General features: G+C 39.6%; 3 protein-coding genes, 1 long non-coding RNA gene and 3 pseudogenes across 4 annotated transcripts; 4 read left to right on the forward strand and 3 right to left on the reverse strand.

Annotated features, from left to right (window-relative positions):
- Positions 1-3451: 3451 nt before the first annotated feature.
- Positions 3452-3551, forward strand: LOC127133916 (uncharacterized; annotated as a pseudogene).
- A 31247-nt stretch (positions 3552-34798) lies between these two features.
- Positions 34799-36407, reverse strand: LOC127130607 (casein kinase 1-like protein 2; annotated as a pseudogene).
- Positions 36408-56608: 20201 nt separating this feature from the next.
- On the reverse strand, positions 56609-58217 carry LOC127130608 (casein kinase 1-like protein 2; annotated as a pseudogene).
- Positions 58218-64481: 6264 nt separating this feature from the next.
- Positions 64482-66555, forward strand: LOC127129108 (uncharacterized). Its single transcript, XR_007806171.1, has 2 exons — positions 64482-64881; positions 65650-66555. It is a non-coding gene; the product is annotated as an uncharacterized LOC127129108 (long non-coding RNA).
- A 591-nt stretch (positions 66556-67146) lies between these two features.
- Positions 67147-72003, forward strand: LOC127126533 (uncharacterized). The gene is made up of 3 exons (XM_051055473.1): positions 67147-67635; positions 67710-67834; positions 71451-72003. Exons 1-3 carry the CDS (start codon positions 67269-67271, stop codon positions 71655-71657), a joined length of 699 nt encoding a protein of 232 aa, XP_050911430.1. The 5' UTR covers positions 67147-67268; the 3' UTR covers positions 71658-72003.
- A 335-nt stretch (positions 72004-72338) lies between these two features.
- On the forward strand, positions 72339-73783 carry LOC127126532 (metacaspase-9). The gene is made up of 2 exons (XM_051055472.1): positions 72339-72932; positions 73034-73783. The coding sequence occupies exons 1-2, from the start codon at positions 72479-72481 to the stop codon at positions 73621-73623; spliced, it is 1044 nt and encodes a 347-aa protein (XP_050911429.1). The 5' UTR covers positions 72339-72478; the 3' UTR covers positions 73624-73783.
- A 2938-nt stretch (positions 73784-76721) lies between these two features.
- LOC127130609 (uncharacterized) lies at positions 76722-112214 on the reverse strand. The gene is made up of 3 exons (XM_051059586.1): positions 112169-112214; positions 108936-109655; positions 76722-77048 (listed from the first exon to the last, which is right to left on the reverse strand). The coding sequence occupies exons 2-3, from the start codon at positions 109623-109625 to the stop codon at positions 76722-76724; spliced, it is 1017 nt and encodes a 338-aa protein (XP_050915543.1). The 5' UTR covers positions 109626-109655; positions 112169-112214.
- Between the last annotated feature and the right edge of the window lie 31965 nt (positions 112215-144179).

Below are 144179 nucleotides of genomic sequence, written 5' to 3' on the forward strand. Positions count from 1 at the left end.
AGCGTACCATGGTATGACAGATATAGCTAAGGTGGTTTCTACTTGCATGTTGGAGTTGTTCTCTTCCAAAGTATCTATGAGTTTATCATACGAGAAATCATCATTAATGGATGTTCTTTCTGGTTCAAGGTTCTCAAGTCTAGAGAGGTGGTCTGCTACTACGTTTTTAGTTCCTTTCTTGTCCTTGATTTCTAAGTCGAATTCTTGTAGTAACAAGATCCATCTTAGGAGTCTAGGTTTAGCATCCTTTTTTGTTAAAAGGTACCTGATAGCAGCGTGATCAGTGTAAACTATTATTTTGGCTCCTACCAGGTAAGAACGAAATTTATCTAGCGCAAATACCACTGCTAGGAGTTCTTTCTTGGTTGTGGCATAATTCATCTGCGCTTCATCCAGGGTTCTGCTAGCGTAATATATAACGTGAAGCTTTTTATCCTTTCTTTGTCCTAAAACAGCACCTACAGCATAATCACTGGCATCGCACATTATTTCGAATGGTTCATTCCAGTCTGGTGTCTGCATAATGGGTGTGGAGATCAATGCTTGTTTAAGAGTTTGAAATGCTTTTAAACAGTTATCGTCGAATATGAATTCAGCATCTTTCATCAACAGTCCGGTTAAGGGTTTAGTTATCTTAGAGAAGTCTTTGATGAATCGTCGGTAAAAACCGGCGTGTCCTAAAAAGCTTCGTACTTCTCTCACGGTTCTTGGGGGTTGAAGATTTTCGATTACCTCTATTTTGGCTTTGTCTACTTCAATTCCTCTGTTCGAGATGATGTGTCCTAAAACAATTCCTTCTTGTACCATAAAGTGGCACTTTTCCCAATTAAGTACTAAGTTTACTTTTACACATCGCTCCAGAACTCTTTCCAGGTTTTCAAGGCATTCTTCGAAACTTTGTCCGTATACAGAAAAGTCATCCATGAATACTTCCATGATGTTTTCGAGAAAGTCGGCGAATATTGCCATCATGCATCTTTGAAAAGTTGCAGGGGCATTACACAGACCAAACGGCATTCGTCTATATGCGAAGGTACCAAAAGGGCATGTGAATGTTGTCTTTTCTTGGTCATCAGGGTGAATTGGTATTTGAAAGAAGCCTGAATAACCGTCTAAATAACAGAAATGTGAATGTTTAGCTAATCGTTCTAACATTTGGTCAATGAATGGTAAAGGGAAATGATCTTTTCGGGTTGCTTTGTTTAGTTTCCTATAATCAATGCACATTCTCCATCCCGATTCGATTCGTTTAGTTATAGTTTCTCCTTTTTCGTTTTCAATAACGGTTATGCCTCCTTTCTTGGGTACAACGTGTACAGGACTAACCCATTTGCTGTCAGATATAGGATATATAATACCTGCTTCTAATAACTTGGTTATTTCTTTCTTTACTACCTCACTTAGGATCGGATTTAGTCTTCTCTGGTGTTCCCTAGAGGTTTTACAGTCTTCTTCTAACATGATGCGGTGCATACAAATAGAAGGGCTTATTCCTTTAAGATCGGTGATGTGGTATCCTAGTGCAGTTGGATATTTTCTTAAGATATGTAGGAGTTTTTCTGTTTCGAGTCTTCCTAGATCTGCATTAACTATCACAGGTCGTTCAAGTTCTAAGTCTAGGAATTCATATCTCAGATTTTTGGGAAGTGTTTTCAAATCAGGGGTTGGTTTGTTAAGACACTGCGTAGGATCTGGTGTTATTGCTAGGCATTGTTTAGATTTGTCTTCTAAAAGATAGTCTGATGGTTTGTCTTCTCCTGACTCTGCTTCTTTTATGCATTCATCGATGATATCCATGAAGTAACATGTATCTTCTATTGCAGGTGCTTTCAAGAATTGGGAAAGAATGAATTCAATTTTTTCTTCACCTACTTTGAAGGTGAGTCGTCCTCGTTTTACGTCTATGATTGCACCGGCAGTTGCTAAGAATGGTCTTCCTAGTATAATAGGTGTCGTATCATCTTCTCTAATGTCCATAATTGTGAAGTCAGTGGGAATGTAAAACTGACCTATGCGTACGGGAACGTTTTCAAGGATTCCTACAGGATATTTGATGGAACGATCTGCTAATTGCACAGACATTTTGGTCGGTCTTAATTCTCCCATCTCCAGTTTCTTACATATGGATAAGGGCATAACGCTAATTCCGGCTCCTAAATCGCATAAGGCTTTGTCGATGACAAATTTTCCTATGTGACAGGGTATAGAGAAGCTACCCGGATCCTTGAGTTTAGGGGGCATGTTTTGGATTATAGCGCTACATTCGGCAGGGAGTGTAACGGTTTCGCTATCCTCAAGTTTCCTCTTATTAGAAAGAATTTCTTTTAAGAATTTAGCATATGAGGGCATCTGCGTGATAGCTTCGGTAAACGGAATTGTAACGTTTAATTGTTTAAGGAGATCAACAAATTTTCTAAATTGGCCTACATCTTTGGTTTTAACAAGCCTTTGAGGGTAAGGTATAGGTGGTTTGTAAGGTGGTGGAGGTACATAAGGTTCCTTCTTTTCTAGGGTTTCCTTATTACTCTCTTCCTTTTCCTTAGGTTCACTTTCCTCAGTGGATTTCTCAGGGTTTTGGTTTTCTATCCTTGGGTCAGACGGTCCTTCCACTTTCGTTCCACTTCTCAATATAATTGCATGAGCTTGGCTTCTCGGATTGGGTTGGGGCTGTCCAGGGAATGTACCAGTTGGTGCAGCGGTAGGTGCTTGTTGTTGAGCTACTTGAGATATTTGCGTTTCCAGCATTTTGTTATGGGTAGCCAAGACATCTACTTTGCTTGCTAGTTGTTTAAGTTGTTCGCCAGTGTGTATGTTCTGGTTTAAGAAATCTTTATTGGTTTGTTGTTGGGAAGCTATAAAGTTTTCCATCATGATTTCCAAGTTGGATTTTCTAGGGGTATTATTGTTAGGATTCGGTTTCTGATATCCTGGAGGTATAGATGGGGCTTGATTTGGAGACTGTCCAGGTGCGTATAAAGCATTATTACTCTTATATGAGAAGTTTGGATGGTTTTTCCAATTTGGGTTATAGGTATTCGAATAGGGGCTTCCTTGAGCATAGTTTACTTGCTCTGTTTGGATTCCAGTCAAGAGTTGACATTCCGCAGGAGTGTGGCCTTGGATTCCACAGACCTTGCAATTCTGAGTTATAGCAACCACGGCTGCTGGAGGTGATACGTTTAAACTTTCAATCTTCTGGACCAAAGCATCCACTTTTGCATTGACGTGATCAAGGTTACTTATCTCGTACATGCCAGTTTTCGGTTGAGGTTTTTCCACTGTTGTTCGTTCGGTTCCCCACTGATAGTGGTTTTGGGCCATGCTCTCGATAAGCTGGTAAGCATCAGCATAAGGTTTGTTCATTAGTGCACCACCTGCAGCGGCGTCTATTGTTAACCTTGTGTTGTATAAGAGACCATTATAAAATGTGTGAATTACTAACCAGTCTTCCAAACCATGGTGTGGGCAAAGTCTCATCATGTCTTTGTATCTTTCCCATGCTTCGAAAAGAGACTCGTTGTCTTTCTGTTTAAATTCGTTTATCTGGGCTCTTAACATAGCTGTTTTGCTTGGTGGAAAATATCGGGCAAGAAAAACTTTCTTCAACTCGTTCCATGTGGTGACTGAGTTGGAAGGAAGAGATTGAAGCCATCTTCTAGCGCTATCTCTTAATGAGAAAGGAAAAAGACGAAGTCGAATTGCCTCTGAAGTGACACCATTAGCTTTAACAGTATCAGCGTATTGGACAAATACGGATAAATGAAGGTTTGGATCTTCGGTAAGATTTCCAGAGAATTGGTTCTGTTGCACAGCCTGCAACAACGAAGGTTTAAGTTCAAAGTTGTTTGCTTCGATTGCGGGCGGAGCAATACTTGAATGCGGTTCATCTTGCGATGGAGCGGCGTAATCTCTAAGAGCACGAGCTGGTTCTGCCATCTCGGTTAAAGAAGGAAAATCTTTGAGATCAGGAAGGTCTATAGGAGGGAGATTGTTTTCAGCACGATATTCCCGAATTCGTCGTAAGACTCGGAGATATAGTTCGATATCGTTGATTCGTAAATAGAGCGGTTCGCCTTGAGAGCGAGTGCGTGGCATACAAATCAACGAAAGAAAGAAAATAGAAGAAAAAGAAACTTTAGGCTCTACAGCGTAACGGAAGAGTTACGATATCGATTGAATAAAAGTCCCCGGCAACGGCGCCAAAAACTTGATCGCTCGACTGGGTGAGTCGAGAATGGGATACAAACTGCAAGTGCACAGTTCTATCGCGTAGTTTTAAAAGATATCGATCCCACAGGGACTTATGAATCGATATACCGTTATCTAAAGTTACTACGTAAATCTAAGGTGAAGATGTTTGATTGTTTGGGGAAAAACTAAGAGCTAAACTAATGTCTAGATTGAATATTAATAAAACGGATATCGGTATGTAATTCGTCAAAACTAGGGAATCAAGTCTTTGTCGGTTTCTTGGTTTTAAAATGAATCGTTTCGGTTAACTTTATTGGTTAAAGGTTCTATCTCAAACTCTCGCTCTGTTGAATAAACCATGATTTTATATTAATGTTGCTGTCACTTATAATTAAGTCAAAAACCATATTTTGAAAACAATAAAGTTGCAGAAACTCTTTTAAGAAAATACTGACCGTTTTAAACACCCTTATCTCAAACTCTCGCTCTGTTGACTTAGGTTATATAATTAAATCCAAATGCTTAACTCTCGTCCTCACATTCAATCTTTAAAAATACTTTTTGGAAAAGGTCAGAATTTAATTAACTCTAAAACTTGCTCTCGCCCTGATCTAGAATTAATGCCTAACTTACACTGTCCAGTTAAAATCTCAAACTCTCGCTCTATTGATTTTAACTTCTTTATGTCTTTTACTTTTGTAAAAAATCTTGTTATTAAACCTGTAAGTTGAGACCATAAAAAGATTGATTTTGATTTTAAGTTTAGATAGACCGACTCAGTCTCGATCCCTTATTCTGCTTACTTTACATACCGATACCTAGGCAAATTAGCCAGACATGCTAAATAAACAAGAATTTATATCATGCATAAACAGACTCATTCCAGGCAGGCAATATGAATAAACAATAGAATAAAACATTAAAAATTAAATAACAATTAAAGAACCTGAATGCGTAATACAATGGTCTTGAACACTCCACCACAAGCCGGTAGGATTTGTTCTTCGATTCTTCAATTAAGCAGTAAAATAAATCAAGGAAATAAAACTCGAATATAACGTAAGGTTAAATCCGGTATAAAGTTGCACAGTAGTTTCCGGTGTAGAAACTATTACGCGAAAAATATCTAAAAGCTAAAAAACGGGAAAGATAAATTGCAAGGGAAAAGAGAAAGTAAAGCTTGCAAAAGAAATAAATAAAATGAACAATGCTGGAAAGGAAGAAAAATAAGCAAAGGCGTGAAAGGAAAATTTGGCAGAGCTTCCGCAAAACTGAGCGTGCAAAAACTCTCCTTACGGCAAAGAGAGGAGATGGCTATTTATAATAGCCTTGGTAACTGCATTCCGTTCCCTACGAGTCTTCAGCATGGCTAAATACACGGCTTGGGAATAGGACACGAAGTCCTCAACGTTACTTCCATTCTTCTGAGAGCGTAACTTGCGCCAAAAAGCTAGTGGACTGGTGTGACGCTCGTCACACCATGTGTGACGTCCGTCACAAGGCTACTTCGCGTGACGCTCGTCACAACCCTTGTGACGCCCGTCACAGGGGCAACGTGCGCTTTCTTTTGGGCTGGGCTTGGTCTTGGTTATTTGTTTCCTTTTTATTGCTTTTTAAACCTCCTTTTCTTCCCTTTTTCACTTTTGCTTCAAAATGGGTACCTGATGTAAATAGAAAAGAAATACTGCATAATATCTGATAAAATGGGATAAATTAAAGTAAATGATAATATAATCTAATTAAATTAAGTCTTAAAATGTGATATAATTTCATGTTATCACTAAAGATAAAAAAATGTGTTGATATGAATCAAAGTTTGTACATGAGTATGATTGGTAGTCTTTTGTATCTTATAACTAGCAGACCATACATAACTTTTGTTGTAGGAGTATGTGCTAGATATCAGGTTGAGCCTAAAATTAGTCACATTACTCAAGTGAAGAGGATCTTGAAATACATCAATGGTACTAGTGAGTATGGCATGTTTTATTCACATAGTACTAATTCCATGCTTGTAGGGTATTACGATGCAAACTAGGCATGTAGTTTGATGATAGAAAAAGCACTTATATAAGATGTTTCTTCTTGGGAAACAATCTTATCTCTTGGTTCAGCAAAAAGCAAAACTGTATGTCCTTGTCTACATCTGAGGCTGAGTATATTGCAACAGGAAGTAGTTGCTCTTAATTGATTTGGATGAAACACATGCTAAAGGAATATAATGTCAAACAAAATATCATGACATTATATTGTGACAATCTGAGTGCAATCAATATATCCAAGAATCTCATTAAACATAGAAAGATAAAGAATATTGACATTCGTCACCATTTTATTAGAGATCTTGTCGAGGACAAAATTGTTACTCTTGAGCATGTGGTCACTGATAAGCAACTAACAGATATATTTACTAAGGCTTTAGATGCAAATCTATTTGAGAAGTTAAGGGGTGAATTGAGAATTTGTACTTTTGAGGAGTTATAACAATTACAGGTTTGGAGGCATACACCAGATACTTTCTCTTCCCTCCATTTAGTGGTGCACGATATTCAGGGAAATCATTACAAACTTTCCATAACTTACTTCCAACACACCATCAACTCCTTTTTACCTACATCCTTAATCTCATTCTCTCTAAACTCAGAAAACTGTTCAACATTTCTCTTACTTACTCTCATCTCCCAGCATCCTCTCATACCATCAATCTCAACATAAATTTTGTCGATGACCAAGACTCTAAGATGTCTAAACCCTAAGACTCAACACCCAGCAAAAGTTCCAAAGATATATTGGCCTCAACTCCATCAAAGGCTAGGGTTACACATGCAAATGCCAAAAAAGGTCCTTCAGATGTTATCATCGATGTGATTCCTATCACCATTGTTCCAAGACACGTTCTAACAAAAACATGGACTAAAACACATGCTATGAAAAAGGTTAAGGCTTCAAATGTAAATGAATCCTCTACCCTCTATCTGTTAGTTAAAATACCTCTAGTAATGTTAAGAATGTTGAATCTTCTGTTGCTATCAAGAAACCTCATATTATGACAAGTTTGTATCTTAAACCTATTAAAAACTCTAATGTAGAAGCAGATGTTGTTACCTATGCTAAAGGTCAAGTCATTTCGAATGTTGTGGGTAGTGTTGGAACATTTGAAAAATTTGTTGGTGTAAGCCCTAGAGGACAATACTTTTGGTACTTGTATCGAATTATTTATTAATAATAAAAGGCATTTTCTTTATTATGGTTGATTAATAAAGTCCCTAGAATAGATAGTCCATTTAATGTATTAAGTGTGACTTAATCATGAGAACACATTAAACATAAGGGCACTATTCTTAAAGTATCCGTAGTCGAGCTTTAATGTGAAGTGGGATAACATTAAAGCATTAAGACTATTATGTTTGTAGACTGATGATCACATCTCATGGATCATGGATAAAGAGTTATCAAGTCTTAAACATAGGTATGAATATTAGGAGTAATATTTATACCGGATTAACCCGCTATGAGAATACTATATAGAAAGTTATGCAAAAGTGTCATAAGTTATTCTCATGGTGATAATAGTGTATACCACTCTTCGACCTGAAACCACTATGGATCCTAGATGTAGAGTCGAGTGCTCTGTTGCTGATCTAACGTTGTCCGTAACTGGATAACCATATAGACAGTTGATGGGTACTCCACGAAGCATGCTGAGGGACATGAGTGTCCTAGATGGAATTTGCCAATCCTGCGTAACAGGATAAATGTCTATGGGCCCAATATTGAACTGGACAAGGGTGACACGGTTTATACCTTGTGTTCAATATAGACATAAGGGCAAAGGGGTAATTATACACATAATTATTATCACAGGAGGTTTTGTCAGATCACATGACATTTTCGTGACTTGGGTAGCAGTGATGTGTTGCTAGATACCGCTCACTGTTTATTATGTTAAATGTGTGATTTAATATAATTGCCAACGTCGCGAAAACCTATAGGGTCACACACAAAGGACGGATTGATTAGAGATAGAATAATTAAGGAACATTGTAAGGTACGGTGCACTTAAGTGGAAACGAAATATGGTAAGGTACCAAATACTTAAGTGATTTTGGCATATTATGAGATATGGGCAAAATACACTTAAGTGGGCTTTTTGGCTTGAAGCCCACACAAGTGGTTCTATAAATAAAACCCCTTGGGTAGAAGCATTGTCACTCCACTCCACTCAGACAGAAATTCAAGTAGAGACTTGGAATTTTGTTTCCCTCTTTCTCTCACTCAAAGCCTTCATTCATAACAACTAGCACTGCGATTGAAGGAATCCGTTCGTGTGGACTGAGTAGAGACGTTGTCATCGTTCAACGTTCGTGATCGCCCCGTGGATCTGTATCAAAGGTTTTGATCATTATCAGAGATCTGCACCAAAGGTTTGAATCGCCACAAGAGGTAACGATTCTATCACTGATCATGCCCATTCGTAAGGATCACTAAATGGAGAAATTTTTAAATTCCGCTGCGCCTTGGATGGCAATTCTCCAACAGTGGTATCAGAGCCACTTACGAAACCATGAATCTGATATCTGTTTTTGTTATGTAATAATATGATTAAAACAGAATGAATCAAAGGTTAAATTGAGATCGATCAAGTTACATATATGTGATATATGTGATCCTGATGCAAAATACATTATATATGATATAGTGTTCTCGTTTCGTTCATTCAAACCCTCGATGATTGTTTTCCTTTGAGCGATCAATGGTCGTTTGCTTCTTGATCCGACATTAGTATGGTGAAGCAATGACGTGTTGATCAATCATACTGAATTAACAATCGAGACGTGTTTGACGGTCTGAAATTGGTGCATCAGGGTTAGTGACGGCACAAGGGTTGTGTTGTCAGAGAGTTATGCGATTGGGGTTTGAACGCACAAGAGTTGTGCTTCCTAAACACTTTTTGGAACAGTGTTAACCGGTTAACACATTTGGTTAACCGGTTAACGCAAGGCGGAAAACAGTTTTCCAAGACATTTTCAAACAGTGTTAACCGGTTAACACATTTGGTTAACCGGTTAACGCAAGGCAGAAAACAATTTTTTTCAGATTTCAAAACAGTGTTAACCGGTTAACGCATATGGTTAACCGGTTAACGCAAGGAAATTTTCACCCATTCGGCTAACTCAGTGCTTTAAAAGTGTCAAGTGTTGATACGAAAAGCGACATCGATTTTAAATGAATTGTTCATTAAAATGTGATGATCGGTCGTCGAAATTTAAATTGATTTTAATTAATTAAAGGAATTAATTATAATAATAATAAAGTGTTTATTATTGTCTTGTGGTGATCGGTTATGGCCTTAGTTTACCTTTGTTTTGTTTTGGGTTTTTTAAATACGACCTGCGTGTCGTGCCTCTCTCTTAATCTCCCAAATGTAACTTCTTTTCTCATCTCACTCCCTCGTATGTAAAACGAGTTTCTTTTATATAATATAATGATATGAAGAAAGCAAAGAAGTCAATGCCAAAGGAGGACAACCTTGAAGATCTTGCTTGGAGAAGCTTAGATCGTTGTAGGTTAGCTTAGGTTCTCTCATTGGCTTGGGAGAACAATTGCGCTAGGGGCCATAACTGTTTCATTTTGTTTGTATGTATGTTGATGCATATGAATGTATGTTGATGCATGTGAGAGACGGTTTATATGATAAACAAGCCGGTGAGATCAGAAAAATTGCAATTCCCTCAAAACTAAATATTAAGTTTTAAGCTTTCCAAGTTTTAACACTCATCAAGACTAGTATCGAATAATGTAGGTTTCGTCTACGCGAGGTGCATGTTCTATATTAGTAAGGTGCGATGGGATAATTGTAATATCTAACTGTTAAAACAATGGGTCAAATTAACTAAACAAATTATAATAAGATTATATATATGTTTAGAAGCAAGAGTTGGGAATAATCCATATGATGGATTGGAATAAGGAGTTATTCACCCAATTGAAATTTTCGAGAGTTGTATGAGATACAATTGGAAGGAGTTCCTACCTAAATAACCTAGTTTTGTGTAATCCGCCTACGCGGACTTAGAACGAAGTGAAATATGGATCTCCACCCACTAGAAAATCTTCCAACGGGATTTTCCGAATCAGATGATGAGGGTCATTTGTTTTGAGTAAAATAGTGGGAGCATGTTTAATTAAAGGCCTAATTAAATATGTCAATGATACTTATATTTTCATTAATCCTTATGTAGATTACCATGACAACAAACACCTCTAATAACATCCTGCGATCAATCCTTGATAAGGAAAAATTGTCTGGGACAAATTTTCTGGATTGGCACCGAAACCTGAGGATTGTCCTCAAACATGATAAAAAGCTGCACGTCTTGGAGACACATGTTCCTGAAGAGGAACCTCCTAGCTCTGCACCTAAGGCAGAAAGAGATGCTTATAAGAAGCATGTCGATGATGCCAATGAAACTGCTTGTCTCATGCTGGCTACCATGAACTCAGAATTGCAAAAGCAACATGAGAACATGTCAGCGTTCGATATGATCGAACACCTAAAGTTGTTCTATCAAGAGCAAGCAAGGCATGAGAGGTTTGAAGTTTCAAAAACCCTTTTTCAAAGCAAGTTAGCTGAGGGAGCCCCTGTAGGTCCCCATGTACTCAAGATGATTGGGTATGTGGAAAACCTTGAGAGATTGGGTTTTCCCCTCGAAAAGGAACTTGCAACTGACTTGATCTTGCAATCGTTGCCAGATAGTTTCAGTCAATTTGTCCTAAATTTCAATATGATTGATATGGACAAATCTCTTCCTGAACTGCTCGCCATGTTAAGAACTGCCGAGCAGAATCTGAAGTCAAAAGGGAAGTCCATTCTGATGATCGGAAATGGAAAGAGACAGAACAAAAGGCCCACTAAGCATAGTGATAAGGGGAAGGGCAAGGAAGTTGCCAATCCCAGACCCACTGCTGCTTTGAAGCCTAGTGGAGGCATAGCAAAAGAAGGCACCTGCTTCCATTGCGGTAAGACCGGACATTGGAAGAGGAACTGCCCAAAGTACCTGGAAGATAAGAAGAATGGAGTAGAGACTTCAACTTCAGGTATTTTTGTTATTAATTTATCTACTTCTACATCATGAGTATTAGATACTGGATGCGGTTCTCACATTTGTACAAATGTGCAGGAACTAAAAAGGAGTAGAGATTTGGCAAAAGGTGAAGTCGACCTACGAGTTGGCTATGGGGCAAAGGTTGCTGCTTTAGCCGTAGGAACTTTTGTATTGACTTTACCTAGTGGTTTAATAATTCAGTTAGAGAACTGTTATTATGTACCTGCAATTAGCAGGAATATTATTTCCATTTCTTGTTTGGACAAGTTTGGTTTTTCATTTATAATAAAGAACAATTGTTGCTCAATTTATTTGAATGATATATTCTATGCTACTGCACAAATGAACAATGGACTATATGTCCTTGATCTTGAAATGCCTATTAATAACATTAATACAAAAGGGTGAAACCTAACGAGTTAAAACCAACTAGGTAAGAATATTAAAACTCTTCGATCAGATTGAAATGATGAGTATTTAATCTTAGAGTTTGATGACCATCTGAAAGAGTGTGGGATCCTATCCCAACTTACTCCTCCTGGAACATCCCAATGGAAGGGTGTATCTGAGAGAAGAAATCGAACCCTGTTGGACATGGTCCGATCCATGATGAGTCACACCAATCTTCCAAACTCCTTTTGAGGACATACACCATTAACATCAACTTACACACTTAACCGTGTTCCATCCAAAAGGTTGAAAAGACACCATATGAGATATGGAGTGGTAAGAGACCACATATGTCTTACATGAAGGTTTGGGGTTGCGAAGTTTATGTGAAACGACAAATTTCAACTAAGCTTGAGCCCAAATCTGACCAATGCTTATTTGTGGGGTATCCTAAAGAAACACGAGGATATTACTTCTACAATCCTTCAGAGGGCAAAGTGTTTGTCGCTCGAACTGGAGTTTTCCTAGAAAAGGATTTTAATTCCAAAGGAACCAGTGGGAGGAAAGTAGAGCTTGAAGAAATTCAAGAATCACAAAGCATCGATACACCTATGGAGGAATTAGAGCAGGAAACACAAGTAGTTGTGTAAGAGCAACCTGCTCAAGTAGAACAAGACCAGCATAGGTCAGGCAGGATACGTCACCTACCTGAGATATATGGATATCTGATCAAGGTGATGTATTACTCATGGATCAAGATGAGCCTGTGACCTACCCATGGAATCTTCGTTTTGATGAAACAGTAAAACTGTATGGATTTATCAAGAACGAAGATGAGACTTGTGTCTACAAGAAGGTTAGTGGGAGCATGATCGTATTCATGGTATTATATGTAGATGACATATTACTCATTGGAATCGATATCCCTACCCTGCAACAAGTAAAGTCTTGGTTGGGGAAATGCTTTTCTATGAAGGACCTAGGTGAAGCAGCCTATCAGAATCTATAGAGATAGATCATGAAATGCTTGGCCTAAGTCAGAGTACATAGACAAAGTACTGAGACGCTTTAATATGAATGATTCCAATCTGGTTATGTGTTTTGCTTAAATGGTGGCACTGTGAGCTTGAAAAGTTCAACGCAAGATGCAGTTGCTGATTTTACAACTGTGGCCGAGTATATTGCTGCCTTAAGTGCAGCAAAGGAAGCTGTTTGGATCAATAAACTTGGCATGGTCCCTAGCATTGTGGATCCCATTGGTCTCTATTATGATAACAATGGTGTTATCGCACAAGCTAAGGAGCCTAGATCTCACCAACGATCCAAACACATACTTAGGCGTTGTGCGAAAATATGTAAAGTACCTACACTTGACAATGTTGGTAACCCACTGACAAAGCCTCTTGCGCAGCAGAAGCATGATGGCCATACTAGATCAATGGGCATACGGGGTATGCCTGATTGGCTCTAGTGCTAGTGGGAGATTGTTGGTGTAAGCCCTAGAGGCCAATACTTTTGGTACTTGTATCGAATTATTTATTAATAATAAAAGGCATTTTCTTTATTATGGTTGATTAATTAAGTCCCTAGAATAGATAGTCCGTTTAATGTATTAAGTGTGACTTAATCATGAGAACACATTAAACATAAGGGTACTATTCTTAAAGTATCCGTAGTCGAGCTTTAATGTGAAGTGGGATAACATTAAAGCATTAAGACTATTATGTTTGTAGACTGATGATCACATCTCATGGATCATGGATAAAGAGTTATCAAGTCTTAAACATAGGTATGAATATTAGGAGTAATATTTATACCGGATTGACCCGCTATGAGAATACTATATAGAAAGTTATGCAAAAGTGTCATAAGTTATTCTCATGGTGATAATAGTGTATACCACTCTTCGACCTGAAACCACTATGGATCCTAGATGTAGAGTCGAGTGCTTTGTTGCTGATCTAACGTTGTCCGTAACTGGATAACCATATAGACAGTTGATGGGTACTCCACGAAGCATGCTGAGGGACATGAGTGTCCTAGATGGAATTTGCCAATCCTGCATAACAGGATAAATGTCTATGGGCCCAATATTGAACTGGACAAGGGTGACACGGTCTATACCTTGTGTTCAATATAGACATAAGGGCAAAGGGGTAATTATACACATAATTATTATCACATGAGGTTTTGTCAGATCACATGACATTTTCGTGACTTGGGTAGCAGTAATGTGTTGCTAGATACCGCTCACTGTTTATTATGTTAAATGTGTGATTTAATATAATTGCCAACGTCACCAAAACCTATATGGTCACACACAAAGGACGGATTGATTAGAGATAGAATAATTAAGGAACATTGTAAGGTACGGTGCACTTAAGTGGAAACGAAATATGGTAAGGTACCAAATACTTAAGTGATTTTGGCATATTATGAGATATGGGCAAAATACACTTAAGTGGGCTTTTTGGCTTGAAGCCCACACAAGTGGTTCTATAAATAAAACCCCTTGGGTAGAAGCATTGTCACTCCACTCCACTCAGACAGAAATTCAAGTAGAGACTTGGAATTTTGTTTCCCTCTTTCTCTCACTCAAAGCCTTCATTCATAACAACTAGCACTGCGATTGAAGGAATCCGTTCGTGTGGACTGAGTAGAGACGTTGTCATCGTTTAACGTTCGTGATCGCCCCGTGGATCTGTATCAAAGGTTTTGATCATTATCAGAGATCTGCACCAAAGGTTTGAATCGCCACAAGAGGTAACGATTCTATCACTGATCATGCCCATTCGTAAGGATCACTAAATGGAGAAATTTTTAAATTCCTCTGCGCCTTGGATGGCAATTCTCCAACAAAATCTGCCTCTGAAACTGTAAGTCTAGATAACCCTAGAGTTGAAAAGACCATAGGTCAATCTAGTTTGAATGTTGTTGTTAATGACAATGTTGATCAAAGTATTCATGTGTCACTCTCTAAACCTCTGGTTGCTGACCCCATGTCTGATGTTGTGTTGGATGTCGTAACATCCTTGGCCCAACTTGATAATCATGTTGAAACCACACAAGAAACTCTCTTGGTGAGTCTGACAATGAGTTTGTTCCTATTGAGTCTCCTGAAAAATCTCAAGAGGATGTGTCTGATAAGAACTCTCAAGAGGATGTGTATGAAGCTAAATCAATTGGTGGTGAGAAAGATGATTAGGATGATGAAAGTATGTCTATTGAGGGTGAGAAAGATTTTTCGGACAAAGAAGACAAAGAGGAGAGTGCTGGTGTGAAGAAGTATCAGTCTATTGATATTACCAATGTAGTTGATATAGATTCTGATGATGAGCCTATAGGAAAGAAATTTGCTCTTGGTATTGCTAAAAGATTAAAGAGTATGAAAGGGAAGGTTGTTGTGTCTACAAGCAGGCCTTCTAAGGCGTCTAAGAAAAGTGTTGGTGTTTGACCTGCAAAAGGGTGGAGCAAAGTTGTGACTCCTGCTACTAAGAAAAGGTCTTTAAAAAGGAAGAAAGTTACCTCAACTGAGTATGAGTATGATGTCGAACAAAATGTTCAAGACATCATGCCTTCAACTAAGAAGGGAGTTTCTGGGAAAAAGATTCCTGCAAATGTGCTTGAAGTTCCCATTAACAACATTTTTTTTCATTATGTGGAAAATGTTGAAAAATGGAAATATGTGTACCAAAGAAGACTAGATTTGGAAATAAATCTTGGTAAGGATGCTCTTGAATGCAAGGAAGTGGTGAATCTTATTGAGGATACTGGTTTGATGAAAAGTGTTACTGGTTTTGGAAATTATTATGAGACACCGGTGAAGGAATTCATTGTGAAAATTTCTAAGGACTATGATAGTAAGATGAGAAAAGAGTACATGAAGGTTTATGTTAGAGGTAAAAGTGTTGAGTTTTCTATGGAAGTTATCAACAAGTTTATGGTAGGAGATAGAAAGAGCAAGTTGAAGTGGAAGTGACTGATAATTTTATTTGTAGGGAGATCACTGCAAAACATGTTAAACAATGGCCAATGAAGGGTAAGTTGTCATCTAGTAGGTTGAGTGTGAAATGTGTTATGCTCCATGGGATTGGGGCTACAAATTGGGTTCCCACCAATCACACCTCTACCATCGCTACAGGTCTGGGAAAAATTATCTACATTGTTGGGACTAAAACTAAGTTTGATTTTGGATCCTATGTGTTTAAGAAAACCATGAGGCATGACAATTCTTTTGTCGTTCTCTAATTTTTGGTGTAATTCTCAGTCAGAACCCTAATATTTTGGTCAACTCTGATTTTGCAAGTAAGAGGGAATCTCCTCTATCTTTGCACTATAGGTTGTTTATAGGGACACATGTCCCAGAACTTGTTGTGACATCTGGTAATGATGTTTCCAGCTTAACTTCAAGGGCATGAATCATTGTTGAGCTGAAGGATAACTGTAAAGATTTAGATGAGACCATCAAGTCTTGCATTGAGAAGAAAATCAGACTTGAGAGCTTGATCAAAGCCTTGTTTGAGGAGGAGGCTGATGGAAACTTGGATGGTGATGAGGAAAAGGGAAATGAGGATGAAGGAAATGTTGTTGCAGGTGGTGATAAAGATAAGGAAACAAATGGCAGTACTGACATATGATATGCCCTGTTTTTTTGCTTATGTATCTCTTTTCTTTTGTGGGTTATGCCATGGATATTTGTGCACTTTGAATGCATACGGTTTGTAACCTAAAACTCTGTTTGCTCTACTACAACTATTTTTTTTTGTTTTATTTCTGTTCCTGGTGAATGCATGGTTGTTTTGTCCAACTTATGGCTAAAAAGGGGGAGTAGTTTTGGTATATTTTATTACTTGCCTTATTTTCCCTTTAGGGGGAGTAGTATTTGTTTCTGATCTACCATTTAAGGGGATAATGCTTTATTTTCTAGCTTGATGATGTCATGTTAATGTAGTGCTTGTTTATGTGCTGGATGTATGGTTGCATGCGGGGTCATACCTGATGTCTTGACATCCTGACTGTGAGAATTTATTTTTATCTGAAGAAGGTTCTTTTTATGAGAGTTCATTTCTCTCTAATGTTGTGTTCTATGAGGTTGAGTTTTATCTTTTTCTGCTGCGTATGCCTCTGATGTGTCTTGGTGAAGTTCCATTTTTCACTGTGTTTTTTTCTTGAAGACGTTCTTTTGAGGTTCTTTCAAGAAGAGTATGTTAGTGTATCCCTCATGTTCTTGGTTGTTTGTACAAGTTTATTGGTATATGAAAGATGAGTTATGCAAAGGTTATTTCAACCAAATTTTGTCAAAGGGGGAGATTGTTAGGTTGGTTATGTTGTGATTGACCGTATTTTGTTAAAACAAGTGTTCTAGCAAGATGTTGGAAATATGCCTTGATATGTTGGTACAACATCGTAGAGTGCATTATTTTGTATTCTTGGAAGATTTGTTTCAAGTGTGAGATCACTGAAGATTCGTTGAAGATATGATTCATGTATACGATTTCCCAAGAAACATATGTTTCTAAAAGAAGAAAATGTCGATTCAAGCTTTGTCGTGTTTCCTAAGAATGGATGTCAAAACATTTTATGCTCTTCCGAGATTTTACGCTGGAGGTCATTTTGGATTTGTTGTTTCTTTAGCCCGAATTGTTCATCAAGACCATGTTGCTCTCAGAACATTTAAAGGAATACTCTAAACCTAAGAAGTCCCCACACATGCGTGATAGTGTGAATTAGGTTTTAGTCGGTTCATTGTTGTTTATAAGCTACTCTTGTATCACCTTGATGCTAGAGTTGGATTGATAGTTGAGTTGTAATTGTGAATAAGTTGTAAGCTTTTAAGCAAGAATGGATTATGTTTGTCATACGGTGAACTGACTTGGGGTATTTTGCTTTTTATCGCAATGTCGCGGATAGCAAGAGTCGCCACCGACTTTTCTTTTATCCAATAAGGAAAGGTGGAAAAGAACAGGAAAGACCTCAATAGATTTTGGGTTCGGGAGGTACATTATACAAAGGGAAGGTGTTAGCACCCTTTGTATCCATGGTTATCCATGGGCTCTTAATTGCTGGATCACTTATATTTTTGTCTGAAAAAGTGTTCGTGAATTGTTTAAAAAATGTTTCGAAAAAGAGTTAACTTTGTAATGATTCTCGTATGAATGTATACAAAGTGTTTATCCCGTTTGATTTTGAAAACGGTTTAGAAAAATATAACTTGGTAATGATTCTAGTATGAATGTATACCAAGTGGTGATTTTCTAGGATTTGCAAAGTGTGAGGGGTGGAAAATGTTTTAGGTTATGATCCAGTAATTGAGAGTTATACCTTCCTAAGGTCGTTATGGGCATTTCCTATCCTTATGAGGGTAAAACTGTCCTTACTATTGAGAAGTAAGTAGTTTTATCCTTTGGATGTAAAAGGGTCATCGTAGGGTCATCGATAGGTCATTGAAGGCAACAGTTGTAGGGATACCTTAGCATTCGGAGGGACGATCATCATTTAACCGTAGGCTACACCGAAGGGTCATCGAGGGACAAAATCATATATTCGAAGGCAACACCCGAGGGACTATGATTTATTTTATGATGATTTAATCGAAGGGCCATTGCTAAGTGTATCCCCACATTCGCGGGACATGACCGTAATACCGTAATATCGTAAGGCAAAAGAGAGGTCCAAGATCACATATTTAAAGGTCATATTTTAAAGTTAATTAGGTAATTAGGATGAATCTCCACATTAAAATCAATACATTAAAAATAATACATTAAAATTAATACATTAAAATTAATTATTAAAATTAACATATTAAAATTAATTATTAAAATTAACACATTAAAATTAATTAAGCAATTTAGGGTGAGCCTCCACAAGGGTATCCCACAAATAAAGTGGAAGACCTAACGGCGGTCTTTTTTTCTGGGACATATGAACCTTTGCAAAATTCAACAAACGGGTTAGCATACCAAATCAGGGTGCAATCGAGGATTACACCGCAAAAGAAATCACAACAGTAATAGGATCAAATAAACAATGCCTGGCTATGATAAAACATGAATGAAAAGTCAGAACCGAAAAGTTGGCTGCTGTCAGGTTCGCGCCTGCCTCGCCTAGCGAAGGCTTAGTGAATACTCGCTGCATGCTCGCTTAGCGATGTGCTAGCGAGCAGCTGCGGATTCCGGTTTTAATAACGATATAATGGCAGCAAGCTTCACACTTTATAGCATTCATTACAGAGATTATGTGGTTAGACATTCAAGTGTTCATGCATACTTAAATTCATATGTAAAACTTAAGATAGTTTCATAAATTCAATCATGATATCATATGCAAATTAAGAACATAAGGTAGTAATAGCAATGCCAACCTGTTTGTAATCGAATTGTAACCTTGAATTGGCTGATCGGATCGAATTGAGCGGAAGTGACCTTGCCGCCGCCGGCTTTTCCTTCAGGGCCTCCTTTAGGGTTTTCCGTCTGTGAGCGCTAGGGTTTGCTTGCTAGGGTTCTCCTTTTCGTCCTTTTTTTTTTCTCCTTTCATTACTGAAGTGCTGGTATTTATAATGCCTTTTTCATGACCTAATGGGCTCAGAATGAAGCCCGAAATTTTCTGTTGTCTGTCAGCTTCGCTAGGCGAGCTGGTAGCGAACGTTTGCTTCGCTAGGCGAGCGTGTAGCGAACGTTCGCTAGGCGAGCGTGTAGAGAACGTAACGTTCGCTAGGCGAGCGTGTAGCGAACAGGCCAGTTTGGGCCATTTTCTGGATTGGGCCATTCGTGAGCTGGGCCTTTGTCCCTTTAAGATCAGTGCCATAAAATGAGTCGGAATGCCTTGAAAAATGTCTTGAAATATTAATGGGCAAATTTTGGGGTATGACAGCTGCCCCTGTTCAATATTCTTGAACCGAGAGAGTTAGAATGGTGTGTATGCCATTCGTGGTTTGGAGGTGGAAGATTATTGAACACTAGAATGCCCCAAAAATTTGCTCTTGCTAATCACAGGTTAGTCTTGATGGAGATGGGCTTAAAGATGCCATCCAGAGAATTTGATGATGAGAGCTTCAGAGTGCGTCGTACATTAGACGATATCTGAAGACCTGGATGTCGTACCGGGTCATATGCTAGCCCGTATAGTGAGTTATCCATTATGTTGTCGACTTCGTTGGGGAGTCAGAATGTGTTATACGCTGCTGGGGATAAGGGATTAGAATGGATCATACGCTAGACCGCATCTGAATACCAGAGTGAGTTGTTCATTGGGCGGATGACTTTGCTGAGGATGAAAGATCAGAATGGATCGTACGCTAGATCGTCTCTGAGTTGCGGAACGAAACCTCCATTAAGCGGGTGATTTCGTTGGGGATGGAAGATCAGACTGGATCGTATGCTAGATCGTATCTGAGTTGAAGATCCAAATGGGTCTTATGCTAGACCGTATTGGAGTTGCAGGATGAGTCGTCCGTTAGGCTGTGTCTGATGATGAAAGGGGGGTAGTCGTACGCTGGACTACACTTCAGAAATGTACCGTACACTAGGTAGCATCTGAGCAGATGAAGGTCTAACTGGGTCGTACATTAAACCGTATCCGAGCAGAATGAGCCGTCCATTAGGCTGAATCTGCTTATAAAAGGGGTAGTCGTACACTAGACTACAATTCAGAAATGTACCTGTCACTAGGTAGTATCTGAGGAAATGAAGGTCTAACTTGGTCGTACATTAGACTGTGTTTGAGCAGCATCTGGTCTAACTTGGTCGTACACTAGACTGTATTTGAGCAGCATCTGGTCTAACTTGGTCGTACCTTAAACTGTATTTGAGCAGCATCTGGTCTAACTTGGTCGTACATTAGACTGTATTTGGGCAGAATCCGAGGACTTGACGGTCTAACTTGGTCGTACATTAGACTGTCACTGAGCAGAATCTGGTCTAACTTGGTCGTACATTAGACTGTATCTGGGTAGAATCCGAGGACTTGACGGTCTAACTTGGTCGTACATTAGATTGTCACTGAGCAGAATCTGGTCTAACTTGGTCGTACATTAGACTGTATCTGGGCAGAATCCGAGGACTTGACGGTCTAACTTGGTCGTACATTAGACTGTCACTGAGCAGCATCTGGTCTAACTTGGTCGTACATTAGATTGTATTTGGGCAGAATCCGAGGACTTGACGGTCTAACTTGGTCGTACATTAGACTGTCACTGAGCAGAATCTGGTCTAACTTGGTCGTACATTAGACTGTATCTGGGTAGAATCCGAGGACTTGACGGTCTAACTTGGTCGTACATTAGATTGTCACTGAGCAGAATCTGGTCTAACTTGGTCGTACATTAGACTGTATCTGGGCAGAATCCGAGGACTTGACGGTCTAACTTGGTCGTACATTAGACTGTCACTGAGCAGAATCTGGTCTAACTTGGTCGTACATTAGACTGTATCTGGGCAGAATCCGAGGACTTGACGGTCTAACTTGGTCGTACATTAGATTGTCACTGAGCAGAATCTGGTCTAACTTGGTCGTACATTAGACTGTATCTGGGCAGAATCCGAGGACTTGACGGTCTAACTTGGTCGTACATTAGACTGTCACTGAGCAGAATCTGGTCTAACTTGGTCGTACATTAGACTGTATCTGGGCAGAATCCGAGGACTTGACGGTCTAACTTGGTCGTACATTAGACTGTCACTGAGCAGAATCTGGTCTAACTTGGTCGTACATTAGACTGTATCTGGGCAGAATCCGAGGACTTGACGGTCTAACTTGGTCGTACATTAGACTGTCACTGAGCAGAATCTGGTCTAACTTGGTCGTACATTAGACTGTATCTGCAGAATCTGACTTGAAGGTCTAACTTGGTCGTACATTAGACTGTATTTGCAGAATCTGACTTGAAGGTCTAACTTGGTCGTACATTAGACTGTATTTGCAGAATCTGACTTGAAGGTCTAACTTGGTCGTACATTAGACTGTATTTGATGACTGGAAGGTCTAACTTGGTCGTACATTAGACTGTATTTGCAGAATCTGACTTGAAGGTCTAACTTGGTCGTACATTAGACTGAATTTGAGTGGCCTCTGAGGACTTGAAGGTCTAACTTGGTCGTACATTAGACAGTATTTGAGTGGCCTCTGAGGACTTGAAGGTCTAACTTGGTCGTACATTAGACATTATTTGAGTGGTTGAAGGTCAGAATGGATCGTACGCTAGATCGTATCTGAGTGGAAGGAGTCATTTGTTGAGCTGAATCAGAATGAACCGTACGTTAGACTATATCTGATAGTATTTGTATATGCTGTATTTGCAATAAATGTCTGGGATGGGCTTATAGATGCCATCGTTAGGAGGATGTCAGAATGAATGGTGACATGGAGTATATCTGAAAGATGTAGTTGAATCCTGAATGTAATTGATAAGGATGCCCGTCTGAATGGACCTTTGTTTTGATTGTATCAAGAGGATAATTAACCTGAAAAATAAAGTTAGCTTCATGCCATGTCATGATGCATGAGATGCAAATGTTGTATGCATGCATGGGCTGTGAAATGATGTAATGAGTGAATTATGCGTCTGAAATAAATGCGAACATTGTATGCATGTATATGTTATGAAATGATGTAATGTATATGATGCAGAATGAACATTGTATGTAGGTATGTGATGTGAAGTGATGTAATGAATGCACTATGTGTCTAAAACGTTCTTCCAGGGGACTCTACTGGGGGAAACAAATCTCAATCTTCTGGTTGGGAGATACTGGTATCGATGACCCTTTCTCAGCCGGGGATGCTTGATTTCTGTCTGATGGTAGAAATGTTCAACAGAAGCCTGGCTGGGGGTGGAAGAGATGACCCATTTGTCTAGTAATGCCACTTTCTTCTGGGAAATAGCTGGCTTTGCTGGGGAATAGGATTAGCAACGGATTCATTGGAAAGCATGATTAGACCTTCTCCTCGATCCTGAAGTCTAGTAGTAATCGCTATTTCTATTTTATGCACGCATTTTTGGGTAAACATCGATCATATCCAAATGCATATATTAATTCGAATTAAATCAATGGACGTTTATGCAAACAAAACAGAGAAAGTAAAACAAGAGCATTTTTTTTTGAAACTAAAATTATATTGATTTTGAAAGAGGGCCTATAAATAGGCAATTTGAGTACAAGGAGACAGAAATCCTAGTAGGAGGAAATTGTCAGGCAAGCAAAGAGAAAGCTATGCAGAAAAAGTCCTATCGATTCTAATTCCACCACTGTCATTATGTCTTCAAACCTCTCATCTCCTGCTGTCGGATAGAAGTGATTAGCTTGTTCAGTCCTTTGAACTTGGATGAAGCTGTCTGAGAACGGGACATAGTCATACGCTTTGATCCCTAATTTTTGCCTGGACCGCCTTTTCAGGTTTTCAATCCACCAGGATACCCCTTTTTGCCCAAGCCGCCTTTTCAGGTTTTCGACTTGCCGGGTGCACATTTTTTATGTTTATCCCTAATTTTTGCCCGAACCTTTTTGGTTCGCCGGGATGCCCTTACTTTTGCCTAGGTACGTCGACCTAGCAGGTCTCTTTTATGCGTAGTATTTTTTGACTATGTCTGCGTTCACGGGATGTGGGAAGTCTTCGCCATCCATCGTAGCAAGTATCATGGCTCCACCAGAGAATACTTTCTTAACCACAAATGGCCCTTCGTATGTGGGAGTCCACTTGCCTCTGGGATCACCTTGCGGTAGAATGATACGCTTGACCACCAAGTCGCCAATTTGATACACCTGTCTCTTGACTCTTTTGTTAAATGCCTGGGTCATGCGCTTCTGATATATCTGTCCATGACACACAGCCGCAAGTCTCTTCTCATCGATCAAGTTTATCTGGTCGAGTCGAGTCTGAATCCATTCATCTTCATCTAAGCCCGCCTCTTTCATGATTCGTAGAGAGGGAATCTGAACTTCCACTGGTAAAACGGCTTCCATTCCGTAGACTAAAGAGAAAGGAGTTGCTCCTGTCGAAGTGCGTACTGAAGTGCGATAACCGTGAAGAGCAAACGGTAACATCTCATGCCAGTCTTTGTACGTCACCGTCATCTTTTGTATGATCTTTTTGATGTTCTTATTAGCAGCCTCCACGGCGCCATTCATCTTTGGCCGGTACGGAGAAGAGTTATGGTATTTTATTTCGAACTGCATGCAAAGTTCAGTTTAGTACTATTATCAGTGATAACTCTCTCAGGGGACAGCAAGTTTCTCAGATGCATATTTGATAGAATCCATCTTAGAAATCAATAAAGTGGTATGATTCAACATATACTGTCTTAGTCGGCGAGCAGCCTAGGCCAAAGCGTAGCAAGCTTTCTCGAGCTGTGAGTATCTTGTTTCACAGTCGGTACCTTTTGCTAAGGCAGTGTATGACATGCTCTTTTCGACCAGACTCGTCATGTTGCCCCAGCACACCTTATTGAATTTTCTAACACGGTCAAATACATGATAAGAGGTCTTCCTTCAACTGGTGGTATCAGAATTGGAGGTTCTTGGAGATACTTCTTGATTTTGTCATTCATCATTCCGTACCATCTCAGTAATTTGAAGACGGGTTTGTAGGTAGTAGTCAAGTGTGGGATGAATCGGGCAATGTAATTCAAGTGCCCCAAGAAGCCTCTGACTTCTTTCTTATCCATTTCAGTACCCATTGCAATTTCAATTGACTCCTCCTGCGGCTGTATGGTCTTTCCTTCTTGTAGTACCAGTCTGGCAAGTTCTCCAGGGATTTCACAATCTCCCTCGCTTCCATCCTCGGCTTGGTAGATCGGATTTTCAAAGTCATAATGAACAGTAGCAGAACTATTATCAACAGGATCCAGAGTGAATATGGATACGCGATTTGTTACGTGAGTGTGTGCAAGAAAACATAGCTTGTTTGAAAAATGACAGGAAAGATAAAGAGCGCAATATTTGAATGCAAAAAGTCCATTGATTTATTGAATATGAATATGCTTATGAAAATGACAAAACCCTTAAAATTAGCTATTATGCCCCGGGTATAGACACAATGCTTGGAACCACAAAAATAGCAATAACAATTACTCCTGACTAAAGGAAATCGGGATAATGTCTTCAGCCTTCCAATTATTGAGTCCGTCACCAATTGTTGGGAAAATCCAGCTATCCAAGTCATAATCGTTATCAGTATCTTCCACAGCATTGACAGTCTCGTCATGATTAGGCAGAGGGGCAGTAATGACATTAGGAATCTCCGGAGGATCAAATTCAAATTCTCCAGCGTCGATCATATCCTGAATCTTATTTTTCAACGACCAACAATCGTTTGTATTATGCCCGGGGCTATCAGAGTGATACGCACACCTGGCATTGGGATTGTAACTAGGAGAAGTAGTGTTGGGTTTTGCAGGAGGATCTCTGAGGGTAATTAAATTCGCCTTTAGCATACTTTGCAGTGCTTGTGCTAAAGTCATATTGATCTTTGTAAACTGCCTTCTTCCCGGGTTAATGTGCCTCACAGATTTCTTGTCTTTTTTCTTCTCGAGCAAGAGAGCCTTCAGTTCCTCCTGCCCCTTGGATAAGTTCAAGATCATCTCCTGGAGTTGAGCATTCTGAGCCTGGAGATCTTTGACAATTTGTTCGAGGTCCATTTTTCTGTGTGGAGGAAAACCGTGAGAACACTGATCCCTTTAGAGTACCTGTTATGCTATGTTATGCTATGCAATGCATGAAATGTTTTCAAGGCCTTTTGGAATTTAACTTTGCGTAAACTACCAAAAAAAGGAAACTTTTTTTTTTTTTTTTTTTTGGCAGAACAGAGCAAAGTTAAATCCCTAAGTCCTTGAAATGGTTAGTACAATGTTATGATGTCATGATGTTATGATGTTAAATAAGCATAAACAAGTCACATAACAATCATCCCTAGGTTTTAAGGCTTGCATGAGTTCCATAGGTAAGTACCCTCCCCACTGAAGTTTGGTTGGTTCAACCTGTCCTAGAATAGTAATCGGGTTCTAGAAGGATCTCAAATCATCGACCTTTCCTTAAGTCCACTTCAGTGCAACACCAAGTGGTTGACCGAAGCTTCCCTAAAGTCCAATCTCAAAGAGTGTAGTATCGAGTCTCAACCAACCCCAGTCGGAACCGAAGTCAGTTATCTCACTACTTTCTAATGGCCAGGATGAGTCAATTAGGGTTCTAAAGGTCTGGTTAATGCTTTGACGACACCACGCGGAAGCCAAATTTTTCCTCAAGTAACATGAGGAACATCAGGACAACCAAAGTGTCACATTAACCGTAGCCATCATTTTAACCATTCCAGTATACGCCGGATAGTCGCGATGATCTATTGCTACTTACCTAAGGTACACTAGATCCGGGTGTAGGATCTTTCACTCAAGAATACCCAAGCAATCCCTTAAAAGTAAATCAGACAATTTTAAATAAGTGATCTTGTTTTTAAGGTAACCTCTCTTTTTAAGTATCCTCAGCAGAGTCGCCAGTTCTGTCATACGGTGAACTGACTTGGGGTATTTTGCTTTTTATCGCAATGTCGCGGATAGCAAGAGTCGCCACCGACTTTTCTTTTATCCAATAAGGAAAGGTGGAAAAGAACAGGAAAGACCTCAATAGATTTTGGGTTCGGGAGGTACATTATACAAAGGGAAGGTGTTAGCACCCTTTGTATCCATGGTTATCCATGGGCTCTTAATTGCTGGATCACTTATATTTTTGTCTGAAAAAGTGTTCGTGAATTGTTTAAAAAATGTTTCGAAAAAGAGTTAACTTTGTAATGATTCTCGTATGAATGTATACAAAGTGTTTATCCCGTTTGATTTTGAAAACGGTTTAGAAAAATATAACTTGGTAATGATTCTAGTATGAATGTATACCAAGTGGTGATTTTCTAGGATTTGCAAAGTGTGAGGGGTGGAAAATGTTTTAGGTTATGATCCAGTAATTGAGAGTTATACCTTCCTAAGGTCGTTATGGGCATTTCCTATCCTTATGAGGGTAAAACTGTCCTTACTATTGAGAAGTAAGTAGTTTTATCCTTTGGATGTAAAAGGGTCATCGTAGGGTCATCGATAGGTCATTGAAGGCAACAGTTGTAGGGATACCTTAGCATTCGGAGGGACGATCATCATTTAACCGTAGGCTACACCGAAGGGTCATCGAGGGACAAAATCATATATTCGAAGGCAACACCCGAGGGACTATGATTTATTTTATGATGATTTAATCGAAGGGCCATTGCTAAGTGTATCCCCACATTCGCGGGACATGACCGTAATACCGTAATATCGTAAGGCAAAAGAGAGGTCCAAGATCACATATTTAAAGGTCATATTTTAAAGTTAATTAGGTAATTAGGATGAATCTCCACATTAAAATCAATACATTAAAAATAATACATTAAAATTAATACATTAAAATTAATTATTAAAATTAACACATTAAAATTAATTAAGCAATTTAGGGTGAGCCTCCACAAGGGTATCCCACAAATAAAGTGGAAGACCTAACGGCGGTCTTTTTTTCTGGGACATATGAACCTTTGCAAAATTCAACAAACGGGTTAGCATACCAAATCAGGGTGCAATCGAGGATTACACCGCAAAAGAAATCACAACAGTAATAGGATCAAATAAACAATGCCTGGCTATGATAAAACATGAATGAAAAGTTAGAACCGAAAAGTTGGCTGCTGTCAGGTTCGCGCCTGCCTCGCCTAGCGAAGGCTTAGCGAATACTCGCTGCATGCTCGCTTAGCGATGTGCTAGCGAGCGGCTGCGGATTCCGGTTTTAATAACGATATAATGGCAGCAAGCTTCACACTTTATAGCATTCATTACAGAGATTATGTGGTTAGACATTCAAGTGTTCATGCATACTTAAATTCAAATGTAAAACTTAAGATAGTTTCATAAATTCAATCATGATATCATATGCAAATTAAGAACATAAGGTAGTAATAGCAATGCCAACCTGTTTGTAATCGAATTGTAACCTTGAATTGGCTGATCAGATCGAATTGAGCGGAAGTGACCTTGCCGCCGCCGGCTTTTCCTTCAGGGCCTCCTTTAGGGTTTTCCGTCTGTGAGCGCTAGGGTTTGCTTGCTAGGGTTCTCCTTTTCGTCCTTTTTTTTTCTCCTTTCATTACTGAAGTGCTGGTATTTATAATGCCTTTTTCATGACCTAATGGGCTCAGAATGAAGCCCGGAATTTTCTGTTGTCTGTCAGCTTCGCTAGGCGAGCTGGTAGCGAACGTTTGCTTCGCTAGGCGAGCGTGTAGCGAACGTTCGCTAGGCGAGCGTGTAGAGAACGTAACGTTCGCTAGGCGAGCGTGTAGCGAACAGGCCAGTTTGGGCCATTTTCTGGATTGGGCCATTCGTGAGCTAGGCCTTTGTCCCTTTAAGATCAGTGCCATAAAATGAGTCGGAATGCCTTGAAAAATGTCTTGAAATATTAATGGGCAAATTTTGGGGTATGACAATGTTCATTGGAGTGTGTCTCCCCTTTGATTTTTATCCTTGTTATCACGAGTTGTATGATTGAGAGGAAGTGAGAGAGGTCTCATATCTAAGAGAGTCTTAGATAGAAATATCACGAGTATTGATTAGGTGCGAGACTATAAATCGGAGGTTGTTTAGTAGGACTTCAAACTAATTCTATTATAGTGGATTTCTTTTCTGGCTTGGATGGCCCCAGATATAGGTGATATTGCACCGAACTGGGTTAACAAATAACTTGTGTTATTTACTTCTTGCAATTTACTTTAAGTTATCTATTGCTTTTTATGTTGTTACTATGTCTGGATATTGTCTTCGACATTCTGGTGTCCTGACATCATATATGACATATGTTCTCTACGAAGCATAATTTTAATCACCCTCTTTAATCTCAAACTATAATGATAGAATCTTCGTGCAGTCTCTTGGTCGCTTTGGAAAATGCCTAAGCGCTTATTGGGTAATAGGTATTTCATGCACATATACATTATGGATATGGAGGCTTCCATAAGATTGAATGAATGTCACCCCATGATTATATTATATGAAAAATTAGCGTCTACTAAGTGATATCTTACCTTGATCATGTTTGCATTTTCCTCCAATTTGAACATAATTTTGAGGGTGATGTATCCTTTCACTTGCACATGTTCTCTTGAGAAACCAACTAGTGAGCCTTGGAATGCTCTAAGGCCTCCTGGGTCCAAGTACAACCTTTCAAAATCATCCCAATCGGAGCATATTTGATTTTCTAATCACCCCAACATACTATTATCAACATAGGGTCGTGTCGTATCTCGAAAATTATGATCCTTCGCGAAGTCGCATAAAAAATAGTTTGAACAGAGTCGTTACCAAACTTTATTTATTCAAATGAAGGAAATGGAAAATATTGATAAAACCTTTAAAAACGGGAACCTTTTAGTTATAAATTCAGGTTCGGGAGTCGATTACACAAGGGGAAGGTATTAACACCCCTCACGCCCGCTGTAATAAATGGGAACCTTTTAGTTCAATTTTCGATTTAATGTTGGCTTATGTTAATTGTTTTCTTCTAAAGATAAAAATGTAAAAAAGAAAAGAAAAAGGGTCGTAATTTTTTTTTAATAGGGTGCCTGACTAGACTTTGAATCCCGCTCCTACATATTTCCGGGTGCGATGAAGAAATTAAGGTTATGTAGTTATGGGTAGAAAATGTTTGTTTGTTTGTCGATTTTAGCGAAAGCTAGTTTGTCTCAACCGACGAAAAATATTACTTACCTAAAACAAGTGAAGAGCAGGCATTTGATTCATATTTAATGTATTTCTAGATATCAACATTCACGGGAAAACATCATTTATCTCAACTCACATGATTGTGGATGAAGCATTATTTTGCATTGTCTCGAGACAAAATATATTTCATTTTGTGAAAAGGTTTTGAAGATCGCACGACGGCGAGAAAAGAGTTTAATGTGTTTGAGGTATTTTTAGTGATGACGAGAGCTCGGATGGGTGAGAACTACATCTTATTTCCCAACTCTCGGGAGCTCATGGACTACACCATGTTCCTTTTTAATCTTATTGCAAAAGAGTTTTGATAATTTTAGATGTTTTGAAGTTTGTTTGATAAAATGCACTCGATGTTGAACGAGATTTATTTATGGTTATGAAAAAGGTTTGAAGTGGTTTTAGGATTTGAAAAATGATTCGTATGTGGAATGTTGAGAAGTTGATATAATGGAAACGGTTGAAGAGGTTTGATTTGAGAAAAATACCCGATATTTGATCGAGCGTTTATTTGATTCTTTTTCTGAAAATGGTTGATTTTATGCTAATCTTAAATTAACAGTTAATTAACGCAATCAAAACAAGAATAAAGGAAAGCAATAAAATTATTATAAGTCATGGGAATGGGGGTACACTTGTTAAATGGGGATGTAATGAAACGATAAACATAAAGGCCATCAAACAAGTAAATATAAACACAAGGATTTCATTGTAAGAAGGCCCATGAGCAAACCACGGGACCTGAAACCAACCGAAATAGAAGGAAAACTGAATTTAGAGTTATGTTAAGCTAACTCAAAGTGAATTCATGTAGGAATCACTCTATAAGAAGCTGGTCAACAGAATCTATGCGTCCGAACGATTTTCGAAATCTAAATTAAATTTGAACTCCGAAATTATAATGCAATAATAAACCAAGTGACAACCAACTATATTATATTTGCAAATTATATACAATGATGAACTAAATGCAAACAATTAATTAAATAATCCACCTAATAATTAGAAAAGTAAATAATTAATTAAATAACTAATCAACAAAATAATCAAAATTCAATGCCAATTTAAACTAAATAATAAAAAGAAACAAAAACATAAGAGAAATGGATGAAAAGTTGCTAATACTATTTTAAAGAAATGGTAATAAAAAGTTATATTCAATATTAATTTTAATTAAACTAAATGAGATGAAAATTTGTAATTTGGGCATTGTATTGCAATATACAAAGTGCACCTCCAACTTGCATGAGAACTCAACATACATTATTGTATTCACAAGTTAGAATAAACAATATCGGGGGAGTTTTTCACTAGGGAACATTGAACATTGTGAGACTTCTTTTTTTAGAACAACACCTTTGTGAGAGACACACCACATATTCATCAAAAATCTTAAGGTGATAGGTGAGTGGGTTCTCTCACTTATAAATGTCCAAGTCTTCATATTTTCAACCAATGTGGGACTATTACCTACATTACTCACACTTGATACATTTTCAACACTCCTCCTTAAGTGTGAGTCCATAATGTTCCCCTCAAGTGAAAGCTCTTCTTACTCCCACAAACTATTGTATCGCACAAAACATTTCTTGGTCACCACCCTGGCGATGTTGACACTCTTCAATGGAACGTTTCTTACTCACCAACCTTATGGCACCGTTGACTTTCGATACAAGTAAGTCGGTCCCTTTCTCAAACTAAAGACTTATGATACCATTTGTTGAGAGAGTTTTTCACTAGAGAGCATTGAACATTGTGAGACTTCTTCTTTTTAGAGCAACATCTTTATGAGAGAGACACCGCATATTCACCTAAAACCTTAAGGTGATAGGTGGATAGATTCTGTCACTTATAAAGGCTCAAGTTTCTATATTTCAAACCAATGTGAGACTATTACCCACACTACTCACACTTGATACATTCTCAAAAAACAAACCCATTATTTAAACACATTATTTAAACTCCAAGTTCTATATCAAAACAAAAGAATAATAAAAACTACAGTTATACTTTTCTAGAACTCAGCCATATAAAATAAAAACACTAATATATTATTCTGGTAAGATCAAAACAAATACTGTAGCATAGAAATCCAAACAGTCTAAACCATTTTCAAGTTCAGTGACAAACTTCTAATAAGCTAAATCATATAATCACCTCTTCAAATAACAAAAGCAAAGAAATTGTATCACACATAAACCTTAAAAGCATAAGAAATAATGAACAACCCTCATACCTATCGGAGAAAAAGGAAACGACGGCGACTCAGGTGACAAAGGTGGTTTTGCGTGATTTATGGCGGTGGAAAATGGTAGACGAGTTGAGTGACGTTATAGTTGTGTTGAGAGATGAGCGGTGCATAAGAGGTAATGGTCACGATGGCCGAAGTAGCAATAAGTGTGGTCAGTTAACGAAAGTGATGGCGTAATGAAGATGATGAAAGGGAGACAAACAATTATTATAAGGCGGAGGGAGACTCGCTAAAAAATGAAGATGAAAGTGGGATTTTGAATTGTTTATGGTGGAGTTGAATGATGGATGGTGGGTTGTTGAAAACTAGTGTAAGATCCTCGTTGGATTTGAGTGTGTGATATACAACAGTTAGTATGAAAGTGAGGGTGTTTGAGGAGGGTGGCTGAAAATGGTGTTAATGGATGGTGTTGAAGGAACAAATATGTGGTTTATGTGTGTAGTATGAGGGTGTTAAAGAAGGATTTTGTGTCCTTCTTATAAAAAAGATGAAAAAAAGAAAGTGTACTCTTGGTGTGTTATAGAGTTTGTGTTGGAATGTTTTTGACAGGGGAAGAAAGAAGAAGGTACATGACAGTGGTAGATATGTTAACAAAAATGAGGGAGTGGTTTCGTTGGATGGTTGTGCTTTGGAGGGGTTATGGAGATGGAAGGTTGAAGGATGGTAGTGTGAGCAGATGCATTAGAAGTTGTAGGTGGGGGTATGAAGCTTGGAGCTGGAAATTTGTGAGATAAAGGTTTGTGTAACAATCAATATTTAAAGAAAGTTGAAGGAGGTTTTGTATGACGAAGGTGTTTTTTTATGTGTGGAAAATGGATACTCAGTCCAGGAAAGTCCGTTAGAGTTTGTTTTGCTATAGCCTTTGATGAAAAATGTTTTTTCTTTTTCATAATGAAAGAGAGAGATCTGCTTTTTATGGTAAGGAAGAGAGGCTCATGAGGTGTAAATTGGATGGATAAAAAATAAGAGGGAATGACGTGTTTTATATTTTATTTTTTCTTACTGGCTATTTGTTAAAATTAAGGGGAGAAAGCCAATGTGAGGGTGCGTGGCAGGCTCTTTTTTGGGGGTTATCCCACTCTTTCAGCATTGCCAACTATCCTTTAGAGATAAAGTCCTCAATGAGGAGGTGCCACATGTCACTTTGTTGCTGAAATTTAATTATTTTTATTTTCTATCTCTCTTATTATTTAGTTTTTTTGAATTTAAAAAAAAAGTTTCAATAATTAAATTAAAAATAAATAAAACAACTGTCATACCCCGATTTTGCTCCTGAATTTTTTATGTTTGTTGGGCATGCTTGGCCTAACCTAATTCTGGTTTTACATGAGGTTTGGTTTTGATCCAAAGTCAGGGTGTTGTGATTGTGGATACCTCTATGGTCTGGGTCATCCGAGCAACCAAGTTTCTTGTGTTTCTAACAACTTGCCAGTCATGTTATTGGTTCATGGATACTATAACCTTATGGTCTTATTTCATGGTTCTGTTCATATACATTATCAGTCAAGTTATTTTCTTTTCAAAGGTCAAACATTCAAGTCATGGTTAAACCAATTGTGAAAACCAACTTCAAACCATTTTGTTAATCCATTTCAATTTATTTCAGTACATGTGATTCCATACAAAAAAAATACACAAAAATTGACACTTTGACCAATTGTTGACTTTGGTCAACAGTTGACTTTTTGGTCAACTTTGACCAAAGTCAACCCAAAATCCATAAACCCAAAATTTCACCCTAACCAATAATTCATTTTTTTATTTACAAAGAAGATACAAAAAAATGCATTTTTGACCAGTTGTTGACTTTGGTCAACGGTTGACTTTTTGGTCAACTTTGACCAAAGTCAACCCTCACTTGCTCTTGACTATCCAAACTTGGCCTGGCCCTTTGTTTCATTGTGTCATCCAATCTCAATGTTTGGTGATGATTTTTTCTTGTTTACTTCATTTGCAAGTAAGTCCCATTTGAACAAACCAATTCAAAACTCTAAAACCATGAACTTGACAAGTCAGAAGTGTAAGCTATGCTGCAGAATGAATGATGACAAGTTCCACCGCTCAATGCATTGCTTCAGCTAGTCCAAGTCAAAACGTGCAAATGGCAAAGAAATTCAAGGCAAAATTTGTCCAGTTGAATGCATTGTTCAAACTGTCTATCACTCCCAACATTGAACAAGATTGATGATCACGTTGCATGTGCTGTTGCTGGGATTATGTCTGATGCAAACATCCTAATCAATACTGCTAGGATCCAAGCACAGTGTTACTAATTTGCTTACCAAGAGCCAATGCCTGTTGAGCAGTTGGTTCAATCTCTTTGTGATTCGCCGAACCTGCGGGAACAAAACGAGTTTGAGAAAATGCATTAATTTGCCGGTTTACCGATAGAATTCGCCCATGATGGAATAGGCATCAAACCAGAACAGTGATCAGAACCGAAACTGCTTTCGGAAGCTTACCATTTGTTATGACGTGAGCTGCCTCAAACCAGTACGCAATTGAGCGTTGTAATCGGCACCGATCCTACAGCAATTCCAACAATTAGTTGAAGTTCAAGAGTCAGCTAGGGTCCTAATAGATTTTTCTAATGGAAATAAACTCCCTGAGACAGCGTTGGCTGTACCTGAAGGTTCCTCAGAGATTTCTACAAACATGCCCAAAGAAGAAGAAAATTCAACAGCTGAAACAGGCCAGCTAGGGACTGCTCCTGAACTTTAAAGACGCTCCAAATCCAACTGCACACAATGAAACTGAACTGCAATTGCCTGCCAACTGCAAAAGAGAGAAAAACAGACAACAACAAACCTACATCATGGCCTTGCAGTCCATCAAAACATTGGTATCTTGTACACTATGCATCACCGCATCATGCTGTAATAATCCAAAATAAGACCACATCAAAGCAGTGAATTTGCATGACTTGCTACCATGTTGAGCATCCAATGCATTAGCTATACCTGCAGAACAAGGATAGGTCAGAACATCCTATGCACCTATGCAAACCATGGCCAAAATGCACAGACAACACTCCACTCCCCAGTTTGTGAAAATGAGTATAAAACCTTTCAAAATTTACAAGGAAGAAAGGTGATCCGAGAGTAGCAGCTGCTAATACTGTGCCCTCTCATCGTTTAAATGCAGACTCTTGATACCTCTGAGAGTTTGAATCCAAATTCTTTATGTTTGATGATGTGTTTCTTCCAGATGATACTCGGTTGTGCTCAGATGACATGATATGTGAACTTCTTTGAGCACCAGAGCTTTTACAGGTTGCTCCCTGACTTGGGTCCTGCGTGAGAGGACGGGAGGAGGGCTCAGTCTCACTGTCAACAACTGCATCACGGCTGCTGCTTAAGATGGCATTTTGGCCTTGCAGATCCACTTGACCGAAAGAAATTCGAACTTGGCAACATAGCATCTTTAGATCCAGTTAAATCATTGGTAACCGGGGCTTTCTCTCTAGATACGATTCCATCAATGGCAATGGGTCCAGAGTTTCTCCTACGAGTGGGATCAGTTGAAGACCATCCAATATATCTACCATCTTTTCCACCTGACTGTCCGTCGTTATTTGCAGAAGCTAGTGGCAGACCAGAACTTGGTCCGGCAGCGAGACCAATACCACGGGAAGGAGGAGTGGAAATTTGAGATTGCTGATATTTCAAAATGGTCCAATCGAAGACATAATCAAACTGGAATCCTTCACGGATGAATAGATCACGCAAAAGTCTTTTCAGATAAGCATAATCTGGTTTATCATCAAACCTCAGTGACCGACAATAATGGAAGTATGATGCAAAGTCTGAGAGATAGCCACGACAGAGAGACTCAATCGAAGTAGAAACTTTCTTCTCACTGATTCTCTCATACTTCTGCTTTTTGGTACCGGCTTTCAATCCCTGCCAAGGCAGACTTCCTCTTAAAAAATACATAAGAACATATCCAAGTGACTCTAAATCATCTCTGCGGCTTTGTTCAATTCCAAGATGAGTATTCATACTGGCATACCTAGCAGTTCCCGTCAAATTCTTATTCTCTCTGTAGGGAATATGCTGATTATTACTGTCTCTGAATTTCTTAGCAAGACCAAAGTCAATGACGTACACTTGATTTGCACGCCTCCCTAAACCCACGAGGAAATTGTCTGGCTTGATGTCCCGGTGTAAAAATGACTTCGTATGAACATATCCGACTCGATTTATCATTTGATCAGCAAGCATGAGAACAGTTTTGAGGGACAATTTCCTATTACAAAAATTGAATAAAGCCTCAAGACTAATAGTCCAAGGGTGAAAATTGCTTGCAGCTTCATAGAGTCCCCTTGCACTGAGAAGAATAGGAGCATGGCAAGAAATCCCCAAACTCGATAGACAAACAGAAAATTACACTTGTCCACTACATATCTATACCCAAAATAAACAGCACCAACAGGAACAACAAGTAGACTAAATGAACAGTATACCAGAGTCGGTGCAAATATTGTCAAATTAAAGGCATAATACTGTGCAAAGTCGAATGTTTGTTTTGGATTAGGTGAGCTTCCAGTGATTGGATAGACAGAAAGATCTTGTCCCTCTTCACTATCCCCATTGGAAGTTTCATAAGCATTTGCACTGCCGCGAATTAGTGGTCTCTGAAGTCTATCTCCATCTTGATGTTCTAACGGGTATTCTTCACTTTGTTCTGGAACTAACTGAAGCATGTCATTCTTCCGAAACTTCTGAATGTTTCTTTTGATCCAAGGAATGGGTGCCAAGAGATCATAAGATACCCCCCAAGAAAGTGCTTGTGATCAGAAATGCAAGAGACGAAAGGCATGACTTTGACAGGAATGATGCACTCATCCAAATAGCATCGTCCCATTTTCAGGATGGCACTCTCTAATGACGATTCGACCAGACCCCGCGACAGAATGAGATTTACAAGAAAAATCTCTGATTCTGTTCCAAGTAATCTGGCTAAGAATAATGACAGCATCACAGAAACAGTACTGGAGTATCAAATGCAAATACATGGATGTTGTGCAAGTCTCTAGTGCATAGATTTCAATAGGATCCAAAACTCAATTCACAAAGAGCAATTCCTGCATCACAATGACCACTGTAAAACATCCATAACAAAAAACATGAACTGATCAAACTAGAACCCACTCATTCACAGTTCATAATCTCTGCAAGGCCAAATCAGCATGAAGCAACCAGAAGTTTTGTTGCCAACAGTGATCTCTGTTGTAGCCGTACTAATATGCGGTCACACATTTCATGCAGAATGCTACAGAATCAGATAAGCATGATCCATCGTGTCCAATTTGTATGGTTGGTGATAAGCACTTTTCAAAGTTGTCCAGAAAAAATTTTCGGGCTGAAGCAGAGATGAAGGCCAAGAACCACAAGATATCCATCCACCTAATTCTGAAATATTTTCCAGTCACCATGTGCAACCATCAAACCTGCAAGATGAATAACAACATGGCCAACACAATCAATTTTCAGCCAGTCTATGCATTAAAACCGTTAACAATCACTCTTCAAAATATCCATTATCCCAAGTCAAACCAAGCTCACCATTTTTTACTGCGGTAAAAAGGGACACATTAATCAGTCAATTTGCAAAACCTACAGTGCAAAACCATTAACCAACAGTCAGAGGGCAAAGTCCAAAAACATCCCAAATTGGTATGAGGTCAAAGCAGAGAGGAAAGTTTGTGAAGGATACCTTTTCTTGAAGCTAACATGGATAGGGCAATTCAATTTCTGTGCATCCAAAGTGCTTTGCAGAGTTGCTTTTGAACACAAGGGCACCAATTTGTAACCCTAATTCACAGAGGATAAATAGAGAGCAAATCAGTAAGAGAAGGAGGAGCACAACAGAAACTGAGAGAAAAAAAAATCAAAAGAGAAAAAACCCTAATTTCTGAAGGTTGGAGGCGGCCACTGTTCACAGAGAAACAAGGAAACGAAAATCAAAGAGAGGACGAACCCTAAGAAAGGCGCAACGAAGGAGAAAGCGGAAGGAGGATCACGTACCTGTTCGTTCACTTCCGAGACATCCCAATCTGGTAGAACTCTTACCTTTTTTTGTTGTTCCGTACTCAGATGCATGTTTACTACTTTCCAAGCTTGATGTATCTCTGCGCGATTGGTGTTTCTTTCACATTGATGATTCTAGTTTGGACTGGGTTTAGGGTTGTGTTTTTGTCGTTTGCACTTTGTCTTCTTCGTAGTACTTAGGTTCGGTTACTGTGAGTAGGGTTTGGAGGGAATAAGCTGAGAAAGGAGAGGTTCGCCTGAGAGAGTTTGAGGGAGAGCGAGGGAGGAAGACGATGGAGACGAGCTTGCTGTTTCCATTTCTTTTTTTTCTTTTCTTTTTTTAATTTTTAATTATTTCTTTTATTTCAGTTTATTTCATTTTTAACACAAAATCAGAAAAATATATGTTTTTATTTTCTTTTGTTATTATTATTTACTTTTTATTTATTTAGCTTATTTTGTTTTTTAACAGAGATAATAAAAAACCCATAAAAATGTTTTTTTTTTTATTTATTTTAAATCTGTTAGCCCTGTTCATATATTTAACATAGTATACCAGTAGCAAATATTGTTGAGTGGTCTAGTGGAAAGAGGTTAGTTTCATAGTATTAAATGGAGAGGGTTCGATACTCATGTGTGACACTTTTTGCTTTTTGTTTGATGGTATTTTCCTTTAGCATTTTTTATTCTTTTAGTATTTTGTTAATATCTGTTTTTTATGTTTATTATAATTTCATTTGTTAATAATGTATAGTTGTTGTATTTTAGTTTAGTTCAAAACCATTTTAAAACTATAAAAATCATGTTTTTCTCGATTTAATATCGAGCCCATTTTTTACACCCTTGTAAGTCGATTGCTTTTTAAGCATCGCCATCAACCTCACATAGCTTACTCTTGGGCTTTCTTACAATGAGCCGGTTTCTTTGCACTTACACCCATACATTATTTAATGCTAATTCATTCCATTCTTTGATTATTTGATTTGATTACATACTTGTTTATATCTTACTCGTGTGATTAACTGTTGCCTACTTGTATGATGTATGAGGCATATATTTATATTGTTTGATTGCCATGACAACCCCCATTCATAACAAATGTACCCCTCTCCCTTGAAATGTATAAAATTTACTCTTTCATTCTTTATTCACCTGTTAATACAAGAATTAAAATGAACATTCGATAACCATTTCAAAACAAGATCAAAACCTCGATCCAACGTCGAGTAATCATTTTTCAAAACCTAACAGAACCAGCACGTATTCATCCACCCTTTTTGTAAGTCGATTGCTTTATGCATCGCCATCAACCTTGTAAGTCGATTGCTTCATGCATCGCCATCAACCTTGTAAGTCGATTGCTTCATGCATCGCCATCTACCTTTACCCCATTCCTCTCCTTGCTCCATTCGTCGATTCTTGTTCCGATTAGGTAGCACCCATTAGATAGAACCCTTTGTATGATAACATAGGTAGGATTCCCATATCCTTTGCATGCTAACATTAGGTAGATATTCCCATTTGTAAATCCAAACACTTAAGTACACATTGCATGACAACTCTAGGGCAGAGCTTCCCTATTTCTTTTAGACCTTTCCGAGCGTCTCCGATCTTGTGGCATGTAGTCCGTTCTATTGCAAAGAGGTAACCGCCTAAGACTCGATTCAGCGAGCTGCGACACCAACTGCTAGGACGTGAACACATTGCCCACTCTTCTTTGACACAACTGGTGTCCTCCTTTTCTAAGTCCATGTTCAGATGGCAACCCCTGTTTAGGGGAACTACATCGCCCTGATCCTTGTTCCAGACGAGGTATGTAGGCAGGTGGTCGTGCGAGACCACTCCGGGCGCCTTTCTTTTTCTTTTGTGTGTGCTTGACAGTTATAGGCTCGAGTTCCCGACTCCCTATTAACTTGTTTGGTTGTTGTGTGCTTGGAAGCTGATGTAAGTCCATCGAGTGGCATTCGGGTTCCAGTGTGCGTGTGTTTTGGTTCGGATGCTGATGTAAGTCCAGTGATTGGCAGTCGGGCTCCACGTTTGCCCTTTTGTGTGTGTTTTGGTTCGGATGCTGATGTAAGTCCAGTGATTGGCAGTCGGGCTCCATGTTTGCCACCTTTTTGTGTGTAGGTGTCTTGTTTTGTTTGGCGTGCGTGTAGCCGAACTACGGCAACTCTGATTCTCATGTTCAGATGAGATACGTAGGCACAAGACGCAATGTCTTGCCGAGTTTGACTAACGACTAACAACTAATCCTTGTTTGCTTTCGCCTTTGTTGCGATCCTTTCTCTCGCCCTCGTTGCGATCGAGACATTCCCTTTCTCTTGCCCTAGTTGCAATCGAGACTTTTGTTCCCGTTAGTGTAGCTGAACTACGTTTTGCTCTGATTCTCATTCCCGATGAGATACGTAGGCATAAGACGCGACGTCTTAGCGAGCACACTCCTCTTTAACCCATAGGTAGCCGAGCTACGAAGACTCTGATTCTCATATTCAGATGAGATACGTATGCAATGGATGCGATATCTGTGCGAGTCATTTTCTTTGACCCCTTCTTTTAGTAAATAGTACATTAGATAAACATACACCCTTTAGACAAGAACAACAAGAGTGGATCCCGTAGAGTACTACGGATGCGTAGGGGTGCTAATACCTTCCCTTCGCATAATCGACTCCCGAACCCAAGATTTGGTTGCGAGACCTTGTCTTTTCCTTTCCTTTCTCTAGGTTTACTTCGAGCGTTTCCTTTCCCTCCTTTGGGATAAATAACGCGCGGTGGCGACTCTTCTGTCATTTTCTTTCTCGCCGGTTGTTTTTTCGCACCTCCGTATTTTTTCGGGTTGCGACAGCTGGCGACTCTGCTGGGGACAATAGTTTCCCTAAGCGAGTCCCTCCTAGCTTTTGTAGGTTTCTTGTTTGTTGGGTGTTTATTCTTTTGTACAGTTATTTATTTTCCGTATTTACCTGCTTTACCTTATTGCATTCATGTACATATGCTTGCTGTATCTGTGAGTTGTTTGTTTGTTGGGTTGGGACTGTTCTATGAGAGATAAGCCCACTACCCAGGCTTGAGTGTACACATAGGTGCTAGAGTGGATAGTCATGAGGCTTGCGTGGTATGTTGCTACGTTAAGTCGTTCATGAGACCCACATTCCAGACGAGGTTTCTTTTGGATATATTCTGTCCTATGGGTGTTCCATAACGACAGATATTCCTTTAGAAATCATCGACTCTGGTGACCATTTCCCGAGAACTCAGTCGAGGCCTCTCCTCCGAGACGTGATTATGTTAGCTCTGGTGGGCGCATTCTCGCTGATCAATCCGAGGACCCCGAGACTGGGAACTTGCTTTAGGATGTCCTGTTGAGGGGAGTCAGTAGAGGTCTTTTATCCCGTAATAATGCCAAACCTTCAGTGGTAAACGTATTATTCTCGACTGAAGGGCTGAAATTGACAAACTTCTGTTCTTAGAACCTACCAGTGAGGGGCGGGCTAAATTCAGGAAACCTTAACCTCCAACCAACCCGGTTTTCTGGAGCAGAGTTTTGATATTATATTCCTCAGTGGGTTTCTCTTCAGACAGTGCAACCCGACAGATGTTCAAGCAGATACAGCAGTTCTGATCACCATGTCATTACATTGCATCATATCATTTTGCATTCATATCATTTAACACATGTTTATCCATTTCTAGGGGGGTTTACATCTTCTTCTTGATTCCGGTCGGGGTTTTCTGGTTCTCCTGAGATGGATATTGGCAGAAAGAGACACGTCGCTTACAAGTTTCCAGTGGTTTGTTTGGAGCCTATTCAACAACTGATGAAGTCAATGGATCACGATTCTCTAGAAGGATTCCGGAAGGATTACGGTTTGATTCTAAGCTTCGTCACGGTTCTCTCCAAAGATCAACATGATGCTCTCTTCACACTGCTGCAGTTCTATGACCCTCCATTGAGGTGTTTCACGTTCCCGGATTTTATTTTGGTCCCTACTTTGGAGGAGATTTCCAGTTTTCTCAGAGTTCCTATCAAGTCACAGTTGTTATTCTACAGTTCTGAGCTTCTACCCGATCTCAGCATGGTTGCTTCGGCCACATATTTGGGGAAATCAGTCTTGAAGGCTAATATGTGTCAGAAGGGAGGAGTCAGCGGTTTTCATTTGAGTTTCTTACTGGGAGAGGCAAAGAAGAAGCTTGAAGATGGTGACCAGAGGAGTTTCAATGCTGTGTTGGCTCTTTGTGTGTATGGGATTGTCCTGTTCCCTAATGTTGCAAAATTTGTGGACATAGACGCAATACGCCTTTTTGTGTTGGGTAATCCAGTGCCGACCTTGTTGGGAGATTTCTTTCATTCGGTGCACCACAGGAATGAGAATAGAAAAGGAGGATTGTTGAATTGTTGTGCGCCTTTGTTTTATAAGTGGTTCAGTTCTCACCTACCCAAATCAGGAGCGTTCGTTGATGTCGAGGACTCGTTGAGTTGGTCGAAGAGATTGATGGGGTTGAGGGCTGAAGATATTTCTTGGTGGTCTGACAGGAGTTTGCTTCGGGCAGATATTATTCACAGTTGTGGGAATTTCCCAAATGTACCGTTGGTAGGAAGAAGAGGAGGAATCAACTATAATCCTTCTCTAGCAGTTAGACAGTTTGGATATGCTTTAAGAACTCCGCCTTTGGAAAAGGACGTGGAAGAATCACTGTTTTTTCATTCTTCGCCTGATTTGACTGTATCCCGTAAGGCAGCTGAGGCCTGGCTCAAGGTGATCAAGAGAGGAAGAGTTGTGCTTGGAAAAGGAGATTGTAGGACTTATCCTCAGTATGAAGAGTGGCTTCAAGGAAGAGTCGAAGAGTTGGGTCTGCCGTTTCCTATAGAAGAACCTTTGTATCCACCGACTCCTGCGCGGTCAACAATGGTGAGCCGAGAGGAGTATGACAAATTGAAGAATGCCATGGAGGGACTTCAAACCGAGAACTCGGAGTTAAGTGCGAAGTTGCAAGACTATATGCATCAATTCCATGAGGCAGAATATCAGAAGGGGGAAGCCGTCAGATTGCAAGGGGAAGCAGAAAGGAAATTAGCTGTGGAGGTGGACTTCTTCAGGAAGACAGACAAGGCCTTGGGATCATCCAGTTCTGAGTTGAAGCGAGTCAAGCAACAATTAATGGATGCTCATGGTAAATTAGCTGGGTGGCAAGAGCGATGGGATGCATTTTCAACTTCTCGGAAGGCAAAGGAGGAGGAGATGGTGACCGAACTGACTGGCCAGATGGAGAAATTGAAGACTTTGTTGAAAGAGAAGAACCATGAGCTTCTGTGTGCCCGTTCTACCAATGGTTACATCACCGATCAACTCAATGAGGCTCGAGGACAGATTGAAGAACTTAAGGTGTTGGCAGGTTTGAAGAAGTCCAGACTTGAAGAGGTATTCGGAGAAGATGATGGGAATTACTACAGAGAACACATCAACAAGTTGGATGGGGTTATTCACCAAAGAAATCTGCTTATCCGGCGTTTGATAGAATTCCCAGATCATCCTGACACGATAGCATTACTGGCTGAAGTGAGGAGCAGTCCTTATGGTTTGTACACAGGAGGCTGAGTCCTGATTCTTGTTCCTCCCTTTACTTATTGCTTTGTTGTTGTGTAGTGATGATCCACAGGCTTGTTGTGGAGATCCTCTTTTGATGTACTATTGGCTAAGACCTTTCTCTTTGAATTTATCTGTATGAACACCTTCTCCCTATTGCATCTTGATCTCCGAAGTTTATGGCTCGATTTTCTCGTGAGACTGGAATCAAGGGGGTAGAATACCTTTTTGAAGTGATAAACATGTCATTGCATTAACATTTCATTCTTGCATATTCTTGCATAACAGGTGTCGCCGCGGTGTTCTCATATTATTTGGTGTTCCATCAGCAGGATAGCCGATTCAGGAGTTCACCGATACGGTACCCGCAGAAACCAGCAAAGAGCAATGGAGAATCTACAAGCAGAGCTCGCAGAGATGAGGGTCCGCATGAACCAGTTCATGGACGTGGTCCAGGGAGTAGCGCAGGGACAGCAAGAGATTAGACAAATGATACAAAGAAATCCCGCAACTACTCAACCAGAGGTCGTGACTGATCCTCCAAATGTAGAGGTTAATGGACCGGGGCCTGTCCCGATCCCACATAACAATCCTGATCAACAACCCATCCACGATGATCAAGATGATCAGTTCTTGCTGCCAGAAGACTTTGGCATGGGCCATGGCATGGATCCCATGTTCAGGAGATTAGAGGAGAGGCTGAAGGCGGTAGAAGGACAAAACCCTCTGGGGGTAGATGTTTCTGACTTGGGATTGGTCCCAGGCGTGAGGGTCCCACCAAAGTTCAAAGTCCCAATCTTTGACAAGTACAATGGCAACTCTTGCCCGAAGACCCACGTGCAAGCCTACTTCCGGAAGATGGTTGCGTACTCTGATGACGAGAAGCTACTCATGTATTTCTTCCAGGACAGCCTAGCTGGGGCATCCCTGGAATGGTACATGAGATTGGATAGAGCCCATATCCGTTGCTGGAGGGATTTGGCAGAGGCTTTTGTGAAGCAATACCAGTATAATGCAGACATGGCCCCAGACAGAACTCAACTCCAGAACCTGTCTCTTAAAAGCAATGAGTGCTTCAGGGAATACGCTCAACGCTGGAGGGAGACAGCTTCCCGTGTTCAACCTCCCATGTTGGAAAAGGAGATGGCCAACATGTTCATGAATACGTTGCCTGGACCTTATCTGGAGCGTCTGGTGGGTTGCAATGCCTCCAACTTCGCCGATGTGGTCGCTACCGGAGAGAGGGTAGAGAATTATCTGAAGACCTACAAGAGCTACAATGGAGGTGGATCTTCATCAGGAGTAAAGAAGCCATTTATGGGAGGACAGAAGCAGAGGGAAGGGGGTGTGAATTCTGCATCTTCATATCAAAACAGGAGGAATAATTTTCAAAGCTATCGTCAGCAACCGTATGTTGCGGCTGTGACCATTCCGGCTGCAGCACCACTACAACAACAGCAACCACAACATCAACAGAATCAATACCGACCACAGCAACCACAACGTCAACCGGCTCAGTATCAACAACAACAACAACCAGGTAACAGACCCACCTATCAACAGAGGCAGAGGATGATGGATCGGCGTTTCGACACTCTTCCAATGTCGTGCGCTCAACTGCTTGCCAATCTTCAACAGCTACAACTGGTGCAGCTACGCACTCTGGCCCCTCCTGTTGGTAGACTTCCGGTGGGTTACGATGCCAACGCTAGGTGTAGCTTCCACTCTGGGGCACCTGGCCACAATATTGAGAACTGCAAAGCTTTTAAGCACGTAGTTCAGGACCTTATTGATTCAAAGGCTATCAGCCTTGCACCGGCTCCTAATGTTGTCAACAATCCCATGCCACAGCATGGTGGTGCGAACGTTAATATGCTGGAAGAAGAAGCCAAGTCTGTTAAGGATGTGTTGAAGCTGAAGACCCCGTTGCTGGAAATTAAGGAATGCTTGTTGAAGGCCAATGTCTTCCCCGGTTGTGGGAAAGGTTGTTCGGAATGTGCTACACAGGGTAAGGGTTGCTTGAAACTGCAACAGGGTATCCAGGTCTTGCTTGACAATGGTACCCTTCAAGTTGAAGACTTGTCTGTCAAAGAGTTTGCTGAAGGGGTAGTTGAAGAGGTGTTTGAAGATGATGTTGAAGAATTCACAGATGTTGTTCCTGCTGATTGTGTATTGCCCATCGATGTATTTAATTTTCCAAATGTTGTTGATGATATACCAAACAATGTGCCTGATTGTGATGTAACTGAACTTGATTCCGGTATTCCGGATGTTTTTGTTTCAATGAATGAGGTTCCCGAGTATGACTTTGATGTCGCTACTATCACCATCTTCTACCCGACTAATCAGATCAGTGTGCCAGAAGCACAACCAGTGCCACCGGTGCGACGATCTATTATGACCATCACAACCCCTGGTCCTTTACCTTTCGCCAGTGAAAGGGCCATTCCGTGGCATTATGGGGGGAGTGTATACACACATGATCATGGGGTGGAACGACCTTTGAAGGTAGAAGACGGTCGAAAGTCTGAACTCGAAGTTGGAGGTCCCGCAGTGGATAATGTTGGTGGAATCGGGCGATTCACTAGGAGTGGCAGACTGTTCTCACCACCGGTTACCCAAGATGATAATGTTGATGCTGCGGCGAAAGCCAAGGGCAAGCAAGTTGTAAATGAGGGTACCTCTGCACCCCAAGCCGGCTCTGAGCCCACTTTTGCGAAGGATGTGGACGAGCTTCTGAGAATCATAAAGAAAAGCGATTACAAGGTAGTCGATCAGTTGATTCAGACGCCGTCTAAGATATCCATTCTCTCACTTCTGTTGTGTTCAGAGGCACACAGGGAGGCACTTCTGAAGGTCCTTAATGCTGCATACGTGCCTCAGGAGATCTCAGTAAACCAGCTAGAAGGGATCATTGCAAATGTTCATGCGAGCAATGGGCTGGGCTTTACTGATTCTGACTTAACACCAGCTGGACGCAACCATAACAAGGCTTTGCATATTTCAATGGAATGCAAAGACACCGTGTTATCTCATGTTCTGGTGGATACAGGTTCTTCTCTCAATGTGCTACCCAAGAGAGCCCTGTCAAGGTTGGAAGTAGAAGGTTTGATCTTGAAACCTTCCGATCTCATGGTGAGAGCCTTCGATGGTTCTAAGAGGTCGGTGTTTGGAGAGGTAGAATTGCCAATTCATATTGGATCACAAACCTTCAACACCGTATTCTATGTGATGGATATCAGTCCCTCGTACAGTTGCCTTTTGGGTCGTCCTTGGATCCACAATGCTGGGGCAGTCTCCTCAACACTACATCAGAAGATCAAGTTCCCAGTCAATGGAAGAATTGTCACCGTCTGTGGTGAGGAGGACATACTGGTAAGTAACCTGTCTACCTTCAAGTACGTAGAAGTAGAAGGTGAAATTCATGAGACTCTCTGTCAAGCCTTTGAGTCGGTTCAGATCAAGGATGCAGCTCCGGTGGAAGAATTTAAAGCAGGTGCCCCTATCTCATCTTTCAAGCAGGCACAGGCTTTGGTGGATTCAGGTGTTGCTCCCGGTTGGGGACGTTTGTTGGAGTTACCAATGAAAGATGACAAGTTTGGGATTGGGTATCAACCAGCGCTGACTTCTACAACTTCAGCACTTCAGACTCGTCAGGGGCCGATTACTTTCTCCAGTGCTGGCGTCATCCAATATGGCCAGATTTCTGCAATCCACGATGGAGATGGGGATAGTGATTGCGACATCGACAACTGGGTGCGTCCGAGGATCCCGGGTGAAGTCATCAACAATTGGTCTTCCGAGGAAATTGTCCAAGTCACTTTTCTAGAGGAGTAATTTTTCTTTGTTTATTCATGCATGTCCAAGTCTTACGTTCCGCCCAGGGCGTAATGACTCATTGTAGGGCTCATCTATGTGACACTTGCATTTTTTATCAAAAATAAAGGACGTCCTTTTGCATTCAAATATTTCGTTCCCTGTCTTTCTATTTTTACAGTTTTCAAAATTTCAAAAGAATAAAAATATTTGGCAATGACTTTGTTTAGTTTTCACTCACTGTTCACACTCATAAGCACATACCATCACTCATGCAGATGCACATCACCGGATCCTATTGATAACGGTTCTGCTATGGCTCGCTTCGACTTCGAAAATCCAATCTTCCAAGCTGAAGAAGAGGTTGATGAAGACTGTGAACTCCCTGAAGAACTTGCCAGGCTGCTAAAACAGGAGGAAAGGGTCATTCAACCGCATCAAGAGTCTACTGAAGTGATTAATCTTGGCACCGAGGACGTCAAGAAAGAAATCAAGATAGGGGCTGCTTTGGAAGATGATGTGAAGAAGGGGTTGATTGAACTGTTGCAGGAGTATGTTGACGTCTTCGCTTGGTCTTATCAGGATATGCCAGGGCTTGACACAGACATTGTGGTACACCGCTTGCCTCTCAAAGAAGGTTGTCCTCCGGTCAAGCAGAAGCTCAGAAGAACAAGACCAGAGATGGCTGTCAAGATAAAGGAAGAAGTGCAGAAACAGTTGGATGCAGGGTTCCTAGCGGTTACCAATTATCCGCCATGGGTCGCAAACATCGTTCCAGTACCTAAGAAGGATGGAAAGGTACGGATGTGTGTCGACTACCGGGATCTGAACAGAGCTAGCCCTAAAGATGATTTCCCATTACCTCACATCGACGTTTTGGTGGATAACACAGCTCAGTTCTCGGTATTCTCCTTCATGGATGGCTTTTCTGGCTATAACCAAATCAAGATGGCACCAGAAGACATGGAGAAGACAACTTTCATAACCCCGTGGGGCACCTTCTGCTACAAGGTGATGCCGTTTGGTCTGAAAAACGCTGGGGCAACATATCAACGAGCTATGGTGACTCTATTCCATGATATGATTCATCATGAAATCGAGGTTTATGTGGACGACATGATTGCCAAATCTCAGACAGAAGAAGAACATTTGGTGAATCTGCAGAAATTGTTTGAACGGTTAAGGAAATTCAGGCTGAGGCTTAATCCGAACAAGTGCACTTTCGGGGTGAGATCTGGAAAGCTACTGGGTTTTATTGTTAGTGGAAAAGGGATTGAGGTGGATCCTGACAAAGTGAAAGCAATACAAGAAATGCCTGAGCCAAGAACAGAGAAGCAAGTCCGTGGTTTCTTAGGAAGGTTGAACTACATTGCAAGGTTCATCTCTCACCTAACAGCCACGTGTGAGCCAATTTTCAAATTGTTGAGGAAAGATCAGGCTATCAGTTGGAACGACGATTGTCAAAGGGCTTTTGAAAAGATAAAAGAGTATTTGCAGAATCCTCCTATCCTTATGCCTCCAGTCCCAGGGAGACCGCTGATTATGTACTTGACAGTACTTGACAATTCTATGGGTTGTGTTCTCGGTCAACACGACGAGACAGGTAGGAAAGAACATGCCATCTACTACTTGAGTAAGAAGTTCACAGATTGCGAGTCGAGATACTCAATGCTTGAGAAGACATGTTGTGCACTTGCATGGGCTGCTAAGCGATTGAGACAATACATGCTGACTCACACAACCTTACTGATCTCCAAGATGGATCCAGTCAAGTATATATTCGAGAAGCCAGCTCTCACCGGAAGGGTTGCTCGTTGGCAAATGGTACTAACAGAGTATGATATCCAGTATACATCCCAAAAAGCCATCAAGGGGAGTATTCTGTCAGACTATCTTGCTCAACAACCGATTGAAGATTACGAGCCGATGAAGTTTGATTTTCCAGATGAAGATATCATGTTCCTCAAGATGAAAGACTGCGAAGAGCCAGTTGTTGAGGAGGGACCAGATCCAGATGAAAAGTGGACTTTAATGTTCGATGGGGCCGTCAACGCCAGAGGAAGTGGAATTGGTGCTGTCATTACAACTCCGAAAGGTGCCCACATGCCTTTCACCGCTCGTCTGACTTTCGAGTGCACCAATAATGAAGCTGAGTACGAGGCCTGTATCTTGGGAATTGAGCAAGCCATTGATTTGAGAATCAAGACTCTGGACATCTTTGGAGATTCAGCTCTAGTGATCAATCAAGTGAATGGTGATTGGAATACTCTCCAGCCTACTCTGGTCCCCTACAGAGATTACACGAGAAGACTGTTGACTTTCTTCACAACAGTAAAGTTGTATCATATACCTCGTGATGAGAACCAGATGGCAGATGCTCTTGCTACTCTATCCTCCATGATCAAGGTGTTCCGGTGGAACCATGTTCCTAGTATCGATGTTATGCGCCTTGATAGGGCCGCATATGTGTTTGCTGCTGAACTGGTAGTTGATGACAAGCCCTGGTATCACGACATCAAATGCTTTCTGAAGAATCAAGAGTACCCTGCAGGGGCATCCAACAATGATAGAAAGACTTTGAGAAGATTGGCAGGCAGTTTCTTCTTGAACAAAGACGATGTGCTGTATAAGAGGAACTTCGACATGGTTTTGCTCAGATGCGTGGACAGACACGAGGCGGACATGTTAATGCAGGAAGTTCATGAAGGTTCCTTCGGTACTCATGCCGGCGGACATGCAATGGCTAAGAAATTGTTAAGGGCGGGTTATTACTGGATGACCATGGAATCAGATTGTTTCAAGTATGCTCGGAAGTGTCATAAATGCCAGATTTATGCTGATAAGGTGCATGTACCGCCGAATCCTCTGAATGTGATGTCTTCGCCGTGGCCGTTTGCAATGTGGGGCATTGACATGATTGGAAAGATTGAGCCGACTGCTTCCAATGGGCATCGCTTCATCCTTGTCGCCATCGACTATTTCACCAAGTGGGTCGAAGCAGCATCATTCGCGAATGTCACCAGACATGTGGTTGCCCGTTTCATCAAGAAGGAAATCATTTGTCGCTATGGGATTCCCGAGAGAATCATTACTGATAATGGTTCCAATCTCAATAACAAAATGATGAAGGAGTTGTGCCAGAACTTCAACATTCAGCATCACAATTCTTCCCCTTACCGTCCTAAGATGAATGGTGCTGTTGAGGCAGCAAATAAGAACATAAAGAAGATTGTGCAGAAGATGGTCGTTACGTACAGAGATTGGCATGAGATGCTACCCTTCGCCTTGCATGGGTACCGCACTTCAGTACGTACATCGACCGGGGCAACCCCTTACTCCCTTGTGTATGGTATGGAAGCAGTCCTACCTGTTGAAGTGGAGATTCCTTCTCTAAGAGTCCTGTTGGATGTCAAGCTAGACGAAGCTGAATGGATTCGGACAAGGTTCAACGAGTTGAGTCTTATCGAAGAGAAGCGAATGGCAGCCATTTGTCATGGGCAGTTGTATCAGAGTCGGATGAAGAGAGCCTTTGATCAGAAAGTGCGTCCTCGTTGTTTCCAAGTCGGAGATTTAGTGTTGAAAAGGATCCTTCCTCCTCAGACAGATCACAGGGGCAAGTGGACTCCTAACTATGAGGGACCTTATGTTGTCACCAAGGTTTTTGATGGAGGGGCCTTAATGCTTGCAACGATGGATGGTGAAGACTTCACTTCCCCGGTGAACTCAGACGCAGTTAAAAAATACTTCGCATGAAATAGACCCGCTGGACAGTAAAAAGAGTAGTCCAGGCAAAAAATGGGCATCCCGACGAACCAAGAGAATGAAAAAGGTTCGGGCAAAAATTAGGGATTAAAAATAAAAAAAGATTGTACACCCGGTAAGTTGAAAACCTGAAAAGGCAACTTAGGCAAAAATGGGTATCCCGTTGGATTGAAAACCCGAAAAGGGCGATCCAGGCAAAAGTTAGGGATTAAGCGAATGACTGCGTTCTGAGTTAGTTCTAAATCTCATCTTGTGTCGATGACTGGAAACTTTCAGAAGGGTAGGAAACAGTCCAATCACCTTTTTTTCAGAAGGCTGATCATCTGGAGGATCTTGAAGACGAGCAAGTCATAGCAGAATTGGAACCCAATAGAAATCCATTTCACATTGCCATTAGATTAATTTCTGTTTTTTTTATCTTCTGTGCGATTACCTCTTTCTAGGGATTGCTTCCTGATGTAAATGCCTATTCAGAGGCCATTCAATCAATAAAGTCATGTTATTCAGTACATCTATGTGTTCATTTTCATTTTACTGTTTTGTTTGCAAAAATGACGTCCGAATTTTTGATAAACATTGCATCATGAAACATAAGAGCTTTACAGGTACATGCTCAATGAACATTTAAAATTGCTGTAAATTTTAAGTGCTTTGGATCGTCTATTCAGAACAGATACCCTCGGGGCATTTCCTTAAAATCCCCTGCAGATGACCGTGAATATCTTCCCCAGTGAAGTCACCAACAGACGAATCCGGTGTCTTATTCCTGCAGAGCTGATCAGAGTGTTGGATTCTTCAATCCCTAGCAGGTTCTCACTACGGTGCTTCCCAAGCTTGTGTTTCAGATTATCCACTCCCCAGCAGAGTTAACAGTGCCAGACTGTATATCCCCAGCAGAGTTAACAGTGCCAGACTGTATATCCCCAGCAGAGTTAACAGTGCCAGACTGTATATCCCCAGCAGAGTTAACAGTGCCAGACTGTATATCCCCAGCAGAGTTAACAGTGCCAGACTGTATATCCCCAGCAGAGTTAACAGTGCCAGACTGTATATCCCCAGCGGAGTTAACCGTGCCAGACTGTATATCCCCAGCGGAGTTAACAGTGTCAGACTGTATATCCCCAGTGGAGTTGACAGTGCCAGACTGTAGCTTCCCAGCAGAAGCAGCTGTTCCTCGGAGTTCGATGCCAGATCAATGTTTTCAATCCCAGATCGGTGATCTCTTTCCTGGAAGCATAACCTCGGTACCGTATCGGTGTTTGCCTCCCCCTGCTGAGTCATCTCCCATAGATTATGGTTGCCAGAACTACTATTGATTCCCCAACAACAGTTTTACAGCGCCGTTCTCTCCCCAGTCAGAGCCTCGGTATCTCGCCATTACTAGAACACCGCGCGGCCGGTCATCTCCCCACATAGTTCATTATGCTGTGCATCTCCAACAGTAGTGCCAGGGTCTGGAAGATTATAATCATTCCCCCAACGGGATTCCTTGCTTCAGCTTGGCATTTTCCCCAGCATTTCGCATCCCTGCATGTAGAATCATATTGCATTGCATCCTCCCAAATCGCGTAGCATTTCCGTTTTCACGGAGCATTACGCCATCGTAAAATTCAAACATACGCATGCAAGCATAAAACATTCTCGGTGTCCCAAGTGACAAGCCAGAAGTTTGTTTCCAGTGCTCAGACTGAAGTTTTTTCATGACTTGTTATCCCCAAGCGGATCGGGTTTGGAGAAAATCATCCCCAGTAGAGATAAGAATGGGTTGCCTCCCCTAGCAGGGTAATCTCCAAGCAGTTCGGGTTCGATGGAGTGCATCCTCAGCAAGGTTTGTCTTTCCCCAGCAGGGTGGAAGTTGACATGATTATAAGATCCTCAGCACAGTTCCTGGAGTTCCCCGGTGTTGTCTCTGGAGGAGACGTGTGTTTATGCATTCATCATTTAGATAAGCATAGCATATTGCATCATTAGTGCATAGCATTTCCATGATCATGGGGCATTGTGTAAAATAAAAAAAACTCATGCATCAACATTGCAAACATATCCATTAGCCCTAGGCCGTGGTGACCAGCCGAGATTGGGTTGTTGGAAAGAGCTTAGCATCGCGCCATTGGATCGGCTTCAGAATTGGGTTCATCAGCATGGTTGAGAAGTTGGTGTTTTCCCAGCAAGTGACTCCTTGGTTGAGTGGGTATCCCCAGCAGTGTTACTCCCCGAAGTTGGCATCATTTTGCAAGCTTGGTTCAATTCCCCTAGCACATGTGGGCGTGTCTGATCTCTCCATATAGAGCCAACCCCTTAAGCAGAAAGTGTCTATCCTTTCCTGCCATTTCCCCACTGAGATACATCCTCGTGGATGACGGTTGTTTCCGTTCCCTCCCTAACGGGATGGGTTTTCCCTATTGAGTTCTGTCCTCATTAGGATGAGTCCTGTTTCAGTCTGCCTTTTTGGATCGATCCTAAATTGGCTTCCTGTTGGCTGTCTCCCGTGCTTCCCTGGGGCATAAATGAATAGTCGCTCACTAACCGGCACTCGTTCATCTTATCCTCAGCAGAATTGGTTTTCTACTAGTTGGTAGTTGTAAAATCCCACTTTCATCCCTAGCAGAGTTAACCCTTTGTGCTCATCCTGGTCGATGACTGGTTGCTTTTCTGTGGTTTTTCTGCCTACAAACCGGTAGATGTAATCCCCTCTTTGTGGTATTGATAGTATTATCCCCTTTGGATACTTGCCTTGATCAAGCAGTATTATCCCCAGTGGGTCTTCCCCTTTCTTTTGGGTATTTGCTCCAAGTCAGCAACTTTATCCTCTTTTGATTGGTCGTCTTTGGCATGCGTGCCGGCTCACGTATCACTGTTTTGTTATCTTCGCCGATGATGATAGACATGAAGAAGTTTTCCCGGTATCCAGACCGAAGTGGCATTCAGGCCAGTTTCCGATTTTCAGATCGAAGAAGTTTCCGACAATCAGGTCGAAGTACTTGTGGCATTCAGGCCAGTTCCCGGTATCCAGACCGAAGTGGCATTCAGGCCAGTTTCCGATATTCAGATCGAAGAAGTTTCCGACATTCAAGTCGATGCAACTTGTGGCATTCAGGCCAGTTTTTTCCGGTATCCAGACCGAAGTGGCATTCAGGCCAGTTTCCGATTTTCATATCGAAGAAGTTTCCGACAATCAGGTCGAAGTACTTGTGGCATTCAGGCCAGTTTCCGGTATCCAGACCGAAGTGGCATTCAGGCCAGTTTCCGACATTCAGGTCGATGCAACTTATGGTTTTCAGACCAGTTTTCCCGGTATCCAGACCGAAGTGGCATTCAGGCCAGTTTCCGATTTCTAGATCGAAGGAGTTCTCAACAATCAGGACGAAGAACTTGTGGTATTCAGACCAGTTTTCCCGGTATTCAGACCGAAGTGGCATTCAGGCCAGTCGTTTCCGATTTTCAGATCGAAGAAGTTCCCGGTATCCAGACCGAAGTGGCATTCAAGCCAGTTTTTTTTCGATATCCAGATCAAAGTGGTGTTCAGACCAGATTTCCGGTGATCAGACCAACATTGATACTCTCATATTCCAATGCTTAGTGTTCAGACTAATGTGCGGCGTTCAGGCCATGGGTATTCCTGTGTTACCATTTATTTTGGTATCCCGGTCAACTTTCTGTTTCGGTACTCAGGCCGATTTTCACCGTACCAGACGGACTCTTCTTTCGAGATTGCTTCTTTGCCGTTTCTGACAGGCATGGTTAATTATTTCATAGGGATTCAGGATCAAAATTCGGGTTTTCTTAGTATTTAACCATCTCCCACTATGATCATATGAAGAACATCCTGCTTCATATTCTCTAGTTGAAGACGCTTAAATAGGGGCAACTGTCATACCCCGATTTTGCTCCTGAATTTTTTATGTTTGTTGGGCATGCTTGGCCTAACCTAATTCTGGTTTTACATGAGGTTTGGTTTTGATCCAAAGTCAGGGTGTTGTGATTGTGGATACCTCTATGGTCTGGGTCATCCGAGCAACCAAGTTTCTTGTGTTTCTAACAACTTGCCAGTCATGTTATTGGTTCATGGATACTATAACCTTATGGTCTTATTTCATGGTTCTGTTCATATACATTATCAGTCAAGTTATTTTCTTTTCAAAGGTCAAACATTCAAGTCATGGTTAAACCAATTGTGAAAACCAACTTCAAACCATTTTGTTAATCCATTTCAATTTATTTCAGTACATGTGATTCCATACAAAAAAAATACACAAAAATTGACACTTTGACCAATTGTTGACTTTGGTCAACAGTTGACTTTTTGGTCAACTTTGACCAAAGTCAACCCAAAATCCATAAACCCAAAATTTCACCCTAACCAATAATTCATTTTTTTATTTACAAAGAAGATACAAAAAAATGCATTTTTGACCAGTTGTTGACTTTGGTCAACGGTTGACTTTTTGGTCAACTTTGACCAAAGTCAACCCTCACTTGCTCTTGACTATCCAAACTTGGCCTGGCCCTTTGTTTCATTGTGTCATCCAATCTCAATGTTTGGTGATGATTTTTTCTTGTTTACTTCATTTGCAAGTAAGTCCCATTTGAACAAACCAATTCAAAACTCTAAAACCATGAACTTGACAAGTCAGAAGTGTAAGCTATGCTGCAGAATGAATGATGACAAGTTCCACCGCTCAATGCATTGCTTCAGCTAGTCCAAGTCAAAACGTGCAAATGGCAAAGAAATTCAAGGCAAAATTTGTCCAGTTGAATGCATTGTTCAAACTGTCTATCACTCCCAACATTGAACAAGATTGATGATCACGTTGCATGTGCTGTTGCTGGGATTATGTCTGATGCAAACATCCTAATCAATACTGCTAGGATCCAAGCACAGTGTTACTAATTTGCTTACCAAGAGCCAATGCCTGTTGAGCAGTTGGTTCAATCTCTTTGTGATTCGCCGAACCTGCGGGAACAAAACGAGTTTGAGAAAATGCATTAATTTGCCGGTTTACCGATAGAATTCGCCCATGATGGAATAGGCATCAAACCAGAACAGTGATCAGAACCGAAACTGCTTTCGGAAGCTTACCATTTGTTATGACGTGAGCTGCCTCAAACCAGTACGCAATTGAGCGTTGTAATCGGCACCGATCCTACAGCAATTCCAACAATTAGTTGAAGTTCAAGAGTCAGCTAGGGTCCTAATAGATTTTTCTAATGGAAATAAACTCCCTGAGACAGCGTTGGCTGTACCTGAAGGTTCCTCAGAGATTTCTACAAACATGCCCAAAGAAGAAGAAAATTCAACAGCTGAAACAGGCCAGCTAGGGACTGCTCCTGAACTTTAAAGACGCTCCAAATCCAACTGCACACAATGAAACTGAACTGCAATTGCCTGCCAACTGCAAAAGAGAGAAAAACAGACAACAACAAACCTACATCATGGCCTTGCAGTCCATCAAAACATTGGTATCTTGTACACTATGCATCACCGCATCATGCTGTAATAATCCAAAATAAGACCACATCAAAGCAGTGAATTTGCATGACTTGCTACCATGTTGAGCATCCAATGCATTAGCTATACCTGCAGAACAAGGATAGGTCAGAACATCCTATGCACCTATGCAAACCATGGCCAAAATGCACAGACAACACTCCACTCCCCAGTTTGTGAAAATGAGTATAAAACCTTTCAAAATTTACAAGGAAGAAAGGTGATCCGAGAGTAGCAGCTGCTAATACTGTGCCCTCTCATCGTTTAAATGCAGACTCTTGATACCTCTGAGAGTTTGAATCCAAATTCTTTATGTTTGATGATGTGTTTCTTCCAGATGATACTCGGTTGTGCTCAGATGACATGATATGTGAACTTCTTTGAGCACCAGAGCTTTTACAGGTTGCTCCCTGACTTGGGTCCTGCGTGAGAGGACGGGAGGAGGGCTCAGTCTCACTGTCAACAACTGCATCACGGCTGCTGCTTAAGATGGCATTTTGGCCTTGCAGATCCACTTGACCGAAAGAAATTCGAACTTGGCAACATAGCATCTTTAGATCCAGTTAAATCATTGGTAACCGGGGCTTTCTCTCTAGATACGATTCCATCAATGGCAATGGGTCCAGAGTTTCTCCTACGAGTGGGATCAGTTGAAGACCATCCAATATATCTACCATCTTTTCCACCTGACTGTCCGTCGTTATTTGCAGAAGCTAGTGGCAGACCAGAACTTGGTCCGGCAGCGAGACCAATACCACGGGAAGGAGGAGTGGAAATTTGAGATTGCTGATATTTCAAAATGGTCCAATCGAAGACATAATCAAACTGGAATCCTTCACGGATGAATAGATCACGCAAAAGTCTTTTCAGATAAGCATAATCTGGTTTATCATCAAACCTCAGTGACCGACAATAATGGAAGTATGATGCAAAGTCTGAGAGATAGCCACGACAGAGAGACTCAATCGAAGTAGAAACTTTCTTCTCACTGATTCTCTCATACTTCTGCTTTTTGGTACCGGCTTTCAATCCCTGCCAAGGCAGACTTCCTCTTAAAAAATACATAAGAACATATCCAAGTGACTCTAAATCATCTCTGCGGCTTTGTTCAATTCCAAGATGAGTATTCATACTGGCATACCTAGCAGTTCCCGTCAAATTCTTATTCTCTCTGTAGGGAATATGCTGATTATTACTGTCTCTGAATTTCTTAGCAAGACCAAAGTCAATGACGTACACTTGATTTGCACGCCTCCCTAAACCCACGAGGAAATTGTCTGGCTTGATGTCCCGGTGTAAAAATGACTTCGTATGAACATATCCGACTCGATTTATCATTTGATCAGCAAGCATGAGAACAGTTTTGAGGGACAATTTCCTATTACAAAAATTGAATAAAGCCTCAAGACTAATAGTCCAAGGGTGAAAATTGCTTGCAGCTTCATAGAGTCCCCTTGCACTGAGAAGAATAGGAGCATGGCAAGAAATCCCCAAACTCGATAGACAAACAGAAAATTACACTTGTCCACTACATATCTATACCCAAAATAAACAGCACCAACAGGAACAACAAGTAGACTAAATGAACAGTATACCAGAGTCGGTGCAAATATTGTCAAATTAAAGGCATAATACTGTGCAAAGTCGAATGTTTGTTTTGGATTAGGTGAGCTTCCAGTGATTGGATAGACAGAAAGATCTTGTCCCTCTTCACTATCCCCATTGGAAGTTTCATAAGCATTTGCACTGCCGCGAATTAGTGGTCTCTGAAGTCTATCTCCATCTTGATGTTCTAACGGGTATTCTTCACTTTGTTCTGGAACTAACTGAAGCATGTCATTCTTCCGAAACTTCTGAATGTTTCTTTTGATCCAAGGAATGGGTGCCAAGAGATCATAAGATACCCCCCAAGAAAGTGCTTGTGATCAGAAATGCAAGAGACGAAAGGCATGACTTTGACAGGAATGATGCACTCATCCAAATAGCATCGTCCCATTTTCAGGATGGCACTCTCTAATGACGATTCGACCAGACCCCGCGACAGAATGAGATTTACAAGAAAAATCTCTGATTCTGTTCCAAGTAATCTGGCTAAGAATAATGACAGCATCACAGAAACAGTACTGGAGTATCAAATGCAAATACATGGATGTTGTGCAAGTCTCTAGTGCATAGATTTCAATAGGATCCAAAACTCAATTCACAAAGAGCAATTCCTGCATCACAATGACCACTGTAAAACATCCATAACAAAAAACATGAACTGATCAAACTAGAACCCACTCATTCACAGTTCATAATCTCTGCAAGGCCAAATCAGCATGAAGCAACCAGAAGTTTTGTTGCCAACAGTGATCTCTGTTGTAGCCGTACTAATATGCGGTCACACATTTCATGCAGAATGCTACAGAATCAGATAAGCATGATCCATCGTGTCCAATTTGTATGGTTGGTGATAAGCACTTTTCAAAGTTGTCCAGAAAAAATTTTCGGGCTGAAGCAGAGATGAAGGCCAAGAACCACAAGATATCCATCCACCTAATTCTGAAATATTTTCCAGTCACCATGTGCAACCATCAAACCTGCAAGATGAATAACAACATGGCCAACACAATCAATTTTCAGCCAGTCTATGCATTAAAACCGTTAACAATCACTCTTCAAAATATCCATTATCCCAAGTCAAACCAAGCTCACCATTTTTTACTGCGGTAAAAAGGGACACATTAATCAGTCAATTTGCAAAACCTACAGTGCAAAACCATTAACCAACAGTCAGAGGGCAAAGTCCAAAAACATCCCAAATTGGTATGAGGTCAAAGCAGAGAGGAAAGTTTGTGAAGGATACCTTTTCTTGAAGCTAACATGGATAGGGCAATTCAATTTCTGTGCATCCAAAGTGCTTTGCAGAGTTGCTTTTGAACACAAGGGCACCAATTTGTAACCCTAATTCACAGAGGATAAATAGAGAGCAAATCAGTAAGAGAAGGAGGAGCACAACAGAAACTGAGAGAAAAAAAAATCAAAAGAGAAAAAACCCTAATTTCTGAAGGTTGGAGGCGGCCACTGTTCACAGAGAAACAAGGAAACGAAAATCAAAGAGAGGACGAACCCTAAGAAAGGCGCAACGAAGGAGAAAGCGGAAGGAGGATCACGTACCTGTTCGTTCACTTCCGAGACATCCCAATCTGGTAGAACTCTTACCTTTTTTTGTTGTTCCGTACTCAGATGCATGTTTACTACTTTCCAAGCTTGATGTATCTCTGCGCGATTGGTGTTTCTTTCACATTGATGATTCTAGTTTGGACTGGGTTTAGGGTTGTGTTTTGTCGTTTGCACTTTGTCTTCTTCGTAGTACTTAGGTTCGGTTACTGTGAGTAGGGTTTGGAGGGAATAAGCTGAGAAAGGAGAGGTTCGCCTGAGAGAGTTTGAGGGAGAGCGAGGGAGGAAGACGATGGAGACGAGCTTGCTGTTTCCATTTCTTTTTTTTCTTTTCTTTTTTAATTTTTAATTATTTCTTTTATTTCAGTTTATTTCATTTTTAACACAAAATCAGAAAAATATATGTTTTTATTTTCTTTTGTTATTATTATTTACTTTTTATTTATTTAGCTTATTTTGTTTTTTAACAGAGATAATAAAAAACCCATAAAAATGTTTTTTTTTTATTTATTTTAAATCTGTTAGCCCTGTTCATATATTTAACATAGTATACCAGTAGCAAATATTGTTGAGTGGTCTAGTGGAAAGAGGTTAGTTTCATAGTATTAAATGGAGAGGGTTCGATACTCATGTGTGACACTTTTTGCTTTTTGTTTGATGGTATTTTCCTTTAGCATTTTTTATTCTTTTAGTATTTTGTTAATATCTGTTTTTTATGTTTATTATAATTTCATTTGTTAATAATGTATAGTTGTTGTATTTTAGTTTAGTTCAAAACCATTTTAAAACTATAAAAATCATGTTTTTCTCGATTTAATATCGAGCCCATTTTTTACACCCTTGTAAGTCGATTGCTTTTTAAGCATCGCCATCAACCTCACATAGCTTACTCTTGGGCTTTCTTACAATGAGCCGGTTTCTTTGCACTTACACCCATACATTATTTAATGCTAATTCATTCCATTCTTTGATTATTTGATTTGATTACATACTTGTTTATATCTTACTCGTGTGATTAACTGTTGCCTACTTGTATGATGTATGAGGCATATATTTATATTGTTTGATTGCCATGACAACCCCCATTCATAACAAATGTACCCCTCTCCCTTGAAATGTATAAAATTTACTCTTTCATTCTTTATTCACCTGTTAATACAAGAATTAAAATGAACATTCGATAACCATTTCAAAACAAGATCAAAACCTCGATCCAACGTCGAGTAATCATTTTTCAAAACCTAACAGAACCAGCACGTATTCATCCACCCTTTTTGTAAGTCGATTGCTTTATGCATCGCCATCAACCTTGTAAGTCGATTGCTTCATGCATCGCCATCAACCTTGTAAGTCGATTGCTTCATGCATCGCCATCTACCTTTACCCCATTCCTCTCCTTGCTCCATTCGTCGATTCTTGTTCCGATTAGGTAGCACCCATTAGATAGAACCCTTTGTATGATAACATAGGTAGGATTCCCATATCCTTTGCATGCTAACATTAGGTAGATATTCCCATTTGTAAATCCAAACACTTAAGTACACATTGCATGACAACTCTAGGGCAGAGCTTCCCTATTTCTTTTAGACCTTTCCGAGCGTCTCCGATCTTGTGGCATGTAGTCCGTTCTATTGCAAAGAGGTAACCGCCTAAGACTCGATTCAGCGAGCTGCGACACCAACTGCTAGGACGTGAACACATTGCCCACTCTTCTTTGACACAACTGGTGTCCTCCTTTTCTAAGTCCATGTTCAGATGGCAACCCCTGTTTAGGGGAACTACATCGCCCTGATCCTTGTTCCAGACGAGGTATGTAGGCAGGTGGTCGTGCGAGACCACTCCGGGCGCCTTTCTTTTTCTTTTGTGTGTGCTTGACAGTTATAGGCTCGAGTTCCCGACTCCCTATTAACTTGTTTGGTTGTTGTGTGCTTGGAAGCTGATGTAAGTCCATCGAGTGGCATTCGGGTTCCAGTGTGCGTGTGTTTTGGTTCGGATGCTGATGTAAGTCCAGTGATTGGCAGTCGGGCTCCACGTTTGCCCTTTTGTGTGTGTTTTGGTTCGGATGCTGATGTAAGTCCAGTGATTGGCAGTCGGGCTCCATGTTTGCCACCTTTTTGTGTGTAGGTGTCTTGTTTTGTTTGGCGTGCGTGTAGCCGAACTACGGCAACTCTGATTCTCATGTTCAGATGAGATACGTAGGCACAAGACGCAATGTCTTGCCGAGTTTGACTAACGACTAACAACTAATCCTTGTTTGCTTTCGCCTTTGTTGCGATCCTTTCTCTCGCCCTCGTTGCGATCGAGACATTCCCTTTCTCTTGCCCTAGTTGCAATCGAGACTTTTGTTCCCGTTAGTGTAGCTGAACTACGTTTTGCTCTGATTCTCATTCCCGATGAGATACGTAGGCATAAGACGCGACGTCTTAGCGAGCACACTCCTCTTTAACCCATAGGTAGCCGAGCTACGAAGACTCTGATTCTCATATTCAGATGAGATACGTATGCAATGGATGCGATATCTGTGCGAGTCATTTTCTTTGACCCCTTCTTTTAGTAAATAGTACATTAGATAAACATACACCCTTTAGACAAGAACAACAAGAGTGGATCCCGTAGAGTACTACGGATGCGTAGGGGTGCTAATACCTTCCCTTCGCATAATCGACTCCCGAACCCAAGATTTGGTTGCGAGACCTTGTCTTTTCCTTTCCTTTCTCTAGGTTTACTTCGAGCGTTTCCTTTCCCTCCTTTGGGATAAATAACGCGCGGTGGCGACTCTTCTGTCATTTTCTTTCTCGCCGGTTGTTTTTTCGCACCTCCGTATTTTTTCGGGTTGCGACAACAACCAACATTTAAACTAATAATCCAATTAATTCTATTAATTGTCTTGATTATTTTGATTAGAAAACAAAAATAAACGACCGTAAATGATTAAAAATTGGGTAAAAGGATGTTCGAAAAGTTAAACTCAATGCACCAAAATGATCACCATGAAATAAACTTCATGAAAACATACAGTTTTTGATCAATTTTTGAAATAAAAACTGATGAGTTAAAATGTTCAGGCTGATCAAAATGCGACTGAAAAAGTAGTCAAAAAATAAAACGAGTACGCTAGGTTAAAATACACGAATCACAGATTAATAATACCGACGTATCTAAGCTCTATTTAGAAATTATTTGTCCGCTTATTTCACGTGCATTTGAGGATCAGTTCGACCGATTTGTCTGTAGATCCAAAAGTTTATTCTGGTTGATATTTTGGGTATTATACGAGATGGAATGTATGTAAGCTATGCAGACAATCTTGATGTCATGATGAATGTACATATTCGGCGATTCGATGTCAAAATTTGGGTGTGACAGGTCGTTATCATGTAGGTTAATTCTACCTACTTCCTTTTGCAAAATAAGTAACTTTGGGTTCTACTACCTTTTTCAAAATTGGGATGGTCTTGATAGGCAGTCCTTCTACTATCATGACCTGGTGAGCATATCTCCTTCGGGATGAAATAGTCTCCCCACTTCCAAGAAATCCCTCTGATATGATGTTAAGGGTATGGCTGATAGATCTATCCTCACGCCTTTGTATCTTGCTTATTGCCCTTCCTATATCTAAGGCTCCTAGGAGAGTATCTTCCTTGAGACTTGGACCCAACTGAGGATTGGTGGAAATTATCACTACGGTACTTCTTTTGATGAACCTCCTTAATAAGGCATTCAGTTTCCTTTTTCAGACGATAACAATCTTCAATGTGGTAGCATTTAACCTTGTGATAGTTACACTACCTACCTGGCTCCGACCCCATAGTGTTAGACTTATGGGTTGAAAAATGTGGAATATTGTGGGTGATCAAGACTTCTCACCATATTTTCTCTCGGCGAGTGTTCAACTTTGTAAATCTCCCTGAGGTCCGCCAATATGTTTAAAGGTCTCCCTATCTCTTATAGGTCCGATGTAATGACTCTTCCGTTGCTGTTGTGAAGAGTTAAGGTTATTGGATGCCCGCTCCTTGGCATTCATTGCTTTTTTTCTTAGAATTAATTTCTTCACCCTTAATGTAGCATTTAATGTGTGTCATGATCTCTTCCATTAAGGCAACTGATTATCGGGTGAGGGGTTCATTGAGATTTCCCGCTCTTAATCCATTTTGGAAGGCTCTCAGGAACATCTCTTGGTTCAGATGGATAACCTTAATAGTCGCCTCATTAAAGTGGATGAGATAATCCATCAAGGGTTCCAATGACCCTTGGTGAACATTGTACATATTAGTGGTGGATATCTTCTTGTGCTTGCTCGTCGAGAATTGCTTGACTAACTTCCTCACCAGGCTTTGATATCTAATGACTAACATATACGGCATGTTCATATACCACCCCGGGGTAGCATCCTTGAAGGTGCTAGAGAGGATTTTTCATTTTAAGGAATTTGACTCTCCAATGATTACCATCTACATGATAATGGATGTGACATGCTCTTGTGGATCGCTTCTCCCATCAAACATTATGAGTGAGGGCGACTTGAAGTTTTATGGTATATGTCCCCCCCAAATATTATAAGAGATATGATGAGGGTTCAAAACTTCTGTTTCCTCAGTGGGCTTAGCCTTCTGTTGGCAGCGTTGTTAGATGTTAAGGACATTGTTCTCCAAAGTCTCATTGTGACGGCAGAAGTCATCGATAACAACGAGCATCTGTGCTATGGTCATTGTTGGAGCTGCTACTGGATGGAGTGGATACTCACTTGTTTACTATACTCGAGAGGACGCTAAAGACACATAATAGATTAGTCGTTGATTATGAGTGTGACCTAGGTTAATTTTACCGGGCCCTATAATGGGCGCCAATTGTACTTTTGAAAAAAAAAACAATGAAGGTAACCTTGTGTTTGTAGGGATGTTGGTGGTGTTTAGGATATTTGGATAATACTCATGGCTAACTCACACAAAGTGTGATAAGTTATGTATATGCGTTTTTGAGGAAAATTGGATATCTCTCTTCATCCCTAGGACCGTGGTATTTATAGAGGATCCTTGGACCTATATCAAAGACCAAATATTCCTAATTCCCTCACCGAGACATGGAGAGGAATAAATTCATTCTTCCTTGGATCACGGGGAAAATGGTTATCTTCCTTAAACACCCATATTCTTCCGTTACAGTTATGACATATCACCTTAAATGCCTACTGAGTAAATGGGTAGTGAGAATTAGTTCAGCTGGCCCAAACCCAATTGGGCGATCTATTACCCGAATCTAGGCGACTTATGTATTCACTAGAAAGCTTGCACCTCGCCAGCATGCCTGACTTTTCTTTCTTCTTCTTAGGTTATCCAGGTATAAAAATTTATTGTATAAAGTTGTTGAACAAAGAATTTTTAAAATTCTTGCATCATTTTTTCAATTAATTCAATTTTGCTTAGTTCATCAGACTTTTCTATTCTTTATACATGAGAGTTTTTAAGAGTTTCTTAATCGTAGATTAATTATGGTTTTCACCTCAACTAGTTGAACCTTTCAGATATCCATCCACCAAAAATAATTAATTAAGAAAACGTGCCAAATGAGGAGATATAAGCGATGATGAATAATAGCACAAATAAAGCGATGATGCAGAGTAATCCAAAAAGGGTTTGATCGGTGTCGTCTGGTTCAGCTACACCTTGTGTTCTTGTCTTGTAGTTAATCTCCGACGATGGTTTTCCCTTTTGTTTATGATACCTAACACTAACCCTTAAATGGTTTGACCAACAACAACCTTCTGCTCTGACAGTGCTTTCAACCACCAATGTTTCCCTTTCAGTTTCATATATCTGCTTTAGTTTTTCTGTGTTGTAGCTGTTCTGAAATTCAATTTGCATTTATGTAGGTTTTTACTTATGTTTATACCTAGGAGTTGGATTAAAGTTGCCATGGAAGAAAAAAGTTTTTTTTGTTCTCTTCTGAATGTGAATGAACTTATTAAGTCGCCTTTGTATGTGCCTTTACTTAGAAATTTCAATTTAATAAATGTTGCACATACTGTTGAAAAGTCGACATTTGTAAATGTTGTAAATTCTGTTGAAAATATGGTGTCTGTATTAAATATATCTTCAAATATTACAGGTGAGGTCATGGTTCCTAAAGTGAAGGGTACAAGCACAAAATCTTTTGCTTAAGTGTTGAGTAAGCCATGTGTTATTATCCCTCATTGTCAATTTATGAGATTTAGTTTGAAAGGAGATGACGTAATTGTCAAAAATCCAGAGGAAGAGCACAAGGTTAGTATTGAATCGTGCAAAAATCATCTTTATGGAAGGTTGATTCTGTTTAAAGGAAATTCTCCCCTGAAACTTCAAGACTCGAATGAAAAACTAAACATTATTTGGAAGCCTTTAAGTAAATGGGAAATTGTTTCTTTAAGAAAAGGTTTCTATGGATTTGGTTTTTCTTCTACCGGGGATATTCAACGTGTTCGTGCGGTTTCTCAAACTATTCGCTTGGACTCCTGACTTTAATCCTAATAACAAAAAATATACAATAGTTCAATGTTGGGTTCGTGTCTTTTAAGTTATTTTTTTTTGTAATAGGTTGGTCCTTTAAATTATTTTTGTAACAACTTGATCCTTTAAGTTACCAAATGTATGCATCATTACCCTTTTTTTAATAGAGTGATGATGCTAATTGTGGATGCAATTATTTTGAGTGGTATGAAAATGATGAAGTGCAACCAGAAATACAACAACCACACATTTTTAAATGTTCAAAATGTAAGAAAAATGATATAGAAATCACTCAAAAAGACTAAGTTGTTACAAAAATAACTTAAAGAATCAACTTGTTACAAAAAAAATAACTTAAATGACCTCTGTTGTAATTTTGCCTATTATCTTTGTAATTGCTAGCGGGCTCGGAACACCAATATTTTTGGATGCTGCAACAAGTAAGTGGCCACTAGAGAGATCTTCTGGATATTTTGCAAGAGTTTAGTTGATATTGATTAATCTGCTAAAATCAGACATAAATTTGCCATTTTTCTTGTTAACATTGAATATGAAAATTTGCCATTTTTCTGTTCACAATGTCATAATACTGGTCATGATTTTTCGTCTTGTAAACTTGTTAAAGTGGATCAAGAGAAAACGAGTAATTAATGAGAAACATAAACACACGGAGAATAGGTCCATGCCTCTTCAGAAGAAGAATTTAAGAAATGAATAAGGTGAATATGAAAATGCTACTAAAACATGTGTTGATAATAATTCTCTTTTAGGATTTGTTGATTGTTTGAAAACCATTGTTGATCGGGAGGTTGTGAGTATTGATGCGTTACATCGAGGAGACTTGAGTGCCCAAGATAATCAAAACGTGTGATTTAACTAATATAGAAATCACATATCAAGATAAAATTGACCAGAATCACCAGAATCACGAGGGAAATTCATATTCAGTTGACACTTTCTTCTAAAAAGATCATCAACATGAAATAATTGCATATTCACATTATTTTCAATTTCCTAAATTAGCACATTGAATAAATAAAATATTGTTAATAAAAAAAATCCAACTCAAATAAAATTGACTAAAATCATATAAAAATATAATATAGAATGTTTACATTATTTTCAATTTCCCAAATTAGCACATTGATTAATTAGCAATAGAAGGTTTTCTCCAAAAAGGAAAAGAAAAAGATAAAGAAAAAGACTAGGGGGAGTTAGAATTGGAAATCATTCATCAGAAAAATGAGAGTTCAACCAGAGAGAATCAGCAGCACCAACACAATGTCACAACCAAGAAGACCACTCCACATCAACATCCCCCCATCATCATCATCATCCGCCATGTTCCAACGGATCCGCCCTTCCCTCGTCACCTCATTTCTCCAAAAACCACTTTCTCTCCCTTTCGTTCTCTCCATTTTCCTCTTCCTCGCTTGGATCTCTCTCCGTTCATATCGCACTTCTCATTCTCTTCACCTCTCTAACCCAAACGACGACGTTAAAGCCAATCTCCGTAGATTCTCCTCTCATTTCCCTTCCCCTATTACGAAGGATAATCGGGGTTGGATTCTCGATCCTATCGCTGTTGCAGCTTCTTCCAGCCTTTCAGGTACTTCCTTCCTCTTTGTTCTCTTAATTTAATTTGTGAAACTGGAAGTTAATACAGATGATGATTGTTTCAAGGTGGTGCTGTTACTTGTGCTTCTCTTCACCTCGGTGAAATTCGACCCGGAAAGTTTAGAGGAAATCATAGACACCATGATTGTAATGAGACTTTTGTACTTTGGGGTGCTGCTATCAAGTTTAGGGTATGTTTTTCTTATTACAAACAAATCAAAGTAAATAGTTTTTGAATTTAACTCATATACATTGTTGATTTAGAATGGTTTTACATATGCATCTAAATGTCACTTACATTAGTTACACCCAGTGCCGTGTCGATTTTTTCGAAGGTCCTGTCTACATTAGTCGAAGTTTAATTATGGAAAAACAAATATAGGTCATATCTAACTATTGTTTAATCGTTATAAATATTTTATGAGACCCTATTTAGCCACAAATTAACTGTTACACATTTGAGGCCCTATGGAGTAGCTCGTCTTGCACGCCCTCAAAAACAACCCTGGTTATATCGATTAAACTCAATTTTGTTAGTTTTTGACGACAATCTAATTGCTTGAAGTGTATTTTGTTCCATATGTCAACCATTTCTTTTTCTGTTAAGAGTTCCTTCAATTACTTCGAAATAGTTTGTTCTTATTTATTCTGTTAGGTTGCTGAAAATATTAGAGAGAGTGTTAGTAGAGAAGATGATGAAAAATATACTTAGGTGGATTGGGCATGTAGAGAGAAGATAAGTAGATTTTGTGGTAAGGGGAGTAAATCAGATGGAGAGAAGTCAAACAATTAGAGGAAGAGGAAGACCTAGAAAATTATAAGAGAAGTTATTAAGAAAGATCTCGAGATTAACGATTTAGATAGAAACATGGTTTTGAATAGAACATTATGGCAAAAGTTGATCCATGTAGCCGATCTCACTTAGTGGGATAAGGCTTGGTTGTTGTTGTTAGGTTGCTGACATTAACTTGTGGTGTACTCGCATTCGCTTAAGTCACTGTTTGATTAATGTGTTTGATTTGATGTTATATTGGGTATGTATGCTGAATGTTATTTAACTTAATTTTGGCATTGAACCAAAATGCTTGGTTCTGCTGGAAGTTAAGTAAGAAAGAGTTGCTGTTATCATATATCACATGTAATGTATGCATACAGTCATGTAAGTGAAGTGTTCATACTCGAGCCAAAGTTTCTATTGCATGTTTTTTGCATCCCTTCTTGAACTAATTGAACATCTTTTATTACTTTGGAGGTGGAATTAGCGTTAACAGCTTAAGAAAATGACATGGTTTTTATATGCTATTGTTCATATTTTTCTTTTTCGTGGAGGTAAGGTAAGAGGAATGTGCCCGTTCAAATTTCACTTGATTGCAAAGACAATATCCTGACTTGTGAAGTTAAATGTGTTATTGTTTCTTATCTTCTGGGAATGCTGTGCTTAAATCAGTCACAGATACTGGGTTTTCAATTTTATTGAAGAAAAAGTCCTATCGTAATAATAATACTAAAACAGGTTGGTGAATGTTCATTTTCTCTAGCCATTTTATAAGTTGGTAACGTGTACACTAAAGTATAAATAGTATAGAGTGATTCTAACTTATGGCATCATTCTTAGAAGGATGCAGATGTCACTAATCTACTACTTGGAACTAGGATCTACGATGCGGCACTATGAGTGAAGCCAACAAGAAGAGGAAAAAACCATGCTCTACGAACTAGATTTTGAGAAAATTTAAGATCAAACACACACTACAAAAGTATATACTTGATGATGACCACATTGAAGTTGCTTTCATATAGTTCTGATAGCTATTTATTTGAACATAAGTACAGACTAATACTCTTATATTCTAGATTAGTTATAATTTTAAGTTCTAACTTTTAAGTATTAATTATTTTAGCATTTACTAACAATAATATTAATAACATTGAAGTTGATAAGAAGTTTACTTCATAAATTGAAACGAATTGGTTGAGAGATTAAATACAGAAGAGAGATATTTTTTTCCTATTACCCACATATTTTTTAGTAGTACTCTATCGTCTCATTGTTAATGGAGTTTACTAGTAATTTCATATATTAATGAGTTTATTTATTGAAAGAAATTAATTTTCCCAATATAGAATTCTCTCCATCCCTTCACTATTTTAGCTTTATTATTGTCCAGTGCTAACCCTATCAAATGGTTTTGTAACATGCAAAATTGACCCGGAGAAAAGAAGAGGTGGAGATGGCCAATGCTAATATTTTGATCTTTTATGAAGTTTGTATTTCTTTTTTATGTTTTCTGTTTGTAGTATGTTTGATTTCTCCTTAATAGTGTCATCGTATCCTTGGACATAACTCATGATGAACGGGAGAAACTAGAAATTTTAAGGTTAACTCAATGCAAGTGTCTTTGATATGATTTCTTTATTTTTAAAATCTATGTTGTAGGTGAGTGTTATGTACGTGGGCATTTAGAATACAATACACTTACTTAGTATTAGTATGTTTGGGCAAGTAGGGTTTAAACCAATGATTCTCTACTTGAGTTTACAAAGAAAAAAGATATGTACGTGAACATTTAGAATACTATATTGTACTATAAATGTTCACGTACATGTATAACTTTTTTTTTGTAAATAGTTTAACAAGTAAACTCACCTACAACGTGTTGACAAATAGAAAATCATTGGTTTGAACCATATTTATTCCAACCTACTAATTAAGTGTATTTTTTGAAAATATAAAAATCATATAAAAAACACTTGCATTGAGTTAACCTTAAAATTTCTAGTTTCATAACACCATTAAGATGACACCATTAACGTGAAATCAAACGAGTTTCATGACACCATTAAGGTGAAATCAAATATACTACAAACAGACAGAAAGTATACAAAAATAAATTCAAATTTTATAAAAGAACAAAGATTTAAATATCAGTTGTTGTCCTCTATCCGGAACAACATTTGCCATCTCCATTACTTACTTACTTATATATAGGAATAGTGATTAGAGACAAATAATCTTATATTGGGAAAATTAATCTCTTTCAATAAATAAATTCACAGTTAATACATTTGAGGTTAATATATTGAATCACACACAAGCTAATAGGAAACTCCATTAATAATGAGACCCTATGATACTACTAAAAAAATATGGTTAATGGGAAAAAGACATTCAAAAACGATCTCCTGTATTTAATCTCTCAACCAATACAGTCAGTCAATCAGCATTAGTCTGTACTTCTGTTCAAATAAACAACTATTAGAACTATATAAAACCAACTCCAACATAGTCATCATCAAGTTATTCTCCTTGGGTGGGTTAATATTACTATTAGCTATTAGATTTGGATTATAGTTTGCAAAATTAAATTTGAACCAATTTCTGCAGACTAGATTTGCAAAAGCAACCCTCCCTCTACTTCCATTTCTAAACCGAGTTTAAAGGCAAAGTTTTGTTTGCAAAATGTCTCCAACTGAAAACCAAACAACAAAACAACAGCTAGTCCTGCTGTGTTAAAGTTAGGGGGTTCTCAATGGAAAATCAAAACCCACTTACATTCTAAAAATCAAGTTAAGCATTTTGGAAAATAATTTGATTATATGTTATATTTTTTTGCAACTTTTCATGTAGAAAATAAATACTCATTACTACACCTCAAACTAATTACTTGGAGTGTTCTGTAGGCAAAATTAGGTTTCTCCAAAGTTATACAGCTCTAAAAATACGGTTCCATTGAAATGAAGATTCTTGTTTTTTGGATTTAAACATCACTGTCAAAGTCTTGAGTTCACAGTATCTATAATTTGCAGGTGGAAAACAGTGCGGTAACTGATATTGGTTATGCTGAGGTGACCATAGCCAGAGATGAGGTTATTGTTGCTGCTAGCCCTGCTCACACAGCCCATGCTTTAGTGAACATAGATCCGGTTCGGAGTGCGTTCTTTATAGGATGCCAAGATAGTACCATAAACTATAATGCCTCAAGTACGGACTTTAATGTTTGGAAAGATCTTTGAAGATGTTACTCTGTACAGGTTCACACATCACATTCCTCTTGATGAAATTTAACATGTTGCTAAGTCTTAATATTACTATGATTTTGTTGCCACACAGAATGAGAAAGTTTTAACTTTTAGATGTCTATATAATGTACAAAACTTAGTTGCAAACTCTCAAGAGAGTATGAGCTAACAGAAAGACAGAACAAAAGGAGGTACAGTTTATGCCTTGGTTTATTAAAGAATGGAGGAAAAAATTTATTCTCAGTTCCTTAACTTTGTACTGATTGTAAAGAGGCAACATGATTTTTTTGTACTGATCAGAACAATGTTGGATCTTGTGTTGGAACTTGTGGTTCTGGCATTCCTTGTACCATGTCCACCTTTAACAGTACATTACTAATTTATTTGCTTTAGCCAAAACAATTTTGAACGAGGGAACACGTGAAGTGCCTATAACTTGCAAGAAAATAACTACTACTACATTGGGTGTTACTTCTACGCAAAGACTGTTTGTTCCTAGAGCCCAGAAATAGAAGTCATTGGATTTGTGATGAATAATTGAATACTAAAAACAAAAAAGGAAGCTCAAATCATATGTACTTTGAAATCAAACACAACAATGTCATGTTCAAATATCTAAGTCCTAATTTAATATTTCAAAAATATAAATTTTGTTCACCTACAATTATGCCTCACAAGCAACAATTTCAAGTCCTAATTTTAATATTCCATTGCTTGAAAGCCAATACAATTGTGAAATGTCACATAACGTTGCTTAAGGCAAATCCAAAAGCAATTCAATTGCCACCCCTAAAGAACTATAAAAGAGACCCTAAATGAATGAACCAATAGACTTAAAATTTGTTAATAAATCTTTTGATAAACCTGCTTTAAGAGTTCAAATATTTGAAGTCATTGCAAATTGCAACATGGAGGGGAAAAACAAGAGGCTAGCAGTTTTGGTAGGGTGCAACTACCCAAACACTCCAAATGAATTACATGGTTGCATAAATGATGTGTTGGCTATGAAGGAAACATTGGTGAAGCGGTTTGGTTTCGATCATTCCAATATCGAGCTTCTCACCGATGAACCTAAAAGTTCTTCGTCAACTATGCCAACTGGTGCTAACATTAAGCAAGCATTAGCTAACATGGTTGATCGAGCTGAATCAGGGGATGTTCTTTATTTTCATTATAGCGGACATGGAACTAGGATTCCTTCAATGAAATATGGACATCTTTTTCGACACGAAGAAGCTATTGTACCTTGTGATTTCAATCTTATCACAGGTTTGTACCAACTTCTTTCACGATGAAACGCGAAATTGTAGGTATCAAACAATTTGGTATTAGAACTAACAAACTTTTATTCTTATTATTGTCATATACAGATTTGGACTTCCGGCAAGTCGTGAATCGGATTCCGAAAGGATCAAGCTTAACAATTCTCTCAGATTCATGTCATAGTGGAGGCCTAATTGACAAAGAAAAAGAACAAATTGGACCATCCAAATTGGAAGAACAAAAGAATGCCACATTGAAACAAACTCATAATAAACCAAAAACTATTCCTTATGAGTCAATACTTCAACATCTTTCATCATTAACAAACATAAACACAACAGACATTGGAACTCATTTACTCGAATTCTTCGGCTCCGAAGCAAGTATGTTGTTTCAGCTTCCTTTACATGATCTCGATTTGTTCCAACCACTAAATCCGGATGAAGGGATTCTGTTAAGTGGTTGTCAATCTGACGAAACTTCGGCGGATATGAGTCCGAATACGAGTAATGGAAAAGCTTATGGAGCATTTAGCAATGCAGTTCAGATTGTGTTGAAGGATAATATTGGTAAATTGAGTAATAGAGAGGTTGTGATGAAGGCTAGAGATTTTCTACAAAGACAAGGGTTTGTGCAACATCCTTGTCTTTATTGTAGTGATGAGAATGCTGATGATGTCTTCTTGTTGCAATCCTAGGACTCAGATTTGTGATTATGTTGTTCATATTTGTAATATTTAATGAATTTTATGTTGTTCTGATTGAACTATTTGTGTTATTTATTGTGTTCATATTTGTGATGTTGTATGAATTTTATATATGAAATAAATGGAAATAAGTTTTAATTATTGAACAAAACATTGTTCCAATATGAGATTTAAGTTCACTTTTATAGTTTGAAAAGTTTCCAAAAGTGATGCAGTTTTACATTCATAATAAATAAAGCGATCAAATACAATTATATATTTAAGAGTTAAATATGTTCCTAATTCTTCTAAATATCTTAAATTTTAATTTTAATTTCTAAAATATTTCTTTTAAAGAATCATTCTCATAAAAAATTTCATCTACATTTTTTATCATTATTATAACTTAGCAATATAATTAATGACAATTTTAATGATAATTTATTATTTAACGATTAAATTAATAATATTTTTTACGATGATTTTAGTATTAAAAACTAAAACATAGATGGAATTTAAAAAAACATTATTTAAAAAAATATTTTAAAAGAAACGAAAATTGAGATATTTAATAAATTCACGAATATATTTAACTCTAATGGTGTCACTTTCATTATCATTATCATCGCAATTTTATTTTATTTTGGGTTTTTGAGAATGCAATCCTTATAATCATTCATTTCTGGAATTGAATGAGCTGGATATTTCTTTATGAGTTTCAAATAATGAAAAAGGCATATTTATTATCTTGATTTGTCAACATTGTTTGCTAATTAGTCTTAATCATGTCCCATATACATCCATTAAGCCACTTTTGTTTGTGACATTTACCAAAGTTGTCATATTTTTCGTGGTCAACGCCAAGGTTGTTGTGCCAATCTAATACTACTATGTTCTTTCCATGAGTTACTTGTCCCCACTTCATAAAGATTTAATTTTTTTTGTCCCTAGCTTAATCTCTACTTTTATTTTAGTCTCTTAATTTAAAAAATATTTATATTAATCATTTAACTCTTCAAAACATTTTATATTAATCATTTTCGTTTTATTAGCGATAGAAAAACTTAAAAATCGGTCGTTAAATTCATCGTTAGTTGAACGAAAAGGACTAACATGATATTTTTTTAAGAGTTAAATGATCAATATGGATATTTTTTTAAGTTAAATGATCAAAATGAACCGCGAGGTTAAGATATATGACTAAGAAAAGATATTAAATCTAAAATATTTTTTGTAAATTTTAATGTTTCAGATTAAATATCACTTTAAAATTTTAATAGAGTATTAATTATGTACACATGTACACAATTTGATAACTCTACCGATGCTAGATCGGTGTTAGACCATAAGAGTCTCAATATTTATCTGAGTGAGGAAACTATGAAAAACGTATCCCTTTTCCTCTATAATCACATCCTTTGTCTTGGTCTGCTCAGCCCCATAAAGTTAGTTAATTAACCATTAAGACCTATGTATCCTATGCAAGCAGTTAATGGGAATCAAGTAATTGCTTTTCTGTCTAATACAAACCATTTATGACTATTTATATGACTTGAATGCTTTGTCCGGTTCCTTCTGAGTTGGTCTTAGGCCGGTCCGATCAATTTGAGTTGCTTAGTGTCTTAGATTGGTTTTATCCTTATCGACATGTTCAGAATTAGGGCGGACTCTATCAGCTATGAGTGAGAATCCGACCCAATTTACCAAAATGTACACTAATTATAAATTTCAACTCAGACTCCCCTAAATTTTAGATCTCTGTACTTCTACTCAAAGACTCTCCCAAGTGTTTGTAAATCTTCAACAGTAAGAATGTGATAAACTTCATAAAAGAAAATCATAATTGTACACATAGAGTACACTAATTTGATAACTCTACCGATGCTAGGTAAGAGTTGCAATGTTTTATCTGAGTGTGAATGACATGAAAAGTCGGTCCTAAATGTGTAGTGATTTCCAATTTATATAAGGTCTTTTAGGCTCTGAGTCCTTTATGACCTACTAATTTATCATTATGGTTCTTGTCTCCCTGTCTAGCTAGGGACAATGAATGAGCATCAAGCCCCTTGTTTCTTGGTCCGATAGACCATTTATGACTGTTAATATGCTCTTAAAGTTATGTCAACGTATTGAGGTGTATTAAGCATCAATTGGATGTCCTTGTCTTGGGGTCGACCTTCTTGCTTTGGATCATTTATGTTAAGATCAATCCATGCCTAGGTTCATACCGACCCAATTGCTCTATCCTTGGGTTCATACATGATCCAAAAAGAGATAGGAATGTACACAGTCCCTCAAGCACGAGGCTCAAAGGGACAAAACACTTTAAGGGGAGAGCCTGAAATGTACAAAATCTCTCAAGCATGAGACCCAAAGGAGAAAAGTTCTTTAGGGGAAGAGATCAATATGTACATAATTCCTCAAGCATGAGGCCAGAAGGGGGCGCAGTGCTTTGGAAAAAGACCGGAATGCACACATGAGAGTATCAACAACATGCTCGCTCTTGTCATGAAGAGTGGCAAATATTCCCTAGGTTACACAATCGTTCTCAAGTACCTAATGAATTCCAAAAGGGAAGTTGATTATCATTGCTAACAATAATCCTTTTTCGAGGAAGTCTAAAATTGAATACTATGCTATGCTCACTAAGATCGGAATTCAGTCCCTCAAGCTTGAGGCCCAAAGGAATGAGATGCCTTTTTAGAGGAAGGAACTAAGATGTTCAATATTTTTGGTTTATATGCACGTGCGTCTGTCTCCTTTCCAAGGATATAAGAAGTCGCATCATATTCTATAAGGAAATTCTTTTTGTCTCTTGACATTACTGCTTTTATCAAGGGTTTCGTTTAAATTATCACATACTTCCTTGAGACAGAAATTAGATTATCATGCCCTTTATATCCCTAGGCTACTAGTATGCACAGTTGATTTTATGCATTTAAGACTCACATAGAAATCATAATGGTGTCATCCGCGAACCTCATTTTGTTTTTCATGGCACAATTGATTTTAACAAACCAATCATTCCTCCCTGTCATATGAGTTGAACAAGCCGAGTTCAAATATCATTCCTTGCTTCATTGAACTCCTTTCATACTCATCATGGTGTTTTACTCCACATGCAACTGGTTAACCATATCACTCAACTGATCACAACTCAATTTTGTAGAATTCCTAGAATTTTTGTTGCTGTTGTCCTGCAACTTGCTGTTGCATTCTCCTTCTGTGATCATGACCAAAAGTGTATTCTCTTCATCAAACTCTTGTCTTGCAACCTTGGCTTCATTCCCTTGAGGTTGCTTCTTGTTTGCATTGCACTCTTTTGCAAAATGACCAAACCATTGACACTTATAACACTGCTTCTTGCTCTTGTTAAACCTCTTCTTTTCACCTCTAAACATTCCTTGACCACCATTTTTTGTTGTAGATGCTCTCACCTATTTGACAAGTCGAATTCTTGGATTTAGGACTCTCTTCCACCAAAATTATGAAAATTCCCTTTACTATTGATGAGCCATTTTCCTTTTGATCTCTTGTCCTTCTCGTTGAAGCGAGTTTGCAAAGCGATCTCCGCCTTTGCCTTATCGGAATTTATCTCCTCCATCATTTGCTAATGAGCCTCAAGAGAGCTTTACAGCTCCTCTTCTCTCATCGTCTCAAGATCTTTCGATTCCTCAATTGCCATAACTATATTATCAAATCTTATTGCTAAAGAACGCAAGATTTTCGCGACAACTGATAATTGCCAATTTATGGTGAATTTGTGCATAAAAACTTGGTAATTATTAACTTGTTTCATAAGATTCTAGTAGCAAAACCTCAAATTTGATGTAAATATCTAGTTTTAATAGTTTATCATGTAAATAGTGTGAAGTTTGCTTAATTGCAACCCTTTTTGTAGGTATACTTGCATGTAAGGAGCTTTGGTCATAAAAAAAGCATAAACTTGGATGAACATGCATTTTTGGGAGAAAAGCACATCAGCAGGACCATGCTAAGCGTGCTCAACACATGATTTCCAGGAAGCTCCGTACTGAGCACCATTTGTGTGGGTTGAGCGCCATATTGCCCAAGAATCCGCGTTGAGTGTTGTTTATGGCGGGTTATCTTGTTTTGTCTTGTTACTGCACTGAGCGCAACATTTGGGGCTGAGCGCGGGTGGTTTTAGCAGTACAGTATAAATAGCTATTCAGTTTATATTTTTAGGGATTCCATTATTTTAGAGAGAGAAATACACCAAAGAGAGAAAACTCAGAATCAAGCCAAATTGGAGCTGGATATGCAACAGTCTTCGATTAATCAATGTTGATGCATATTAATCTCTTTTATTTTCTCATAAGCAAGCTACCATGAAGATGTGTAGCTAAATATCTTGTGTCAGCATTGGATGTAATTAATCGCAATTGTATGTATTTCTTCTGATCATTGTTTTGTGAACATATTATGAATCAATATTGATGTTATCTTTGCTTTCATGTTGAATTTATAGGTTTGAATCATTATTGAGAAATATATTTCAAATCTTGACCTAAGATCATCATCTATCCAATACCTAAGTCTAGAGATGGAGTTGGGGTTTGTTATTCACTTGTATCAAGTCTTAATGTTATCATATTTGAAATTCTAGTAATAGACTATCGATGTCACACTGGATGTTATGACATCCAATTCTGCACAGACAGGAAATGTATGCAGAAGGTAAATGTAAAGGGTAGTAAATAACACAGACAATTGTTTACCCAGTTCGGTGACAAACACACCTACATCTGGGGGCTACCAAGCCAGGGAGGAAATCCACTATAAGCAGTATTAATTCAGGACTTAAACCAACTGTTTAATCCTATCACTTAAGACCTACCTAATGCAATTTCAATCTTAAACTAAGACCAGAGTTCCTACTCCCCCTCAATCACCACAGTGATTACAACCTTTAATTAGTTTAAAGTTAATGGCGAAGTTATACTTCAAACAACTCTTGATTGTGCTTAACAACTTTAATCAAGAAACACAGCACTCACGCTTAAAAGCTTAGAGTGACACAACAATTACAACTCAATGAACACCCTAGTCCAATGCAATCATCTAGGTGATAATTGATTGGCTCACAAATACAACCTAATACAAAACACAATTAAAGTACAACAGTGAAATATGATGATCTAATAAATGCTTCACGCTTCAAACCCCTGAATTGCTGAAAGTAGGATTGCCATCCTTTTATAATGCAGCACTTGGGCCTTGTACTTGAATTTCCTAAAATTAAGGTTAAGCAAGTTAACCTAATTTCCACATATTAGGGTGCTAACAAATAGGCTATTTGTTAGGGCTCTTGAATTTAGCTCTTCTGTTAGTTTCCTGGATTTTAGCACAGCTGTTAGATTCCTGAAAAACAGCCTGAGATAAATATGATGATCTAATAAATACTTCAAGCAACCACTGATTATGCTTAGATGCCTTCTGCTTAGGTCTGACTTGAGGGGCCTGGTTAGGATTGAAGGAGAATTGCCATCCAAGGTGCAACGGAATTTAAAAATTTCTCCATTTAGTGATCCTTACGAATGGGCATGATCAGTGATAGAATCGTTACCTCTTGTGGCGATTCAAACCTTTGGTGCAAATCTCTTGTAACGATCAAAACCTTGGATACAAATCCACGGAGCGATCACGAACGTTGAACGATGACAACGTCTCTACTCAGTCCACACAAACGGGTTCCTTCAATCTCAGTGCTAGCTGGTACGAATGAAGGCTTTGAGTAAGAGAGAGAGGGAAACGAAACTCCAAGTCTTCACTTGAGTTTTAGTCTGAGTGACAATGCTTCTACCCAAGGGTTCTATTTATAGAACCACTTGTGTGGGCTTCAAGCTAAAAAGCCCACTTAAGTGTTTTTTGGCCCATATCTCATAATATGCCAAAATCACTTAAGTATTTGGTACCTTACCATATTTCGTCTCCCATTTACGTGCACCGTACCTTACGGTGTTCCTTAGTTACTCTATTTCTCATCAATCCGTCCTTGTGTGTGACCCTGTAGGTTTTCGCCATGTTGTCAATTATATTAAATCACGCATTTAACATAATAAACAGTGAGCGGTATCTAGCAACACATCACTGCTACCCAAGACACGAAAATGTCATGTGATCTGACAAAACCTCCTGTGATAATAATTATGTGTATAATTACCCCTTTTCCCTTATGTCTATATTGAACACAAGGTATAGACCGTGTCATCCTTGTCCAGTTCAATATTGGGCCCATAGACATTTATCCTGTTACGCAGGATGGACAAATTCCATCTAGGACACTCATGTCCCTCAGCATGCTTCGTGGAGTACCCATCAACTGTCTTTATGGTTATCCAGTTACGGACAACGTTAGATCAACAATAAAGCACTCGACTCTACATCTAGGATCCATAGTGGTTTCAGGTCGAAGAGTGGTATACACCATTATCACCATGAGAATAACTTATGACACTTTGCATAACTTTCTATATAGTATTCTCATAGCGGGTCAATCCGGTATAAATATTACTCCTAACATTCATACCTATGTTTAAGACTTGATAACTCTTTATCCATGATCCATGAGATGTGATCATCAGTCTACAAACATAATAGTCTTAATACTTTAATGTTATCCCACTTCACACTAAAGCTCGACTACAGATACTTTAAGAATAATGTCCTTATGTTTAATGTGCTCTCATGATTAAGTCACACTTAATACATTAAACGGACTATCTATTCCAGGGACTTTATTAATCAACCATAATAAAGAAAAAGCCTTTTTATTAATTAATAAATAATTCGATACAAGTACCAAAAGTATTGGCCTCTAAGGCTTACACCAACAAGGATAACCATACAACCTGTAACAGAAGGGTTTTATGTGACCAAATCTACCACAATAGTGGCATCTCCATCTTTGAAATTTCTTCTTTTGATGGTTAAACCTCCTGCTTCCATGATGTTGTGACATTGGTTGTGACTTTTGCTTGGTTTTCTGAACTTCAGCCTTTGAGTTGTTGAATTCAGATGGGGATTCCTTAACAAAGCCTAAACCAGACATGGTTCCTGATTTCTGTCCCACCTTTAGAATCTCTTCCAAAGTGTCAGTTCCTTTGTTCAGCATTCTGATGGATTTTGTCATTTGATCTAGCTTAGAGGTCAGCAAGGTTATCTCACCATTTAGACCATCTATGACTGTCAGATGCTTCTTCTTCTCAACTTCCAGCTCCATGATGAGTTTCTTCTGCTTTTCTCCTTGTATACACACTTCTGTACTTTTGACACATAGCTCTTTATATGAAGCAGCAAGTTCATCAAATGTAAGTTTATCTCCACTTGAGTCATCATCAGAGGCACAAACACTAGTTAGTGCAGTAACATGTTTAGCAGATTCTCCTTCAGATTCACTCTCAAAGTCTCCCTCAGACCAGGTGACAGAAAGTCCCTTCTTGTGCATCTTGAGGAAGGTAGGACATTCAACTTTAATGTGTCCAAACCCTTCACATCCATGACACTGGACTCCCTTGCTTTGGTTGAACTTTTCTTCAGATGTTGATCTTCTACTGATGTCAGACGAAATGTTCTTGACATTTGGTCTGCCTTTTTGATCAACCTTCTTTATGAACTTGTTGAACTGTCTTCCAAGCATGGCTATAGCTTCTGATATGCTTTCATCACCTCCAGTATTTCCTTCTTCTGAATCCTCTTCAGTATTTGATACAAAAGCTATGCTTTTGTTTTTCTTTTCAACATTCTCACACAAGCCCATTTCAAAAGTTTGGAGAGAACCAATAAGCTCATCAACCTTCATATTGCAGATATCTTGAGCCTCTTCTATAGCAGTAACCTTCATGGAAAATCTCTTGGGCAATGATCTGAGAATCTTTCTAACAAGTTTTTCTTCAGACATTTTCTCTCCCAGGCCTCCAGAAGTGTTGGCAATTTCAAGAATATTCATGTGGAAGTCATGAATAGTCTCATCCTCTTTCATCCTCAGATTTTCAAACTTAGTAGTCAGCATCTGGTGTTTAGACATCCTTACCTTGGAGGTACCCTCATGAGTTGTTTTGAGAGTATCTCAAACTTCTTTAGCCAGCTCACAGTGATGCACCAGTCTGAAGATGTTCTTATTTATCCCATTGAACAGTGCATTCAATGCCTTAGAGTTTCCAAGGGCTAATGCCTCTTGCTTTTTGTCCCACTCTTCTTCAGGAATTTGCATAATGATTCCATCTTTACCTGTCTTCGTTGGATGTTCCCATCCTTTGTTGACAGCTCTCCAGACCTTGCTGTCCAGAGACCTCAAGAAGGCTATCATACGGGGCTTCCAGTCATCATAGTTAGAACCATCCAGCATGGGTAGTCTATTTGAGAATCCTACATCCTTGTCCATGGTACTAGAAAGTAACGTCCCTAGATCTCACCCAGAAATTAACAGGCAGGGTGCCTGCTCTGATGCAAATTGAAATTCTAGTAACAGACTATCGATGTCACACTGGATGTTATGACATCCAATTCTGCACAGACAGGAAATGTATGCAGAAGGTAAATGTAAAGGGTAGTAAATAACACAGACAATTGTTTACCCAGTTCGGTGACAAACACACCTACGTCTGGGGGCTACCAAGCCAGGGAGGAAATCCACTATAAGCAGTATTAATTCAAGACTTAAACCAACTGTTTAATCCTATCACTTAAGACCTACCCAATGCAATTTCAATCTTAAACTAAGACCAGAGTTCCTACTCACTCCCCCTCAATCACCACAGTGATTACAACCTTTAATTAGTTTAAAGTTAATGGCGAAGTTATACTTCAAACAACTCTTGATTGTGCTTAACAACTTTAATCAAGAAACACAACACTCACGCTTAAAAGCTTAGAGTGACACAACAATTACAACTCAATGAACACCCTAGTCCAATGCAATCATCTAGGTGATAATTGATTGGCTCACAAATACAACCTAATACAAAACACAATTAAAGTACAACAGTGAAATATGATGATCTAATAAATGCTTCACGCTTCAAACCCCTGAATTGCTGAAAGTAGGATTGCCATCCTTTTATAATGCAGCACTTGGGCCTTGTACTTGAATTTCCTAAAATTAAGGTTAAGCAAGTTAACCTAATTTCCACATATTAGGGTGCTAACAAATAGGCTATTTGTTAGGGCTCTTGAATTTAGCTCTTCTGTTAGTTTCCTGGATTTTAGCACAGCTGTTAGATTCCTGAAAAATAGCCTAAGATAAATATTGAAACAGAACATAGGCCATATGCTAGACAACTTTAATTCTAGCTCAGCTGTTGGTTTCCTGAAACAGCAACCTGTAATAAATACTGAACTATACCAGAAAAACTAACTGGCCTATAATTCAATATCTGCTGTCAGGAATGAATGTCATAACATTCAGTTTGACATCCAGACAATAGGCTATGTGCTAGGTCTGTTATTCTCCTGAAAAACAGCGTGAAATAAATACTGAACTATAACAAAAAAACTAACTAGCCTATAGTTCAGTATCTGCTGTCAGGAATGAATGGCATAACATTCAGTTTGACATCCAGACAATAGGCTATGTGTCAGGTCTGTTATTCTCCTGAAAGACAGCCTGAAATAAATACTGAACTATAACAGAAAAACCAACTAGCCTATAGTTTAGTATCTGCTGTCAGAGATAAATGTCATAACACTCAGTTTGACATTTAGACAATGGGCCATATGTCAGGTCTGTTATTCTCCTGAAAAACAGACTGAAATAAATACTGAGCTATAACAGAAAAACCAACTATTCTATAGTTCAGTATCTGCTGTCATGGATGAATGTCATAACATCCAGTTTGACATTCAGTAAATCCTGTATTAGCTAATCCTGCAGCATACTACACAAGCATGTCATGACATCAGTCAAGACATCAGAGTACAGTTAGTGTTTTAACACAAAATGCAGCCAATCAAACATCTACAATATTGCTTAATAGGTAGAGAGATCATCAATTAAGCAATACGGTAAAACTCACATCATCGGTTAGACATAAACGATGTTGAAGAGTGATACGTGATAATAGAGATAACTAACTATGTTCACATACTGGATTAGTTGAAATATATATGAAAAAGGTTAATGAAACCCAAATTTGACATGTTTTTTCTACTTGTTAGTTTCATAGCATTTATTGTTGTTTTAACTCGTTAACAATCGTGACTTTCCGCAATCAAAATTCTTGTGAACCTTTCCTTAAAATCGTATTAATCGTTGAACGACAGTGATATCACACTAATATCTGTGAAGACGATACAAAATAATTACCCCTTCAAAAGTGATTTTTTTAATCAAAAATGACGCTATTGTCGGGGATTGACGTATAAATATTACAAGCATAACAACAACTTCTATTATTTTAAGTATATTTGCAATTCTATAAATTGTATGTTGTTATATTTGTTATCCCTCGTGTTTGTTCACTTGTGTGGTTAGATTTTAGAACTACGTGTATGCGAGGAAGTACACCGGAAGATCAACTTCTGTTTTATCTTAAAATAGAAAGAACTACTCGTAGAAACAATAACAGAGCCAGAAAGAGAAAGCAACTCGCCAAACAAAGGAACCAACATGAAGGAACTTCTACTTCTACTTCTTCAACAACTCCAAAAATCGAAGAAGTCATGGATGAATAAAAAATTGTTCGATGGCCTTGTCAAAACATCCCAAGAAGGAATGCTCATTTTGCTAGACCTGCACAAAATGCAAGGAACTCAGAGATGAACACTGGCATGCTTCAGATATTGTTTGCAGACCGTTTTACTGGGCTTGACCATAAAGATCCATATATTCACCTTACCAAGTTTTATGAGATTGTCGATATAGTTGGAGCTCCTGAAGCAGAAGAAGAACAAATTTTCAAGAGATTATTCCCTTATTCATTGATCGGATAAGCAAAAGAATGGTACCTTGACCAACCAACTCAAATTATGAAAAATTGGAATGTGCTTGAGGAAAAATTTCTTGATAGGCTCTTTCTACACAATAGATTTATGGAGGTCAAAACCACAATTGTTGTATTTTCTCAAGGTTTAAGTGAAACACTTTGTGAAATGTTGAAAGCTCTTAGATATGGTAAGTATTTTTGTATCGTCTCCACAGGGATTAGTGCGATATCACTTCGGTTCCATAGTTAATATTGTTGTAAGGATATGTTTAAAAGGGTTTTGATTTTGAAAAGAAACAATTGCTATAAAATGTAACAACGGTAAATGATTCGGAAATTAACAGATAAAGAAACATATCAGGATTAGATTTCATTAATCTTTTTCATATGTTTTCAACCAATCTAGTATATGAACATCATTTTCAACCAATATAATAATATTCTCAAGCTATGTAGAAAATATTCATGAGTAAATTTGCAACCTACCAAAACACCATTTTCAAGCAAGATATATGCTCTTATCTTCCTTATCCTCCTTATTTATTGGCTTAATATTAAAAATGAAGTCATTATGTGATTTCTAAGTAGTCAACACCACTGGATGCCAAATCATGATAAGGTAACTTATAACCCTTACCAAACCCTTTAGGAAGTAAAAAACTCAAAAAGTGAGGTAGTATTTCTCTTCAAAAAAATCATATACCATAAGTTTGTCATTGTAGTTGCTTGTCCTTACTTCATTCAGGAGAAACATCTATATCAAATTATTTTGTTGCTTGTCTTATCGTTTCATCTTTCATTTATTTTCTACTTGTTGAGTCTTCTTCATGATTGCACTTCTCGAAATCAAGTTTGAAATGATTCTTTTTTAGCATGCATAAAACTTTGGTTAGATTTGATCCTGATCATGATGTTTTTTGATCAATTGCATAAGTAAGTGAATTCAAATATTTTGTGTTTTTGAATTGAGGTTGATTCAAAGTAAAATCTCAAAGTGCCTTTAAAATCATGAAAATTTGAGATTTTACATGTTTGATTAGAATCATGGAGTTTACACATATTTTGTGATTCTGATCAAATTGGACAAAGGAAAAAATGGGTCATTTGATTCGAATCATCTTTTACACTTGATTCAAGTCATTTTTCTGATGTCCACTTCTAAACTAGGTCACTCACTTTTTCAATAATTTTCTGTCAAGGTTGTGGTACTTGATCCAAGTCAATTTTTGTACATGATTCGAATCACGCGGCTCATGATTCGAATCACTCTTTCCCTGATTCAAATCAAATGACAAATTTTCAAATTTTTGTTTTCCTTTTATTCCACCACACTTGCTCATTTGATTCAAATCATATATTGCCATTGATTCAAACCTAACTGACTGCTCCAACAATTTTTTATGCTTAATCTCAAGAGCATATAAAACCTTTTTGTAATCATTTCTCACATAACATCAATCATTATGATCATAGTTTTTCAATGTGATTTTAGTGAAAAATCAATTTCCGCTGTTTTGAATGTTCAAAGTCTTGCAACGAAATTCCTGCATCTTCAATTTGTTTTGGTTCAAATTTTGATAACGAGAGATTTGTAATTGATTGAAGGAGGCGCGTCCTTAAAACTAACCGTTCTCGGAGATCTTTTTGAGTTTTTTAGGTTGTTAGCAAGATTGAGGTGATTGTTAATGGTGGTGACAAATTTCGTTAAAAAGAAGTATGTTCTTCTCTCCAGAATTGTCTTAGTTGTGAATGTATGGAAGGCTACGGATAAGCCGAAGTTCTTCTGATATCTTCGGATAATTTCACCGCTCAAGGAATCGGTAGGATCAAGGGTTAATAGCTACACACGAAGGCTTGAGGTAGAATTGGTGATATTGGAAGATTCAAGAAACGTAATTCGAGGCCTCGAGATTCTTTGCTAGATTGCTTCTGATTATATAAGCATTTTGATCTCGAGACTCTTTTTATTGATGAGACGTTTCTTGGTTTTGATTGTCACAATCAAGGTTGAAAGTTATTGCCACCGACTTTAATCATTGTTATCGTCATCAAAACTTTAGACAAATTCAAAACTTAATGATATATGAAGATATGATGAAATTTGATTTGAGTATCAGATTTAAAATTTCACGAATACATAAATATTGAGAATTGTGATTTTAAGAAAATAATCTTCTCATGTCGATTTTTGATTCTAAGTGAATGATTTTTGAATTATATGAGAGTTTTTCCAATCACTTAAGACTTTCTTTGAATGGTTTGGTGAGACGTGAAGAGTATTGGATTTGTATTTCCTCAACATATGATTATTTGTAAGGATTTTATTTTATGACAAGTGTTATATGAAATGATGATTATAATAATACAATTTTAGTGGGAATGATGAATAATGGTTTTAGCTCTCTTGAAATTCTCTTCGAATAAATTAGTGTGTTGGAAAGAAATGAGAAAGGGGTGTTTATAGGCTTCTTGATAATCTAAGTTTCAATTGCACCATGTTGTCCTGAGTATATACTGTAGCGGTAAATTCATGACCATCAAGCTATGGGTAAGCTAGATGTTAATTAAACCAGAGTCTGCATCACACTTTTATTGTTTCCAAGGGAAAATGGAAAAGTAAGAACAAAACCCAAAGATAAGAAGTTTTCAAATGAGAACTAATAAAATGCCAGAGATTACAGGTAAGGGGGTTGGTTACATAGAGGGAACGTGTTAACAACCAAAGTGTCCTAGGTACTCCTAGGGAGCCCTTTCTTGTGTGCATGTGTATTTTTGTACAAAATGATGTTGCAATAAATAGAGTGGAGGGATGGGAAAATAATTCATTAATTATATTTTTGTGTTTGACAAGACCTTCGGACTTGTGCCTACGTACCAACATAAAATGAGGGATCAAAACCTCGTAGTTCGTGGTAACAATTTCAAAGTGAGTGCATTGCTTTTAATAAAAAATTTAAGTTTAACAAAGGGACAAAAGGCCTAAAAAGGTTTGAATGAGTGTTAATTCTTTTTGTCTTTTGAAATTTAAGTCAAGTATAATTAGGTTCATTTACAAGTTTGATTAAGAAAAGATTTTTAAAAATGCAATGACATAAGGCCAAAATTTCTAATTTGCAACATGGTCTAAGTTTAGAAAACACAAGCAAATAAGATTTTAAAAGGAGGGAGAGATTTGAAATTAAAGAAGTGGGGAAGAGATGAAGAGACTAATCCTAAGCAAAAATTTAAAAGTTAAGAGTTGAAAAGATCTGACCAATGGGCTGCAATCCAATAGATAAGAATGTCATATAGAAACCCAAATTTCCCCTGGACTTTAGAATCAAGCAATATCAATACACAAATAGCAAGATGAAGAGCAAGGCATCAAATAAAGATAACCACATCCAAACTTAGCAACTCCATGATGTTCTCCATAATTCCATGTATCAGATGAACTCAAAGATAGACACGAGGCATAGGTTCAAAATAACAGCTTCAATAAGACCATGTAGCAGGTGAACTCAAATGGATCTTCAACATTTGCTTCAGATGAAGTTTCAATTCGCAAGCACTTGGTTTCATGAAAGTTGGCATTGGCCAAGTCCTTTTTGCATAGGGAGTGTTGCCTAATTCTAAGTCCAATGTCTCAGACCCAATCCAACAGTCCACACAAATTTTCTTTTAGGGTTTTTTTTGTTATTATGTACATTAAGATCAAAAGTCCACAAACACAATCAAGTATATACAATCACAAGATAAGGCTCAAATGAGCAAAGTGAAAATGATAATAAAGTAAACAAGTTAAATTGTATGAATAATGGCAAATGAATAAAGACTTAAAAATTAAAGTGCATAAAAGTAAATGGCTTGAAATTAAATGTTAGTTGTTAGTTGATTAGAATTTAGTATTGTTTTTGTTTTTGTTTAAGTCATTCTTTAGAGAATACTCAACCCACTATTCACAAGCATGAATCCTTGAACCAAGACATCTTCCAAAGGAAGGAAAAAAGGCAAAGTTTCCACACAATACCATGAAAGAGGGGAGACTTACAATCTCACTCACTAGAATGCTATGCCTTTTGTGTCAACAATTTAGCGCTATGTTAAGCAATCGTAATTGGACTTTAGTAGAAGTCACAACTATTTGAGGCCGGGAAATAGAAATTTTAGTGTTAATGCATGTTAGAGATATGGTGTTATGAATCATACTCCTAAAACATACCACACTTAAAAAGAATATGCAAAAGGGGTGGACCTAATCTCATATATACTTATGTTGATTTTGCAATCAACTAGCCTTAAGATATAGAGTAATTATAGGTCCTTGAAATGAATGAGAAGAGAATGGGATTGAGATGAAGAGGGAGGGGAAATGGAATCAACACAAATTGGTCAAAGGAGGACTTTTATCAAATTAAAATCATTCATTCATTTTGGGAGATGAAATGTACATTTCATCCATCCCCTAAATCCAATGATTTTAACTCAACAAAGTCAAATCAAACTTTACCAAGGCCCAACAACATAAGTCAAACTCAACAAGTCAATATCAAAAGCTCAACACAAATAATTTTGCATTTAAATAATTAAAATCAATTAAATAATGCATTAAATTAAATTATGGTTGGTCAAAATCCTAAAACCTTATCAAAACACCAAATAAATGGCCATGAGATTTATCATAGGTCAAACAAAGTCAAAGGACATTGGAGAAAAAATTTCATTAATTTTGGTAACTTAAAACTATTTTTAAACAATTAAAAATAATCACGAAAACAATTAAATCATGAAAAATATTAATAATGATAAAAAAAATTTTAATTCAGAAAATGAAAGAGGATTTTTTTTGGTGAAACTCTCATTTTTTTTGGATCAATATTAAAATTAATATGAATTAATAAAAAAAATAAAGTGAAAAATCAGAAAATAGAAAAAACGTGGACCACTTGATCTCCCTCATTAATTGAGGTGGAAGTTGGAAAAATCAAACATGTCAAAGTTTTTTCTAAATGTCAAGCCATATGTTTACTTATTCCACCTTGGCTAACTTTTTATGTGAGTTTTAAATGAGAAAAGTTTCTTCATAAAAGTTGTAGCTCTCTCAAAGTCCTTCAAAATAGTCACACATTTGACCTCATTTGGGTTTAATATGAAGGAGTTATGTATTTTTGAAGCTGAGGAAAATCACTTGTTCAATGGTATTGGTCCAAAATGACCTATAATGTATCCTCATATCACATGCACATAAAAGTTTAATTTTCTCCTCCTCCAAACATCAAAATTGAAGTAGACATCTTGAATTTGATTTTGCAACTTGTAAATCATTCATCTCATGAAAATTGAGCAAGTTATGGCCTTGGGAAGTTGACCTCCAAATTAGGGTTTAGACAAAATGACCTATAATCTTTCACCATAAAAAATGACTTTCAAAGCAAAACTAGCTCTATACCTCAAGATGAAAGTTGTTTGGAATATAATTTAGAGTAACTTTTCTCTTGTAATAATTTCCATATGACAAAAATTGTAGGAGATAGGGTCTAGGGAACCCCAGTTTTGATCAGATGAATTCCTCTGGTCAACCACCATGAACCATCTTGCTAGCTTGCCATATTCTTGACTTTTGGGAATCATGGAGAATCATATATGCATAAGATGATTAAGTTTTAAGTATCCCTTGAAATATTTGATCAATTGGTGAAGAAGCTTATTGAAGAAGTTACATAAGATACCTAGATGAATTAGGATTTCCAAGGCAAACCAATTCCAAACTCTTGAAGAATATTTGATCAAAATAATATGTGAATATCATGGGGATTCCTATATGATGCTTAGAGCCACAGTAGACCAATCTTGATTGAGCTCCTTGCATTGAGGGTCTTAAACCCTAGATATGAGCTTGATATATCAAAGGTGAACACATGCCCTACCTATAAAAGAGTTAGTTTATACAAAGACATATTTTTGGTATTTTGGTTAGTAAAAAAATGATAAAATACAAAGTATGATATAATCACATTATGCTTGGTGATCTCTCCCAATGCAAACCCAATGAATGAAGGGTAAGGAGGATGCAAGATGTGATCCCAATGTTAATGCATATGATGAGATAGCATGAGGGATCTTAGGGTCAAAATTGGGGTCTTACATCTGCCCCTATTTAAGGACGTTCTAAATGAGGAGATGAAGGTTAAAATCTTTGTATCGACTTAGTAGAATGGTCTTAAATAACAACATATAGAAACAAATTTTGGTCGCTAAGAGACCTCATGATGCATATGATATGTAAATGTTAAAATAATCTTTGTGGGGAAATGTTACCACAAAGGAAAAGAATCTAGAGCGACCGAAAATCCACAGGAGTATAACACATTCCATGAGGAAGACTCATTGGGGAGATAAAGACTCTAGGGGAAAAAGGTTGTGCGTAGGCCAGGTGTCGCATCGCGCGAAAAACCGGCGGGAAAACAAGAACAACAGAGCCGCCACCGTGCGTTATTTATCCCAAAAGAGGGAAAGGAAACGCTCAGAGTAAACCTGGAAAGAACATGGTCTCGCGACCAAAGAGAATGGGTTCGGGAGTCGGTTATGCGAAGGGAAGGTATTAGCACCCCTACGCATCCGTAGTACTCTACGGGATCCACGCACAAAAGGAAGGAATATTGGTTGCTAAACACTGCTCAAATACTCGCACACACTGGCTGAAAGAAACGCAAGAAACTGACTGAAACTGAACTCGGCAGGATGTCGCATCCTAGGCCTACTTAGTCCATCAGGCATAGACATCAGAGTCCAAGTAGTTCGGACTGGGGAAACAACACATGCTCGCTAGGATATCGCATCCTATGCCTACGTATCTTCTCGGACGAGAGAAGAATCAGAGCATTCGTAGCTCGGCTGACACGCACACAACTAAATAAAACACAGGCAAACGTGGAGCCTGAATGCCAATCGATGGACTTACATCAGCATCCGAACCTAAACACACGCAAAGAGGCAAACATGGAGCCCAAATGCCAATCACTGGACTTACATTGACATCCGAACCTAAACAACATAACAGATAGATAGGGAGTCGGGGACTCAGCCTATAACTGTCGAACACACACAAACAAGACAGACAGCAAATGCTAAGGAGTCAGGGACTCGAGCCTAGCAAAGGTCAGACAACACACACAAAGAAAAAAAGGCGCCCGGAGAGATCAGCTCAATCTCCTGCCTACATACTTCATCTGGTGTGAAGATCAGGGCGATGTAGTTCCCCTACGCAGGGATAAAGGACTAGCCTAACCAGATAACAGAGGGAGACACAACTCTAGGGAGACTACGACTCGAGCCTAGATGTTATCATGCAAGATCATCCCTAAGTTAAGGTTTCTAGCTAAATGGCACACGGGCCAACCTATCCTAAGTATGGCTCACACAGGGAGCAAGCCACACACACACTTAACTTGCACAGGGAGCAAGCCAAGCAAAATCTACTTGCACAGGAAGCAAGTTAAACTATCCTAACTTGCACAGGAAGCAAGTCAAACTATCCTAACTTGCACAGGAAGCAAGTCAAACTATCCTATCTTGCACAGGAAGCAAGTCAAACAATCCTACAAGCACAGATAGCACACGCTATACACAAACAAGTGGCTCAAACAAGGGTTAGGTTTTAGTCAAGGGGTCATATCAACCTCAACAAACAAACCTCTGGGACTGGGTGAATGTCGCTCTTAACCTTGCCATTGAGGGGCTAAGGTGAAGCAGATGAAAGGATGAAGTGAGGATGAGACCTCACAGCTCTTATCCCTAGCCTGGGAGAGCTCAAGACAAGAATGCGTGGGTTCAGAAAGTGGGAACCCTTCTACACATTTAGAACTGACTCAACTGTACAGTTGTACAAGATCTTGGGTTTGTATCGGCAATGCATCAACACAGTGGTGTGAGCAAGGCAGATGACACACTGAATAGTGGGGGATAGATTGCATATCCCTACCTTCCACCAATTGCCTCTTCACTTAGGAGGACTTTGACTCTATGCAAGGACAAAAGTAAACAATCACAAACATTGCCTCTTAAGGAGGACTTCAGACAGTTGCCTGGCCAAGTAACAGGCCAGGTCTTCCAGACTACATGAAGTAAAAGAGACATACCTCAATGCAAATTGCTTATACAAGCAAAGCAAAGCAAAAAGTTCACAAAGGAACTAAGCAACTAAAGCACCTGAAACAGTCAAGCAGATGTTAGTATGCAACTTCAAACAAAACAAACAGAAACAGGAACCAACAGTCAATTGGAGGCACATGGATGTGCAAGGCACAAGGCTTATGGCATGTAAGCCAAGCCACCTACAAAACAAAGAGGTTAGGCAATGATACTTGGGTAAGCTCAATCAAAAGAATTGGTCTTAATGGCCATTTGATGGTCAACCTGAAATCACAAGCTCAAAGGTGAGTAACAGGACCAATAGGACAAGCCTGGGGTCAAAGGTGAATGAGAAAGTCCAAACAGCAAGGGGTAAGTATCCAAAATCATGTTCAAACAATTAGGAAACATAACCAATGGGGTTCACATTCATATCAATCATCATCATCATTTTATGAACCATTTAGGTCAAAACATGGCAAACAGAAGCTCATAGAAGTCAACAGCAAGACTTGCATCAAAAGCAATCTAAACATTTTCCAAAAATCATCAAATAAATCATGACCAACCCTAACACATAGCATGGTATGCATGTCAAATTTCATCCCATTTGGTCAAGTGGAAGGCAGTCAATGAAAATCAGAAAGTCAAACCAAATTCAAGCATGCACAAAGAAAGTCAACAAGCATGGGTCAACTTCAAAAAATCATATCAAATTGAAAACAGATGAGAAATGAAGGAGATTAACACCAATGCCAAGTTTGAGATGTCTAGTTATCACATATCAAATTTCATGTCCATCTAATAAAGTATGAGAATTTCACAAATGAGATGGGAACATGTGTCACACAAAGTCCACATTTGACTAGGCAGGGAAGAAAAATCTCAAACAAATAGAAAATAGCTTAATTAAATCCAAGAAAATTCACAAGTCAACTAGACATACAATAGTAGGTTCATGCAAGAAATCAAGTCATTTGGATGTAAGGAAACATGTGAACAAAATTAGGGAAAATGCATGATCATGGTATGGCACCAAATGTAACACATGACTTCAAAAAATCATAACCAGCAAACCACAAATGGGAAATCCACAAACTTTATACCAAAATGAAGGTGAACATGTCTAGTTTCATCACAAAAAATTTCAAGCTCATTGGATGCAACATGAGTATTTCACAATTGAAATGGTAAGATGTATCATTTTTGCATACATTTCACAAACCCTAGATCCATTTAATATCCATCCAAGCAAAAAATTAATAAAAATCATGATAAAATAGAGGACATGCTTGTGAACATGATAAAAAAAGTTTCATAATTTTTGGATGAATAATGAATCAAATATGAATTATGGAAGTGGAGGAACAATTGGATGAAAACATGAACAAAAGTAATGGTCAACAAGGGTCAGCATGGCAATTTTGTAATTATGTATGCCACTAATTGAAACGGCAGCGTTTTGGCAAGGGAAATGGAATAATGTGATTGGTTCTGGGGCGCGGGTACAGTAACAAGGCATGGAGGTTCAAAATTTCTGGGCAAAATCTCCCTAGGGTTTGAATGAACAGTGCTACATCCCTAATTTGAGCTTTCACAATTTTCTCCAGAATTTAAAATTGGCCATACCAATGTGTTCATCAATCATCATACAACAACATTCAAGCATTGATTTTCAATAATTCGAGCTAGGCAAAGAGCAATGAATGAGACAAGCTTGGATCATCAATGTTCATTTCAAGATATCTTCATAATAACTCAACCATTTCCAAAACTAGGGCCATCATTAAACTCAGCAATGAAAAACCTTTTTAAAACATGTGTCAATTTTAAAAATAGTGGAAGTTGAAAACTTACCAATTTGGAGGAGCAGTTGTGTTGCTGATGCCTTTTGATGAATTTGAAGTGAAACAGTTGTACCCTAGGGTCCTAGATGATGAATGATGAAAGTTGTTTGACTTGTGTAGATTTAAGTAGTCTCAAACTTGGATTGCCATGGAAGTCACTTTTTCAAAACAATGCAAGAATCAATGCTTCCAAGTGTGAAAAATGTGATTGTAATGCTCATGATGTTGCCTTGATGATGAACCAACCAAACAAAGTCAAAGCGTTTGAAGTTTGTGGACTGATAGATGAAAAAAATGCAAGAAGAGGTTTTTGAGTGAATGAGAGAACAAATGCTATTTTTTGTTGGTTTGATGATGCTAGCTGTTTGGTTTTGACAGAAAAGGATGAGGGAATATGGTCTAAATGCAAGGCAAGGTTTGGTGCTTTTCAGTTTTGACAGGTTTTGCAAGTGAGGGCAAGGTTTGTTATGTTGGTTTTGAGCTACAAAACAAGTGTGTATGCTGCTCTTACAGTTTTTGATGACAGGGAAAAAATGCAAAAATGGCCAAGGCAAGGTAAATGGTTCTGCTATGTGGTGTTTACAAACATTGTGTTTTGGTCATGGGAGATCCAATGCAAAATGACCAGCAGTGTGTGTTCTTTAGAATGACAGTCCCCAATCAATTTGCCTTGGCCCAAAGTAGCTTTTGTGTCATGCTTGTTGATTAAGTTATGCTGGATTGTTGGTTATGTTATGCTGGTTTTGAGGCAAGGCCAAGGGTGTGTGCAAGTTTGAAAGTCAACATCAGAAAAATGAAGAGCTGTTGTTGGTCTTATGACAGGAAAGATGCAGTTTTCAAAGTGCAAGGTTGAATCATTGGAGGTTTTTGACAGAACAATGGCCAAGGTAGCAAGGGCTTTGGTTGGAAAAAAAATAAGTGAAGGTTTGTGTGCTGCCAGGGTTTTTCTGCAGGAAATGTAGGGCTCAGGCAGCTTTTTGTTCTACTGCTGCAAGGTGTTGTAACTGGTTTTTTGAGTTTGGCCAAAGGTTGTGTTCTTTTTGTTGTAGCAGAGTTTGGCAAGGTTTGTGAGGTGATGCTTGTTCTGCTGTTTTGAGTTGGCAAGGCAGCAGAACATAAATGCATAGCAAGAGTGAGGTTGGAGAGAAGGGTGAGAGGGCAAGTTGCAAGGGTTGTGACAGGGTTGTTTTTTTTGACAGGAAAAAAAAGGAAAAGCAAAGCCAACTTAGTTTTGTTATGTATGGATAGACAAATAGCAGAGTAAGGTGAATTTTGGGAAGGTGTTTGATGTTTTGTGGTATGGCTTGGCAGGATGGATGCTTGCCTATGCTGTTACTGTCCTCAAAAAGACAGAATATACACCCTAAGTCTGCTGCATGGTATGGAGGTATTTGTCCTCTGAACTGCACAGCAAGGTATGGTTTTGGGCTGCTGCAGCAGGTTTTCTACTGTCCTATGTGTGTCCTTTGCTGCTGCAGTATTGTGACAGGAAATGATGAGAAGAAATGGTATTTGGCCAAACTAGTTTAGTTCATTTTGTGTGTTTTGGTTTGACATCAAATGATCAAATCCAAGCAAACAAGGAGGAGGTTTTAAAAAATCAGTGAGAAGTGTTTGGTCTCTTTTTGGTTATGGCCTCAAATTTGAAAATGCAAGAAAGTGAATTTGAATGAATGAAGCTCCATTGGTTTTTCTCTACTGTGCTGCTGCTATATGTTTTCTGCTGTTTTGGTTGCTAGTTCTGCAATGTGATTTGCTCCTTGCTTCCAATGCTGCTATTAGTGACAGAAAATCATGCCATGCCCTGCTGTTGGATAGTACAAATTAAGGTGTGGAAACATGGATCAATGGTTGCTTTGTACTCATTTTCCAAAATTCAAGTAAACAAACATGGCCATATGTACTATTGGAGTATGGCTGCACTACAAGGCCTCAAAAGTGACAGAAGAATGATCAAAAATGCTGCATAATTGCTGTCCTCTTGAGGTACAAGGCAAGGCATGGACAAGTATGGTGCAATGGTACTTTTCTTGTAATTCAAGCAAACAAACAAGATTCACATGTTCTGCATAATTTGGCTTTGCAAACACACTTAAAATGACATTTATGAGCTTTCCCAATTGGCCAAATGCTGAAAAAATGTTTGAGTCAAAAAGTCAACTCTTGGTCAAACTTTGAATTTAAATGAAAAAGGTCCAAAAATGCCATTTTGATTGGTAAGGTTTTAGGTCATGAAATTTATATTTTTGGAAAGAGGATGAAAAATGTGGTTTGTAGGAAAAAACCCCACCAAATTTGGCCAAACGGTTTGGGAGATATGGCCCTTTGAAGTTCAAGATTTTCTGAAATCGATTCGATCATAACTTGCCAACCACACATGGGAATTGAGAGTTCTATGACTTTTTGGAAATGGGAGAACAAGATCTTCAACTTTCATGTTGGGCAAAAATTCATTTGAGGCTTGTATCACAATGTAAGTTTGAGGATCAAAACTTTCCATTTTTGGTAAGTTTCAGTTACAGGCCCAGTTTCCGTTTTGGGAAATTCATGATCTGGCTTCAAATTCTTCCATGATGGTGTTTGGCATGATATATGATGACTATTTGGACATGAATGAACTCCCACAAACCAATTCCAATCATCAAATCTCTGATTAAATGGACAGTTGACCAACAGTTGACTATTAGGGTTTTTGTCTGATTATGCATTGACTGATGAATTCCAAACCCTAATTCCTTGAGAATTTGACTTCAAATGATGTCCCAAGTTGTATGAACTCTTGATTGTTGACCATGGTGCCCAAATTCCACAAGAATGACCACCATCCACTGCTTTGACTGACAGTTGACTTTTCTAGGGTTTTTGACTGTCTGGGCATGAACTGCTGACCTCTGAGCCCTTAACCCTTGACCAAAATACTTCAAATAGACCTCCAAGTCATGTGAACTTGTTGGACAAACCCCAAGGCCTTGATTCAATGAGAAATTCCTTTGCTTGCTTGGTTGACTGATCTCCTGATCAGTTTGACCTAATTTCCTGACTGTCTTGCACTTGAGGCAACTGAAGCAATGCAAATGTTATGCAATGGACCATGATATGCTATGACCTAATGTGAAAATGTATGTACAATGATAGGTGCAAATTTGAGGTGCTACAGCTGCCCCTATTCAATCAGCTGGGAACCCGAATGGATGAGAGCAACGGCTGTCAGACTTTCAGGGTAAACAGGGATTGAATACCAAAGAACCGTAGAATTTGCACTAACTGGATATAATACAAGAAGAACCACGTCATTTACCGATGACGACCGCAATTGACAACTTCAAAAAAGTGAAACCATTTACCGATGGTTGAAGAACTAGAACTTTGATATTTACCGATATCAACTTCAGCTCGACCATTTACCGATGGCGGCTGGGGAAAACAAACTTCTGGAAAACAAAAACCATTTACCGATGGTTAGAACTTGATATTTACCGATATCAACTTCAGCACGACCATTTACCGATGGCTGCTGGGAAAAACGAATTGATGTAAAAGGGAAGCAAGACCATTTATCGATGGTGGCTTCGAAGAAACTTGACATTTACCGATGTCAACTTGGCAAGACCATTTACCGATGGCTGCTGCAACTGGGAATTCGATATTTACCGATATCGAAGAAAACGGGGCCATTTACCGATGGCATCTCCACTTGGGGAGGAACAAAATCTTTGTGGTGATACCAGACAAGACGTTTACCGACGACTTCTGGGGATTTTGATTTCACGACCAGACATTTACCGATGACTGGGATGAGACTCGACGTTTACCGACATCGAAAGATGATGTCTACCGACATCAAAAGAATGACCAGACATTTACCGATGACTGGAGATGGGAAATTTATCGGGGAAAGACAAACAAATATTTGCAACTGAAAACCGGGTAGGACATTTACAGATGACTCTACTGGGGATTTCTAGCTGGGGATTATCAGACATTTACCGATGACTGAGGAAAAGACTCGATGTTTACTGACATCGAAAGATGATGTTTACCGACATCAAAAATGACCAGACATTTACCGATGACTGGAGAAAAGACTCGATGTTTACAGACATCGAAAGATGATGTTTACTGACATCAAAAATGACCAGACATTTACTGATGACTGGAGAGAAGACTCGATGTTTACAGACACCGAAACAATGGTGTTTACCGACACCAAAAATGATGACCAGACATTTACTGATGACTGGAGAAAATACTCGATGTTTACCGACACCAAAACAATGATGACCAGACATTTACTGATGACTGGAGAGAAAATACTCGATGTTTACGGACACCGAAACAATGATGACCAGACATTTACTGATGACTGGAGAGAAAATACTCGATGTTTACGGACACCGAAACAATGGTGTTTACCGACACCAAAAGAAGAAACACACGCGGGTGCTGACATGACACTTACTGGTATCACAAGAACGACATCTTAGATATGTCAAGGCAAGGTTGACCACTTGCTGGGGGTCTCACTGAGGAAAAACAAACTTTCTGTCACCATCGGGTGAGGAAATGAACCTCTGTCACCATCGGGTGAGGAAATAAACCTCTGTGGGGAATAAACAATTCTGAATGCTGTCAAGAGCAACTGTAGCAGTCTTGCTGCGCTGATGTTGAATGAAATGATCCGCCTCTGCCGGGGATACGGTCTGGTGAAGTTAACACATGAATGCATATGTTTGAATTTTTTCTATGGCGTAATGCTCCATATGGAATGGAAATGCTACGCAATTTGAGGATGCAATGATTACTACATGCAAAATGCAAATGAACCCCGGCTAGGGAGCCGAAATGATCAGATACTCTGACTCTGTGGGGAGACTCCTCTTGGGGAACTACTCTGCGGGGAACTCTGCTTGAGGAATGGTAAAGCGACTTCACACTCATGTTGAAGAATAGCACTTGCTGCTGGAGAAAGGTAAACTCCGCTGGGGATATCCTTCAGTCCACAGATAGGATAAATGCTGGAGATAACTTTAATGAACCTGCCTCACTCGGGGAGGAAATGGCAAATACAGGCCTGCTGGGGATAGGCAATCCTCAGATCTGTTGGAGAATAGGAGGCACTATCCACAGACGTCTTCGCGGGGGAACATAACTATGATAGCTTCCAAACTTGCTTAGGGAAAATATCTGCTGAGGAAACGTCCTCACAGATGCCAACCTGAAAAAAAACAGCACAACAAAATGCCCCCAGGGGATACATGGACAAGATACGCTCAAGTGTCCTCAACATTCAAAATGATTTTCAAATGTTTTGTCTTTCTGCAAGCTATTGTGTAGCCTTCATGTTTTTTATATGCAATGCTTATCAAAAATTCGGACATTTTGCAAACAAAACAGTAAATATAAAAACAAGAGCTATTTATCTGAATAACGATTTTTTATTGATTGAAAATGTGCCTGAAGAGGCAAAATACATCGGGAAGCAATTCCTAGAAAGAGGTAACTGCGCACAAAAGGAAAAATCTATCCTAATGGCAATGTGAACACGGCATCCACTATTTCCCAACTCTGTTATAACTCACAGATCATCAGTTTTCCTCCCAACTCCTTGCTTTCTGAGAAGAATGACTGGACAGATCACATCTTTCGAGATGGCAGACGACAAAGCTTGATGAAGCACAGACAACTCAGACTGTAGTCTTCGCTTTAATCCCTAATTTTTGCCTGGATCGCCCTTTCGGGTTTTCAATCCACCGGGATACCCATTTTTGCCTAAGTCGCCCTCGCGGGTTTTCGACTTACCGGGTGTAAGAATTTTTCATTTTTATCCCTAATTTTTGCCCGAACCTTTATTTCTGTTTTTTTTTTTTTTTTTTTTGGTTCGTCGGGATGCCCATTTTTGCCTGGACTCTTTTTTTTCCTTTTGTCCAGCGGGTCAATTTATGCGAAGTATTTTTTGACTACATCTGAGTTGACAGGAGACGGAAAATCTTCACCATCCATAGTTGTAAGCATCAAGGCTCCGCCGGAGAAGACCTTCTTCACAACATACGGACCTTCATAGTTAGGAGTCCACTTGCCCCTGTTATCTGCACCGGGAGGGAGGATCCTCTTCAACACTAGATCACCGACCTGATAGCTTCGAGGACGCACTTTCTGATCAAAGGCTCGCTTCATCCTTCGCTGATACAACTGTCCATGGCATACAGCTGCTAACCGTCTCTCCTCGATAAGGCTTAACTCGTTAAACCTAGTTCGAATCCATTCGGCTTCGTCTAACTTGACATCCAATAAAACTCTCAGAGAAGGAATCTCCACTTCAACAGGTAGAACAGCTTCCATATCATACACAAGGGAGTAAGGGGTTGCCCCGGTCGACGTACGTACTGAGGTACGGTACCCATGCAAAGCGAAAGGCAGCATCTCATGCCAATCCTTGTACGTAACGACCATCTTCTGTACAATCTTCTTGATATTCTTGTTTGCCGCTTCTACAGCACCATTCATCTTCGGTCTGTAGGGAGAAGAATTGTGATGTTCGATCTTGAAATCTTTACAAAGCTCTTTCATCATTTTGTTATTGAGATTCGAACCATTGTCAGTGATGATTCTCTCAGGAACTCCGTAACGACAGATGATTTCTTTCTTGATGAACCGGGTAACCACTTGTTTGGTAACATTAGCGTAGGAAGCTGCTTCCACCCATTTGGTGAAGTAGTCAATCGCAACCAAGATGAAGCGATGTCCGTTCGAAGCAGTAGGCTCAATCTTCCCAATCATATCAATGCCCCACATGGCAAACGGCCAAGGCGAATTCATGATATTCAGAGGGCTTGGTGGTACATGCACCTTATCAGCATAGATTTGACACTTATGGCACTTCCGAGCATACTTGAAACAATCGGATTCCATAGTCATCCAGTAATAACCCGCTCTCAATAATTTCTTAGCCATTGCATGTCCGCCGGCATGAGTACCGAAGGAACCTTCATGAACTTCCTGCATTAACATGTCTGCCTCGGGTCTGTCCACGCATCTGAGCAAGACCATGTCAAAGTTTCTCTTATACAGCACATCATCCTGATTCAAATAGAAGCTTCCAGCTAGCCTTCTCAGGGTTTTCTTGTCATTCTTCGACGCACCTTCAGGATACTCCTGAGTCTTGAGGAAATTCTTGATATCATAATACCACGGCTTCTCGTCACCCACAACAGACTCGGCTGCAAACACATACGCAGGCCTCTCAAGTCGATTCACCGCAACATGTGGCACATGATTCCACCAATGAACTTTGATCATAGACGACAAAGTTGCCAAAGCATCAGCCATTTGATTCTCATCCCGGGGGACATGATACAACTTCACCTTCTTGAAAAACGTCAGTATTCTTCTGGTGTAATCTCTATACGGAATCAAATGTGGCTGATTCGTATTCCAATCTCCATTGACCTGATTGATCACAAGAGCTGAATCTCCAAATATGTCAAGGGTTTTGATCCTCAGATCAATGGCTTCTTCTATTCCCATGATACAAGCCTCATACTCAGCTTCGTTGTTGGTGACGTCAAACGTCAATCTGGCAGAAAAAGGTATATGAGCACCTTTGGGATTGATCAATACTGCCCCAACACCGTTACCGTTCATATTCACAGCCCCATCAAACATCAGTGTCCATTTGTCATCCGGGTCCGGTCCTTCCTCGACAAGAGGCTCTTCGCAATCTTTCATCTTAAGATACATGATGTCTTCATCAGGGAACTCAAACATCATAGGCTGATAATCTTCAATCGGCTGTTCGGCGAGGTAGTCTGACAGAATACTACCTTTGATGGCCTTTTGTGACGTGTACTGAATATCATATTCTGTTAGAATCATCTGCCAACGAGCAACACGTCCGGTGAGAGCTGGTTTCTCAAAGATGTACTTCACTGGATCCATCTTAGAAATCAATAAGGTAGTATGGTTCAACATATACTGTCTCAGTCGGCGAGCAGCCCAGGCCAAAGCACAGCAAGTTTTCTCGAGCAGTGAATATCTTGTTTCACAGTCGGTAAACTTTTTGCTAAGGTAGTATATGGCATGCTCTTTTCGACCAGACTCGTCATGCTGTCCCAATACACACCCCATTGAGTTCTCAGTCACTGACAGGTACATTATCAGAGGTCTCCCTGGAACTGGAGGTATGAGGATTGGAGGTTTCTGTAGATACTCCTTGATTTTGTCAAATGCCTTCTGACAGTCATCATTCCACTTGATCGCTTGATTCTTTCTAAGCAGTTTGAAAATTGGTTCACACGTAGCAGTTAGATGAGATATGAACCTTGCAATGTAATTCAACCTCCCTAAAAACCCACGGACTTGCTTTTCCGTCTTCGGTTCAGGCATCTCTTGAATAGCTTTGACTTTTGCTGGATCAACCTCAATCCCTTTCTCACTGACAATGAAGCCTAAGAGCTTCCCTGATCTCACCCCAAACGTACACTTGTTCGGATTCAACCTCAGCTTGAACTTTCTCAACCGGTCAAACAGCTTCTGCAAATTAACCAGGTGCTCCTCTTCTGTCTGCGACTTCGCAATCATATCATCTACGTACACTTCAATCTCTTTGTGCATCATGTCGTGAAAAAGAGTCGTCATCGCCCTCTGATAAGTAGCACCAGCATTCTTCAGCCCAAATGGCATCACCTTATAGCAGAACGTGCCCCAAGGTGTAATGAATGTCGTCTTTTCCATGTCCTCTGGCGCCATCTTGATCTGATTGTATCCGGAGAAACCATCCATGAAAGAGAATACCGACGATTGAGCCGTATTATCAACCAATACATCAATGTGGGGTAATGGGAAATCATCTTTCGGACTCGCCCTATTCAAATCCCGGTAATCGACACACATTCTGACTTTTCCATCCTTCTTCGGCACAGGAACGATGTTGGCCACCCACGGTGGATAACTGGTGACAGCCAGAAAACCCGCATCCCACTGCTTCTGAACCTCTTCCTTGATCTTAGTTGCCATGTCAGGACTCGTTCTACGAAGCTTCTGCTTGACCGAAGGACATCCTTCTCTAAGAGGTAATCGGTGCATCACAATATCTGTATCTAACCCAGGCATATCTTGATACGACCAGGCGAACACTTCCACATATTCTTTCAGCATCTCAATCAGCCTCCTCTTGACAGAGTCCTCTAAAACAGCCCCAATCTTGATTTCTCTTTTGTCGTCCTCAGTACCCAGATTAATAGTTTCCAGCTCCTCCTGATGAGGTTGGATGACCCTTTCCTCCTGCTTCAGTAATCTGGCCAATTCTGCAGGGAGTTCACAGTCTTCCTCACTCTCCTCTTCAGCTTGGTAGATGGGATTGTCGAAATCATACTGAGCCATAACAGAACTGTTCATAGCGAATGCCATAAGATCGCTTCTGCATGTTTAATGCTTTGTTTTTAGAAAAAGAGTTCAAAAAGGTCACAAAAAATAAAAACATTGCCATTTTTATTGTTTTTTTTTTTTTGGAAAAGCAAATGAAAACAAGAAATAGAAAGACAAGGATCACAAAGTTTGTTCAAAAAATGTCCTTCATTAATGATAATCATTAAAACATGATGAGGCCCTACAAAAATGAATCACTACGCCTTGGGCAGAACGTAGGATTTTCATGCAAAATGACAAAACAACAGAAAATTACTCTGTCAGAAGAGTAACTTGAACCACTTCTTCAGCCGTCCAGTTGTTGATAGACCCCCCTGGTGCACACGGGCGAACCCAGTTGTCCAGATTACAGTCACTGTCACAGTCTTCACTACTGGTTGCAGAGACGTCGCCATGATTCATCAGCCCAGCGCTGGTAAAGGTACTCGGACCCGCTCGACCATTCTGCTCTGCCTGGAGAGGCTCGTAACCAACGCCAAATTTGTCTTCTTTAACCGGCAAATCCACCATCTTGCCCCAGCCTTCAGCTTTGCCAGAATCAACAACCTCCTTAGCCTGTTTGTAAGAAGTAATCGAAACACCTGGCTTCCTCTGCTCAGCGTACGCCACTTTCTCAAGAGCCACAGTCTCAAATGCCTGGCATAAGGTTTCGTGGATCTCGCCATCCACCTCAACATATTTGAACGAGGATAGATGACTCACCAGAATCTCTTCTTCACCGCACACAGTCACAATCTGACCGTTCCAGACATACTTGAGCTTTTGATGGAGAGTCGACGAGACTGCCCCTGCTGCATGAATCCATGGACGCCCCAACAAACAACTATAGGCAGGCTGGATGTCCATAACATAGAAGATGATATCAAAAACCTCAGGACCTATCTTCACAGGCAAGGTAACTTCTCCACACACAGAACGTTTGGATCCGTCGAAAGCACGAACAATCAGGTCACTGGGATTAAACACAAACCCTTCCGCATCAATCTTCCTCAGAATCTGCTTGGGCAACACATTCAGCGACGACCCGGTGTCTACCAATACGTGAGACAACACTGCCCCCTTGCACTCCATGGTGATGTGCAAGGCTTTGTTATGGTTTCGCCCTTCAGGTGGTAAGTCCAAGTTGGTGAAACCCACACCATGCCTGGTGCTCACATTGGCCATCACACCTTCCAATTGATTGACAGAAATCTCCTGAGGCACGTAAGCCAGATTCAACATCTTCAGCAAGGCATTACGGTGTGCCTCAGAGCACATCAATAGTGAAAGTATAGAAATCTTGGACGGAGTTTGATTCAACTGGTCTACAATCTTGTAGTCACTTTTCTTGATTATCTTCATAAACTCCTCCACGTCTTTCTCAAATGACCCCTCGGGCGCTTCTTTCTGAACAGGCTCTTCCTCAACCACAGCTTGCTTACCCTTTGCTTTGGCGAGAGCTTCAGCATTATTGTCCCTCAAAGGCTGCGGTGCAAACAGACGACCGCTTCTGGTAAAACCTCCTGGACCCCCTACATTATCCACAGCTGGACCAACAGTTGCAGGAACTCTATTCGGTAAACCAATTGTCACTGGAGTTTGATTCACTGGTCTTGTCTGACTTTCAGCCCTTCTGTAATTGCGGTGAGCATTATCATACTTCCACGGCACGGCTTTACTATTCTCAACAACCCTTCTTCCAGACGCCACGGTAGTAGTCGGAACACTGATGGTTACAGGCACGGGAATGGTAACTGGGGTACCATTCGTTGCGGGTGCACTGACGATCCTTTGTCCACGTTCTTCAGACGGTTTAAAGTAAATGGTGATAGTTGACGCTGTTCCACGATCTTTTACAGCCCTACTGAATTGCAAACAACCTTCATCCATCATACCCTGGATACCGGCCCTTAACTGGTCGCAACCATTCTCAGATTCTGCACAGCCCAAACAATCTTCATCACAGCCCGGGTAGACACCTCCCTTCAGCAGGCGGTCCTTCACAACTAACAGAGAAGTCTGAACATCATCAACATTAACAACCAGATCTTCAGCTTCTTTCCCTTCAATATTGTTCACTCTATGCCCACCATGCTGAGGCATAGGGTTGTTCACGACGTTAGGCACTGGAGCGAAGTTGATCGCCTTGGCATCGATCAAATCTTGGACCTTGTGTTGGAGAGCTCGACACTTCTCAGTATGGTGGCCTGGTGCCCCAGAGTGAAAGTCACATCTAACATTAGCATCATAGCCGGGAGGCAACACTGTAGGCGGAGCCATTGTTCGCAACTCAATCATCCCCAGCCGGAGTAGTTCGGGTAATAACTCTGTGTAAGACATGGGCAGAGGATCAAATCTTCTATCAGCCTGCAATTTCTGTCTGGGCTGATAAGGACGTTGCTGTTGTTGTTGTTGTTGCGGTTGTTGAACTCTTGGTTGTTGTTGTTGACGAGGTTGAGGTGCCGGAATAGTTACTGCAGCTATTGGACGATATTGATCTCTGTTAGCATTTGTTCTGTACACACCCCCTCTGTGCTGTACAGCATTGGTCTCTCCTTCTCTACGACGAGGTGCCCCAGAGAAGGGTTTCTTTAATGAAGACGAGGAACCAGCATCATGGATCCTACCAGCTTTGATTAGACTCTCAGTCCTTTCTCCACAAATGACAACATCAGAAAAACTGCCGAACGGGCAGCTCCCCATCCGGTCCATAAACACACCTTGAAGAGTACTAATAAACATATCTGTCAACTCCCTCTCCAGCATAGGGGGTTGAACTCTAGCAGCCAGTTCACGCCACCTCTGAGCGTACTCCTTGAAGCTTTCATTGGATTTCTGACATAGACTCTGCAGCTGAGTCCGGCTCGGTGCCATGTCCATGTTGTGTTTATACTGTCTGAGGAACGCTTCACCCAGATCTCTCCAGCATCGGATCGAATCTCTCTTCAATTCCATGTACCAGTCCAAAGAAGCCCCAGATAGACTATCTTGGAAAAAATACATCCACATCTTTTCATCATCGGTATACGCAGAGATTTTCCTGTAGTAAGCCTGCACATGGGTGCGAGGGCAAGAAGTACCGTTGTATTTGTCGAATGACGGTGCCTTGAACTTGTGAGGGATCCTCAAACCTTCAACCAATCCCATATTAGTAACATCAAAACCAAGAGAATTTTGACTTTCCATAGCACGGATCTTCTCAGCAAGAGCTTCAACTTTGCGGTCTCTCTCATTAACCCTTCCCAGAACGTCTTCGTCTTCACTGAGCAGAGAGAACAAATCCTCTTGTCTGTCAACAATCGGAACAGGATTACGGGCCGGAGCACGGACTACTCTGGCATTAGCGGCATCTGGAACAATAGGTTGACCGTTGATTCGAATACCCCCTAACTCATCACCTACAGCATAGTTGTTGACGGGTACAGCAGCAGCAATATTGTTATCATCGACTGGGCCTCCCTCTGGCGGAGCATGGTTGATCGGTGGATTTGCAGCCTCTTGTCTCTGAACCATAGCTCGAAGTTCTTCTTGACCTTGCGCAACCCCTTGCATCATATTCATAAACTGGGCCATGCTAGCCTTCATCTCAGCCAACTCAGCTTGAAATTGATCCATACTTCTCTGTTGATTCAGTCTTGTTGAGTAGCGGTGCGGACGTTGATCAGCTATCCTGCCTGAACAGGAACCAAGAGTGAGAAGTCACGATCAAGAACACCTGTTATGCAAAATGATATGAGTATGATGCTAATGATGCGTATGATGCACATGATATGCTCATTTCTCAGGCATTCAAAGAGCCTGACCCATTCTGAAAAGATGGCAACCTGCAGCAACAAGAGAACAAAACAGATACAAGGAAATGCTGACATCCTTATACATACATAAGGGTAAAAAGGCATACAACCAATGTCAACAGAATATCTGAATAAACAACGTACAAAGAAAAAGAATCCCATCCAACAAGCCTGGAGGTGATTCTTAACAAAAGATCCAAGAGATGGCCTACACGCAAACGAATCCCATCCAACAAGCCTGGAGGTAATTCTCAACAAAATACAATCAGAGATACGAATTAAGACAGACGGTCTTCTGGAATGAGGGTCTTCAGGTAATGGCACTGGTCTATCAACAGTGAGCATTCTGAGCATTCTGGTAGAGGGGTAATCTTCTCCTTCAACTGTCTTCTAAGCTCTAAGACTTCTCCTCCAAGATGGTTCTCTGATGCCTGTCTCAAGTCTACTTCCTTCTTCAACTGGATGTCTTTATCTCTAAGTTGCTTCTCCAAGTCTCTGATCTTCTTCTGATAACTGGCCTCAACCCCCTGCAGCCTCAAGCGCTCCCGGTGTTCTGCATCTAACATACTCTCCACCTCCTCGTAGGATCTCTTCTTGCTTCTCAGTCTGCTAGCATCTTCTCCTTGCACTTCCCTGAGTTGATGGGCCAAGTGCAGCTTATCAGCTTTGGCTTTGTACAGCTCCATATGGGTGTCTTGCTCCTTCTCCCTCAACCGACGATTCTCCATCAGGGCTTGCTTATAGTGCTCAGCAGGCACACTATCAGCAAGAATCAAAGGTGGTTGCTCCTGCAACGGCTCCATCCTATCATAGGGTAACAACAAAGTTTCCACTCTCTTCTTGACCCACTCAGTGTAATCGGGCATAGCAACGGCAAACTTCTTCCCTAAGACAGATCCATCCTTCACACCAATAGACTTCCAAGCTCTCCCTACCTGCTCCAATCTAGCTGGGTCACTCTTCTTCTCAAAATACACACTTTCAGATACCTCAGCCTCAAGTGGTCTTCCCTTCATTACAAACCCTAACTGGCGAAGAGAAAGAACCGGGTTGTAATTGATGCAACCCTTAGTCCCTACGAGTGGCACATTACGGAATCCTCCACAGCTCATAATGACGTTACGCACATCCATCCGGTAAGATTGCCACCTGATATCATAGGAGGTGAGTGACATGACCCTCTGAGTCCACTTAAGAGTGCTCTGGGTATCTACAAATGGTCCACTAGCTGGCAGAAGAGACATGAACCATTTTAACAGAAGAGGTAGACAGCACCTGATGGCTCCACCCTTACCATGCCTACTGTGAATAGCATAGTAAGTGTCTGCTAACAGGGTAGGGACTGGATTCCCTCCAATGAAGATACTGATAGCTGCATGGTCAACAAAATTCGGCATACTGGGAAATAGGACAATCCCATAGATCATGGTGGCAAGCTGTGCATGAAAAACTTCCCAATTCCCCTTCTCGGCTTCACATCTAGCTACCCTCAACAGAAACTTCAAAGGCAATCCTACGACATCCCCACTGGACTTCCAACTATCACTGACTTCCTTGATACCCAAATGGAGAGCTCTGGCAACAACTCTGAAATCAACCTCCTTGGGCACATCCAAGAAAGGAACCTGATGCTGGATAGGAACACTCAACAGAATAGAGTACTCCTCGAGAGTAGGCGCCAACTGATAATCCTGGAAAGTGAAACAATGAAGCTCTGGGTCATAAAACTGAAGTAGTGTCTGCAGAGGCACTGGATCTACTACTGTCTTCAATACTGTCAAGATATCTCCGTACCGCCCAACAAAACTCTTCAGTCGATCGTCTGTCACGAGACTACCCAACTCAACTAGTGGAGTCAACGGCTCACGGTGGAAACTGTAGGAACAGGTCTTCCGCTTCGGCTCGGGAACCGTTGCCATCTCTATCAGTAGACAAGCTCGGGAATGTACCTGAGAAATGATATGCATGCAGGAATTAGTTTTTTTTCTTTTTTTTTCTTTTGATTTTTTTGATTTTTTTTTTCATTTTCTCTTTTTTTTTTCAATGCGTTTCTTTTGAAAAATAAATATGCTATGATGCACATGATGCAGACACGGCTGGCTGGTTGTGCAATCTCTGATCACTGGGTCGAAGCTTCAGTCAAAATCAGAACATAAATCCAACTTAAGGTCAACTGAACACTGTCTGAACACAAAGTCACCATCAGAACCAAGTCACCAACAGAACCGAGTCACCAACGGTACCTGTAATAATGATCATTCCCTCCCCACTCACGGGTGTAGTCTAGGCAAGTGTAAAGCTTGAGAGAAACGCAGCATAAATAACCTTTCGCAGAATACTGTCATATACACACCCGAAGTATGTAACGACAGCATCCCACCAGGGTCTGAACTGCTCGTGATATCAATGTTCCGCTAAGTGGCGCCATACCACCCGCTTCCCATGAATCACTCTATTCCTAGGTGTCCTAGATTGCACTCATGGTCTGGGTATTGGACCTTTTACCTCAACTGACTCTTCCCCCCACACAGAGAGAAACAAACAACCAGCCAGGTGAACAGATGAATAAATGCAAACATTAATGCAAACATAAATGCAAACAATAAACAATGAATGCAAACAGTAAATAATGAATGCAATAAATAAACACAGCACAAAGCAACCAAGCCCTAACCTAGAGAGCGCTAGGAGAGACTCGCTCAGGGAAGATGGACCAGCATAGGTCAACTTCTCTATCATCCCCAGCAGAGTCGCCAGCTGTCGCATCGCGCGAAAAACCGGCGGGAAAACAAGAACAACAGAGCCGCCACCGTGCGTTATTTATCCCAAAAGAGGGAAAGGAAACGCTCAGAGTAAACCTGGAAAGAACATGGTCTCGCGACCAAAGAGAATGGGTTCGGGAGTCGGTTATGCGAAGGGAAGGTATTAGCACCCCTACGCATCCGTAGTACTCTACGGGATCCACGCACAAAAGGAAGGAATATTGGTTGCTAAACACTGCTCAAATACTCGCACACACTGGCTGAAAGAAACGCAAGAAACTGACTGAAACTGAACTCGGCAGGATGTCGCATCCTAGGCCTACTTAGTCCATCAGGCATAGACATCAGAGTCCAAGTAGTTCGGACTGGGGAAACAACACATGCTCGCTAGGATATCGCATCCTATGCCTACGTATCTTCTCGGACGAGAGAAGAATCAGAGCATTCGTAGCTCGGCTGACACGCACACAACTAAATAAAACACAGGCAAACGTGGAGCCTGAATGCCAATCGATGGACTTACATCAGCATCCGAACCTAAACACACGCAAAGAGGCAAACATGGAGCCCAAATGCCAATCACTGGACTTACATTGACATCCGAACCTAAACAACATAACAGATAGATAGGGAGTCGGGGACTCAGCCTATAACTGTCGAACACACACAAACAAGACAGACAGCAAATGCTAAGGAGTCAGGGACTCGAGCCTAGCAAAGGTCAGACAACACACACAAAGAAAAAAAGGCGCCCGGAGAGATCAGCTCAATCTCCTGCCTACATACTTCATCTGGTGTGAAGATCAGGGCGATGTAGTTCCCCTACGCAGGGATAAAGGACTAGCCTAACCAGATAACAGAGGGAGACACAACTCTAGGGAGACTACGACTCGAGCCTAGATGTTATCATGCAAGATCATCCCTAAGTTAAGGTTTCTAGCTAAATGGCACACGGGCCAACCTATCCTAAGTATGGCTCACACAGGGAGCAAGCCACACACACACTTAACTTGCACAGGGAGCAAGCCAAGCAAAATCTACTTGCACAGGAAGCAAGTTAAACTATCCTAACTTGCACAGGAAGCAAGTCAAACTATCCTAACTTGCACAGGAAGCAAGTCAAACTATCCTATCTTGCACAGGAAGCAAGTCAAACAATCCTACAAGCACAGATAGCACACGCTATACACAAACAAGTGGCTCAAACAAGGGTTAGGTTTTAGTCAAGGGGTCATATCAACCTCAACAAACAAACCTCTGGGACTGGGTGAATGTCGCTCTTAACCTTGCCATTGAGGGGCTAAGGTGAAGCAGATGAAAGGATGAAGTGAGGATGAGACCTCACAGCTCTTATCCCTAGCCTGGGAGAGCTCAAGACAAGAATGCGTGGGTTCAGAAAGTGGGAACCCTTCTACACATTTAGAACTGACTCAACTGTACAGTTGTACAAGATCTTGGGTTTGTATCGGCAATGCATCAACACAGTGGTGTGAGCAAGGCAGATGACACACTGAATAGTGGGGGATAGATTGCATATCCCTACCTTCCACCAATTGCCTCTTCACTTAGGAGGACTTTGACTCTATGCAAGGACAAAAGTAAACAATCACAAACATTGCCTCTTAAGGAGGACTTCAGACAGTTGCCTGGCCAAGTAACAGGCCAGGTCTTCCAGACTACATGAAGTAAAAGAGACATACCTCAATGCAAATTGCTTATACAAGCAAAGCAAAGCAAAAAGTTCACAAAGGAACTAAGCAACTAAAGCACCTGAAACAGTCAAGCAGATGTTAGTATGCAACTTCAAACAAAACAAACAGAAACAGGAACCAACAGTCAATTGGAGGCACATGGATGTGCAAGGCACAAGGCTTATGGCATGTAAGCCAAGCCACCTACAAAACAAAGAGGTTAGGCAATGATACTTGGGTAAGCTCAATCAAAAGAATTGGTCTTAATGGCCATTTGATGGTCAACCTGAAATCACAAGCTCAAAGGTGAGTAACAGGACCAATAGGACAAGCCTGGGGTCAAAGGTGAATGAGAAAGTCCAAACAGCAAGGGGTAAGTATCCAAAATCATGTTCAAACAATTAGGAAACATAACCAATGGGGTTCACATTCATATCAATCATCATCATCATTTTATGAACCATTTAGGTCAAAACATGGCAAACAGAAGCTCATAGAAGTCAACAGCAAGACTTGCATCAAAAGCAATCTAAACATTTTCCAAAATCATCAAATAAATCATGACCAACCCTAACACATAGCATGGTATGCATGTCAAATTTCATCCCATTTGGTCAAGTGGAAGGCAGTCAATGAAAATCAGAAAGTCAAACCAAATTCAAGCATGCACAAAGAAAGTCAACAAGCATGGGTCAACTTCAAAAAATCATATCAAATTGAAAACAGATGAGAAATGAAGGAGATTAACACCAATGCCAAGTTTGAGATGTCTAGTTATCACATATCAAATTTCATGTCCATCTAATAAAGTATGAGAATTTCACAAATGAGATGGGAACATGTGTCACACAAAGTCCACATTTGACTAGGCAGGGAAGAAAAATCTCAAACAAATAGAAAATAGTTTAATTAAATCCAAGAAAATTCACAAGTCAACTAGACATACAATAGTAGGTTCATGCAAGAAATCAAGTCATTTGGATGTAAGGAAACATGTGAACAAAATTAGGGAAAATGCATGATCATGGTATGGCACCAAATGTAACACATGACTTCAAAAAATCATAACCAGCAAACCACAAATGGGAAATCCACAAACTTTATACCAAAATGAAGGTGAACATGTCTAGTTTCATCACAAAAAGTTTCAAGCTCATTGGATGCAACATGAGTATTTCACAATTGAAATGGTAAGATGTATCATTTTTGCATACATTTCACAAACCCTAGATCCATTTAATATCCATCCAAGCAAAAAATTAATAAAAATCATGATAAAATAGAGGACATGCTTGTGAACATGATAAAAAAAGTTTCATAATTTTTGGATGAATAATGAATCAAATATGAATTATGGAAGTGGAGGAACAATTGGATGAAAACATGAACAAAAGTAATGGTCAACAAGGGTCAGCATGGCAATTTTGTAATTATGTATGCCACTAATTGAAACGGCAGCGTTTTGGCAAGGGAAATGGAATAATGTGATTGGTTCTGGGGCGCGGGTACAGTAACAAGGCATGGAGGTTCAAAATTCTGGGCAAAATCTCCCTAGGGTTTGAATGAACAGTGCTACATCCCTAATTTGAGCTTTCACAATTTTCTCCAGAATTTAAAATTGGCCATACCAATGTGTTCATCAATCATCATACAACAACATTCAAGCATTGATTTTCAATAATTCGAGCTAGGCAAAGAGCAATGAATGAGACAAGCTTGGATCATCAATGTTCATTTCAAGATATCTTCATAATAACTCAACCATTTCCAAAACTAGGGCCATCATTAAACTCAGCAATGAAAAACCTTTTTAAAACATGTGTCAATTTTAAAAATAGTGGAAGTTGAAAACTTACCAATTTGGAGGAGCAGTTGTGTTGCTGATGCCTTTTGATGAATTTGAAGTGAAACAGTTGTACCCTAGGGTCCTAGATGATGAATGATGAAAGTTGTTTGACTTGTGTAGATTTAAGTAGTCTCAAACTTGGATTGCCATGGAAGTCACTTTTTCAAAACAATGCAAGAATCAATGCTTCCAAGTGTGAAAAATGTGATTGTAATGCTCATGATGTTGCCTTGATGATGAACCAACCAAACAAAGTCAAAGCGTTTGAAGTTTGTGGACTGATAGATGAAAAAAATGCAAGAAGAGGTTTTTGAGTGAATGAGAGAACAAATGCTATTTTTTGTTGGTTTGATGATGCTAGCTGTTTGGTTTTGACAGAAAAGGATGAGGGAATATGGTCTAAATGCAAGGCAAGGTTTGGTGCTTTTCAGTTTTGACAGGTTTTGCAAGTGAGGGCAAGGTTTGTTATGTTGGTTTTGAGCTACAAAACAAGTGTGTATGCTGCTCTTACAGTTTTTGATGACAGGGAAAAAATGCAAAAATGGCCAAGGCAAGGTAAATGGTTCTGCTATGTGGTGTTTACAAACATTGTGTTTTGGTCATGGGAGATCCAATGCAAAATGACCAGCAGTGTGTGTTCTTTAGAATGACAGTCCCCAATCAATTTGCCTTGGCCCAAAGTAGCTTTTGTGTCATGCTTGTTGATTAAGTTATGCTGGATTGTTGGTTATGTTATGCTGGTTTTGAGGCAAGGCCAAGGGTGTGTGCAAGTTTGAAAGTCAACATCAGAAAAATGAAGAGCTGTTGTTGGTCTTATGACAGGAAAGATGCAGTTTTCAAAGTGCAAGGTTGAATCATTGGAGGTTTTTGACAGAACAATGGCCAAGGTAGCAAGGGCTTTGGTTGGAAAAAAAATAAGTGAAGGTTTGTGTGCTGCCAGGGTTTTTCTGCAGGAAATGTAGGGCTCAGGCAGCTTTTTGTTCTACTGCTGCAAGGTGTTGTAACTGGTTTTTTGAGTTTGGCCAAAGGTTGTGTTCTTTTTGTTGTAGCAGAGTTTGGCAAGGTTTGTGAGGTGATGCTTGTTCTGCTGTTTTGAGTTGGCAAGGCAGCAGAACATAAATGCATAGCAAGAGTGAGGTTGGAGAGAAGGGTGAGAGGGCAAGTTGCAAGGGTTGTGACAGGGTTGTTTTTTTTGACAGGAAAAAAAAGGAAAAGCAAAGCCAACTTAGTTTTGTTATGTATGGATAGACAAATAGCAGAGTAAGGTGAATTTTGGGAAGGTGTTTGATGTTTTGTGGTATGGCTTGGCAGGATGGATGCTTGCCTATGCTGTTACTGTCCTCAAAAAGACAGAATATACACCCTAAGTCTGCTGCATGGTATGGAGGTATTTGTCCTCTGAACTGCACAGCAAGGTGTGGTTTTGGGCTGCTGCAGCAGGTTTTCTACTGTCCTATGTGTGTCCTTTGCTGCTGCAGTATTGTGACAGGAAATGATGAGAAGAAATGGTATTTGGCCAAACTAGTTTAGTTCATTTTGTGTGTTTTGGTTTGACATCAAATGATCAAATCCAAGCAAACAAGGAGGAGGTTTTAAAAAATCAGTGAGAAGTGTTTGGTCTCTTTTTGGTTATGGCCTCAAATTTGAAAATGCAAGAAAGTGAATTTGAATGAATGAAGCTCCATTGGTTTTTCTCTACTGTGCTGCTGCTATATGTTTTCTGCTGTTTTGGTTGCTAGTTCTGCAATGTGATTTGCTCCTTGCTTCCAATGCTGCTATTAGTGACAGAAAATCATGCCATGCCCTGCTGTTGGATAGTACAAATTAAGGTGTGGAAACATGGATCAATGGTTGCTTTGTACTCATTTTCCAAAATTCAAGTAAACAAACATGGCCATATGTACTATTGGAGTATGGCTGCACTACAAGGCCTCAAAAGTGACAGAAGAATGATCAAAAAATGCTGCATAATTGCTGTCCTCTTGAGGTACAAGGCAAGGCATGGACAAGTATGGTGCAATGGTACTTTTCTGGTAATTCAAGCAAACAAACAAGATTCACATGTTCTGCATAATTTGGCTTTGCAAACACACTTAAAATGACATTTATGAGCTTTCCCAATTGGCCAAATGCTGAAAAAATGTTTGAGTCAAAAAGTCAACTCTTGGTCAAACTTTGAATTTAAATGAAAAAGGTCCAAAAATGCCATTTTGATTGGTAAGGTTTTAGGTCATGAAATTTATATTTTTGGAAAGAGGATGAAAAATGTGGTTTGTAGGAAAAAACCCCACCAAATTTGGCCAAACGGTTTGGGAGATATGGCCCTTTGAAGTTCAAGATTTTCTGAAATCGATTCGATCATAACTTGCCAACCACACATGGGAATTGAGAGTTCTATGACTTTTTGGAAATGGGAGAACAAGATCTTCAACTTTCATGTTGGGCAAAAATTCATTTGAGGCTTGTATCACAATGTAAGTTTGAGGATCAAAACTTTCCATTTTTGGTAAGTTTCAGTTACAGGCCCAGTTTCCGTTTTGGGAAATTCATGATCTGGCTTCAAATTCTTCCATGATGGTGTTTGGCATGATATATGATGACTATTTGGACATGAATGAACTCCCACAAACCAATTCCAATCATCAAATCTCTGATTAAATGGACAGTTGACCAACAGTTGACTATTAGGGTTTTTGTCTGATTATGCATTGACTGATGAATTCCAAACCCTAATTCCTTGAGAATTTGACTTCAAATGATGTCCCAAGTTGTATGAACTCTTGATTGTTGACCATGGTGCCCAAATTCCACAAGAATGACCACCATCCACTGCTTTGACTGACAGTTGACTTTTCTAGGGTTTTTGACTGTCTGGGCATGAACTGCTGACCTCTGAGCCCTTAACCCTTGACCAAAATACTTCAAATAGACCTCCAAGTCATGTGAACTTGTTGGACAAACCCCAAGGCCTTGATTCAATGAGAAATTCCTTTGCTTGCTTGGTTGACTGATCTCCTGATCAGTTTGACCTAATTTCCTGACTGTCTTGCACTTGAGGCAACTGAAGCAATGCAAATGTTATGCAATGGACCATGATATGCTATGACCTAATGTGAAAATGTATGTACAATGATAGGTGCAAATTTGAGGTGCTACACCAGGCTATGACTTAAAAATAACTGGGGGACTCGAAGGATTCCATGAAAAATAAATCAATGGAAAGACTCAGCCGGGGAACAAGAGGAACATCCACAGTGGAAACGGGTAGATCAGAACAAAGCTGAAGTACTCGGGCCAAACAGGAAACAACGATTACTCTAAGGGAATGCACACTCAAACTCAACTAGGGGAAGAAAAGATCTTCAACACATGAGGAGTATAAATTTATTATCAATTACCGATTACTGGGTAAAGGAATAACAAAAATCTGACAGAGAGGACATCTGTTACCGGTTAGGGTAAACATATCAAGGATGACTCGCCGAGGGCAATCCAGGAGGTGTATTCGTTACCGGTTACTGGGTAAGAATAAACTGATGGGAAAAGCCAAAATAGGATTTACAACTACCAGTTACTGGGCAGAAGACCAGAGAGAGAGAATACCCGTCATCGATTAAAGTGAACATATCAAAGATAGACTCAAAGGAAAGAAAATTTGTCATCGGTTAGGATGAACATATCAAGGATAGACTTGCCTGGGGATTCTAGGGAGGATATCCGTCATCGGTTAAGATGAACATATTGTAACACCTCAAAATTTGCCCTCCTCTCTTGGGACTAGCTTAACATATTACATATCATTTTTAGGTCATTAGGCATTGCATCTTGCATATCATGTGGTTACATTGTGCAAATCATCCTCCTAAGTCTTGGTCAGAAGGTAAGAGGTTATGATGCAAGCCTAGGGTTTTATTGACTGATCATTAGCCATCTGAGGATTGGGCTATAAATTAGGGTTTTGTGGTTCTCAAGGAGATTGGTCTTCATCTTGTTTGAAGTGATACATCATCATCCTCATGGTCTTGATATCATCTAGAAGATTCAAGAGATTGATCATACACCTTGAGATTAGGGTTTTGACCACTGGTCAACCCTAATCAGTTGAATCATCTGCATTGGGCCAATCAGGGCATGGCAAGGAGATGGGGTCTACAATGGATATGGGGATCATCATGTGATTGTATTGAGCTTATGGAGGCTAGGGTTTCATCCTTGAGCCATTTCATCAGAAGATTGGGGCTCAGATGGATCAGTGCATTGCCAAATTCATCCATCAATTGAAAAAGTCAACTGTGGTCAACTGTGCTTGATTTTATGGATTTGGAGGTGGGAGAGAGTTGGATACACTTCATTCATGTTGAAACAAGTTTCATTTGACATGTCAAAGCTCAAGAATGAAGAAAATAAAATCAGACAAAAAATTGCCAAAAATAGAAAGTGACTTGTAATGGAAGTTTCCAAAAATGGAAAGTTTTTCACCTCAAGACTACGTGTCCAAAAAAGCTTCAAATGAAAATTTGTTCAACATGAAAGTTGTAGATCTTGCTCTCACCTTTCCAAAAAGTCCAATAACTTGAAATTCTCATGTATGGTTGACAAGTTATGGTCCATTCATTTTCCAAAAATGCCTATAATCAAAGTGGCATAACTTTCACATGGAATGTCCAAAACGGATGATCTTTTTATGAGCAAACTCCATTTTACATGTACTTTCATGGTGCATAATCAAAATTTATCAAAAAAGGTCAATGCAAAAAGTCAAATTTCAAGTGGACTTAAGTGCATTTTTGGTGTGAGATAGTGAATTTGAGTTTTACAAGGCCAATTGACATGAGACCAAAGCCAACACTCTCCAAATGCCAATTGAAACTTGTTCCAACTGTCATGAGCTGTCATGGTGCAATATTTGGCAAGGCTATTTTTGACCTTTCACTTAAAGTGCATTAACATTAATCCAACTCATTTTTGTTAATTTGAGATTAAGAAGTGATTAAGGCATTGGTATAAATGATTAATTGTAACAGAATGTTAATCACAATTTCATATTCCAAGAAATCTAACCAACTTTCCCTCCATTTTCTCTCAATTTCTCAAGAACTTCATCAAGCTTTTTTGATCCAAACTCCATCAAATCTCAATCAATTTGCACGATTCTTTGTGGATTCATCTTCTACAAGCTTCCATCTCCATCTGTTTTGGTGAATTGTTGCAAAAAGACTCAAGAATCGTGACTGTTCATAAGGTGCTCATCAATGGTGATTTGAGATTTCTTCCAATTGAAGCAACATTGAGCTTAGCTAGGCATTGCATTCAACTTCCTATACCTCAATCATCATCTGTTTGGAGCTTTAGCATCGTGAATCATCAAGAACAAGATCTGCCATCTCCAAGGTGCAAAAATTCGAATCTCACCATTGCTTAAATTATTACATGCGTTTTATAGATCTTTGATTGTAGATGAACATGATGCTTGTGGTTTGTGAAATGATTGACTGTGGAGAGAGTAATCGCGATTTTAAGTTTTGTGACCATTCCTTCTTTCGATCGATCCCGTCGCTACAGTGAGAGTTAGGAGAAATCGTTGTCATATTCGTAACCTACACTGAGAGACGGAGAGAACGATATAGAGTTTGCGTGTTTTGGTGAAGAATTGCTCGTAACCGAATTTCCAGCCAAGAACACTTGAACGCGCGATGAAGGTGAAGAAATCTGGAAATATTTCGTGTTTGATCCTTCACTCTCGCCTTGCCATTTCAAAAGCTGTTTCCCGCTTGGATCGTCCAATCAGAACGCGCCATCACATTAAGTGATGCGCTGCGTTTTGGACCAGGGATGCGCTAATTACAGCAATGCCATTGCCTATTTAATTAATTATATTATTTCATTTGTTTTTCATTTCAATTTCATTTTTGTTACATGATCTTTAGAAAATCATAGAGACTTCATTTTTTATCCAATTTTGGTGAGATTTTTTGCACCATGCTCATGATGATGTGAAGATTTTAATGATGATTTTTGTGAAATTTTTGCATGTGTAGAAAATTAATTGGCTTAGGGATTGATTTAATGTATGCATTTTGTACATGTCTTACCAAAACCTTCATGAAATGATGATGCTTGTAAAGAAATGAATGAAAATTTTTATGCTTGTTCTGGACATGTTGATGGTGATTTTCATGTAGAGTTTGTGATTTTTGGATATTTGGTAATGGAGATATGATTTTTTGAATTAAGGTGTGACAATTTGTGTCACACCAAGCTAGGTCAACTTCATGATTTTATTTAAAATGCTTAGAGATGTTGATTTGAGCTGAAATTTTGTGTGGGTGAACATTGATATGTCAAGATTACATGTGATTTTTGCTGGAATTTTGGATGGAGTTTTCTAATTGATTGATAATTTTCTTCTCTGTATGCTCATTTAGTGATCTTGTGTGACACATGTTGGCATTTCATTTGTGAAATTCTCATATTGTATTGGATGAAGATGAAATTTGACATGAGCATTCTAGACACATTGTAGGACATCATGGTTTTGATCCCATTCATTTCTTAATTGTTGTCACTGTTTTATGATTTATGGAATTTGATGCTTGTGTTGATGCCTTGAATTGGCTTGTATAAATGTGTCTGGACTTCTTGATTTTCATTGACCTACTTTATTTTGTCCAATTGAGCTGAAAATTGACATGCTATACATTGAATGTGTCCTGTTTAGGTGTGAATTTTTGTGGAATTAATTGAATTATTTTGGTATGCTTTTGATTGAAATAGTTCTGTTTGGTCATTTGAAGGTGCAAATTGTATGTTTGATACTAAATTGTGCATGAAATGATAATGGTGATTGATATGAGCATGGGACCAATTGCATTTGCTTTTGATTTGTTTGAATGTGATTTTGGATAAAATTCACTTGCTGTTTTGATTTTTTCATCTCCTTTGGACCCTAGGCTTGGCCTAGTGGTCTAGTTTCTCACATTTGGTTTGGATTTTCAGGTTGAAATGCAAAAGGCATAAGGAGAACAATGCAAGTTGTAAATTGAGTTTGTTTGATGTTGTCAACTAACATTGATTTTGTGTTGTAGGGTTTGATGCTTGAGCTTGGGCTCATGGCTTGCACTTGTGTGCATTAACTTGTGTTTGACTGTACAGATTAACATTTGCTGTTTACTGTTGGTTTGTCTGAGTACTGATGATACTTGATTGATTTCAGGTACATTTAGTTGCTTACAGTTCCTTGAGAACTTGCTTGCTGTTGCTTGGTTTTTAAACCAGTTGAGGTAGACTCTCTTGTCTCCATGTAGTCTGGAAGACCTGGCCTGTTACCTGGCCAGGCAACTGTCTGAAGTCCTCCTTAAGAGGCGATGTTTGTGATTGTTTACTTTTGTGCCAAGCAGGTAAAGACCTCTATGAGGCAATTGGCGGAACCCAAGGGATATGCAATCTATCCCCCGCTATTCTTGTTGAGTCGTCCCTCTGCTCACACCACTGTGTAGATGCATTGGGGCACAAACCCAAGATCTTGTACATTGTACAGTTGTGTCAGAGTCTTGAGTGTAGAAGGGTTCCCTCTTTCTGGACCCACACTCCTTTGTCTGAAGCTCTCCCTGGACAGGGATAAGAGCTGTGAAGTCTAATCTTCACTCACCTTTCATCTGGCTTCACCTTAGCCCCTCAATGGCAAGGTTAAGAGCCACACTACCCTTGTACAGACGACTTGCTTCGGCAGTCAAACCCATTGTTTGAGCCCACTTGACTGGATATAGTGTGTGCTATGTGAATACTTGCTTGAAATGCTTGTTTTATTTTGATTGATGCTTGCATGCTTGCTTTCTTCCTGGATAGGATTAGCTTGCTGTTGTGCAAGTAGGTAGAAACCACAACATAGGGCAATGATGCATGATAACACTAGGCTCGAGTACAGCTCCCTGGTAGTGTGTCTCCCTTGGTTTCTGGCTAGAATTTCTTTCCCTTTCAGGGGAACTACATCGCCCTGATCCTCGTTCCAGACGAGGTATGTAGGCAGGAGGTCGTGCGAGACCTCTCCGGGCACTTTTTTTTCCTTTTTGTGTGCGTTGTTTGACGATTGCTAGGCTCGAGTTCCCGACTCCTTAGCAACTTGTTGTTTGTTTGTTCTTGTTGTGGGCTTGGAAGCCGATATAAGTCCATCAAGTGGCATCTGGGTTCCAGTGTGCGTGTGTTTGGTTCGGATGCTGATGTAAGCCCAGTGATTGGCATTCAGGCTCCATGTTTGCCTGAGTTTGTGTGTGTCTTGTTTGGCGTGCGTAAGCCGAACTACGGCAGCTCTGATTCTCGTTCCAGACGAGATACGTAGGCACAGGATGCGACGTCCTATCGAGCTCTCTTCCTCTTAACCCCACCTGTGTTGTCTTAGCGTGTGTGTGTGATGTTTTTGTGTTTGTTTTAGCAACCTATTCTTTCTTTTAGAGCGTGGATCCCGTCGAGTACGACGGACGTGAGGGGTGCTAATACCTTCCCCTTGCGTAACCGACTCCCTTACCCTTTCTCTTTGGTCGCGAGACCATGCTTTTTCCAGGTTTTTCTGAGCGTTTCCTTTCCCTATTTTGGGATAAATAACGCGCAGTGGCGGCTCTGTTTGTTTTTTTGTTTTAGCCCGCCGGTTGTTTTTCGCGGATGCGACACATATCAAGGATAAATTGCCTGAAAAAAGTAGGAATTACATCTATCGGATGCTAGATAGGATACCGAAAAGAGAATATCCATCATCGGTTAGGATGAACATATCAAGGATAGACTCATAGGGGAAAATAGGAATTACATCTATCAATTACTGGATAAAATACCAAAAAGAGAGTATCCATCATCGGTTAGGATGAACATATCAAGGATAAACTCTTCAAAGGGGATAAAAGCAAGATTTATAACTACCGGTTACTGGGTAGAAGACCACAAAGAGAAGGAAATCCGTCACCGATTAAGATGAACATGTCAAGGATTAACTCTTCGGGGAACAACAAAATAGGGTTTACAACTACCAGTTACTGGGTAGAATACCAAAAGGAGAGAATATCCGTCACCGGTTAGGATGAACATATCAAGGATAAACTCAAACAAGGGAAGAAAATATCTGTCATCGGTTAGGATGAACATATCAAGGATATACTTCCTGGGAGACGTGAAAACGAATCCGCTGGGGGAGCAAGGTTACCTTTGTCGGGTATTGGGCAAAAGTGACAAACATGAGAAGAACATTACTAGTTACTGGGTAATAGGCTCTCAGAGGACCAAAAGCTTCTATCTAGGTAATATCTAGAAAGAAAAGGTCAATCAAAGGACTCAACCCAATGAGGATATAACTCAAGGGGAGTGGTACCATCCAGATAATCAACTAGGGAGGAAGCTGAAATAATAATCATCCACGAGGAAATAACTCAGTGGGGAAAGGAGAAAGGTTAAAGTCTTTCTACTTAATGGGATGACACTCTACAATTGAAAGAGGACAGACATACCAAATCTGCATGGGGAAAAAGGTATATCGTCATAGCAGAGGATCAAAACGAACAATGAATCATGAAGTGCAACAATGCAAGAATGAAATTATATGAATGTATATGTATATGTATATATGATGGTTATGCTGACAAGACGATCACAAAGGATACAAGTGTCACTGATTTGAATCATCGATACAACCCCTAGCCAATCCTCCCGGGAGGGAAACAACTGCTGGAGAAAAACAAACAAACATCTTGAAGGCTCAACCTTGGCTGGGTAAAGCACAAGGAGAGGATCTGTTGATGAAACAGCTACAAACTCTGCGGGGAATTTTAGGTCAATGCCATATCAAATGGGAGACAACCCTGCAGGGGACAAACACAATAGTTGCTCAAAATCAGGAGTAACTCTGACGACTTGCGGAGAAACCAAAATTTGCCGAAATCGTGCAAACTGCCAAAATAACACACCTACAACTCAAGGGAGGCCAACAAACTCAGCTAGGGAAACCGATAGAACTCGGCTACTAAAATGCTGTCGAGGATGAAATAGGGATTACACCCACTGCTTGGGGAAAACCAATAATGCTCTGTATTTTAGGTCTTACCGCTTTTCAAACTGTTGTTGATATTCCTTTAAATGATATCGATTGCTTAAAGTAACTGCTTTTATATATTTAAGAAAATATGATTTTAATTTAAAAATCATCATGATAAAATTTAAATCTATTTGGCTGAATTAAACAAGAGTAGAAACAATTGGATAAAAAGCTCAACTTTATTTAAAGGAATGGTAGTCTGTAAATGACAAGACTCCATAGATCTTTACAAAAGTTGAAAAATGGTAATTTACATGGAAAAGGGCTACATTGAATAGAATGATCACTAATCCTTCTACGAACTTTTGATGTCCATTGTGCTCTTGGCGACTTCACCAGGAATGTTGAATCAGAATCGACTGATTTGCTCAAGAACGTCTTCGAACCTGAATATCAGTAGGATGCAGTTACTTGCCATAATCCCTAATTTTAGCATAAATTTCCCCAAGGTGGGGTACTGAATTTATCAGGATGATTTTTTCTGTTTTTTTCTGTCTCTAATTTTTTCCTGGATCGCCCTTTCGAGTTTCAATCCACCGAGACACTCACTTTTTCCTAAGTCGCCCTTTCAGGTTTTCAACTTAGCGAGTTGTTCTTTTCTTTTTAGGCGAAGTATTGCTTGACTGCATCTGTGTTCACATGACGAGTGAACTCTTCACCATCCATAGTTGTAAGAATCAAAGCACCGCCTGAAAAGGCTCTCTTAATAACATATGAGCCTTAATAATTAGGAGTCCATTTGCCCCTAGAATCTGGCTTGAAAGATAGAATATTCTTGAGCACAAGGTCACCTTCTCTGAATACACGAGGTCTGACCTTCTTATCAAAAGCTTTCTTCATCCTCTGTTGATACAACTGACCATGACACATGGCAGTTAACCTCTTCTCTTTAATTAAAATCAGCTGGTCATACCCGGTTTGACACCATTCAACTTCAGTCAACTTGGCTTCCATCAGTGCATGCAATGATGGGATCTTAACCTCTACCGGGAGCACAACTTCCATGCCATAAACTAGTGAGAGAGGGGTTGCCCCTGTTGAAGTGCGGATGGATGTACGATACCCATGCAAAGCGAATGGAAGCATCTCATGCCAATCTTTGTATGTTACAACCATCTTCTGAATAATCTTCTTGATGTTCTTATTTGCAGCTTCAACAACCCCATTCATCTTAGGTCTATAGGGAGAAGAATTATGATGTGCAATCTTGAAGTATTTGCAAAGAGCTTCCACCATGTTATTATTCAAGTTCGATCCATTACCAGCAATGATCTTACTTGGCACACCATAACGACATATAATCTGATTTTTGATAAACCTCACAATAACTTGCTTGGTTAAATTCGCATACGACGCCACTTCAACCCACTTTGTGAAGCAGTCAATTGCCACCAGAATGAAACGATGTCCATTCGAAGCTTTAGGCTCAATCATGCCAATCATATCAATTCCCCATATGGAGAAGGGCCATGTGGAGGAAATTACGTTCAACAGTTTCAGAGGAATATGAATCTTATCTACATAAATTTGACACTTGTGGCATTTGTTCACAAACTTGCAACAGTCAGATTCCATTGTCAGCCAATAGTAACTTGCTCGCAACATCTTCTTTTCCATAGCATGTCCATTGGAATAAGTACCAAAGGAACCTTCATGGACTTCAGCCATCAATAGGTCTGCTTCGTATCTATCCACGCATTTGAGCAAAACCATATCGAAGTTTCTCTTATACAATACATCACCATTCAGGTAGAAATTGCCAGCCAATCTTCTCAAAGTCTTCTTATCTTTCAAAGATACCTCAGGCAGGTAACTCTGACTTTGGAGGAAACATTTGATATCAAAATACCACGGCTTCTCATCTTGGACCTTTTCAACAGCAAAAACATGAGCTGGCCTATCAAGACGCATTACAGTTAGATTGGGAACTTCATTCCAATATTTCACCATGATCATTGAAGCCAACGTTGCAAGAGCATCTGCCATCCGGTTTTCATCTCGAGGGATATGATGAAACTCAACCTTTGTAAAGAAAGTTGAAATTCTCCTCGCATAATCTCTATATGGTATCATACCGGGTTGATTCGTCTCCCATTCACCTTTGATTTGATTCACAACCAAAGTTGAATCTCCATAGACATCAAAATCCTTGATTCTGAGATCAATGACCTTTTCAAGCCCCATAATGCAAGCTTCATACTCAACCATATTATTTGTACACTTGAAAGTCAATCTAGCTGTAAACGGAAAATGCGTGGCTTGAGGAATAATGATCATTTCCCCAATGCCATTACCATATAGATTAATAGCTCCATCAAATACCATGCCCCAAGAGCTAGGTTCTGGCCCTTCTTCAAGCAATGGTCCATCACAATCTTTCATTTTCAAGTACAAAATCTCTTCATTAGGAAAGTCATACTGCACTGACTGGTAATCTTCAATTGGTTGGTGAGCCAAATGGTCAGCCAAGACACTACCTTTAATCGCTTTCTGAGATCGGTATTCGATATCATACTCTGATAACAACATCTGCCAACGGGAAATCCTCCCAGTTAAAGAAGGCTTCTCAAAAATATACTTGATTGGACCCATTTTGGATATCAACCAAGTGGTATGATTCAACATATATTGACGTAGACGCTTAGCAGCCCAAGCCAATGCGCAACAAGTTTTCTCAAGCATAGAATACCGAGTCTCACAATCAGTGAATTTCTTACTGAGGTATTAAATAACATATTCTTTCTTTCCAATTTCATCTTGATGACCAAGAACACAACCCATACTCTCTTCAAGCACAATCAAATACATGATCAATGGTCTTCCTTCAATAGGCGGAGACAGAATCAGAGGTTCAAGCAGATACTCTTTGATACTGTCAAAGGCAGTCTTCGGTCCAATCACAAGATTGATCTTTCCGAAGAAGCTTGAATATAGGCACACATGTGGCAGTCATGTGTGAAATGAATCTCGAGATATAATTCAAACGACCGAGAAAACGTATGACTTGCTTCTCTGTTTTGGGCGCATGCATCTCTTGTATTGCTTTGACCTTGGCGGGATTAACTTCAATACCCTTCTCGCTGATAATAAAGCCCAACAACTTACCAGAACGAACACCAAAAGTACATTTATTGGGATTCAAATGGAGTTTATACTTCCTCAAACGCTGGAATAGCTTCAACAAATGAACAAGATGTCCCTCTTCATCAATAGATTGACAATCATATCATCAACATAGACTTCAATCTCTTTATGCATCATATCATGAAAAAGAGTGGTCATTGCTCTTTGGTAAGTTGCACCAGCATTCTTTAGACCAAAAGGCACCACTCTATAACAGAATGTTCCCCAGGGTGTAATGAATGTGGTCTTCTCCATATCTTCGGGTGCCATTTTGATATGATTATATCCGGAAATCCGTCTTGAATTTAGCTGTATTATCTACCAACATATCAATGTGTGGTTGAGGGAAATCATCTTTTGGACTGACTTTATTCAAATCTCTATAATCAACGCAGATACGTACTTTTCCATCCTTCTTAGGAACAGGCACAATATTGGCCACCCATTACGAATACTCAGCGGTAACAAGGAAACCATCATCAATATGCTTTTGCACTTCTTCTTTGATCTTCACTGCCATATCAGGATAAGTCCTCCTCAACTTCTGCTTGACTAGCGAACATTCTGGCTTCAACGACAATCTATGCTCCACAATCTCAGAATCCAAACCAGGCATATCTTGATAGGACCAAGCAAACACATCTGAATACTCTCGGAGAAGATCAATGAACCCCTTATTAACCTCTGGACACAATTGAGACCCAATCTTGACTTCCTTCACATCATCTTCGGAACCCAAGTTGACTAATTCAATCTGCTCTTCGAACTGCTGAATGGTTTTTTCCTCGTGCTCAAGTAGACGAGACAATTCATCAGATAGTTCTTCATCACTTCCTTCCTCAGCCTCAAACACAGGGAATTCAAAATTTGGCGAAAGAGTAGGATCATTCTATTCAATGGGTTTAGAAACCAACCTGCATAATGATTTGATATTTTGATTTTAGAGAAGTGAATTGTGACCAAATACTATGCAGATGGATAAATTATATTTTAATTATGTTTTTTGTGATTACCGTTGTCGCACCTCGAAAATGGGGATACGACTTTAAAGCGAAGCGCAATCACACGCTCGCATTGATGGGCTGAACAGAGTCGCCACCGAACTTTATTTATTCCTAAAAAGGAAAGGGGAAATATCGATAAAACCCTTAAAAGAAAGGATAAGATATGGTCATCGCAACCAATATCAGGGTTCGGGAGTCGGTTACGCAAGGGGAAGGTATTAGCACCCCTCACGTCCGTTGTATTCAACGGGAACCGTTTAGTTAGTTTCGTTTTGAATGTTAGCTTATGTTAGTCTTCTCAAGTTATAATGAGGGAGAGAATAAAATAGAAGAGAGAAGAAATGTTTTTTATTTTTTGACGAAGGACTAAACCTAAGTTTTTTATTAGTGGGCCTGACAAGATTTACAAATCCTGCTCCTACGTATCTCAATAGAGAAGTCAAGGCTTACGTAGTTCTGGGTAGAAAAATGTTTGTTTGTTGGTCGATTTTAGCGAAAGCTATACTGTATTAATCGACGAAAACATTGTTTTACCCAAAACAGATGAGGAGTGGACGCATACCACACATCGAACGGATTTATAAATCTACATTCGGAAAAGCGTCACTTATCTCGACTCAACAATCGTGGCCGAAACATTGTTTTGCATCACTTTAAGACAATATATCTGTCATACCCCAAAATTTGCCCGTTATTTTTATGATACTTTCAACAGGTTCCAATGAGGTCTATTCATTTTTCAAAGCATTAATCTCAAAGGAACAAAGATCCAACGCACAGGTTACCAAATCTAGGAGATGACCTGAATTGTCATGCTCGCTAGGCGAGCAAACACTTCGCTAGGCGAAGCCCACGCTTCATCCTTCGCTCCAGCGAACCTTGTTGGTTTAGCTACTGGAATGCTCGCTACCTACTCGCTAGATGCTCTCCTAGCGAGTAAGTACTAGCTGGGATTTTATCCAAGTCTGGGAGTATTCGCTGGAACACTCGCTGAGTGTTCACCTAGCGAACCCTTCGCTAGCTCATTCGCCTAGCGAAGCTTGCGGATATACAAAAATTCTGGGCCTGAATTGCCTTCAGTCTGAGCCCACCAAGACACAAAAAATCAGCTATAAATTCCAGAACTTCATTTGCAAAAGGGGACGGAGGAGAAAACCCTGGAGATCAGAAAAACAACGGGGAAAAACCCTAGAAGCTAATTCAGAGAACTCATCAGCACAAAGGTTACCTCCGCCAACCCTATCAGGCATAAACCCTAAGATTGCTCTGTAAACCCAACGGTGTAACTCAACTTCGTTCGATCCCTCCAATCAGGTTTTCCCTATTCCCACTACTCTATGCTCCCAATTCGAAACTTCTAAATGTATGAGGCATTATGGTTGAATTTGGAAAGGCGAATATTGTAACACCCCGATAATAATAAAATAATTATTTAAATTGAGTTAATAATATATTTATTAATTTAATTAAATAATTGGAAATTTTATTATTATTATTATTGGAAAATATATATATGTTGGAAATAAGGAAAAGAGCCCATTTTTGGAGTAAAAAGGTTTTTACGTGAAAAAGCAGAGAAGCGATCGTGAAAGAGGAAAAGGGCAAGAGGCAGAGCAAGAGGAAGAAGGTTGGAGAAGAGAAGAGCTTGGAGCTTGAGATTCGCCGGATTAATCAGGTAAGGGGGGTTTATCGTCGATTAATGGGTATTATGGGATAATATGTGATGGGTAGTGATAAGCCGTTAATTTGACCCTAATTGGGATTATTGATGCTGAAGAATTATGTTGGATAAATTGTATTTAGACTGTAATTGAATCTGTGTTTGGGTTAGTTGTGAAATTCCGAACGTATAGCTTTTTACGGAATCGGAATTGGAGGTCCGAAAGTCCTCCAACGGCGGAAAATGCGGAGAATTCTGCATTCTGCCTTGTGTTAGCGCAGGAACTGCTGTTTTGTCTGCGTTAACCGGTTAACCCAGGGTGTTAACCGGTTAACACTGTTTTGAATTGTGAAAAGGTGCTGTTTTGCCTGCGTTAACCGGTTAACCCAGGGCGTTAACCGGTTAACACTGTTGCGTTTTGCCAGAAAATGTGTTTTTGCCTACGTTAACCGGTTAACCCAGGGCGTTAACCGGTTAACACTGTTGCAGAGTGGAAAATTGGCTTTTAATGTTGTGTACATAATTGAGAGTTGGCCTATGTTGGGGTATGATGTAATAGGGATTATTTCCCGCTGTTTTGAGCAGTATAGGTATTAGTAGAGTGTGCTAATACTGTGTTTAATTGATTGACATGATAATGATGTGTTGATACATGTGTTGATGATGTATGATGATATGCATAATGCTATGAATGTATATATTATGCATGTAATTGTGAATGGACTGTTGTATGGCTTAGAGTGTGAGCATGTGTCCATTGTGAATTGTTGTTGATGTTGCATTGCTAGATGATTAGCGTGCATAGCATAGCCTTTGGGGCTGTAGCTAATTCCCATGGTGAGGAATTAGTGAGTGAACCATTGTGAATTGTTGTTGATGTTTGCATGCTAGATGATTAGTGTGCATAGTCTAGCCTTCGGGGCTGTAGCTAATTCCCATGGTGAGGAATTAGTGAGTGAGTCACTAGGTCTCAAATGAGTGGGACTAGTGAGCTTAGTAGCCGTATCTGGAGGGATCGGTGAGCTTGAACTATATGTTCAAGAATAGTCGGTACCGCATGTGTGGAGTCTCATTGCATAAATTATGTATGGCGTATAATATGAATGGATGTATTCCAATGTTATACGTGTGTGGTGTTGCTAGTGAGTATGAATATGAGTTGTATTGGTGTTGAGTATGATGTTTGAGTTGGTGTGCCGTTACTGAATGTGTGAATACGATTGGGGTGATTAATGTGTTAAATTGCTTAACATGACATTATATTCTATAATGCTTATTATATTGATTGAGGAACTCACCCTTACAACTATTTTTCAGGTAACGAGAAATGAGTTGAGTAGAAGCGAATGCTTGGAGTCTAGTGTAGTCTCCTTAGTGGGTCGTGCTCTGATAGATGTAACATCGGGATGGGATGTTTTATGTTGTTGAATAATTTACATGTGAATGTTACATGTTTTACATGATTGAGGAGATCTCTATCCGCTGCGTTTTATGCAAATGTTTATGTTTTGAATAAATAAAAGAGCATGACCGTTATATTGTTGAATGGTGTGAATAATTGTGTGACACCCTTGAATGGCATAATTACTCTGAATTGTTATATGTTTATTATTTTTAATTAAATATTTGGGGTATTTTAGAAGGGTGTTACAAATATCGTTAGGTTTTGCATGTGGTTTTAGATGTGCATAAATGTGTAAAACAATACTTTGAATATTCGATCATGTAATTTCTGTAATGGATGCCATAGGGTTTGGGGTTTCCGAAATCGCACCAGTATCAAAGAAGAACCCAGAACCCGCAACCGTTCGCTAGCACCTCGCTAAGCGAACCTGTAGCGAGGGTTCGCCAGGCCCTCGCTAGGCGAGGCAGTAGCGAACACGACAGTAGTTAATTTTTCTGTTTACATTCTAATCTGTTATGTATTTGGTTGACATGCTTTCTATTGCATTTGCACACTGTTTGCCTGACATTATTATTGCTATGATTCTTTTGTTCGGTGCAACTCTTGATTGCAACCCATCCCGTTATTCTAACATGTTTGTTGAGTTTTTGTAAGGGCTCCCATGACTCTTAAGGAGATAGCTTGGCATTCCACTTTATTTGTGGGATGTCATCGTGGAGATTTATTCTGGTTACTTGGCTAATTACATTTCCTTCGAATACGTGATCTTGTCCCTCTCCTTGTTGCCTTACGATATTACGGTCATGTCCCGCGAATATGGGGATACCCTTAGCAAAGACCCGTTCGATTAAATCATCATCATCCCTAAACAGATACGTTATAGTCCCTTCAATCAAAAGGTAAATGTCCCTACGAGATGAACCTTGTCCCTCGAATGTTGCCTTCGAATATATAACTTTGTCCCTCGATGACCCTTCGTTGTAGCCTACGATTAAATGATGATCTTCCCTTCGAATGCTAATGTATCCTTACAAATGTTGCCTTCAATGGCCAATCGACGACCCCACGATGTCCCTTTACATCCAAAGGATAAGACTACTTACTTCTCAATAGTAAGGACAGTTTTACCCTCCTAAGGATAGGAAATACCTATAAAGACCTTGGTTAGGTATAACTCTTAAATGCTTGCTCACAGCTTAAAATACTTTTCACACCTCACACTTTTCAAAACATCTTTTAGAAAATCACCACTTGGTATACATTCGCACCAGAATCATCGTCGAGTTATAGTTTTCTAAACATCTTTCAAAATCAAATGAGATAAACACTTTGTATACATTCATACAAGAATCATTACAAAGTTAAACTCTCCTTTCAAAATATTTTCTAAACACACCACATTTCTCAAACACTTTCTCAAACAAGGAAAACATAAGTGAGTTAAGCAATTAAGAGCCCATGGATAACCATGGATACAAAGGGTGCTAACACCTTCCCTTTGTATAATGTACCTCCCAAACTCAAAATCTAATCAAGGTCTTTCCTGTTCTTTTCCGCCTTTCCTTATTGGATAAAAGAAAAGTCGGTGGCGACTCTTGCTATCCGCAACATTGCTTTTCAAAGCAAAAACACAAAGTCAGTTCACCGTATCACGGAACTGGCGACTCTGTTGGGGAATCTTAAAAAGAGAGGTTACCTTAAAGATAAGATCACTTATGTTGTCGAATTGTTTCTTTGTCTGATTTACTTTTAAGGGATTGTTTGGGTATTCTATGCTTGAGTGAAAGATCCTACACCCGGATCTAGTGTACCTTAGGTAAGTAGTAAGAGATCATTGCGACTGTCCGGCGTATACTGGAATGGTTAAAATGATGGCTACGGTTAATGTGACACTTTGGATGTCCTGATGTTCCTCATGTTTACTTGAGGAAAAATTTGGCGTCTGCGTGGTGTCATCAAAGCATTAACCAGACCTTTAGAACCCTAATTGACTCATCCTAGCCATTAGAAAGTAGTGAGATAACTGACTTCGGTTCCGACTGGGGTTGGTTGATACTCGATACTGCACTCTTTGAGATTGGACCTTAGGGAAATTTTGGTCAACCACTTGGTGTTGCACTGAAGTGGACTTAAGGAAAGGTCAATGATTTGAGATCCTCCTAGAACCCGGTTACTATTCTAGGACAGGTTGAACCAACCAAACTTCAGTGGGGAGGGTACTTACCTATGGAACTCATGCAAGCCTTAAAACCTAGGAATAATTGCGGTGTGACTTGTTTGTGTTTGTTACTTACTTAACATCATAACATCATAACATCATGACATCATAACATCATGACATCATGACATCATGGCATTGTACTAACCATTTCAAGGACTTAGGGATTTAACTTTGCTCTGTTTTGTAAGGCTATGGCTTCCAGGAAGACCATCCGGATCAATTTTGTAGCGACCTCTCCTCAACTCAAGGATTTAGTGTCAGAACTTCCCGGTCATTCTCAGTTCATCAAGAAACATGGTTATCTCCTCAATTTAGTTACCACCGGTTTCAAGGAAGATATGATGAGAGTTCTATTCCAGTTCTTCGATCCTAAACATCATTGCTTCACCTTCCCAGATTATCAGTTGGTACCCACATTAGAAGAATTTTCCAGGTTGCTCGGGATACCTATCCTTGATCAAACACCTTTCAGCGGTTTAGAAAAGATTCTGAGGTCTGAAGAGGTTGCCGCGGCTTTACACATGACAAAGTCCGATATTGAAACTAATTGGGTAACAAGAAGTGGAGTTAAGGGTTTACTTGCCAAATTTCTGATAAATAAGGCCAGAGAATTCCTAAAAGCTATGAATGTCCACGCTTTCGAAGATGTTCTAGCATTATTAATCTACGGTTTGGTGCTATTTCCTAATCCGGATCAATTCGTAGACATGAATGCTGTTAAGATATTTCTCACTCATAACCCTGTGCCCACCTTGCTTGGAGACATTTTGCATTCCCTTCACACCCGTACTATGAAAAGGCAAGGGACTCTCATGTGCTGCATACCTTTATTATCTAGGTGGTTTATTTCGCACCTTCCTCAATCAGTCTTGAAGAATGAGCAAAATTTGAGATGGTCTCAAAGGATAATGTCGCTCTCCCATTCAGACATCCATTGGTGTCCCCAACCCAAAGAAAATGTTATCATCATTGACCGTTGTGGAGAATTCTCTAACGTACCACTCCTGGGGATAAGAGGAGGTATTACTTATAATCCTGCTTTAGCCTTACGTCAGTTTGGTTATGCTCGAAGAGATGGTCCACATGAAATAATTATCCAAGGCACTGTGTTTGACTATGACAACGATTCTCAAGGTCTCCGTCAAAGGTTTGTACGAGCTTGGGGCATGGTGAAAAGGAGTACTTTAGGACAGAAAAACTCTATTCCTATGGAACCTTATCTCAGATGGGTACGCGCCAGAGCTCGTGAGCTTATCATGCCATATCTTGCAATCGGACCTCTGATTGTTGAACCAAAAGTTGAAGGGGGTACCCCTCAGATCATTTCTTATCCAGATATGTCTACCAATGTTGAAGAACTGAAGAAATCTTGGATCCAGGTGAGAGAGGAAAGGGATACTTTTGAAGCTCAGTTATGTGCTGAAAGGAAGAAAGTATCAGAGCTCACCAGCCAGCTTAAAGAGGAACGAAGTCTCAATGCATATCTCCGCCCAAAAAGAAGTCGTCCCTGGGAGACTTGAGCTTTCATTTTTTCTTGTAATGAACATTGATTAAAGAAATTATTAATAGAAGTTCCCCTTTTTGGTGGTTTACGCAAAGTTAAATTCCAAAAGTCCTTGAAAACATTTCATACATTGCATAGCATAACATAACATTGCATAATAGGTACTCTAAAAGGATCAATGTTCTCACGGTTTTCCTCCAATCAGGAAAATGGCTCTCGAACAAACTGTCAAAGATCTCCAGGCTCAGAATGCTCAATTCTAGGAGATGATCTTGAACTTATCCAAGGGGCTGGAAGAACTGAAGACTCTATTGCTCGAGAAGAAGAAAGACAAGAAACCTGTGAGTTGCATTAACCCGGGAAGAAGGTTTAAAGGACAGGCTCCAGGAGTTAAGATTGGAATTCCGAAGGACAAAGAAGATGAGTCAGAATATGATTCGGAAGACGAGAATGCTGATCCCTTCAACCCCGAGGACGACTATGAAAATTATGAGAATGAACAGTACTCTCCGAAAGATGATAAGTATAAGTTGCTGGAAGAACGTATGCTAGCTATGGAGGGTCAGAAGGCGCCCGGTCTGGACTTCGAAAGCTTAGGTCTGGTCTCTGATGTGGTCATTCCTCGCAAATTCAAGGTCCCCGCTTTCACTAAGTATGATGGTGTGTCTTGTCCTCAGATGCATCTGAGAGCTTATGTGAAAGATCCAACCATATACCACTGATAGGAAGCTATGAATCCATTTCTTCCAAGAGAGTCTGTCTGGCACACAGTTAGAGTGGTATTATCAGCTCGAGAGCTCTAACATCCGCACCTGGACTGATTTAGCGACGGCTTTCTACAAGCACTACCAGTATAATTCTGAATTAGCGCCCACTCGGCTACAACTGCAGAATATGACTATGGGCTCTAAAGAAAGCTTCAAAGAATATGCTCAAAAATGGAGAGACTTGGCTGGCAGAGTCAAACCCCCTATGACTGATCGAGAATTAGTGGACATGTTCATGGGTACATTGACTGGCCCATTCTACAGCCATCTATTGGGAAGTTCCTCATCGGGTTTCACTGAACTTATATTGACGGGTGAACATGTTGAAAGCGGCATTCGAAGTGGAAAGATACAGGCGGCTACCTCTGCAAGCACCAAAAAGTCCTATCAGGGGAAGAATGAATCAAATGCTGTGTACGGTCAAAGGGGTCATAACAAGAAAAATCGTGACCATACTGTTGGAGCAGTTACGATTGCAGCACCGCCATCTCAAAATTTCCAACACAGACAAGACAGGCCAAGAAGGCAGTTTACCAAGATCAATATGACTTTAGCACAAGCACTGCAGGGTATGCTAAAAGCAAATTTAATTACCCTCAGAGATCCTCCTGCAAATCCCAACACTACTTCTCCTCGTTATAATCCCAATGCCAGGTGTGCATATCACTCCGATAGCCCCGGGCATGATACAAATGATTGTTGGTTGTTGAAGAATAAGATTCAGGATATGATCAACGCTGGAGAAGTTGAATTTGATCCTCCGGAGACTCCTAATGTCATCACTGCTCCTATGCCTAATCATGACAAGACTGTTAATATTGTGGATGACAATTCTCACATTACTAATGTAGCTGACTTAGCATCTCCTCTCCTGATCATTAAGAAGAATTTATTGCAAGCTGGTTTATTTCCAGGTTGTGCTGAAAATTGCGATCTCTGTATACTCCGACCCAATGATTGCTTGAAGTTGAGGAATGGTATTCAACGGCTGATGGATGATCGTACAATTCTCTTTGAAAAGATTCCTAAGGTGGAAAACCCTATTGAAGAAATATCTGTGATTGCTAGGTCCAAAATTCCAGTGAAGATTACTGCTACTAGAGTGCCTGTGAAGATTACTGCTGAGCCCAAGGTAGCTCCCCTAATTATTACTGCACCTGGCCCAATACCGTATTCCTCAAGCAAAGCCATTCCATGGAATTATGGAGGTGATGTTTACATCCACAGCATAAAGCAAGATGACAATTCTGCTAATCCTAATGACGTTGACATTGTTGGGACTAGTAAAATTACTCGAAATGGAAGGATCTTCTCTCCAGAAATCTCACCTCCCGCCCCTGAAACTCGAGGAAAGGGACCAGTAATCAATCCTTCTCACTCAAGGACACCAGTCGAAGTTACTACCGAAGATGTTGCCAAGCAGGAAATGGAAGAAATGCTGAAAATCATCTGTAAGAGTGATTTTGATGTGGTAGAACAGCTGGGGCATACTCCGTCTAAAATTTCGATGTTATCCTTGTTGTTATCTTCTGAATCTCATGCCAATGCATTGATAAAATTCTTGAAGACCGCTCATGTACCTCAGGAGACATCTGTCAATCAGTTAGAAAATTATGTTGCTAACTTGGCTGTTGATAATGGCATAGGCTTTTCTGATGCTGACCTGACACCAGCAGGAAAGAATCACAATAAAGCTCTGCATATCTCCATTGAGTGTAAGGGGATCACCTTGTCTCATGTGTTGATCGATAATGGCTCTTCTTTGAATGTGCTACCGAAAGCTGTGCTCGATAAGCTTGACTGTAAAAGCATTGAACTGAAACCTAGTGACGTTGTGGTGCGTGCTTACGATGGTGCGAAGAGTGTTGTCCATGGTGAAGTGGTTCTCCCTATCAAGATAGGACCTCAAGTCTTCAACACTACCTGTTACGTAATGAACATTCGTCCTGCCTATTCCTGCTTGCTGGGACGCCCTTGGATCCACGGGGCAAGTGCTGTAGCTTCGTCTCTCCATCAAAAGCTGAGGTATCCAATAGAGGGCAAGATTGTCACTGTGTGTGGAGAAGAAGAGTATATTGTCAGTAGTGTGCATACCTTCAGATACGTCGAGATGGATGGTGAATTCTTTGAGACTCCTTCTCAGTCATTTGAAGTAGTTCCTCCGACCAGTCCTGTCCTTAAGACAACTTCCCGTGTGCCCAAGGTTATTCGTGCTCCTCCTGCTATGATTTCTCTGAAAGATGCTCAAGCCGTGGTTGAAGATGGTGGTCGTACTGGCTGGGGTCAACTGGTCGATGTACCATACAAGTCTGATAAATTTGGCCTGGGGTTTAGCTCTGAAAAGATAGTCAAAGATCAGATTAATGCTGTAGAAGATGCTGATAGCGATTGCGACTTGGATAGCTGGATTTTCCCAACAATTAGTGACGAACTCAATAATTGGAAGGCTGAAGACACTATCCCGATTTCCTTTAGTCAGGAGTAATTGTTATTGCTTATTTTAGTGTTTCAAATTTTGTAATTTTTATTATGAACAATTGAACTTCTTAAAGCATTGTGTCTATGCCTGGGGCACAATAGCTAATTTGTTAAGGGTTTTGTCATTTTCATAAGCATATTCATATTCAATAAATCAATGGACCTTTTTGCATTCAAATATTGCGCTCTTTATCTTTCCTGTCACCTTTCAAATAAGCTATGTTTTCTTACACACACTCACGTAACAAATTGCAGATCCATATCCACTCTGGATACTGTTGATAATAATTCTGCTACTGTTAATTATGGCTTTAAAAATCCGATCTACCAAGCCGAGGATGGAAGTGAGGAAGATTGTGAAGTGCCTGGAGAGCTTGCCAGACTGTTACTGCAAGAAGAAAAGACTATACAGCCGCATGAGGAATCAATTGAAATTGTAAATCTGGGTACTGAAGTAGACAAGAAAGAAGTCAAAATAGGAGCGGTCTTGGAAAACAGTGTCAAAGAAAGATTGATTCAGATGTTACATGACTATGTAGAGATTTTTGCTTGGTCTTACGAAGACATGCCAGGACTGGATACTGATATAGTAGTACATCGCTTGCCGATGAAGGAAGATTGTCATCCTGTTAAGCAAAAGGTTCGTCGCACGCGTCCTGAAATGTCTGAGAAAATCAAATCCGAGGTTATGAAATAATTTGATGCGGGTTTTCTAGCTGTTACTTCTTATCCTCAATGGGTTGCTAATGTGGTACCAGTGCCAAAGAAGGATGGTAAGGTGCGGATGTGTGTAGATTACAGAGATTTGAATAAAGCAAGTCCCAAAGATGACTTTCCACTTCCGCACATTGATGTTCTGGTAGATAACACCGCTCAACACAAGGTATTCTCATTCATGGATGGATTCTCAGGTTATAACCAGATTAAGATGGCACCTGAAGACATGGAGAAAACTACGTTTGTGACGCAATGGGGCACTTTCTGTTACAAAGTAATGCCATTCGGTTTAAAGAATGCAGGGGCAACATACCAGCGTGCTATGGTGGTTTTGTTCCATGATATGATCCATCATGAAATAGAGATATATGTGGATGACATGATAGCCAGATCTCATACTGAATAAGAACATCTCGATCATTTATACAAACTGTTTGAGAGGTTGAAGAAATACAAGTTGAGATTGAACCCGAACAAATGCACCTTTGGAGTAAGATCCAGTAAACTCTTGGGCTTTATTGTCAGTGGTAAAGGAATTGAGGTTGACCCGGCTAAGGTGAGAGCTATTCAAGAAATGCCGATTCCCCGTACAGATAAAGAAGTAAGAGGTTTCTTGGGACGCTTGAATTACATTGCCGATTTATCTCCCATTTGACTGCTACTTGCAAACCCATCTTCAAATTACTGAGGAGAAATCAAGAGATAATATGGAATGATGAATGTCAAGAAGCTTTTGACAAAATCAAGAAGTATCTCCAAGAACCTCTAATTCTGATGCCACCAGTTGAAGGAAGATCTCTAATCATGTATTTGACCGTGTTAGAAAATTCAATGGGGTGTGTGCTGGGGCAACATGACGAGTCTGGTCGAAAAGAGCATGCAATATACTACCTTAGCAAAAAGTTTAACGACTGTGAAACAAGATACTCACTGCTTGAGAAAACTTGCTGTGCTTTGGCTTGGGCTGCTCGCCGACTAAGATAGTATATGTTGAATCATACCACTTTATTGATTTCTAAGATGGATCCTATCAAATATATATTTGAGAAACCTGTTCTCTCCGGAAGAATATCAAGATGGAAGATGATTTTAACAGAGTATGATATCCAGTATATTACCCAGAAAGCAATCAAAGGAAGCGTGTTAGCTGATCATTTGGCTCATCAAGCAGTTGATGATTACCAATCTATGAATTTTGAGTTCCCTGATGAGGATGTTATGCTTGTTACTGATTATGAAGAACCTGGACCGGATGAAGGACCCGAACTGGGATCCCGATGGACTATGGTTTTTGATGGATCTTCTAATGCATTGGGCAATGGTGTTGGTGTTGTAATTATTTCTCCCAAGGGTTTCCATACGCCTTTCACTGCTAGACTATGTTTTGATTGTACCAATAATATGGCTGAGTATGAAGCATGTATTTTGGGACTCAGAGCTGCTATAGACCTGAGAATCAAGTTTTTGAGTCTGTACGGAGACTCAGCCTTAGTAATCAGTCAGATCAAAGGAGAATGGGACACTAAACATCCGAATCTCATCCCTTATCGAGAGCGGGTGTTGACATTAATCCCATACTTTGAAGAGATTACATTCGAACATATTCCACGAGAAGAGAATCAGTTGGCAGACGCATTGGTTACCATGTCATCTATGTTTAGAGTCAGATGGGACAATGAAGCTCCCATGATCACCATTGAACGATTAGATGAACCAGCATATTGTTATGAACTTAATACTGATGAAGTAGAAGAGAAACCTTGGTTCCACGAAGTAAAAAGATATTTAGAAACTCAGGAATACCCTGAAGGGGCATCCATCAATGACAGAAAATTTCTGAGGAAGTTCTCCGCTAAATTCTTTTTGAGTAATGGAGTATTATACAAACGTAATCATGATTCGACTTTGCTTCGCTGCATGGATAAAAAGGAAGCAAAAAAGATTATGGAAGACATGCATGACGGTATTGTTGGGACTCATTCTAGTGGACATACGATGGCCAAGAAGATTCTGAGATCAGGGTATTATTGGTCTACCATGGAAGCTGATTGCCACCATCACTCCAGAACTTGTCACAAGTGCCAGATCTATGCGGACAAAGTACATATACCTCCTGCCCCATTGAACGTGTTGACAGCCCCTTGGCCCTTTGCAATGTGGGGCATTGATATGATTGGAGAGATTAAACCTACTGCTTCTAATGGACATCGTTTCATTCTTGTTGCTATTGATTACTTTACGAAGTGGGTAGAGGCAGCCTCATTTGCTTCTGTCACCAAGAATGTGGTGGCACGGTTCATCAAGAATAGTCTTATTTGTCGGTATGGCATCCCTGAAAGAGTTATCACTGATAATGGTACTAATTTGAACAACAAGATGATTACTGAACTCTGCACGCAGTTCAAAATAAAACACCACAACTCTTCTCCGTACCGGCCAAAGATGAATGGCGCTGTAGAAGCTGCTAATAAGAATATTAAGAAGATTATACAAAAGATGACAGTAACATACAAAGACTGGCATAAGATGTTACCATTTGCTCTTCATGGTTATCGCACTTCAGTACGCACTTCGACAGGGGTAACTCCTTTCTCTTTAGTCTACGGAATGGAAGCCGTTTTACCAGTGGAAGTTCAGATTCCCTCTCTAAGAATTATGAAAGATGCAGGCTTAGATGAAGATGAATGGATTTAGACTCGACTCGATCAGATAAATTTGATTGATGAAAAGAGACTTGCGGCTGTTTGTCATGGACAGATATATCAGAAGCGCATGACCCAGGCCTTTAATAAAAAAGTCAAGAGACAGGTGTATCAAATTGGCGACTTGGTGATAAAGCGTATCATTCTACCACAAGGTGATCCTAGAGGCAAATGGACTCCCACATACGAAGGGCCATTTTTAGTTAAGAAGGTATTCTCTGGTGGAGCCATGATGCTTACTACAATGGATGGCGAAGATTTCCCGCATCCCGTGAACGCGGACATAGTTAAAAAATACTACGCATAAAAGAGACCCGCTAGGTTGACATATCTAGACAAAAGTAAAGGCATCCCGGCGAACCAAAAGGGTTCGGGAAAATATTAGGGATAAACATATAAAAATGTACACCCGGCAAGTCGAAAACCTGAAAAGGCGGCTTGGGCAAAAAGGGGTATCCTGGTGGACTGAAAACCTGAAAAGGCGGTCCAGGCAAAAATTAGGGATAAAAGCGTATGACTATGTCCCGTTCTCGATCAGCCTCACCAAAGTCAAAGGGACTGAGCAGGCCAATCGCTTCTATCCGACAACAAGGGATGAGATGCTTGAAGACATAATAACAGTAGCAGAATTTAAATCAATAGGACTTTTTTTCATAGATGTTTTTTCTTTGCTTTCTTGACAATTTCCTTTTACTAGGATTTCTGTCTCCTTGTATTAAAATTGCTTGTTTACAGGCCCTCTTTCAAAATCAATACAATTTTTTTCCAAAAAGATACTTTTGTTTTACTTTCTCCATTTTGTTTGCATAAACGTCCATGGATTTAACTCGAATTAATATATGCATTTGAATATGATTGATGTTTACTGAAAATACATGCATAAAATAGGAATAGCAATTACTAAAAGACTTTAGGATCAAGGATAAGGTTTAACCATGCGTTCCAACAAATCCGGTTGCAAATCCTATTCCCCAGCAAAACTAGTCATTCCCAGAAGAAATTGGCACTACTAGATAGACTAGTCATATTTGTTATCCCCAGTCAGGTTCTGTTGAATATTTCTACCATCAGACAAGAATCAAATATCCCCAGCTAAGAAAGGGTTATCAATACAAATATCTCCGACCAGAATATCGGGATTTATTTTCCCATGGCAAAAAATTTCAGACACATAATTCATTCATACATCATTTCATAGCATATGCACGCACACAATGTTCACATTTATTTTCAAGAGCATAAAACATCTCATGCATCATAACATGGCATGAAGCTAACTTTTTTTTCCAGGTTAATTATCCTCCTGATACAGTCAAAATAAAGATTCATTCAGACGGATCTTTATCAACTACATTCAAGATTCAGATACATTTTCAGATATAATCCATATGAATATTCATTCTGACAAACATTCTGATATCCTCCTAATGATGGCATCTTTAAGCCCATCCCAGACATTTATTGCAAATACAGCATATACAAATATTATCAGATATAGCCTAACGTATGGCTCATTATGATTCAGCCTAACGTATGGTTCCTTCAACTGTTCCAATACGATCTAGCGTACGACCCATTTGGATATTCATCCCCTCAGATACTACCTAGCATACGGTACATTCTGAAATGTAGTCTAGCGTATGAATACCCCTTTTATCATCAGATACAGCCTAACGGACGACTCATTCTGCTACTCAGATACGATATAGCGTACGATCCATTCTGATCTTTATTTCTCTAGATACAACCTAACGGACGGCTCATTCTGCAACTCAGATACGATCTAGCGTACGATCCATTCTGATCTTTATTTCTCCAGATACAGCCTAACGGACGGCTCATTCTGCAACTCAGATACGATCTAGCGTACGATCCATTCTGATATTTATTTCTCCAGATACAGCCTAACGGACGGCTCATTCTGCTAACTCAGATACTACCTAGCGTACGGTACATTCTGAAATGTAGTCTAGCGTACTACTACTTTTTATCTCAGATACAGCCTAATGGACGGCTCATTCTGCTATTCAGATACGATCTAGCGTACGATCCATTCTGATCTTTATTTCTCCAGATACAGCCTAACGGACGGCTCATTCTGCTAACTCAGATACTACCTAGCGTACGGTACATTCTGAAATGTAGTCTAGCGTACAACTACTTTTTATCTCAGATACAACCTAATGGACGACTCATTCTGCTATTCAGATACGATCTAACGTACGATCCATTCTGATCTTTATTTCTCCAGATACAGCCTAACGGACGGCTCATTCTACAACTCAGATACATCTAGCGTATGATTCATTCTGATCTTTCATCCCCAGTGAAGTCGCCATCCTAATGGACGACTCATTCTGCAACTCAGATACGGTCCAACATTTGACCCATTCTGACCCTTGCCTCATCAGGCTTCAGCTCACCCTAATATCACCTAATGGATGATTCATTATACGGTCTAGCGTACGACTCAGTGTGACACCCATGTCTTCAGAAATGGTCTAATATACGACACACT

This window comes from Lathyrus oleraceus, chromosome 3 (genome assembly GCF_024323335.1).
Source record: "Lathyrus oleraceus cultivar Zhongwan6 chromosome 3, CAAS_Psat_ZW6_1.0, whole genome shotgun sequence".
NCBI lineage: Eukaryota > Viridiplantae > Streptophyta > Magnoliopsida > Fabales > Fabaceae > Lathyrus > Lathyrus oleraceus.

What these genes read in the sequence shown, in the direction of transcription:
- LOC127126533 (XM_051055473.1), top strand. Translation starts at nt 67,269, where the DNA reads ATGAGAGTTCAACCAGAGAGAATCAGCAGCACCAACACAATGTCACAA. An exon ending in AGCTTCTTCCAGCCTTTCAG is followed by an intron (nt 67,636 to 67,709) that starts GTACTTCCTTCC and finishes GATTGTTTCAAG; the next exon opens with GTGGTGCTGTTACTTGTGCT. An exon ending in GTGCTGCTATCAAGTTTAGG is followed by an intron (nt 67,835 to 71,450) that starts GTATGTTTTTCT and finishes TATAATTTGCAG; the next exon opens with GTGGAAAACAGTGCGGTAAC.
- LOC127126532 (XM_051055472.1), top strand. Translation starts at nt 72,479, where the DNA reads ATGAATGAACCAATAGACTTAAAATTTGTTAATAAATCTTTTGATAAA. An exon ending in TGATTTCAATCTTATCACAG is followed by an intron (nt 72,933 to 73,033) that starts GTTTGTACCAAC and finishes TGTCATATACAG; the next exon opens with ATTTGGACTTCCGGCAAGTC.
- LOC127130609 (XM_051059586.1), bottom strand. Translation starts at nt 109,625, where the DNA reads ATGGCAACGGTTCCCGAGCCGAAGCGGAAGACCTGTTCCTACAGTTTC. An exon ending in GGTTCATGTCTCTTCTGCCA is followed by an intron (nt 77,049 to 108,935) that starts GCTAGTGGACCA and finishes CTTGTCAAATAG; the next exon opens with GTGAGAGCATCTACAACAAA.